The 124,375-nt window shown below is 41.9% G+C and overlaps 9 protein-coding genes across 19 annotated transcripts in view; 5 read left to right on the forward strand and 4 right to left on the reverse strand.

Annotated features, from left to right (window-relative positions):
* The first annotated feature begins 11,302 nt into the window (after positions 1-11,302).
* Positions 11,303-20,498, forward strand: wnt7ba (wingless-type MMTV integration site family, member 7Ba). The gene is made up of 4 exons (XM_023402028.2): positions 11,303-11,450; positions 12,781-13,007; positions 16,834-17,105; positions 18,125-20,498. Exons 1-4 carry the CDS (start codon positions 11,368-11,370, stop codon positions 18,602-18,604), a joined length of 1,062 nt encoding a protein of 353 aa, XP_023257796.1. The 5' UTR covers positions 11,303-11,367; the 3' UTR covers positions 18,605-20,498.
* Positions 20,499-20,569: 71 nt separating this feature from the next.
* Positions 20,570-30,176, reverse strand: atxn10 (ataxin 10). The gene is made up of 11 exons (XM_023402087.2): positions 30,031-30,176; positions 29,352-29,534; positions 28,933-29,018; positions 28,739-28,835; positions 28,423-28,587; positions 28,195-28,275; positions 27,740-27,896; positions 27,436-27,553; positions 26,834-27,018; positions 24,571-24,634; positions 20,570-22,752 (listed from the first exon to the last, which is right to left on the reverse strand). The coding sequence occupies exons 1-11, from the start codon at positions 30,174-30,176 to the stop codon at positions 22,568-22,570; spliced, it is 1,467 nt and encodes a 488-aa protein (XP_023257855.2). The 3' UTR covers positions 20,570-22,567.
* A 1,057-nt stretch (positions 30,177-31,233) lies between these two features.
* On the reverse strand, positions 31,234-41,176 carry LOC111651963 (fibulin-1). Of its 2 annotated transcripts, XM_023402030.2 has the most exons (17): positions 41,002-41,176; positions 40,582-40,690; positions 39,400-39,535; positions 39,103-39,256; positions 38,271-38,339; positions 38,010-38,099; positions 37,676-37,813; positions 37,324-37,461; positions 37,097-37,240; positions 36,853-36,975; positions 36,258-36,383; positions 36,013-36,132; positions 35,751-35,882; positions 35,493-35,616; positions 32,808-32,956; positions 32,283-32,423; positions 31,234-32,139 (listed from the first exon to the last, which is right to left on the reverse strand). In XM_023402030.2, the coding sequence occupies exons 1-17, from the start codon at positions 41,054-41,056 to the stop codon at positions 32,000-32,002; spliced, it is 2,088 nt and encodes a 695-aa protein (XP_023257798.1). In that variant the 5' UTR covers positions 41,057-41,176; the 3' UTR covers positions 31,234-31,999. The 2 variants fall into 2 exon arrangements, with proteins under 2 accessions (XP_023257798.1, XP_023257799.1); XM_023402031.2 differs by lacking the exons at positions 31,234-32,139; positions 32,283-32,423; positions 32,808-32,956 and adding an exon at positions 33,969-35,135.
* Positions 41,177-41,663: 487 nt separating this feature from the next.
* On the reverse strand, positions 41,664-52,873 carry trim24 (tripartite motif containing 24). Of its 2 annotated transcripts, none has more exons than XM_087172885.1 (20): positions 52,782-52,873; positions 51,956-52,254; positions 51,566-51,684; positions 51,285-51,432; positions 50,727-50,859; positions 50,251-50,367; positions 50,030-50,144; positions 49,806-49,952; positions 49,592-49,706; positions 48,403-48,545; positions 47,923-48,147; positions 47,503-47,625; positions 47,209-47,356; positions 47,029-47,086; positions 46,390-46,516; positions 45,709-46,010; positions 44,675-44,786; positions 44,404-44,478; positions 43,784-43,945; positions 41,664-43,534 (listed from the first exon to the last, which is right to left on the reverse strand). In XM_087172885.1, exons 1-20 carry the CDS (start codon positions 52,793-52,795, stop codon positions 42,965-42,967), a joined length of 3,252 nt encoding a protein of 1,083 aa, XP_087029011.1. In that variant the 5' UTR covers positions 52,796-52,873; the 3' UTR covers positions 41,664-42,964. The 2 variants fall into 2 exon arrangements, with proteins under 2 accessions (XP_087029011.1, XP_023257833.2); XM_023402065.2 differs by having other exon boundaries at positions 47,923-48,168.
* A 41-nt stretch (positions 52,874-52,914) lies between these two features.
* LOC111651988 (aldo-keto reductase family 1 member D1-like) lies at positions 52,915-55,607 on the forward strand. The gene is made up of 9 exons (XM_023402067.2): positions 52,915-53,130; positions 53,284-53,451; positions 53,595-53,711; positions 53,843-53,920; positions 54,271-54,393; positions 54,579-54,688; positions 54,840-55,005; positions 55,097-55,179; positions 55,263-55,607. The coding sequence occupies exons 1-9, from the start codon at positions 53,038-53,040 to the stop codon at positions 55,303-55,305; spliced, it is 981 nt and encodes a 326-aa protein (XP_023257835.2). The 5' UTR covers positions 52,915-53,037; the 3' UTR covers positions 55,306-55,607.
* A 647-nt stretch (positions 55,608-56,254) lies between these two features.
* kdm5a (lysine demethylase 5A) lies at positions 56,255-72,786 on the forward strand. 7 transcript variants are annotated; one of them, XM_087172883.1, is made up of 28 exons: positions 56,255-57,501; positions 58,276-58,353; positions 58,834-58,956; positions 59,286-59,456; positions 59,997-60,188; positions 60,496-60,574; positions 60,677-60,768; positions 60,871-61,038; positions 61,295-61,414; positions 61,592-61,750; positions 62,761-62,942; positions 63,180-63,342; positions 63,458-63,577; positions 63,660-63,854; positions 64,021-64,202; positions 64,370-64,494; positions 64,599-64,749; positions 64,936-65,053; positions 65,203-65,439; positions 65,539-65,717; positions 65,857-66,175; positions 66,424-66,984; positions 67,107-67,265; positions 67,647-67,775; positions 67,906-68,053; positions 68,330-68,550; positions 68,747-69,220; positions 71,770-72,786. In XM_087172883.1, exons 1-28 carry the CDS (start codon positions 57,355-57,357, stop codon positions 72,091-72,093), a joined length of 5,316 nt encoding a protein of 1,771 aa, XP_087029009.1. In that variant the 5' UTR covers positions 56,255-57,354; the 3' UTR covers positions 72,094-72,786. The 7 variants fall into 7 exon arrangements, with proteins under 7 accessions (XP_087029009.1, XP_087029008.1, XP_023257828.1 ...); XM_087172882.1 differs by having other exon boundaries at positions 56,256-57,501; positions 64,933-65,053; XM_023402060.2 differs by having other exon boundaries at positions 56,256-57,501; positions 64,933-65,053; positions 65,263-65,439.
* A 1,349-nt stretch (positions 72,787-74,135) lies between these two features.
* On the forward strand, positions 74,136-81,860 carry LOC111651998 (sodium- and chloride-dependent GABA transporter 2-like). The gene is made up of 15 exons (XM_023402080.2): positions 74,136-74,176; positions 74,557-74,748; positions 75,476-75,610; positions 75,945-76,085; positions 76,177-76,264; positions 76,366-76,498; positions 76,703-76,837; positions 77,736-77,839; positions 78,018-78,142; positions 78,262-78,374; positions 78,514-78,651; positions 79,903-80,005; positions 80,141-80,241; positions 80,403-80,573; positions 80,746-81,860. The coding sequence occupies exons 1-15, from the start codon at positions 74,170-74,172 to the stop codon at positions 80,893-80,895; spliced, it is 1,836 nt and encodes a 611-aa protein (XP_023257848.1). The 5' UTR covers positions 74,136-74,169; the 3' UTR covers positions 80,896-81,860.
* Positions 81,861-82,652: 792 nt separating this feature from the next.
* On the forward strand, positions 82,653-104,351 carry usp15 (ubiquitin specific peptidase 15). Of its 3 annotated transcripts, XM_023402054.2 has the most exons (22): positions 82,653-82,760; positions 83,538-83,665; positions 84,007-84,137; positions 86,023-86,149; positions 86,830-86,975; positions 88,007-88,068; positions 88,569-88,658; positions 92,893-93,040; positions 93,483-93,656; positions 93,970-94,128; positions 94,442-94,666; positions 94,754-94,837; positions 95,262-95,356; positions 95,746-95,934; positions 96,040-96,158; positions 96,323-96,604; positions 96,919-96,989; positions 97,711-97,826; positions 97,943-98,092; positions 98,877-98,980; positions 99,622-99,710; positions 101,481-104,351. In XM_023402054.2, the coding sequence occupies exons 1-22, from the start codon at positions 82,672-82,674 to the stop codon at positions 101,841-101,843; spliced, it is 3,141 nt and encodes a 1,046-aa protein (XP_023257822.1). In that variant the 5' UTR covers positions 82,653-82,671; the 3' UTR covers positions 101,844-104,351. The 3 variants fall into 3 exon arrangements, with proteins under 3 accessions (XP_023257822.1, XP_023257823.1, XP_023257824.1); XM_023402055.2 differs by lacking the exon at positions 88,569-88,658; XM_023402056.2 differs by lacking the exons at positions 82,653-82,760; positions 83,538-83,665; positions 84,007-84,137 and adding an exon at positions 84,945-84,998.
* An 8,983-nt stretch (positions 104,352-113,334) lies between these two features.
* The window catches only part of LOC111651976 (protein phosphatase 1H-like), a 24,663-nt gene continuing 13,622 nt past the window's right edge, over positions 113,335-124,375 (reverse strand). Inside the window, exons 4-10 of the mRNA XM_087172886.1 lie at positions 124,266-124,375; positions 123,966-124,050; positions 122,744-122,862; positions 118,436-118,499; positions 117,039-117,146; positions 115,433-115,584; positions 113,335-114,919 (exon numbers count right to left, since the gene is read on the reverse strand). The exon at positions 124,266-124,375 is cut by the window's right edge and continues 3 nt beyond it. Of these exons, the coding sequence (XP_087029012.1) occupies positions 114,772-114,919; positions 115,433-115,584; positions 117,039-117,146; positions 118,436-118,499; positions 122,744-122,862; positions 123,966-124,050; positions 124,266-124,375 (786 nt within the window). The 3' untranslated portion in view covers positions 113,335-114,771. The remainder of the gene's footprint in view (positions 114,920-115,432; positions 115,585-117,038; positions 117,147-118,435; positions 118,500-122,743; positions 122,863-123,965; positions 124,051-124,265) is intronic.

The raw sequence follows: 124,375 nt of genomic DNA on the forward strand, positions 1-124,375 counted from the left end.
CCCCCCTCGGATGGTACCCTGGCCTGTTCCTCTAAAACATGCTGCAGTGCAGTGCCACGCCCCACCTAGCGCCATGAAAAGACACCATGAAGAGACTTGATCGATGACACTGCTCGGAACAGGAGAGCCGATCACGACCTTTCCCCTCCAATTAGTCACTCCAAGCAAAACCTGATTCGAGATCAGTATCCAAAACGTGTTGAGTTTGACAAACTCCTCATCAGATCGGTTTAGCTAGTGCACATGCACCAAATAAGGAAAATACTATAAAGACACAGCAGCCACAAACACACCGATCTGATACACTGGTTCGGAATCGGGCCCGATCCAACTTCATTAAGCGGATCCGGCCATGACATGACAGAGCCTCATTAAATACAGTTTTTATGTCACTATCACTAATGTCACTGGTTTTAGTGCCACTGAAGTCTGACACTCATAATAACTTACATAACAATCATCCCAATGAATTCCACACAGAGAGGTACAGGTTTTAATTTGGGGGGAAAAAAGAATACTGATATCGGATCAGTGCTCCGAGTCAGATACCTAAACCTGAAGAGTCGGAGTCAGTCCCGGGTGACTAAAAGTTGGACTAGAGCATCCCTACTATCATCCACATCTAAGCTGCCTCAAAGCTTTTTTTTTGTCCACCTCCTCCTTTGTGATTGGTATGTGCTTGATACTTTTTATTAAAGTTGTGTTCAGGTTGGCTAAGCATGCATGTTTTTACAGCAACGCCCTGTTAAAGGAAATAATAAAAATGAATGAAGGATAATAGCTTTTCCTGGGGCTTCCTGAGATGAGCACATGTCCCCAGTGTAACTTATATCTGGTTTCATCTTTTAGAAATCAGTGTGAGCGCACATGCATGCGCTACCGTCTGAATGTGTCCGTGCCCCTGCGTTATCGCTTTATTATCAGCAGTCCAGTGGAAGTACAGTATGTTGTGGCTTGGTTGCCACAGGTAACAGGTCAATGATTACCCACAGGGCCAAGGGTGTCCTCAAGCTCAGGTCAGAACCACTTCCCCAAGAGAGAGAGGAACAACAGTGGGCTGCAGCTGCCATCTGTAACTCTAGGCCTGTGCAGTTATCAGTGTCTTATCTGCTTGAAAAGCCGCATTGTGTTCACATTGTGTATGCAGGCTGTGTCGGGGCAGGGCCACGCTTCAGGAGTTTATGCTATTTTATGCAATGCGGACATGTTTTTTTTTCCTAAGTAGTCATTTAAAACAAGGAGGTGCTACATTTTTCACATGATTATCTCATTTTGAGCTGACTGCCACGTGTTCAGCCATGACTGAATCAATGAATCAATGACTGGACCGTTGTCCTTCGTTACACATCAATAATGTTTAAAGGCCTAAAAAGTAAAGCTAACAAAAATACAGAGGAGGGAAAAACTGCCTCAGTCCTCTTTTGGTTTGGGCTGATTCCCACAGGTTGTCTCACTTATTAGCTGCTTTCCTGCACTGGACCGAAGAGCACAATCCCTCTCAGTCTCACTCGAACACATAACAATGCCAGGAATGGCTGCATTTGTGCAGTACGACCATTAGGCAACATCCGACTGCCTAATTCATTCAATTTCTCCCTCTGCCATGCCAGCACAATTGGCCTGAAAGGGTGCAGGTGGGGGGCAGAGGAGGCTGGGAAGCTTGTTGCTGAAATGCAAGCAAGCTAAAGTTAGTCACACAGTTCTAACCATTTGAGGTCGGGATGGGTTAAAGCACAGGACATGAGACAGACTGTTGGGAAAATCGTGTCCTTGAGGCGATCCCGGCAGGACTCAGTGGTCACCCTGACCCCCCACTCTGAGCTTGACCCTGACTATATCTTTAGCAGTGAACGGTACAAATTACTGGATCGCATGGCTGTACTCTCTCTCCCTCTTCCATCCCTTTCTCATTTCTCACTTTCTTTTTCTCTGGATGACCACAAACAGCCATTGTCACTGCAGACCACGAGAACAATTGGGTTCTTATGCTGTGGCTGGTCAGGGGATGGGAGGGTAAACTTCAGCAATGACTGCACTAAGTAAATTATAGCTCCAATGGCCTGTGTGGTTTAGAGAGGCTGCGCTTTGTGAGAGGTCCTGCAACTAAAACCACCAGTTCAGCACATTTGTTGCCTCTGCAGTGCAAAATAACGACGGCACAGCAAACACATACGTTTTTTTTTTTTTTTCTGAACTGGTGTGGTTCACATTCATGCGAACACTTTCAACAAACAGTAGAAGGCTGTTAAGAAGCACGAGTAGCTCGTTTTGGAAAGGGCTCACACTTACTGAACTATACTGAGTTACATCTTATGAAAACTGAATAATTGCGTGACTGCAGGGCAATGAAGGATTGCCACAGTCCTGCTCCCTCTCTCCCTCCCTTCCTCTCTCCCTGTTCCCTCTCTCAGATCGAGGCTCCGCCTGTCGACTGTCCTCCCGCGCTCCAATCGCTCCACCCTCCCACCCTATCCCCTTTCTACATGACATCATCTGCACATCTGTCGTCCCAACAGGGTGCTGGTGACACAGACAGGCCACAAAATTAGTAGAGCTTTCTCCCTCCGCCTTTGTCACCATCTCTTTCTTCCCCGCCGGCTCTCGGTTTCTTGCTGTTGATCTTTTTCTCCCTGTCCTTCTGAACTCCTTCTTTTCTCCCTCTCTCTATAGGTGCTTTTCTTTCTGCCTTTCTTTCTTTCCTTGCGCACCTTTTTTTTCTACCCCTTTTCCCCTCTGCATTATATCCTGTAAATAATATGGTTGCACACTACATTACATCTCCCCGTTTCCTACAATGCCGCACGTACATTTGAGCAGGCAGGAAGCAGCCATTAAACTAAATGATCCATGGGCCTCACCCCAGCCTTGACCCGTGTGATTGTGAGCAAACTCAATCAGCAAGGTCAGCAGTAACATGATGTGACTCTTAGGAAAGTTTTTTTTCTTGACTTTCTCTGATTTGAGCTATTAGAGCCTGCTAAAACCGGTTAAGAGGTCGTGGTTATATCAATTTGTGTGGTTGTGTGTGTGTGTGTGTGAGTGTGTGAGTGTGAGAGAGGAAGAGAAAGAGAGTGGGAGCGATTTTTAGTGTGTTTCGACAATGCCCAACCCATTAAAGGCTGAGTATTTCCAAGGGAATAGAAACTTACAGAAGTGTAACACATGTTCGATTCCCAAAGCCCCAGTGCAATAATTCTTCACATATGAATTACTAACAGAGCAAATCAAGTCATACTGGATCACACCAGCTGCAGTGGAATTACAATTTTTGGTGATGTAAATGGACAAATACTATTAATTCTATAATTAACCAAGTTTGCTTAAAAAAATGGGCACTTGTCATGTATACCTTCTTTATCTACAAGGGTTAAAGGAGAATAGGAGCTCTTAACCTAATACATTTTCTTTGTAAAAAAAAAAAACAAACATAACTACCAATGTGCAAAATAGGAAGCATTATAAAAGAAAAACAACCACAATAAGGAACATTAAAATAATTTGCCGTTAGTGACCGTCGGCACGAGGATGTCAAGTGGCATCACTTTTGGTTTTTGGGGCTCTGATCTGAGCCAGATAGTGTTGAGCATTTAAAAGATACCAGCACATAATACAGCAGATGGGATGTGAACCCAGGATTACACAGGGGGATCAGAGGCCTTATGACTCACACACACTCACACCCACACTCCCAACTCCTAAACACATTGCTTTTTTTTTTTTTTTTTTGTATTTTTAACTCGATTGTCCTTTAAGTAAATCCTACTAATAGATATTTCATGTTTTCGGGAACAACATGTTGCCAAAAGACAAATGCGGTACTGCAGTGTAACTGGATTCTGCATTTAGAAAGCACTATTTGATCTAGATCTGTTTTGGTAGTTACTACGGACACTTCAGCAGATCTAATGGGTTATGAATCATATTGTCAATTATTTATAAGTGGCTGCTGTTTCTACTTGTAAGTAAAGATGGTTACAAGACTTGTAAATTACAATTTGTCTGTAGGTGAGTGAACACAGGATCAACATCCTAACAGCTTTAGCTGATGGTGAAATAAAGCGTAGAAATAACCTTTGAGTTTCTGTTGTTCAAAAGCTTTGTGTCTTCAAAAACCTAGAGCTACAGCTTTGTGGAAAGCAACAATGAACACAGTTATACCGTGATTTTATGTTCACCAAAAGCTTCGAGATTCTTAGAGAAAAATGTCACGTGTCACTCGTTTACACAAACAAACATGACGGTTAAATTTTGAAATTTCGATGGTAGGAACCAAGATGGTGGAACTCCTAAGGGGTGTTGGGAGTGACGGGGCTGTTGGACAGCTCTGCCTCCCGTACTTTGAAACATAGGAGTAAAGAGCCCCCTTGAGGATCCCAAAATTACTAACTTTATACATTACTAGTGCCTCTAAACTGCTGAGACATGGTAATAGCAAACTCTCCTCAGGCTCAACACTAAATATTTTACCAAACATGCAAGGAGTATGAAATAATTGGAATCAGAAAGATGAATTTTCTCAACTGAATGTCATGAAATATGCATTAGCAATTTAATACTGGACTGAATTATAATGCAATATGATGATCAAACTGTTTAAAAAAAATGATGCTCGTGTCTGTTTTGAGAAAACAAATCACAGCTGCTGCTCTCATGCCAGGAACGGCAGAATGCTGGTGTGAAGAGGACGTGCTTGACCCAAACCAGAGAGGTCTGATCTTTAGTGAGCTCTTTTCTGGTGCTTTGTCTCCCTCTGCAGTTACAACCGAATAAAGACAGATGAAGGAAAGCCTTTAAAGAACAGAGTGAGGTACTGGTGTTGCAGAAAGTGGAAGAGAAGCCAGGTACCACGAAGAGTTTCAAGTGAATTGCAAACTGATAAAAAGCAGTTTCCACTGGTTTGTTTAAAGGTGTTATTTTTCTAGTTGAATCACAGACTTATGAGAACAGCAGGTCTTGTAATATTTTACTTTTCTGGCTTCATCAGCTTACTCGTGGGTTTGTTTTCAAAAAAGCTTTTCTCATTTTCTCAACATCTGTAACATGTTTACTACATGAAATCTGTGTTTCTACACCAAAAACATAAATCCTGTTTGGATAAAAGAAATCTTTTTCTAAAGACATTTATGTACCTCATGGCACTGTTGAAAATATGACCCTCCCATCATCTGCTCTCAAAAAGGTTCAAGATGCTTCAAAGACAATAATTGCTCAAAAGTGGAATTGTTGTTCTGCGACATGGGAACAATTTCCCTCTGTCATCTCTTCAGGTTTCATGGATGCTCTGAACAGTGTAAATTAGATTTGATTACAAAGTAGTTTCTTTTAGTTGTGTCATAAATACTCTCTGGCCTGTTAACCCCCAGGGTATATTTGTTTTTTATCTGCGACACTCTGTATTCCCTTCGCAGTGCAGGGGGGCGATGTTCATTTCACCAACCACACTCAGATTTCTTATGCATTCCGACATGCGTTTTACCCCATTACACATACAAGGACCATGTGTTTGTCTTGCCATATTAAAGTCTAAACAACGTCTCTGACATTGCAGCAAAGCTTGAAAGCCATGTGAGTGGCACGTAGATACAGTGCATTCAGAAAGTATTCAGACCTCTTCACTACTACTATTTTGTAATGTTGCAGCCTTATTCTAAAATAGCTTGAATCGCATTTGCCCGCTCATCCATCTTCACTAAATACCCCCATAATGCCAAAGCAAAAACAGAATTTGAGAACTTCTTTGCAAATTTATTAAAAAGAAAAAAATGAAATATCGTTGACATAAGTATTCAGACCCTTTACTCAGTATTTAGTTGAAGCATCTTTGGAAGTAATTACAGCCTTCAGTCTTCTTGCGTGTGACACGACAAGCTTTGAACGCTTGATTTTTTTTTTTTTAAATTTTCGTCCATTCTTCTCTGCAGATCCTCTCAAGCTCTGTCAGGTTGGATGGGGACCGTTGGTGGGTATTGGGCAGGTCGTCAGCGATGCCTGGTTTCCTCCAGACATGACGTTTAGAACTGTGGCCAAACAGTCTAATCATGGTTTCATCAGAGCAGAGGATCTTGTTTCTCACAGACTGAGAGTCCTGTTGGGGTTTTTTTTTTTGTTGCAAACTTTCACTGAGGAGATGCTTCAGTCTGGCCACGCTGACATGAAGCCCGGATCAGTGGGGTGCTGCAGTGATGGTTTTCCACCTGGAAGTTTCTCCCATGTCCACACAGGATCTCTGGAGCTCAGAGTGACCACTAAGGTTCTCAGTCACCTCTCGCATCAAGGCCCTTCTCTCCCGATCGCTCAGTTGCAGCAACATCTCAAAGATGATTGAGAGAAATAGGAGGCACCTGAGCTAAATTTCAAGTATCACAGCAAAGGGTCTGAATACTCATTTCAACGTGATATTTCAGTTTTTCCTTCTTTTTTTAATTTTTTTTTATAAATTTGCAAAAATGTCTAAAATTCTTTTTTATTATAGGGTACTGAGGGGCGACTGCTGAGGGAAAAGTAGTGAAGGGGTCTGAATACTTTCTGAACGCACAATCTTTGCTTATGCATACAGTAAACAAACAGATTTAATGTTGTCAGTATCTGTTGAAAGTCAATACTCTGATCAAATAGTCAGATTTAACATTAACCACTTTCTGTTTGTTTGCGATTGTCAGCTCTTGCCTTTTTAATTACAGAGTAAATTTGCATGTCATATCTAGTGACTGTCAACAGTGGGGTTTGCCTTGGGTGCGCTTGTTGCATGTTTTTCTCAGATGGTCTCAGCAATACTGATGACGGCAATAGTGCATTGGGTATTCTTGTATTTATTATTCATTGTTATACTTTAGGCTCTTGATTTTTTCACTACTGTTTGGCAACTAAATTGGCTTTCAGGGACATAAAAGCACCTCTCTATTCCACAATATGATATTATTTCAAGAGCTTCGTTTTAATATGAATAAATTATTTTGGGTTTTGTTTTTGAGTGCTGATTATGTCATTAAAAGAATACTTCATAAAAATTTCAAGAAAACATTATAAAAAAGATGCGTTTTTTGCTCAGTAATCCGGAATATTTGTGGAATTTATAGACTACAAACACAAAGACGAACATTAACATTAAATCTTCATGAAATCAACTAGGTTTTATGTCTCCTCCAATCAGTCAAGGTGCAGGACACATGGTCACAATCTCCCTCTCTGTTTCTGACTTAGAGCATTGAATAATGGCCAGAAGTGTTTTTTGTAGAACGCTGAATGATGTCACGGTGAAGTTGACTGTTGACCGGTTATAAAATGATTAGTGTATGAATTCTTGCGTTATTTGTGAGTTCATCCTCGAGTCCAAGTGAACGTTTGTACCACATTTGAAGGCGGTCCCTCAAGGTGCTACGGAGGTATCACATTCAGGACAAACCGAAAACATAATGCCTCTTCTCCACAGCTGTCACTCGCACGGAGGCATAAAAATAACAAAGGCTCAACACGTAAGGGGCAGGTTGGAGTGGCTGAGGCAGCCACAGCTGCTAACAATGTTGCCATGAAGTAATCGGGGACAGGTGGACAGAGGACAGGTAAGGTCACATTATATTTCTGTCCTACAACATTGACCCCCCCCCCCATCATGGAAAAGGATGTGATGCATGTCTGATGTCGGTAATAAATTAACATTGATCAGAGCAATCACAAAAAAAACCAAGCAAAAAAAAACATGTATAGGAAGTGAATGGGAGAAGGAGTGAACATTCGTGGGACAGAAATGCAATGTGACCGTACCTTAATAGTGCGAAGTGTCAGGTTATAATGGGCATGCTGCACAACCTCATGAATTTGATTGGAAGTTACTAGTCAGCTGATAGCCACAGCCGTAAGTGAGCCAATGATTGTGAAGCATGAATGAAGCAGCTGATGCCAGTCAGGTAATGCAAGCGTGACTGAGGTTCAGTGTGTTTTCTAAAGTACTAACAGTTTTATCATCTGTTTTTTGAACCAGCAATGTAACACAAAATATCCCAATACTACGCTCTATTAATTTTTCATCATTGGTAACAGTGCGTGAATTTCTGCATGAATTTTCCAGTGAATTCATGGACTGCCGATGAGCTGTGCAGCACCTTATCCTGCATTTCTAACTATGTGGGGATTGGACTGCCAACGCCTGACAAAAATACTCACCCATAAGCTCTGCTATTGTAAAGAAAAACGTCACTTCGGATGAATTATCAGATGTTTACTATTACGATCAACAGCCGTTTCCTCGACAACCACTCGGGAACCCTGCTGAGGATTCTGGGCTCAGAGACAAGATAAGCGCAAAATCCCATAGAGCCATAAAACACCATTATTAATCTGGACTTTTTAGGCTCCCATCCAGCTTGAGGCCCCTCTGCGTCACTGCTCCAGTCTCGCCCTGCTTGTCTCCATGCCTGTCATTCATCACTGTAACGTGGATGATGCTATCAAAACCGTTTCTGTCAAAACTCTTGACAGTTGTCCCGGGAGATAAAAAGACAAAAGTCATGTTAGTTTTACAGCCACTGTCATCACCGCTCTGATGTCCTGTGCGGCAGTAAAACAAATTCCTGCGCAGCCCCACACTTCCCATGTCTCCCTGTTCACCGCGTCTTCTGCACAAAAATATGAAAAGAAACAGATATCAGTGTACGAATGCCAGGACAGTGAGTGCACACTGCTTAAGTGCTATCTTGGCTTTGGAAATTGTGGTTTAGGAGGATTATTTGGACAGAAAGAGAGAGGGAGAGGGGGCGAGAAAGAGACAGAGGAGCTGAGTGAAAATCATAGAGAACACACATACACAAAGGGTTCTGCCTCTGCTGCCCCCCGAGCCAGAGGCATTATCTGCGAGTTGTCCACTGGAATGGCTGCAGACTGAGCTCCTGTGACGAGGTTTCAACAACCAAGACCAATTTAGTGGCAAAGCTGCTTCTCATTCTTTACAGCAGCGGGTATATCGGACTGCAGCTATAGTTACACACAGTCTGAGTGGGCATAAGGATCGGGCCAATCTTATAACAGCCAAAGAATGAAAGGTATTTTAGTCTTTTATACTCCAAATCACTGCTATCTCTCAAAATGCTTTGCTGGCAGCTGCTGAGAATTTAAATTAAAAGGTTCATGTCCACAATACTACCCTCAATAATTTTCTAAGAGAAGGTCCCACTTTTGTTCAGATGATTGATATCTCATTTTGGAACAAATTTTATTAATATTATCTCCTCGCGGTTATTTGCACAGCTCAAGTAAAGCTCAGAATGTCTCAATTTTCAGTCTCCAAAATGTCAACAAGAAGCGAAGAAAATATGTACTTTGTCCTTGGTCCACTCTGTGAAGTAGACCTATAAAACGCCCCATCCTTTGAAGGTCCTTGGAACTGAACAGGACTGTCCCCTCCCATTGTACTTTTTTTTTACTCACTTCAAAGTTCCACAGCAAACAGGCCACTGTTTGCAGGGAACATCTTTAAAAGGAAGAAACGGCAAAAAATTCCTTTTGTGTTGGCCTCGTTGGCCTCGTTGGCCTTTCCATCCAATTACACTTGGGCACCTCAAAGACTACATGGGTTTAACAAGTCTATTCACCACATAGAAGAATGTGACATGTAGGGCAACTTTTCCCGCTTCTATAAAAGGGAAAATACTCTTAAAGGCATTTTTTTTTTCAAACTCTCACAATGAAATATGCTTTGTTCATCAAAATTGAGAACTCAACTCTAACTTTACAGACACTGCACTTCATGCTATGCACCGATATTTAGTCTGATGTTTGGGGATGATCATGGCATTTTCCTTCATGCTGCCACAGGAGGGCGTATTGTTGGTGGTACACCAGAAGCAAGAATATACAGTATGAGCTGAAAGACCACAGAGTCAGATCAACTGACTGACTGAAGCATTTCAGCAAGCATCTGCCCTCCTCAAGAGCCAATAAGCGAGAAACTGAAACTCCAGCAGTATAGTAGTGTGGGCAGCAAAGAAGAAGGGAATTTATACAGGGATTTTCTTCACACTTTCATTTTAGTCTTCTGTAGTCATCCTTAGGGCTGCAACTAACAATTATTAAAATTATTGATTTGTCTGGTGAATATTTTCTCAAATAATCGATTAATCATTTTATCTTTAAAATGTCGGAAAGAGTTAAAAAGGCAATTATAATTTCCCACAGCCCAATGTGACAGAACCCAAATATATTCAGTTTACGTCAGTCAGTTTAAGACAAACAGCAAATTCTCACATTTGTGAAGTTGGAACCAATAGTTTGTTTTTTTGGTTGGTTTTTTTTTGCATTTTTGCTTTAATAGCGACTGAAATGGTGAATCAGCATTTCAAATAGTTGCTCATTAATTCTGTCGATCAATTAATGAATTATTCAACTAATCCTTCCAGCTCTAGTCAGTTTTATATTGCCAAATACATTTAATAACAAATTATTTGGTAACTTCCAATGAAAAACATGATTTCATGTTACTTTAATACTTATAACAATAAAATATACAGTCAAGTATCGCATGATGATGAAGTCATATGCAGTTGTTTGGTGCCAAAAATGAATTCATTAGGGTTGACAATGGCAGAGAGATATGTATATATGTAGGCTAATTCTACATGTAAAATCCATAGAAGTTGACTTTTGGGGCACTTGGTGGCATGGCTGTACCCAGATGGCCACAGGTTCGATCCCACAACATGCAGTGCTGGTGCTGACCTCCCCTCTTAGTCAGAAACAACAAAAACACCAAATGCAAATTCAGATATAACTTTACCTGTTGTGACCAGGCTGTGAGAGAGATAGAGAGAGAGAGAGACAGAGACAGAGAGAGAGAGACAGAGAGAGAGAGACAGAGACAGAGACAGAGACAGAGACAGAGAGAGAGAGAGAGAGAGAGAGAGAGAGAGAGAGAGAGAGAGAGAGAGTTTAGGCAGAGGGAGAGGGAGAGGGAGGGGGGCACTGTCTCCCACACTTCCACACTTCCAACGCCACAACAGTCTCACTTTTGGAGACGTGAGCAGCACGTATCGGACATCCGGAACCCCAGCTGACCCCCCCACCCCCCCTCCCCTCTTCTCTCTTTCCCACCCAGTCCTCTATGAGCCCAGGTGGCAGAGCGCACGGCCGAGGGATGCAGCCTCTCATCTCCAGCACATGGACAGCGGAGCTTGGAGCTGTCGCAGCGCGCCACGGCTGCACTAGCTGAAGACACCACCTCTCTACAGCGCAAAGAAGAGACGACACTCCTGCGTTGGAGCTCTTGGACTGCAGATAAAAGGATATATTTGTTCACACCTCACCATCCTTTTTTTTTTTCTTCTTCATCTGTTTTCCAAACCGCAAGAGTGCAGCACAAGTGGTGTTCAATGCGCAACCATGCTCATCATCTCGTCTCGCAGTGCGCTGCTGTCCGTCTACTACCCACAGATCTTCCTCATCCTCACCAGCGGTAGCTACCTGTAGGTTTCTTATCAATGCACTTGCTCAGTTTAATCATCACTCAGTTTGATTTGAAGCTCACCTGACATGTGCAGGTGGCTGTTGCTTACGCGCAAAATCAAATGGCCAATTACGCACCGGGAGACTGGATAGTCAGGTTAGATCGCACGTAGAAAGCATAATATGGTTGCTGCGGGGGTTTAACATGTTTGTACACTTTAAAAATCCAGCTTATAACTTTGCTAAATGAAGTATATGGATTTTTTTTCTTTTTTTCTTGTGGTTACATTTGGTTCTGGCGTGGCAGAGAGATGGATGGAAACGGAAAAAATGTAACTTGGAATATCCACTCAGCCAAAACTTAGGAAACATTGGTAGGAAGCGCGTGACTTGTGTCGTTCAATCAACTTCATTTTATTCCACAATGGAATCATAGACTACCACGGAACAAGGCTGCAGGTTTTTCCCTATAATATGCGCAGTTATGTCATTTTCATTCTAATATTGTGCCATAAATCGACGGCTTATAAAAAGTGCCTGAAGATTTGGGTGAATGAAGCCAATATTTAATCTACATGATTTTTACATGTTCTAATATGCCCGCAGCTGATGAGATAACCTGCTCTTATGGATTTACACATTACACCAGAGCAACTCTGTCATGGGAGCACCTGGTCAGACAAGTGGAATATGAAAGCAGCATATGGGAAAAAAGTAATATTGGACAACTTCATGGTCTCCCTATAGGAGCATGCCAATGTAATGAGCTCTTTCTTATGACATTAAAAGACCCAGGCCCTCACAAAGAGACTGATTGCTGCACCATACATGCTTCTCATTCATAACAAGGGCAGGTCCTGAAACCTAAAATAGCTGTGGTGGTTCATGTTTTCTGTAACAGAGAGGGAGAGAGGGGCAGACAGAAATGAACTGGATTTAGTCCCATTTCTATAATTAACTATTGTTCTTTTTCATGTCTTTATGAAGGTCCATAAAATTACCCATGATGTTATCTGGGGTAAGGATGAATGATGCAGAGTATGCTCTCACTGTATCTTCTGATTTGGTCTTGTTTATCTTCATGGCGTATACACTGGCAACTGAAATGAAAAGTTTAGAAAAACATTTGTTTTTTGGAAACAAATGTTATCACTTTTTTTTTTCTTTGCTCAAATCATAATCAACTAGGACACAGAGTTAAATCCAAACTATTTATTGAGTATGTTCAAAGGTAAATCTTTGTTTTTCCATTTCTTCTTCTGTTCTCCCTTCGGTGTTGTCTATATGTCCTTGTAAAAACTGTAGCTGTTCTTTCCTCCGTCATTAATCTCCCTCTCTCTGCGCCTATAGGGCGCTGTCCTCTGTGGTAGCTCTGGGTGCGAACATCATCTGCAACAAGATACCGGGACTGGCCCCCCGTCAGAGGGCCCTCTGTCAGACTCGCCCCGACGCCATCATTGTCATCGGCGAAGGCGCCCAGCTGGGAATCAATGAGTGTCAGTACCAGTTCCGCTACGGCCGGTGGAACTGCTCAGCCCTGGGCGAGAGGACTGTCTTTGGACAAGAGCTGAGAGTAGGTCAGTCTGTTTAAAACTCAGTTTTCTTTAAGGAGATTTAAATGGTTTTACCTCAATATAGGCAGTAGGACATCAGCAAAACGGACTGAGTGATGGTAAGAAAGTTGCTCTGAGAGCAGAGGTTTTAAATAAAGTTTTGGTGGGGTAAATCTTTTTGTTTTCACCATTGTTGGTGATTTTAAAAGTATATAGATGACAGGAAATGAGGACAGAAAGATGGGAAATGACTTGCAATAAAAGGTTCTCAGCTGGAATCAAGCTTGAGATGTTGCGGTTCATGTTTAGGCCCTTAAACCCCTCGGCCATAGAGATGCACCAGGGGCAAAACTGGTTTTTACCTTTGTAAACACTAGCTAAAGTGAATCCTAGTGCTCTACACAGACATCTCACAACTGTCAGACAGAACACACCAAATGAGATGCAACAAGTGGGACAACAGGTATGTTAACTGGAGTATCTAAGGAAAAACCGAGCTGTGTGGCCTGATTTCCCGATCATTGAAATTGGGCAGTGAAATTAAGCACTTCAGGTGCCATTCAGCTGTGTGCTTTGACATGAGCCTGTCCTCTCATTCGTATTGTATTGTCCTCAGAGCTCTGGTAAATCTTGTCAGTGACATGAAGAAAAGCTGCAGCATAGCTCAACTCAAGTGGCGTGAAACAGACTTTGAGACGGGTGGCAAAACTTTAACGAATGCATTTCTGTTTGCCGCACAACCACAATGAATTCTTGTTAAGACACTTACAGAAAAAATTCCGACTCAAAAAGCTTTGCTAGCGTCCCCAAAGGAGGTTCAATCTGGTTGATGTGTGGAACATCACTGTGCTTGCAACACACTGTCACAACAAAGCAGTCGTAAATGGATGGTGAAGACTTCCGTATGAAGCTTGGTCTAAGGCCTATCTGGGTGTGCCATCTTCTGAAAGTATTTATAACCACAGAAACTAACACATCTCCCTTGTTTTAGACAACATTCTTCCCCGTTTCATTTCTCACAGAAGCGTGTTTGCTCCTAATGTGAACCTCTTATATAAATTGTATTTCAGTCCGAAATGTTTTGTTGCGGTCTTGCTGTGGGTTTGGATCCATGTTTAATCTAGCAGCTCTGGGAGCAATCACTTTCTTCTACATGGGAGACAGGCAGACAGACGTCTGGATCCCTTTATTTCTTTTGTCAGAGGAAATGTCTCTTTTCTCTTGTGGCGTGTAAACGAGCTTAGAGAGACACTTTGGGCCCAGCTTTGTTCCTCATGTCCTCTCCATGTAGATGGTTTTACCAAATAAGAATTAAGACTAAATCTAATTGGATCTGTGTAAAACCTAATTAGAGGGTTGTAACTAATAGTGTACAATATGTCAGATTTCCGGGCATGTTGATGGATTTTTAGTAAAAATCTGTCATTTTCCTCGTCCCATTCTTGTCCATCTCTGCTGTTTTTAAAAAAAGGAAATGTAAGATAGGGCCGACCCCCCCTTGTGTCACTAATGTACCATCCGCCACTTCATTTGATTGACCTGCCAGGCCTGTGAACTCATTAAGCATTGAGAAAGACCAGAGAGATTCATCCTAACCACTAATTGAAGTCAGCTCCAGCAGCTGGATGGCAACAATGGAACCCTGCATGCACTGCTGTACAATCAAAACAAATCACAGTGCGAGGAGATGGCTGTTTGGCTATTGCATGCGCCTGATGCCTTGAGAAATGCTCACCATACAATATATCTGAATGGGCCGTGGATTTAGCCTGATGAGAGAAGACTTCAGAGTTTGTTATGAGTTATGGACCGGGGGAACCGCAGGCCCACTGGTTTCAGCGAGTGAGTTTGTCAGGTTGGAAGGGAGCCATTAGAATCGCCTCTACAGAGACGCCATGCATTAATACTCTGGGCTGTTGAGAAGAGCGAAGGCCCAGCATTATCCTGATTGGAGGGGGAGAATATCCTGTTACCAATTGTTGTGCCAATAAATTCACTTCCCCCTCCACGCCATAAATATAAATGTGTTTATTCTGAAGTTCAAATGGTGACATACAAAAGCTTGGAAATGGGCACATCTCAGTCAAGCCTGGCCACAGATTATTTCAACATGTAACACAGCAGTATCATTTGCTGTAATAATGTGGACCGCCTAAGACAGACACAGACTGACACTTAAGCCGCGTGAGAAATTCCATTGATGAAAAACATTAAGACAGCAACTCCATGAGTGTCGATGCAGAAAAAAGCTCCTCCAGTCAGCCAGTAGATGTCACTTGTGTTTTCTTCACTAAACTGATAATTGTTCTAACTGTGACTGACTACTGATGCAGATCAGAGATATCAAACACGGCAGAAAGGAAGAAATCAGTGAGTTTTTATGAGATTATATACACTCACACTCACTCACACACTCAAAAGACTACTACAATCTCTTACTGTACTTGACATCAATAAATATAGGGATTGTAAGATTATATATGTTGAGGTGAAAGTGCAAAACTAGAAGATACTACTGAGCAACAGGTACTTAATTACAATTACATACACATCATAAAACGGCTAAAGTGATTCTCTACCAACCAGTTCCTCTCCAATTCAGTGATGCACTCCAAACACTTTTTTTTTGAAGGAGTAGTCCAGCAAAGTACTGCACTTCAATAAGTCTGGGGGCTCACAAGACACAGTTTTAAATCTTTCCCCTTTCTGATTAAAGATTTTTTTTTTTTGGTGAAGGCAAGCCTCTATGGTTTGACTGGCAGATCCCTCTGAATGCCGTCACTCACGCAGTCATCCTGCCGTCATCCCTAATGATCCAGTTCCGCTAATTTTACTAGTTATATCAGAAAATGACCATCCTCTCACCTAATGCACCTTTAAAGCGTTCTTGAATCCTAGCCTCACCCGAGCGAAAGAAGAGATACATCTGCATCTGCATTGTACGGGTATTCGCTCAGATTAAGCCACAGTGGTTGGCCCAGCTGGCTTGTTAGGCAACTGCCTGGCCTGCTCAGTTGTCCTGGTGTTTGACCTGGTGTTTTGTTGAGTTGGACCAGCGACACAGCAAATACGCAACAGTGTGTCCCAGCATCCCAGAACCACCCCTCTCTACCTGCACCCACACTCAACTATCTCTGTTGAGGCATGACGTGTGACTTAAGTCCCTGTCCTGAATCGAACCGTTTACATTACAACTGTGCGCCTTAACCATTTGGCTATTGGTGCACCGCAGACCGTGTCAAGGCCCAGCACACCAATAGTCGACCCACATGTGTTTTCACTTATTTTGCCTGATTGCAAGACCTCTTCTTCTCCTTCTGTGTGACTGACACCTCTTGCACCTTGCTATTAGTTTTGTCGCATGTTTGGATGGGAGAAATTACACCATCATTCTTATTGGTTCATGAAGTTTAGAGATGTCCTGTAGCTTCAGCGTTGCTACTACCTGAGCAGAGGACTAATTATCTAGAATAAGTAACAAATACCTTCATGGGTGTGCAGGGTCTTTAAAATAAGAATGGTCTAAATCTCCTGAGGTTCAGTCTCTAGGATGGGTCGAGCTCCAGAAATGTTGGCTCCTACATTTCCTATTGTGCAACCAAGTGGTATCTTTTGTTTGACACACAATGTCACTTATTTCATACCCAACATTCACAGGTTGTAGCACAAGCTTTCTGCTAAAAATATTAAGTCTCAAGCCAATAGGACATTGTACAGCTGTTTTCATGGGCTGAGTAGCAGCCTCATGACAAGTAAACTGCATTTCATGTGTAAAACAATGGGAGTACTTTTATTATGCTACTTTCCTCTCCAAATCAGATTTATTCAGATTCCTCTCTATTCTCTCCAGGCAGCAGGGAGGCAGCATTCACATATGCCATCACTGCAGCCGGAGTTGCCCACGCAGTGACTGCCGCTTGTAGCCAAGGCAACCTGAGCCAGTGCGGCTGTGACCGAGAGAAGCAGGGCTACCACGACCAAGAGGAGGGCTGGAAGTGGGGAGGCTGCTCAGCCGACGTTAAGTACGGCGTTGAGTTCTCTCGGCGCTTTGTAGACGCCCGAGAGATCAAGAAAAACGCCCGGCGGCTGATGAACCTGCACAACAATGAGGCAGGTCGAAAGGTAATGCAGGCATAAAATCACTTTGATAAATGAAAAAAATAATATCCATCTAATCTAATTTCAGGGTTTACTGATAAAAAAAAAAACATCTTACAACACAGTGTAAAGGCAACAGTTACTATAAATGTTCCTAAACTGTACGAATGCTCAGATGATTAAACAAACTCCTGAGTGTTTTCATGCAAGTGTGGGTGTGTATGTGTAACAGCAATGCAAGACTTGGCAGATACAGCTGCCAAATGTGGAGTTGTGCCACAGTCCTACAGTCCATTCACTGAATTACTACACATCAAGTCAGGACAGAGGATATTATTGCAAGTCTCTCCCTCTTCCTTTCTCAGTTGCAGCACCAAAGACCACACTTCTGCACTAGCGCACACACTGAACCAACCAAAGTCGAGAGTAAACACCCACCCGAGTGTGATTGCCAGTTAGGGGACAGGGATGGTGTTGAGATGAGCTCTGTCACTCGCGACTCATGTTGTCAAATGTGTCAACAATGAGGCAGGTGTCAAAGTGTTACATTTTTTCACAGCGACATCAAACTCAAGAGAAAATAGTCACCTGTCAATTTCATCATCTGCGTCTGCGAAAATACAAATATTTTCAGATGACGCATTATAATATAAATTGGGTTCAAACCACAATGTAACTCTATATGCGCACGGTTGCACAACAGTTCTGGTCAGTTTTCTCGGGCTGTCACGCCATGTTGTGGTCTGAAGAAAGGTAAAGTTAATTAGAGACTACAGTTTTGGGGTATGAGTTATTTTCCCCAGGTTTTTGACATAAAGTTGGCATACTGGTTAGTGTGCTGAAAGTTGAAATAGCCGCAGAAAGCCCAGCTTACCAAAAGAGACAGATTTCAAGGCTATGCAATTACTATTAACTGTTTCAAATTCATGCTGTGGACATGTGAATTTAAAATGACACAAAGTTACAATTTCTGTGTTTCTCCCACAGAATATATTTATATATTCAGTTTATACTGACCTAACCTCTACTCTCTATGTGATCAGATCCTAGAGGAGCGAATGAAGCTGGAGTGCAAGTGTCACGGTGTATCTGGTTCCTGTACCACTAAGACCTGCTGGATCACCCTGCCAAAGTTCAGAGAGATTGGTTACCTGCTGAAGGAACGCTACAGCGAAGCAGTTCAAGTAGAACCTGTCCGGGCTTCGCGGCTCCGCCAACCCTCCTTCCTACGTCTCAAAGAGGCCCGGGGCTACCAGAAGCCCACGGACACAGACCTGGTCTACCTGGAGCGCTCGCCCAACTACTGCGAAGAGGACACAGCGACAGGAAGTACAGGGACAAGAGGCAGACTGTGCAACGGCACCTCGACCCACACAGACAGCTGTAATGTGATGTGCTGCGGACGGGGTTACAACACTCACCACTATACACGTGTGTGGCAGTGCAACTGCAAGTTCCACTGGTGCTGTTTTGTGAAGTGCAACACCTGCAGTGAGAAATCAGAGGTTTTCACCTGCAAGTAGGGAACAAGGAATTGGGGCAGCGGGAGAGGACAGGAAGACGGACAAAAGTCGAAGGTAGGGGGATACGACAAAGTGGAATTTGAAGTGAAGGACTTCGAAGTATTTATTCAACATTTTGCACATTTTGACATCCTATTTGGAATTCTTTGAAGGAAAGACATACTAGAAATGGAACATGAGGTTTGGAGTTTGGGGAAAAATAGACATGAACATTTCAGAAACATTTGCTTGCGTACTGGTACGAAACTGTGACATGATACAAAACATGTTGCAGGTGAAGGGATTTGATCTTCTCTTTTCGCCTCAAGCAAAGCAATATTTTGAAGACAAGATGTTGCAAAAATGTAGCTTACAGATGTCGTGTACAAGATAGCAACAAGGACTATTGAGAAGATTTGTTACACGCTAACTGGAAGCAAAGTGCTTTGGACTGCTATGAATGACGACCGGCTCCTGATGAAGACTGAAAGATGGCAGTGGAATACGTTTAACTGTACGCTCACACTGTATTCTGTTTGAACACTGAAAATAAAACAAAATTATTTATGTAAAAAATATCAAAACTTTCAAACTGTAAGTCTTATAAGATGGATAGCAAATTCAACTGCTTTAACATTTTTCCTCTCTTTTATGATCTTCAATTGCTACTGATACATTTCAAGCTGGGAGTAACAGATTTATAGTCACATGGAGTCACATTTTCAGCCACTAAACAGCTAAATCCCTTTTTACATTTTTTATACATTATCAGTGGTCAGTGGGGTATTTTGCTATATATATTAATTCTTTTTCTTTTGCACTGACAGTCGTATTTCTTCCTTTTTTCCATTGGACATTAGTAATTTCGGGGGTTGGTGCTGTCGAGTGCTGCTCTCATGGACATATTCCCCCTCAGGGCCCAGACCCTTTGTTACACCAAGAGCCACAGAGGCAGAAACCACTGGTGTACTATTTTAAGCATCCAACTTGTCAGTTTCAGCGGCACTTCCAATCCTGACTGCGCTCATTGTTTTGTTTTCGGAGGGCTCTTGACTTCTGAGAAAAGCATGTAAGCCTCAGTGGAACTCCATAGAGGTGCAATCAGGTTCAGATACATCTAACATTCCCATGAACGGCAGAGACGTGGAATTCCACATCGTGGCCTCTGCTTACACAAGGCCTTCCAGCGCGGTTTAGGCCTGCCTGGGTGGATGGCATGTGCCCTAACCACACTGAAGGGGGTATGAGAGGATCAAAGGCCTCAAAGCTATTTTTGGACAGCACCCTTAATGTATTCAGAAATGTTTATTTAGGCTTTATATAACTTACAAAACAATTTGAAGAGTATATTTTTATATGAGGAACGTGGCACTTTATGTCATTTATAGATGGAAAACAAAGTCGCTACTTACCAGTGTTTTCTAATGTCATTGTATTCAGATTTGAGAGCTATAAATTATTTGGAATTTATGTCTTTGATCAAAGTTCCTAAATTGTAAATACTCCATGTGTTTTATCGAAGTAGCCCAGATTGTCTATCTCGATGCGATCCCTCACAATTCAAAGTAGCTCCTAAAAGTTGAGTGATTCATCAAATTGTTGGAAAGTCCAGGAAATCTTGTGGAAACCACTGTCAAGTATTTGAGTAATATATGGAAGTTGCTAATACATAGTACAATGGAAGTTTCAGTAAACAACTAATTGTGCAGCTTAGATGGGAGATTTCTGTGTTTCCAGTTGTCTTAATAGCGCTTTCAGTGACAAGGAGCAACTCTTTGCTTCCTAAAAGTATAGCTATAACTTAAAATACAGATAATTTAAGTTTATTTGTTCTGTGGTTTAAACAAAGTCTGCATCACTTAAAAACACGGACAGTTGTACTTTTTCTTTTTTACCAATAAAATCTGAGCATCCTTTTAAAGCCTCTTGAATTTTCTGTCATATCTGGCCTTTCATTAGCCTTATTAAAATCATTACAAAAAGCTGTTTGTCACACACAGTACTTTATTAGGCATTATTTAAACATATAATTTGACCGAAACATGAAGCATGTACTTTACACCCTGACAAAGTGTTTTTGCTTTAGGTAAATACCAAACCAGAAGGCACATATACAATGAAGTAGAGGCCTACGGCATAAACCGCTGATATGGGAAACACAAGAACTTCTGGCCTCGACTGATGTGGTATTAATGTGTTAGGAGGTGAACAGACGACCGTGGCCATGCCACCTCATTCAGCCCGGCTGACTCGCACAGCCTCTTTCCTGTGGGGCTGAAAAGCATTGCAGCCAGCCAGTCGAGCGCAAGTAACAGCTGTTTTGTTAGCTGTCTGAAATCCTGGGGACCGGAACCACATAAGCTCCCTTCACTATGCCGACGGATTGAGGGGAGAGTCCAGACGATTGTTTCAATACATTTTGTCATTAAAAATCAGAGGCAGAGCAAACAGGGTGGAGCAGGGTGTGGGCAGGCCTGTAAAGCGCTGTATTGTTGAGGTGTCAGGACTGTTCAGCTTATCCAGCAACAGGAGAAGCAGGGAGGGATGTCATTCTGCAAACTAATGCTTCTGGTCCGATTCACTCACTCACTCATTCATGCACTCACTCTTCGAACATACACAGTTTCAGTATGCTCTCATACATCAACTACTGATCCAGTACCACTATCACTGATCAACAGAAGAAGCGTGGACAGACAGACAGACAGACAGACAGACAGACAGACAGACAGACAGACAGACAGACAGACAGACAGACACACACACACACACACACACACACACACACACACACACACACACACACACACACACACACACACAGAGTATTTACTAAATCCCTAAAAATAAGTCTATGCAGTCTGGTAAAACTCAAATATAGCTGAGAGGAAAGAGAAGCAGTCCAAGGAGTAAAACATAAACTCAATGTTGTGAGTTTATAGATGGTTAATGATCTATGATGCGTTCCATAAGCCCTCATGCGTTTATTTATGTATAGAAATAGATTAAGAGTGAGATGATGAACAAGAGTAAATTCACTAAACTATGTTGAGTATAAAACTCATTACTGTTACAGCCTTAATACAAGAAGCATTGAAAAAGCAAAAGCAAGCAGAGCTACAGTGACAAGCTCATGCTGTATATTGTTTTTAAATTACAAAACATGCATAGTTTGTTATTAGTTTTAGTATTGCATTTAGCACTTAGATTTCCTCAGATTCAAATAACATTAATAATATTATGTCACTTTAGAGTAGCAGGTATTTTAAGCATTTGAAAGAGGAAAAAAATAAAAGTCTTTGTCTCCCTGGCAAAGACACCACCATTTAATTAGGTAAGGTGGTGAGGGGGTTGATTATATCATGTTTTGGTCATTCTCTGTTTCACAGTTACTGCAGAAGTCACTATGGGCCTGGAATTAAACCCCAACCCCTGCTGGTAACATCAGTGTCAGTGAATGGTGAAAAGCCCGGACACTGTGGTGCTTTTTGTCTTTGGATTAAGCCACAAAGCATTAGCCTTGCCAAAAGGTACCAGCATGTGCTCGTCTATCCCAGACTCTTCATTTCCCAGACTCAGGTCAAGACAGAACAAGAGCTTCTGATATCCTGACCTCTGCTTTTGTGCCAGGGGGACCCCATGGGCCTTTTGTTTGTCAAGAATACTGTACGGCCCGTCTGAGCATGAGTACTAACATTACAGAGGTAGAAAAGTACGTTATGCATACTCTTCTGATAGAAATATCTGATTTAAAAGCACTTCTCTGCTTAATATACTGGCAGTGTGGCTGTCAGTTTTTCTGGACAGGCACAAAACATGTGTTTGACAGAGGATGAGTCATTTACCCTCAAATGAAGCTTACTACTAATACTAGGTAACATTAACAATGTACTCACAATAAGAGTACATGTTCACACAAGCGCATGCACATGTACTTTATTCCCTTCTAAACAATTACTTCACATGAAAACCTGCTTGTGGTTTTTATGAGTCTTTCCTCACGGGTTTGAGCAGCAGGCTTCCATCTCGCTCCTCCACCAGGAAACCCAGCTCCCTGAGAGCAGAGTAGTCAGCAGGGCCACGCCGTTCCAGATCGGCGACCAGCTCCTGGTTCTGCGTATTGTGTTCTAGGAGGTTCCTGATGGCGAAGATGGCCCACTGGCTGATGACTGGAGGCATCCAGTTAAGGACAGGAACATCAGAATTTCAGTTCAAGATAATAAAATACCTTGTGGTTCTTCCTGGTACTTTTAAACATGTTTTTTAGACATTAGTTGGTTGCCCGAATGAAGAAAACATCAATGGAAAAAATAAATGTAATTTTAAAAAAATACTAAAAGAGCTAGTAATTAGTAACAGCTAAAGTTCATAACTCCAACAGCAAGCAGGAACTTCAAGTTTAGTCAGGTGTCAAAATTATTTGTCATGTCCCAGTATCAGCTGAAATGTCTCTACCACTTTGAACCGATTTTACTGCACCTTAAATTACAAACAAATTAATGTTTAATGCTAGACATGAGCGTGTCTAAGCAGTTGTAAAACAAGATGCATTTACAAAATAAAATTCATGAAAAACTGCATATGTAAAAAAATAAAATAATGATTTAAAAAAAGAGCTTAAATGTAGGCTGGTGGAGAACTTAACAGTGAAACAAGCAACATATGCCAAATGTTTTCAGTGTCCAACTCAGGATGTCAAGCTCTTGAGAACCTGGTATTTTCCTCAAGTCGCTGAGTATGCAGACAGCCCAACAAACAAACGAGTTTCACAGACAGGTTATGTTTTGTGATAGAAAACATTCTCAACTCACCCCTCTCAAGTTTCATGCAGAAATCCAAACTTATATTTTGTTTGACTCTCTCTCTGAGCAGAAACAAATGCTGACACCTACATGAAAAAAGGAGGAAGCGGTGGGCAGTGTATGTGTGTGTAAGCATATATGGGAGAAGAGCATGGGGACAAAGGCTCAGCTCAGACTATTGACCTGGTTAAAAGACAGCCTGGCACAGTGCCCTCTTTTTAGCAAACTAATACCAACTGGTAACAGGATGCCCAGCGGGGGCTGGGGACGACTCAGCGGTTGAAGCTCAGTGAACAAGAGTATGTTCTATAAGGGCACTGAAAGCACATAGTTTGTATACTCCCTCCAAGGTCATGCTGGTTTACATCAGCTGATGTACTAAGTTGCAGTGGGAGCAGAATCTCCACTTACAACAGAGTTATCACTGTGTAAAAGTAGAGCAGTGCAATCTAATGCAAACCAATACAAGAGGGCTTCAATAAAATCATGTCTCTGTGAAGCTCACACTGTTCTGTTTTTGTTGACAATGTGTCAAAGAGATTCAGGTGTACATCAATTTTAGAGAACATAGTGGTGTTGTTGAACTGGATTGTGTCATATTGAGAAGTGTTATAATACCCCCACCCCCACCCCATATGTGAGTGGGGGCTGATAAAACATTACAAAGACATATCAAAATGCAATCTAATACAAAAGCACCACTGTGGTCTAAATAATTACCATAGTACTGAATTAATGTCTCTCACACAGTGTCAAGAAAAACAACATTATACACAAAGCAGTTCCAGTGTACTAAACAAACTCGACTTGAACGCTTCTCAAGACAAAAAGTAGCATTTACAGGCAGCCCAAATGACTAACACTGAATGCATCCCATCAGATGACACTGTTGACCAGCTGCAGACAAAGATGAATTGAAAGGTGGTGAACAAGGCTATGTTCAAATTTCAGCACGTTTGGTTGGCGAGCCTGCTCACACTGCAGTAATCAAAGCTTGATGTTATTTTTGGTTGCAAACTCACCAACCTTCCTGTGTAAACATGCCAAATCGAATCCTCAAAGTGCCAGAACACAAGACACAATGACTAAAATGACTTCTAAGCATAAATATGAACAATGAACAAACTTGCAATATATGTACATAGACAAAGATGTGTCTGTATTTCCAGATCAGAAAAAGGATACATGGGTTGTTGCTGTCAATGTTGCAGTTGTCCAAGATGAGGGGAATGCCTTCCAGTTCTCTAACCTGAGGAAAAAAAATTCAGTGAGATGTCAGACTTGTATACTGGTTCATGTGGATCAAATTTTCTTCTCTCAACAAAGCTTAAGTGTTTAATTATTATATTTGTATATGCCATTATTTCCTTTGTAATTTTATAACTCCATGTATCAGGCCATTCTATAATGATTGGTCTGATAAAAACGACCTTGGGACAATATAAAACTTCTAATTACATATATGGAAAACAAAGCAAGAAAAAGAAAACAAAACTTTTGATAGGCATTTTCTAAGCAATAGGCAAGAGTAGTATTAACAGGACCAATATGTTTTGCTTTTCACCACACAAGTCTGATGTCCACGCTTTCTGTGGTCTGAAAAAACAAACATACCACAAGCACAGATTGCCCATTTTCTATAAAAACTGATAAAAGCTCTCATCAGTACAATTCAAATTTTACATAGAAACGTTTCAGGGAATTGTAGGATTTGGTCAAGCAGAGCAGTCTAGCTAGAAATCACTGTTTAAAAGAGAAAACAAAGTAAGTACAAATTCATTAAGGAAAGAAATTCTTTCAACACAAGTGTCCCTGTCCTTAGCAGAGCCTCAGGTCCATGCAAAAGCAGCAGTGTGGTTGTGGGTTAGTCTGCGACCGTCACAACAGGGTGATCTGCTCTGTATCATTTGTCTGATTCTATAGGCTTAATTATTGTCTTTGCTTGCTGTTGCCCTCCTCTTGCCATTGTGGTTACCCTTCAAATATATTGGTAGGAGCACCAGAACACCACCAAGTGCTGAGTTTCAGAAAATGGAAATGTCATTTCAACTGTCAAAGAAACAAAGTCGCTGACTAGCACAAGCACCCAGGTCTGCGTTTTCCACTTTCAGGATGACTGTCTGAAGTTGTTCACATTATGTCCAAACCCATACAGAGATGAATAACAAGCGACTGTACCCTGACTTCAGCCCGGTGCATGCAGTTCAGTGCTTTGCATGCACATCTTAAATTACAATCTCTCCCAAAGGTGAACAGAATGACATTTGGTTTACTGGAAGAGATCTTAGTGAAAACAGATATGGGGTGATTTCTGACCACTGACAGACCACAGATCAGCATCCATAAATATTATAGTGAGGCCAGCTGAGGGTGGCCATCCCACAGGCATTCAACAAATCTGTTTCTATTAAGTAGGACTGAGTCTATAATGTGCCATAGATAGAGGCCAATTCTTCCCCATCCACTTTATTATCTGTTTTTCATGTTAATAGTGAGATGCTGACAGATGGCGACGGAGACAAACTGATAAAACACGAGGGAGGGAATGTTTCACATTTCAGAGCAAAACCAAGCTGTTGTGTTGAAAGAACTCATAAGCTTGCAGCCATAGGAACACACAGCCTCATGCTCCATTAGATATTAGACTAATTTGCGCTCCTCAGTTATTCTCAGTCCTCAGCAGATCATGTGGTTTGATACAACAGCCCATTAGGACCTGCACTCTAAAGATGCTAATTTAGTGTAGAGATGGGTCTGACAAAGCAAGACCATGGGGGCCTCCCAGACCTCTCACTCTCTTCTTGACCTTTGACCCCATTGTGTTAGACTGATCAAGGTGCTCACTAAATCTTAAGAGGCCCCAGACCCCATTGAGAGGAGGGACCCAGTGGATTAGAAAAGAAAAAAATGTGATGAATAAGTGCTGATGTGGAAAAAAAGTATCACAATTAAAAAAAAAAAAAATTGTCCTGAATCACAATTAAGGTTCTCTATACATTTCCTTTCTTTGAATTCCATATTTTTTCCAAACCCTAATTCTCAGACAGAATTATAATAAATAAAGAGGGGGAAAAAAGCAGCAAATCCTCCCATTTTAAGAGACAGAATGCAGCAAAGGTTTAACAATTTTCCCTAAAAAATGACAATTAATTATCAGAATTGTTTAGTTATTTTTCTGTTGATCAACTAACAGCTTCTGCCCTAAACTATATATTCCTTGGCTTTGTTACATTACAATGGCAGTGAGTTTTTAGCCTCAGAAAAGCAGATTTCATGCATGTTTAAGGACCAAAGAACAAGCAAATCAAATTAAAAAAAAAAAAAGTTTTTCTTTCTTGACCTGAACAGAAAATCTGTGTAAAACATATTTTCAATAATTTGGGCTATGTGGGTTATGTCCAACATGTTTAACTTTAAACATATTCATTCACATCCATCCATTCCAAACCTTCTTCTGGTTGTTAGTATTGCTGTGACAGAGGTTTCCTATCAGCCGGATGAGGTGAGCCTTGAAGCTGATGACAGGGGAATGGAAAGAAAAGTCTCCATCTCCACTGAAGGAGGAGAAGTTCTGAGCAGCGCTGAAAATATTCTTACTGGCCTTCCCTATGGCATGTACCTGCGCCAGGAGCTCTGCAGTGAACAGGTAAAGGGTGAAAAGCAGAAAATGTAGAAAAAGAGAAAAAAAGACATTTAATTTATCCCAAGTTTAAACCATTTCAGCTAATTACAGATTATGATGGAATTTAATTTCTATGTAAATTTACTTTAGACATGTTGTTTAAGTACCCAATGAAATAAGTTGCGCCAAACTTATCTGTATTTGAACTCTGTTGTGTCTTTTATTGCCTGTCAGCATGGAGGAGGATTGTGTGCAGGAATTGCATTTCTGTGGGCGATTTGATCAGAATCTGGATCTTTCGCAGCACCGCTTAAAAAGTGCCTATGGTGTGCAGATGAGATATTTACCCTAAGACAGCCAATTCTGACCCACAGACTCCAGTTGTGGACCCGGTCAGTGAGGTTATGTGAGTGTGTGTTTTCATTTACCAACAGTGGTCACTAGAAGGTCAGGGTGGTCCTGTAGGAACATGAACTGCCTGTGGTCTGAGGTCATCTCACACAGAACGTCCAGCAGACTAATCACTGTCAGTGCCTCCTGCAGGACCTACAGGGGATTACAACCAACAGGTGTCAGTCACACGAAGAAAGGATGCGAGATAATGCTATGGGGAAATCATGCTCTTTGGCAGTGTTAGTCTCAGTCTATTCCCCATTTTTAAAAAATTAGAATGTGGACTTTTAAAATACAACTGAAAAAATGTTTGCCAAAAGTTTCACATAGTCCAAGTACCTCATCACTGGAAGCAGAACCTGTGGCAAGTGTAAGCACAGCTCCACAACCTTTCTGGAAGGAATTAGCCAAGAAACGAGCCACGCTGGGTGGGATGCCACACTCCTCTGAGTCCTCCTCTCTTAGTTGGGCAAAAAGCAGCTCTAGCAGAGTAAGTCTGTAAAACACAAATACGGTAGACACATCTAGATTATATTTCACTATTAAACATCAGTCTTCTCTATCTGTACTAGGTAGTATTCTGTGACAAAACTTTTCTGGGTATATCACTGGTTATTCTACAATATCAGAATCAGAACCACTAAAATCCTTAGTCTGGATTCAGGACAGTCCTTAATAGTGATTTAATAAAATTGTCTTTATCAGCACATCACTTTCTGTAAGAGATATAGGTCCATCATGACATCTTATTCATCTTTGTGCATCTGTCTGTCACAATAGTAAAAGTAAAGTACCTTTCATGGTGAGACATCCCTGAGTACATGCTCTCCACCAGAGCTGAAGACTTGAGGAAATGTTGGGTTGCAATGAGAACCCTGTAAATTCATAATTACACAATGAAAACCTTATTAGTAAGTAGTAGAAAACAAGTAATACTTTGAAATGACACACTAACTATAAACTCTTTGAACATAGAAACTAATAATTGTATTGCATGCACCATTACAGACACAAACACTTACGTCCAGTCCAGGTCAGGCTGAGTCCTACAGAGCTCCATCACCCTGAGTGCAAGCTCGATGTTGTGCGGCTCAGACAGCTCTTCCACCTTGGCTTCATCCAGACATGTGTGGAGTACCATAGAGGCGTAGTTCACCGTCTTCTCATCATCAGCACTGAGCAGCTGCCTGTTCATACATGACTGGGTTGACTCATTGTGAGGACAAAAATTTAAAATAAAAGAAGCGTAGTTTAAACTATAATTCAAGAAGTTGTGTAAAATAGTGTTGTTTACTGATGTACAAACATAGCTACTATTGTGTCACACACACAACTTACAGGAGAAGATTTGGGAAGCTCAGCTGCCAGATGTCATCTTTACACATTTGGTTTCCCACAGCTAAGTTACCGAGGAATTGGATCCCACAACGGAGAGCTGGACGACATGGTATAATTTAGATGAATGGGTTAATATTAAAAAAGGTTCAATTCAAAGATGATCATATTTTATTAGGGATTTATTCAGGTCTTACGTTCAAATATGCCATCTCTGCACTCCAAATTTATGTTATGAAGGAAGCCCAGAACTTTAAGCGAAACATCCACAAAACCAAGCTCCCTAAATGAAAAAGAGTATTAGATTATCTTGAATTTACTGTATGTTCAGTTGCCTCTTTGTTTATTTTTTTGTCGAAGAATATAAAGGCAGGTGGACATAATAATACAACGTATATAACGCAACTTTATACAATAGTGATGTAATAAAGCCAACATATCACATTGAATTCATACTGTGTCATAGTCTATGGTATTTTTTGAGACCATACCATTATTGGTCAAACAAATTACATGCCAATTATTTAACTAAGAATTTCTGTAGCTGAAGACCACCCTGACATTTTATTATTCTTTCCCAACCATCTCAATAACACAGCACTGTATCTGGAATTACCTGAGCAGACTCTGGTTGCGTGTGCTCTGGACGCAAGAGTTCCTCTGGGCCCTGAAGCACTCAGCAATCAACTGCAGCTGCAGGGGGACAGACTCACTGTCCTCGTTGGCAGTCTGCAGATCATCACTGAGTCTGGTCAGGACCTCCAGGAGACGGGAGAACGCCTGCTCCTCCACGGCATCCCTGAGAACACAAAGTTGACCAACAAAGAGGCAATCAATGAAATGTGGAGTGAAATTAAGTTGAAGAGACCCTTTTCACAGTAGGCACAGGTGTGGCTAATAACACTGTTAATTGCTACTTCGAGTTTCAATAATTGCTTGGACAACAGTATAATTAACTATATTAGTTTCACCTGTGCTTTTGCGGCTATGACAATTCAAAATGTCTGCTGTGAAAATGTAATTGAAAATATCTGTCGTCATTGTTAGTGTGCAGCAGAAGAGCCTCATTGCTTTTGTGTTTAAAAACTGCGGCAGTCATATTGCTGGATATACTTCTAAACCAACATTTTAGTGATAAAGTAACAGAATTAAATTGGCCTGAATAATGGTAGATAATGGACCATTCCGCTTATGTTTGACAATAAGTAGTTAACGGCTGGACTTCAGGCTAGCTTAGCCGGTAAGCTAACACCCTCGGTTTCCGTTTAAAAAGGCAGTAATGACTTTGTCCGCACCTGTATTCCCTGTCCCGTAACGCAGTCGTGAATGTTTTCAAAGCTTGCAAGTGCTCAAGGCAGTGTTTTTCATTCAAAATGCCAGCGATAGACGCTGAGAGGTCCAGGTTGATGTTGGTGACTGCTGCCATGTTTCCCTTCTTCATGCGTGTGGGCGGGACGTCCGGAAGAATCTCTAACACACTATTGGTTCAATCCAGGGCGAAGGCGGAGTCAGAGCATGTGCTGCTGTTTTCACACAGCTTCTTGCCTAAACTGCTGTCAGAGAGCAAGAGTGGAACGACAAGGGAGTGTAATATTCAAAGTAGGAAGAGATTAGATGATATTGTTATTATTTTGGTAGTAAGGGGGTTAAAGCACTTTATTTGGTCAAAAATGAGTTGATTGACCCCTGCTAACCCCCCTTCCATTTCTGAGCAGTGTGCAATACTACCTGGCCCCATGTTATATTTCTAATAATAATCCGTAATAGCTTTGTAATTTGCATTATCATCATTGCTCGTGCTATATTTAGTCATGCCCCATAATATTCTGCCCAATAATTTCTGAGATATAAGTGTTCTTCAGGCTGTAAATTGCAGCTGCACCCGCATCCTAAATCGGTTCACCCAAAGCAATGTTTAATAAGTCTGAAGCTGAGACGAGTTGTAGGACAATTGTTGCAGCTGCAACAACAAAGCCACAGGACAGGCCTTTGGGATTTCCATGTAGTGTGGCGAATTTTCGATTACAGGATTTTCCTGCATAAGGTTGTCGCCTGTGTTTTCACTGGCTAGGCACAGCACAGCAGTGGTGAAAGACAGATCGATGTGGAAGAGAGTAGATTATGGATGGTAAGAGGTATCCACCTCAAGCAATTTGTCAGCTTTAAGATGAGGTACTCCAAGAACCAAACATTCCCAGTATAGGATTCCCATCACTCATTCTTTGAGCAGAATAACTGGAAATATCCTCACAAACTGGAAGTGGTAAGGTATGATGGGGAATCTGAAGGGTTTCAGTTACAGGAAAAACAGGACATCCTATCAGATTTTAGTTATTCTGGAAACCTCAGTTATTCTAACTAGACGACGGCTGGTTTAGTCTGCAGTGGAAGCTCTCCTCAGTGCAAAACATGAACACAAATAACTGTGCCGAGTCTGTATTATTCACAGATGGTCGAGCAGCCTGATGGTACAAAACAAAGTCGGTGTTGAAAGCAAGTCCATGGACGAATCATTTTATTTTCAAATGAAGCATGTTACATCTGGCGTGTCAAAACAGATGAAATGGAGCAAACATCAAACAGCTCTAGTCTATCATAGTGGCACTTACGACAACAAAGTCTGAATTCAAATTAAACACATAACACAGTGGTTAAGAAAAGATGAGAGCTGGCTATTGCCTTGTTAATCTATGACTCTATTTAATTCCACTCTTATAAAAGGCATGTAATGTTCAACATTTCTGGGTTAGAGGTATCATTTGAGAAATTTATCTGTTTTCCTGCTTGAAAAATAACTTTTTAACCATGCTGGCAATGTGGTTCTATGGACGGCAATGTTCGATTGAACCATTACTTTGGTCCACACTGAAATTTCTCAACAGCTGTTGCCTGTGCCTCAGAGGATGAATCGCCCTGACTTTTCCTCTAGCACCACCAGCAGGTTGACATTTTTTTTTTTTTTTGTGATACTATCTTTTGAGTATGTCTTCTTTTTTAATCTGTATGAATTAATCTGTTGAAATGACAAATACCTGTTGTAAACTAATGACCCGGATGGGATGGAAACTGTCGCTGTTAACTTGATTCGGTGCATCTGCGCTTGAAATCCTGCAAGCAACTTCATTAACCCTTGAGGCTTTTTTGTTAAATGTACAGCACAATAAACATGGCATCTCCAAATATTCAAACCTATACTTAAATAATAGTTGCCAAGTCATGTGTTGTATTGCTAATGCAGTATTTTCATCGCCTTCCTACCTCAGCTCAGAACCAGAACTCAGAGATAAAGACGTGGATCATGACAACGTTGCGATGGGAAATGACCCCTGACTTGACATAATTCATAGACACCTCCAACACAAGATCCCTGGGGCCAATGATAGGTTTCACCTGCTGAACAACACCTGGGGGGGGACACAGATCGAGATTAGTCACTCAAATTCAGTTTTTGCATAGATATACGAGAAGTAAATGATATGATAGTACATAATAAGGGATGTGGTACGCGACTGACTGGCTGGTTCATGGTGATACTCTCTCCTCTTACCCATAATCAAGCCCTGGTGGGAGCGCTTCACCACGTCAAAGGAGAACTGCTCATTTGCAGCCACGATTTCAAAGAGAACATCGGTTGCGCCAGGGAGAAGAGCGGGGTTAGCCGCCACAGTTGTCCGCAGGAAAACTATTTCTGTTGGAAGAATCGGTTTGAAGTTTTTATTAGTCTGATAGAAGAAAACCACAGAGCGCAATCAGCTCTTCAAATCAGACATTTCCGCCACGATTAGGCAATTGTTCTGTGGGTTGAAATGTGTAATTGAATCTCATGTGCTGCAGGTTGGCGGGCGGAAAGTTGTGTTTCAATTGAGGCTGCAAACGATTTTAGAATTTGCTATGACAAGCTACTGAGTTAAATAATATAATACAGAATCCTAGAACAAATTCACACTGTCATCTAAACAAAAAAAGGCACATGTCATACATTCATCACAAAAAAATCACATATGCAGCATGTTACAGCGTAGCCATCAGAAAGCTGCTTCTAAGAATTTTATTTCATTCCACTTCATCCTACCCTCTGGTCCAACGAAGTCTGAAGGTCTGAAGGTTGGCAGAGAGAGGACGGTGTGGGTGATGAGGTGGACGGGGTCCAGAGCACAGCCGATGTCGTTAGGTTGGCAGGCCTTAATACAACGCAAACCAGCTGAGACATCAGGTCTGGATCTGAGGGACAGACGGCCGTGATAAAAAAAAAAAAAGAAAGAAAGAAGAAGTATGGAAGAGTTGAAAAAACAGGATTTATGACATGTGGCAAAGGAAGAATACAGAAAATACAGATAAACACAATCTATACCCATATACGGCAGCAATGTAAGAAAAACATTTGACCAAAACTGCACAGTTGAGTTGAGCAAGAAGAAACCTGGCAACACCTGAATAGCCCCATAGACCTCTATGGTTAACCAGGCGATGAATGCCCTAAAAAGAGGCCAAACCCTGACTCCAAACCGTGGAATCATATTTGTGAGGGTTCCCCAGTGTGAAGACAGTAGCGCTTTGAAACGCAACCTCAAAAACTGCTGCAAGAGCAGAGCCATGTAATTAGCAGCGAGCAGGTGAGTCCAAGTCGTTCGCTAAAAGCCGGACGCCAAAGCCACAGAGATGATTGTGTGGTATTACACACCAGTGAAATGCCAACCCAGCACAGGATGTTTAAGAATGAATGTCATTTGATTTGGTTCAATGACATCACATTCACATTATAGGAGAAGGAAAAACAGTTTGACATAATCAGCAACAGAAGAGAGATGCATCTGCAAATGACTGTATAAACTTTCCAGAAAAGATACTATTAGTATCATTATAAAGCATTTCACTATTTCTACATGTATAAAATAATTCACTTTGCATTTTTTGGAAAATCAGGTGGTTATATAATCCAAAGATCTGGAAGAATTACAGTCACATATATTTCATATATTTGCGTTTTCAATCAGCTCTATATGCAGCAAACCCAAAAAAACCACCAGGAGGAAAGTGGAACAGTGGAAAACACAGCTACTAGACTTTTGGTATCATTTACAGCAAATTAACTGATAACCACCCAATACCAACACTAGAAGCACCATCCATCATATGTGCTGTAATGCCGCTGCACCACTAATTGAGCCCCCATGCTGGCTGGGCCCCAGGTGCCCATAAATAAGTGCCACGCTTATTTTTCTTTCTTGTTCGCTAAGGCGAGGCCTGTTTGATCCTATGGTGAGGCCGCTTGGAACAGATCGTAGGAAAAATTGGTTTCTACATTAAAAAATGACCACAGCGGAGGAAGCACGAGAGTAGTGGCAGAAACCATTGGCGGTGTGTGTATGTGTGCTCAGATATTAAAGAGTGAAAAGCCATTTTTATCCGTTACTTTTTAATTCCAAACACATAGAAAGTACAAATAAAGGGAAGCTGCCGCAGAGACATGAGGTAGGACTTAATGCATATGAACAATATTGACACAGTGTTGTAGAGATCTTCTGCAGTTAATGAGCCCCATCTAGTGGTACGTGAAATGTTCTAGTATCCCAAATAACAACTGCTCCATCATTTCCTAGAATAAATAAAACAGCTGAATTTCCTACTTTCCATCCAGAGCATAATGGCAGTTAATGAGAGACAATTTCACAGGCCCCACGTGGTCCAAAAAAATGATGAGCTGGAATAGGAAAAACAGGGTATGTAACAAATGGATACTGAGAAATAAGAGAGAGCGGTTAATTTAGTAATAAAATGAACTCATTTTTTAAATAAACTACGCAAATTCACTAAAACAGACTTCTGTAGCGTCATGTTTGAGCATATTAAGAAGTGTTTTTGGCAGAATTATAGATTTGTTGCTTATTAACTGCAATAAAGGGTGGGTGGAAAGCCGGAGCTATAAAGGAAAGGATGGATGAAAATGAAAACCATACATCAGTGGTGAATACAAAACGGGAAGTATCCCATTCGGTTTCACAAGGACTGTTAATATGGCGATGTTCTCGAGGGTCGGATTGGCTGCTCGTGTGTGACAAACACAGCAATCTTGGCCATGTAGAGATGCGCTGTTCCATAACGAATCAGCCTCATCTCCACGGTGAGAAAGAAGTCCCGGGGCTCAGACAAGACGCGGCGCAGTGAGATCACTCCCCCGTGGGCCTGCTGCTGCGTGATGAAGTATCCCTCCTCGTCTCCGGACACCACGTTCAACAGCATCTGGTCTCCTGGGACGGAACTGGAGGGCCCCATCCGGAAAACGTCTGCGGGGACGGGAGTGTTGGTGGGGAAGCTGACGTTGTAGAAGGAGATTCTCAGAGGAAGCGAGAAACACGACGCCGGATCCCGCGTGAACTCGCAAGTTACGCGCTCGCAACGGCTGGAAGGGACAAATGAAAGGAAGTGCTCATTGGATGGAGGGCAGAAATGGCTGCACACACGTGGGGTAGACGCTAAAAGAGGGAAAAGACTGAGAGAGGCAGCAACGAATGAAAGCTCGAGAGAGTGAGAGAGGAGCTTGTGACGGAAAGCTGCGGGCAAATGTCAACAGTGCGCCAAAAATCAAACACAGGGAGATATGAGTGAAACAAAGAATGAGTGTAAAATGAGAAAGATGACGGAGACGGAGTCTTGACACTAAACTACAGCCGAGTAAGATGCATCATGCAGAGCTCAGGGGCCAATCAACCGTTTCATTTCAACAGCTGGTCATAACCAAGCAGCCATCAGCGCTCACCCCTGTGCTGCTTGTCGGAAGTTTGGAGGACACTGGAAGGACAAGCAGCGAAACCCTCCCTGGACGTTGACGCAGCTCTCAGAGACAGAACAGGTGTGGCTCCCTGCTGCACATTCATCAATGTCTGAAAACACAGAAAAAAAAAGATGCAGGAACAGGTGCATTTTTACTCCTTGTCAAACTTTCTTCATCATTCCTAAGGTTTGATTCTGAGATGCTTTTTAAATAGGTAAAATATGGAGATTTTTGTCTGCTGACCTTGACATGTGCGTCCGTTGGGGGTGAGTGTGTAGCCAGTGGGAGGGCAGGTGCAGTAGAAACTTCCTGGGGCGTTGGAGCAGCGATAGGAACACACATGACCTCCAGCAGGCAGAGCACACTCATCAATATCTGAGAGGAGAGCAGGACAATGGCAGGTTAGTATCACAGATAAATATAGTGTAGTGAGCTGATGATCGTGACAAGAAACTAGTCGTCAACTACTATTCCACCCACTAAGCACCATAAAGACCAACAGTACCTTCGCACGTTATCCCGTCGATGTCACTCAGCTGGTAACCACGGCGACAGTAGCACTGATAGGAGCCAAAGACATTGGCACATTCCTGGCTGCAAGGGTTGGCCTCACACTCGTTCACATCTGTAGGGAAATGTTTCTTTACAACTAAGAAATTTGTACTTCATCAGCAACACAGGATAAATTCCTACTTCTGACCGGGTTTTTCTTTTCACTGAATGAATTAATTCAATGAAACCACAGCTTACCATCACAGTTTCTGCCATCATGGGACAGTTTGAAGCCAGTGGTGCAGCTGCACTGGTAGGACCCCTCTGTGTTCTCACACTTGTGGGCGCAGAGCCGTCCGGGATAATGCCTGCACTCATTGATATCTGAAGATCACAGGGGACAGGTTATGAATGATTAGAAAATGTATAATACAGTTGATCTCAAAATGCAAACTCAGATTAGAATTGAGACATTTGTGAAAATCTAAAATTCCACAGTTGCTGCATGAGAAAAATGTTGCTGTCTGTCTTTTCTTTATATGCTTTGGCAACACACTGCTATTGTCCATAACCGCGACATTAAAAAAAATAAAGAAAAAATAAAGTAAAAACGTAAAAGGATATCATGTTAATAATACATAATGATAATATTGTGATGCCAGATGTTAGGCCTTGTGGATCTTTTGTTTATTAGTTCATCTGGTTGCCTTTTCACTATCCAAGTGTAATTGGGTTTTTCGTACACTTTTGTACAGTTGTACAATTTTTTACCCTCTTCACCTCGATACACTCATATTTGTGTTTTAATTTAGTCACTTTAATTGTGTTTCATGGACAGTGATAAATATGTTACCTTCACACAGTTTGGTGATGCTGTTGAAGATGAAGCCGATTCTGCACTCACAGCGGTACGATCCCACAAAGTTCACACAGCCGTGCTCACCACACACATTACCTGTGCGACACTCATCTACATCTATGAGAGGAGATGGGAATAACATGTCTTTAGATTAAAAGGAATTAAGGTCAGATACAATCATCTATTACATCTGAAAATAAAATACTGGAGCAAATACATTTATTGTGACAGTATCTACCTTCACAGCGCATGCCGTCCTCGGTCAGGTGATAGCCTCGTCCACAGGTGACTGTGTTCCTGCGACAGGTGTACGAGCCTATTGTGTTGATACAAGTGTGGCCAGGCAGGCATGGGCTGCTGTTGGCCACACACTCATTTAAATCTAATGAGACAAAAAAACAGTCAGCAGGCCAGCTCACCTTTTACCTGTGGGATGTTTTTACTGGAGAGTGACACCAAACTCACCGATACAGCTGCCGGCGGCGTCCTGTATGTAACCGTCAGTGCACCTGTCCTTTGGGTGGCAGCGGAACGAGCCGGCTGTGTTTGTACATGAAAAGTCTGGTCCACAGTTATGGATCCCCAACGCACACTCATCAATGTCTGGAACATGCGAGATGATTCATGGCATAAATATACCGTGCATAAATGTTGAACAAATATTCTATATGAACATATTTTTACACCTCGATGTGAAGAAAGTATAATTTAAGGATTAGAAGGGATTTTTTTTTGCACTCTCATGCCAATTTAGACCACCTATATTGTGATTTAGGGTTTTGTTTTTATCATTTCTAGAGTGCTAATGCCTTGTTACCTTGGCAACTGTTGTTTTCTTTGAGATCATACCCTGTACCACAGCTGGTTTCCCTCTGACAGCGAAAGGAGCCCTCTGTGTTGATGCAAAACTGGCCGAAGATGCAGTTGTGGCCTCCCGTCACACACTCATTAACATCTGAGGAGAGAGAAATCCACTCAAACATAAGTCTATCTATCTATATCCGCCTATTTGTATATTACAGCATTTTCAGTAAATTGTGCTGTTACTTTTTTGTTTCTTTAGTTCATTTCAACTGTCAGATATTATTCAAGGAGTAAGCGATAAAATTGGAGATTTGTGGTGAGACCATGCCTCCACTTACACCACTTACCTTCACAATTCACTCCATCCTTTTGCAGTTGATAACCATCGTGGCAGGCACATGATCCGTTACCTACACACAGCTGGGAGCAATTGGAGTCTGAAAACAGCACAGAGACAATTGAAGACGTCACGGCGTGTGTCCCAGATCACAGGAATCGTGTCACTGTCTGATGGAAGACAAAGCCCCAACCGAGAGGCTGGCGCTTAAACCTATTACGGCTCTTACTATAAACAAAGGAGATCACATTAAGATGTGACGGTGTCAAACCTTTACAGGAGTCCAGTGTCTCTGGAGGCTTGGTAGTAATGCTGGCTTTAGGCTTGGCTGTCGCTGGAACTGTAGAAAACACAACAGTCACTTTACAACCATGTATGACTCCTTATTTTTCTTAGTACAGCGAACACAATCGAATTCCCAGCATACCTGAAGAGGACAGGGGTCAAACACCTCGTCACACAATACAACTCCAGAACTCTCGGCGTGCTCTTATCACTCTGGCCTTTGCTCTACATGAGCAAGACAGTGACTTGCTTTTCTTGACAAATAGAGTGTTTTTGCAGATCTGCAAAATCTGTGCTTCCCACTTGCTTGTGTTTTTTCACCTGAAGCCAGCTAGGTGACAAAAGCTACAAGCCATGACAAGTCCCCATTTGGCAGGGTGTCTCCAGCTTAGCCTACTACTGACTGCTGCTGTGACCTTGTCTGTCCGTCTGTCTGTCTGTCTGTCTGTCTGTCTGTCTGGATTTTGGGAAGCAATCTGGTCCACAGCTGCCACACCAAGGTCATTTATCCTGCCCTCGTTGTTAATAATGCTGCTTTCTGCTTCTAAAAACGCTGTTTTGATGTGATGCACCTACTTTTTTAAGCCTTTTCACCCTAAACACATGAAATGTATGAAGTCTCCGTTGTGAGTGTCAAGGTTTTTGCTCCCAGGGTTAATAAAATCATATTGTGCTAGAAGCCTTTTGGCACCTAATGTGTTGATTGTTTCACAAAGGCCTCCATTGACTTAAGCGTCACAAACATGATAAGACGAGGAGCTAATCAAGAAACAAAAGGCTGAAAAAAAGAAGGATAATCTGTTTTTTTTTTTTTTTACCCTCAACATTTCGTTTGACGTCCACTGTTGTGTTTTTGCCACAGCAGGTTTCAGCTGTGTGTGCACACTGTCTCCCCAGCAACAGGCCCTGCAGTTCGCAGCTCGAACCCCGGCCCACTGCCATCAGGCCGAGCATACAGCAGTCACAACACATCTAAAAAGGGAGACAGTAAAAAAGAAAAATGTGAAAAGACATCATACTCTCAGAGGAAACACACACTTTGGGGATTTATAAGCGCCTGAGTGTAAGAGTAGGGAGGTGTGAAAATGTTGATGACATCAGGAAGAGAGAACCACCTTCGAGATTTCAGTTTCCCAGGGGTCTCCTTGGAAAAAGGGCCTCTCACAGGCCCCTTGACTGTGAGCCAGTTTGATTCCATTGTCACAGAGCTTGTCTAGTACTGCTGCTGCACAGCACTGTTCCTGGGCGATCCTGGACAGAGACAGCAGAAATTTAGCATGAGACCTCATCCGGAACAGAAACTGCACTCTGTGCTCCATGAGCAGAGAGTCGGATAAGAAGCGTGTTAAGAAATGCTTTCTGTTTACGTCAGATACAGTTGATCAGCTGACTGCCAGTGGATTTGTGTTGTAATACCTTGCATTCTTACTTGCAAAAAAGTATATAAAACAAAGTAACCATAAAAAGCAACTTTGTAACTTTTATGACCTATTTATATGAGAAAATGCTTCATTTGGCTTTGGACTAAATTCTCTTTCCAGTCCCTCGCTTCCTGCCTTTCCTTGGCAAATGTTCCCTCCTCTGACCTCCATGTGTTGACCAGGTGTTGCTCTATTTCATCAATCACCACCTCTATGTTCTTAAAGTCAAACAGGGCCCTTGGGTGTTAAAAATGCTCCAGGGGGCCACTTAACGCCTGTACTTACTATGTAGTTATTATGTGGCAGTCCTCCCCTGTAGCAGGATGGCTGGCTGAGGGGCTGGAGAGATGATATGGGACTTACAGCCCTGGGGGGATTTCCTGCTTTTAAAGATACCATCACAAACGCTGGCCTACAGGATACTCACATTTTCCAGTGTAAAATTCCACACATCCACTTGAAGATGTTTCTGTATCAAGCGTGACACAATGTTTTTGCTGTTATGTATGGGTTACAAAACTATTTCATACCAATCAATAATGCCAGTGCAGTAACACTTTGCAATGATCCTCATGTGTTCCCTCCCTGGAGCTCCTGTACTGACCCTTCTTTGGCCCCTGGACTCATAGACTGATCACTTAATCCCTGTGCCAGATCCTCAGTTTGAAACCACTGTTAACATTTCTTGTTGGGAAGTCGATGAAATAACTACAAAGAGACACGAAACAACCAAAAAGGCATCTCTTTGGATCTGAGCCTTCTGCTCTTATGTCTGTGCCAAAGGGGCCCGTTGGTCTCATGATTCGTCAATGCCTGAGCCCCATGTTGAGGCCCTCCAGAGCACCAAGGTTGTTGGAGGAACCAGGTGTTGCTTACCTGCAGTTGTGGGAGGACGAGATGAGGGGGAGGATTGTACAGTCATGTCCTCCCAGGGCGCGATCCCTCCCGTCCTGACAGCACTTTTCTATAGTAGGAGGCTGAATCTCTGCAGTGTTGGGGTGATGGTATGGGGATTAGAAATAGACAGCAGAAACATGCATGCAGCACAGTGGATGGAAAAAACAGCAAGGCTGCCCCTGAGTGCCAGTGCCTGACTCAGATTTAATTTAAATGGGCGCACACTCTCAGAGAGACAGTTTATGGAAAATAGGCTCTAGCTGAACTTCCACCGCACCTTGTAGGTTGGGCTATAATATTCTCAAAATTAAATAAGCAATCATACGCAATTTAAACCACGTAGTCTGAAAATGTGTCCAGATTCTGCACCTCAATGACAAACTTAGGCAATGTTCTTACCTTCTCCATGCAGAACTCCGTACAAAGAGAACAAAAGTATAGTCCACTGCGCCATCGGACTCAAGTGTCCACCGACAAATTCTCAAAACTTTACGGTTAAATGATTTAGTGAAATGATTAGAAATGGCGGCTGAATCACGGCAGCGCACGGTGCGAGCCTCCTGTTGAAATCTGCTCCGTCAGGAAGGAGAACATCTCAGTAACAGCGACACTGATTCTTTGAGGGTTGAGATTTAGGGGCGGTGAGGGCGGGGTGGAGGGAGCCGGGTTTAACTGGATGACTACAACTGGCTTTATCAATGCCAACAGGTATTAATGAGGGAACAGGGAGTGTAGAGTAGTTGCCAGGTTACAAGATGAATAACCGGCGGTTAAGTTTGGGCTAAGAAAAAATAAAAATAAATAAAACGATAAAACAAAATAAAATAAAAATAGGACAAATAATCCAAGCCTATAAAGTGTAGAAAACAATAAAAGGTCATGAATGAAATAACAATAAAATAATGCAAAAAATTATAGTATTTATTTTTAGATCCCCTATGAAGTGAGTCATTTATAAAGTATTAAAATAGGTTTGGAGCCACTGCTAAAAAATATATAAATAAATGGAAAAAAAAATAGCATAAAGATGAGAATAGTGGGCATCAAGCAGCAGTCAGATCTACATGTAACACTGTTTATTACAAATATTGTAAATGCAGATGTTCTTAATGCTCAACATTGTTTGTAGAGTTCATTAACAGGTCCTGTGCATCCTCAATTCGTAATAAAGTAGTGATATTGGACAAAAAGAATCAAATCAGTTTTTGACTCTCTTTTGACTTTTCATCTCAAGTGAGATGACGGTCACAGAGGTTGTAATTAACTGAAGTCTGTGTCAAAAATCTGTTTTTTTTTTTTTTTTTAATTGGCCAGATGTGTACAATTTCACGCATTTTGTCATTAATTAGTCAGCGAGGAAAACTGACTAAAACAATAAGGTTCTTACCTCAGAGTAATCATGATGCAGAAGGCCAAGGACATGATTTGGAAAACACACTGTCGTCAGAGGCTGATAATGAGAAATTGATAATCATGTCTCTGAATTATCTCTGAAAACATTTAAATAAAGAAAGTCTGAGGAGAAATGTTCTCCTGATTAAAAAACAAGGCGGCTGTATGATAAATCATCTTTGGGATTTGGGGGATAAGAGGCCTCAAACTGGCAACACAGAAATGAAACCATGATAGTGGCAATTCATGTTGGTTCTCAAACAACCAGGCAGCACAATTTTTTAAAATGCTAGTATTTTCAAGGGACTGTTTAAACCAATGTTGAACTGATATATGTGTCACTTCCTTCTCCTCAGAAACTACAGTGCATACAGCGGCCCTATTTGTTGAATACATAGCATTATTACAACACTACTTAAAATTAAAATAATACTATTGCAATAAAACAATTTGTTTATGAGCCAAATGGCTAGTACATGTGGGCTAAAGTCTATAAACACAAAAATGGAGGCATTAGTATTCATATTAAGACATCTTGCATGCATTAATAATCCAAAGTCTTTTTTCTGGGTACGATTGCAGCATTTTGTGCCTTTAGTTCATGGCATAATTATGTACAAGTGAAAAGCAAGGTAACTGAAGATAAATTACACACGATCCTATCAACAAAGAACATCTTTTGTGTGCTTCTCGGTGTCGTCATCACAGAGAACGACCTCCTATGTTACAGTAAAATTGTAACCCCTGTCCAGCAAAAACACAAAAAACAGCTTATTTACTCCCTTCGATGTGCATCTACAGCATCACTGCTACTAAATAAAGTCTGTTTAGTACAGCAGTACCTTTTTTTCCTATTGCAAATATAACATAGTACAAAATTGTCTGATTGCAGCAAATGTAGGTCCCCACTGGGGAGAATTCTGTGGAAGACTGAAATCATCCATCTTTTCTACAGCTTCTCCCTGTCCATCTACCCCTCCTCCTCTTTGGCTGTGTCTGCAGGAGCCGCCTCCTTCTCCTGGATTTCAGGTGGATCTACAGTCTTGTCTGTAGGGAGCTCAAGGTTCTCCTCTTTTGGGGAGCTGGGAGCTACTCCATCTTTTGTTTCACTATCAGCAGCAGGAGAGCTTTCCACCTCCTTCACAGGACTTTTCTCATCCTGCTTTGCCTCCACGGCAGGAGGCGAGCCCTCCCCGGTAGCCGATACAGTTTTCTCTGTCTCCTTTTCACTAGTGTCAGTCGCCTTCTCCTCGATTTCGGACTTTTCTTCCTCTGCCGGGGCTGGAGCTTCTTCCAGAGGAGCCAAATCCTCTTCTACAGGGGGGATTCCTTTTCCTGCAGGACTTTGGGGTTTGTCGTGTTCAATGGGTGCCAAACCTTCCTCCATCATCTCCTCCTCTTCTTCAATCTCATCCTCTAAAGGAGGGATCATCTGTTCTTCCCTTCCACCGGGGAATACCTTATCTGGGTAGACTAGCTTCAGCTGTTCCTCAAAGTAGTCCTCCAGGTACAAGCCAGCACTCCCCACCTCTGAGGTCGCCTGTCCAGTCAGTGCACAGAAATGTGATAATGACAGAGAGTAAGTAATTAGAAAATAACTATAAATAAAAAAATATATATAATTAAAAAAAGTTTAAGGCACCTGCAAATGATTGTTTAGTGGTATTTGACAATAAGCAGAAAATGTGTTGTCTCGTTTTTCTTGACTGGGTTGCAGTTAACAGGTTTATTTCCCGAAAAGACATTTAAAAAGAAAAAAGAAAGAAAGAAAGAAAGAAAAGATGTTTACCTTGTAGTACTTTGCACAGTTGAAAAATATGAGCCTGATGTCTGCAACAAATTCCTCTGGCCTCCTATAACATTCACCCTCCTTCGACTTGGACTCCAGCTTCCTCTTCACTATTGACAAATCCATCGGTGTCTTGATCAGCTCTTTGTACCTTCTTGTCTCCTACGTGAAAAAAATAATTAAAACATCAGTAACTGATGAGAATTAGATTTTAAGAGTTTCTCTTAAAAAATTGTTTTCCTAAAAAAAATGCAAAAACAACTCAATGTGATCTTGTACAAAAAAAAAAAATTAAAATATGGTGCATCTTTCCAAAATTAGCTGAAAGATTTATTGGTTAACTCTTTAAATATGAGGTATTTATGATAATTATAATGTAATTATCAAAATAGTCTCCACTGGAAACAACAGTCTGTCTTAACTTCATTTTCAGGTCATTAAAAATGACATCCAATAATCCTCTCTAAGAATTAATAATAGAAAAACTTACTGCATTTTATTCGTATTGACTTACTTCCAGAGTAAAAGCAAAACAACAGTCCGACTGCAGGACATTTGTATTTCCTTACCAGTTGAGTTCCTTTGTTTACTGACTAAATACAGTGAATACAGTGCCTTACCGATGGAGAAGCAGGCTGCTGGAAGTCGGTGCTGAAGTCATTGCAGAACAGACGTAGTAGCAGCCTCTCACACCTCTGTATAAAGAAAAAAGAAAAAGAGGGAGAATTAGACCAAGTCCTTAAGGACATGACATTTGTTTGATGGGAGATGACTGCAGGAATCAAAAAATGTTTGTCTGAAACATAAGTATTGTCATATGAACAGGACATCCAGGCCCTCTGGAACTGAAGGATATCGCGGACAAAAATTCAACTGTGTGACTGCCTGTACCCTTCTATCAACAGGTGGGAATCCTTCTGAGATGGGGTCATCCTTGCTGTCACAGTTGTACTCCATCTCAGGCGCGGCGAGGTCTCGGCAGAATGAACAGAACCACTCGCCGCTGTGGAGAGACGAGAAACCAGGACACAAAAAACTGTTAGGACACAGGCAGGGACTGTTACTGTTACTGCTGAATAAGATCAAAACTACACTGCATCTGTTCCTACTTACAGACGCCAAGCTTAATCTTACACAACACCTGGAGAAGAGCTTGTCAGCATGCATCTTCATCATTAGTATAAATTTATACTCTTCTGCTTAGTTCTTGTACAATAAAAAACAAAGCTGTATTATAATGTGGCGTAAAAAGCATAAAAAAAAAAAAAAAGAACACACTACACATATTACACACATGATGTCCAACATGTCTGATATGCTGTATAAAGTGGCGGTTGTGTTTAAATTTGTACATAACAAATGCAACGCATCAATATTTTTGACCAAAATATATTTTAGAACAAATCTTGTAATCTTTACCCAATAAATACTTCTATAATTACATTTACGTTTATCTTCTATAATAAAGTTTTCTTTCTTAAAAGAAATAAAAACCAAAATTCAAATCAAAAAGCTGATAGGAAAGTAAGAAGAGACGAGAAGTTCTTGTACTGGCCTGCACCACAATAATTATCATTGATAACAGTGAAACATTTAATCTCAGAAAGAAAGCTCTACATTACAGAAAATGTGTTGACACACTCATGGTAATTACAATATTTATGACAATATTCTGTGAGGTTGGGGAGTAAAACTAAAATAATATTTTCCCAAGACAAAACACGCAGCAAATGCAGCTTCAAAAATTGTCCACACAGGCTGCATACAAGACTGACACACCCTCCCTAAGGTACCATGTCATTTATTCACCTCCTCCTATTTATTCATGGGTGGTACCCAACATTCTTTCATCATCACATAATTGCTCAATCATTGCTGAGAGCATTTCAGATCTCTGTGTCACTGAGAGACCGTCTGTCTCTCACCTGGGGGACTCAATCAGCGTGGGGATGTGGCAGGACAGATGGAAAACTTTGGGACATTTGTCGCAGCAGAGCAGCTCTCCTCCGTTCTGACAGACGGCGCACCAGTCCTCATTAGGATCTTCCTCCGGCTCCGCTCTCTTTTCAGACTCCGGCTGCGCCGCAGTCTGAGGACACTGCTCTTTCCCAGCTTTGGACTCTGATCCAGGGACTGGGACTTGGACAGAGACCTTCTGCTGCTGCCGCGGCTTCGACTGGGCCCCGGTGCTGCTGTCAGGCAGACTGGACCCTACAGTGGACTGCACCTGTAGGCAATGAAAATGAGGTATTTTGTTGTTAGATGACTCAGAAAAAAAAACACTATTAAAGACTACTAAAAGACCAAAGGAAACTGAACACTTGACATTTTTGAGGACAGAAAAGTCCCTTAATTTTGTATCAAAAAAACATATTGACATTGAACTAAAACAAAATATGACTTAATATTATTTTTCAATGGATTTTAAGAACAAAAGTATCAAAATATTGATCACATTCCTCTCTGCAAGTGGCAACACGTCACCTACAGGCTATTGCTTACATTCTACATTTTGACAGTAAATGTCACCAAAAAAAAAAAACAAACAAAATCACTAAGTTTTAACAACATTCTTGACTCATGTAACCCCAAGTAATTTCTCTTACAAAATGAACTTCATCCTCATCCTCTGGTTCATCCTTGATGACGATAATGGGCCCCGGGGACGACCTTCTTCGTCGCTTGGCTGAAGGGGCAGATGGCGGCTCAGAAGACTGCCTCCAGGAAGACGTCCTTCAACGCACAGATTGCCAGAGAGAGGAGAAAGGAAGATTGTGACCATTACATAGTTTTAAAAAGACCTGCTGGCCCTGCTTTCAGTAGTTGGTTTGGAAGATGGATTGTCCTCTGACCGTCACATTAGATGAAAGGAAAAATGCAACTTATTGGAGACATGAAAATAAGTGCCACAAGGAAATAATGTATATGTGTTGTTTGGGGAACCAATTTTAATGTAGGCTATGATAACAGAGTGCAGTGTAAGACTGAAGGCTCACGCAAACAGTGATGCGGACAACTGCTATCAAAACATGACACCCTCACAATAAAAAGACTGCAAAGAAATAGCTCAGTATAATAGTTTTCTAGTGAGAAAATGGTCAGGCTATGTAGACAAAGAACTGTAGTGAGAAAGAATGTGAAACTTGTAGGGTGTAAAAATGATTCATAGAATTCACAGTCATTTATCTTAGTGTACCGAAAACTTTGACAGTCTGATCTACTGGGGACTTTGGTTCCTTTCTTACCCCGTGCTTCTGTCTGTAGAAGATGGTTTGGCCATCGGGGAGTTCTGCCTTCCTTGGACTGGAGAAAAAAAAAAGGGCAAGAAAAAAAAAAGACTTGGAAAATTTGGAAGTGATGACGAAAAGCTTAATTTAAAATGTATTCTCATATTTGAGTAAGATCGTCGGAGCGAGGATACAGACCTGTTATGTGATTAAGTGTGTTTGTTTTGTCTGTGGTTGCTGAGGCTACACTTGGAGCGTAGCTGGGTTTGGGGATAGAGATGGTGATAGAGGGGACAGATCCGCTAGCTTCACTCCTCTTCAGGAAGGAGGACTCCGGTAGACCCCTCTGAAGAAAACAAAACAAAAATTAGGCTAGAATTAACGCATCATCACAGTTACACAAAACAAGCCAGAAAAAGCTCTTTTCTCTCTCTGTAGAATCCTGCTGATGTCACACTGAAAATCTCTTTGGCCCCTCCCTCTCCTACCAACCTGGTGTAGTGACGTCTGTGTAGCTGCTCCGGCAGGCAGAGGCTGTGGGTAGCGGGAAGTACCTTGCAACACATCCATGGGTTTAGGAGGGAAGCTGGAGCTATGGATCAGATCTCTCAGAGACTAGAAGTAGAAAAAAATTGAAGTTGAAAGAACAGTTTTTAGAATAAGGAGAAGAATCATTGAGGTACATTTGAAACATACTCATTTCTTGGTGAAAACACTTTTAAGACATTAAGTACTGATAAGTCTGGTATTTGACTCTTTGATAAGCATCATCTACAGAAACTTCCCATGTGACAAGGAGCCCATGTTTGACATACAGGACATGCAATGTAATCCCCACACACACACACACACACACACACACACACACACACACACATCCACTTTCTAATCTGTCTACCTGCGCCCACTTACCTGGGGAGGTGGGAATCCTGTGTTGTGAAGCATGGAGGAGGTGGGGCTTCTGGGGTTGGGGTGGGAGGTCCCGTACCTGCGTCCTGGTTGTGTCAAGTTCGGGGGGCCCTGGGAGGGGGAGGAGCCTCCATGGATGGGCCTGGTTGGGGGTGGTGGGCCGGGGGGTCCCGGGAGCCTTACGTTCTGGTACCAGGACCAGTGGTTGGGAGGGGGCTGTCTGTGGGGCTGTTGGGAAAGCTTGTCAACCTTGGACAGAGGGGTAGTTAACAGTTTAATCGGTGCTGGTAGAAGCTGTACTCATTGACATTTGACATTTATAAGCTATCATATAAAAGAAAGATTAAAAAGCACGGAGAATATCTCACAGTATTAGACCATTAAGCAAAAAGTACATATTGAAATTGAACCTTTACATATTCATTTTAACTCATTTCATCCTTTCATCCTCATTAAAACTACTGGCTGTGGTGACAGTCATACCTGCATCTGGAGCTGAGCCAGCGTGCTCTGTCGCTGCTGAGCTGAGACTGCTGATAGACCTCCGGCAGGTGCTTCTGCTCTGGGAGCTGCTTGGTGGTTGGTGATGGGCGGCCTTCCTGGGCCCCTTTCTACTACCAGAGAACCTGGACATAACAAGCAGTTAAAACACCTAATAAATAACTATGAATTGAATGAACCTGCCTTATCCATAATGCTACTTATCCGGTAGCAGTTTGGTCTGAGATTTGGATGTGTTATGCTAGTAGCAGCAAACGTTTCATCGAGCAGCAATGACCATACTGATGAACAGGCCCAGCTCTCTCTGGAGCCATAAAAAGGCTTCATACACATATGCAGCAGAACCCGCAGCACCTGTGAACAGACTCTGATGTCTAAACTCTCTGTAGTTCCCCTTTACTGAAAAAAACACTTTTGCACATGCACACTGAAAAGCCTGATGATTTGGTTTTAGAGAAACTAAATGGTGGCCTGTAGGCCGAGCACAAAATAAAAACTATTCTAGCCTATGACACTTAAAAAGCAGAGACAGTAATGACCACAGCTGATTTTAGCCTATTCCTTTTAAAGACTATTATTAGCACCATAAAGTTGTCCATCAGAAGAGAAAGAAGTATATACATGTGCTAAAATTAAAAGGAAGATAATGCAGAAGAGAATATATAATATTGTCAAGTGCAAACAAAAGATTAAGAAAAATGTTATTTAGGCCAGATGAGATTAATTACACTGAAAGACGTAGATGAAAAAACAATCTGTCTTGTTTACTAGTTTCAGGAGCAATCTGACAAAGATAAAATGAAACTAGAGGATGACGTGGCCGACACTTCTCTCCAAGAAACATCATCATCATTACTGTGCAGATTTCCTTTAAAAGAAAATGTTTTTCCTCTTCCCTTATCTTGAGCCTCAGCTTCTGATGTCGATTTTTAAACATCACAGTACACCAGGGAAATTGGATTTAACATCTATTCAGTGAGCATTGACAAACGTATACACTAAAAAAAAAGTAACAACCAAAACAAAGTTTGTAGTCCGCAGTTATTCCTGCAGGTGATGGGGTTTTTAAGACACACTGAGCCGTCTACAAATCATGAGGAAACATTTTATATTCTACAGTATTCGTCGCTGCTTCACTCGTACTGTAAATTTCAGGTGATGCAAGTCTTACCGAGGTCTACATTTGTGGCCCAGAAACCAGAGCGGCACTGGAAACGAACAGAACTCTGAGGGACGATGGAGGGATTACAACTCGCTCTCATCAGGTAATGGATCTGGAAAAGGATCTAGGAGATAAAAAGCGAGAGAATTTCTCTTTTACAAAGAAAATTGAAAGTATTATAAGTATTGTACGCTTCTGTCAGATAATTATTGTAGAAATTCACCAGTCTCTTGCAGTACAGGAGCGCTGTTCCACTATGGCTGGCTGTAGCCCATTTGGTGAAGCTAATAACGTGGTCTAGGTGCCTACTCAGAGAGTTGACGTCCTCCTGCTGCTTTTTCAAACCCAACTCATGGTCCTTAGTCAGAGCCTGAGAGCACACGTGTTCATGAAAGGTCAAAAAACAGACGGCCACAATTGACACAGCGCAGAATAAACACACCGTACCTCAAGCTGGTTAACCAGAATCTTCCCCTTCCTGTTGATCTCCATTATCAAATTACAGATGGACTTCTTTATTTCATTTGTGACAGCTTTCCGGTTTTCTTCAACTTGTTGGAGTCTGGGAAATCAAGATAATCAGATTATGTTGCTAACACAGTATTACACCTAAAATACATAGAAAACAGAAAGTCTGATCAAGTTCCAGCTGTGATGGATAAATTTACCCTGTACTGATGCAGCCGGAAACGTCCTCTATGGCCTTTCTTTTCTCTTGCAACTGCTGCGTCATGTTCTCCAGGTACTGCCTGTGGTTTCTGTACGCATCCTCCAAAAACTGGTAGCTAGACACAAAGAATATCAAAATGCGTGGTGAATGAATGGAAATTGAATTAATCATTGGGTATCCTTGTTCAGTGAGAGACAATGGAGCTTTAAAAAATTATGACAAATATTTTTTTTTTTTACCTTTTCTGATAGTAATCACCTTTTCACATAAACACACATGACCTCATCAAATTTCAAATCACAGAAATAATCATTTGCTTAAAATCAGAAGCAGCCTTTCTAATTTCTCCACAATGGTGCAACAGGCTGCATCACCACTGCAAGATGTAAAGGACCATACACCAATTACCATCTTTATCCAAAATAAATAGAAAAATACACTATTTTATGGTAGGAAAAAAAAAAATCTGCATACTTGTGATCCTTGTGCTTAAGCAGCTGACAGTCCCGACAAGTGAGTCGGTCACACGTCTCACAAAACAGCTTCAGTGGCTCCTGCTTGTGGATGTCACAAAACACAGGCCTCTGTGTGGAAACACCTACTGCTTCTGGGATACAGATAAGTGGGAAACTTAAGAACACACAGAAATGTACTATCGGCTTATGTCATCTTAAATGTTTTCCTCAGCTTTTTATAAATATCTACACCTTCATTTTCATGAATGGTATCTTGGCACAATAGTTTGTCTACACTACTTGGCAGGTGGAAAAACCATCACTGCCAAGTAACGGAATGGCTGTGTCTTTTCTGCGCGCCTGCCAGTGCTCCTGCCTTGATGAACTTTTTGAACAACCTAACTGCTTACATTTTCCATTTCTTCAGCGCATTTGCCCTCCTTTCTTTAACTGGGTTAACAGTGTAAATGCCTGCAGAGAACCTAATATTATTTGCTGAATTATCTCAATCCAATATTTACCAACTGTTACTTTTGGTTAATCTTATTACAAAAAATTAGCTGTGGACACAAAATACCTGGAGACATCTCCTCTTTCTGACGTATGGTGTGATCTCTGGTGAACTTAACCCTTTGATGAGCCTCGATGCATGTCACGCACAGAAACTCCACACACTCCACGCAGTAACCTGTTGCTTCTGTGTTGTCGTCGCAGCTCATACACACCTATTAAAGATACGAGTAAAGAACAAAGCAAAAGAAGGCTGAGCAAATTAAAATCACCACTGTAGTCTGAGAGGTGTCATACAACCAAACTGTTGTTAAAGTTAAGGCTCAGGATATGCAGGTGATGACCAACCTGGCTGGTTTTCTCCACAGTGCTGCTTGGCACCTCAGCGGAGTCCTTGACAAAGAAATTATCCAGCACATCCATCTCCCAGCATTCCTGTCTGCATACTGGACATCGAATAGCACCCACTGGAGCAACAAACCAGATCCATTATTCAAGGTGTCAGCTCACAAACACTTAAATTATTCCGTGTTTCAAAAGAAATACACACAGCATCTGTAGCAGTGATTTCATGCTTTCAGACTAGGATATTAGTCATCACCATTCATATTCTCTGGCTAAACCAACCTGCTTCACTTCCAGCTAAGTATAAAGAGCTCCATCACAATCTACCACAGTTACATCAATCACAACTATATCAGGGACCTAAATGACTTCATATCAACTGACTGTTCTCACATGGTTTGTTGTTGTCGACTTGACCTTGCGAGTCACGCCTCGGGTCAGCACTCCTGAAGGGGGCAGGCAGACACCTCTTACAGAAGGAGTGGAGACACGGCAGGAGTTTTGGCTCTCTGTTGTGGAAGCTCAACTTGCAGATGGGACAAGTGTCCATGAGCCCGAATGTGCCTTGCTGTTTCAGTCTCTCCTCCTCGGCTGGCAAACTTTCTGCTTCGTTTTCCACAATGATGACAATGTCGTCGTTGTCAACATTTTCGGCAGTTTCGTCCATTTTTTTTTTACTGCTGCTTCCCGATCTTTCCAGGCAACCAATCAATATAGCGTTGCGGTTGGAAACAAAGGACAGCCTGTAATTTTAACTTAACAAGCCGGATAAGGAATATTAACACTAATATAATTCATTACAACATTTAAGACATATCCCTTTCATCCTGGAAAGTGGTTTATTGAACTGTACAATACCGGCATTAGTTAAAGTCTATTTCTTTCCGCTTTGGGGGCTAAATTAGCAACTTAGCCTGATTTAATTGCACATATGGTACAGACAATAAATAATGAATCCCCCGGTCTGTGGCGGTTCTTATTAAAAAGAGGCAAAAGATAACAGCGCTCAGTCACATATGAATTAACATTATCCTACATACATAGTATTTTGAAGCTCTTATGTCCATAGGAAAGGCGAACATCTGTGCTTTCGTAGCTCAAAACACATACCATATATTACCCAAACGGCACTGCGGTGCTTTAACGCTACAGCGCCCGGTAACGGCCAAACTTCGTATTACAGAGCGCAATTTTAAATGAGACATTTTCACTCACTCACCTGTAGCCTGTCATTTTTAAAAATTTGTCTTTGTGCTTGAATGTGTAAGATAGTGTTGATTTTTTATCACCCTCTTAGTTATTTGTTTACTTGTGCAGGAGGCTGCTTTTTGTACCTGGGAGGAGTCTTGCTGTGTCAGAGCAGTCTGACCAATCTCGTTGCATTGAATGGCATATATAACACTGGGATTCAAATAGACACATGCAGAAAAGGCACTGGCAAAAGTTTGATCTTGAGGAGTCACACTTTGATTAGAATGAACTTGACGGCTGGGAACCATACCATTCCTCTGAGTGATGGGAACAGCATACCTTTGATAGGACTGGGGACTTATGCGGATCCCCGCACGGTAAGACACAATATTTCGAGTAAATTGCTCATAGGACATAACCTTATAAATGATGTGCATGTCACAAAAAAGTAAATATTTACATTGTTCATTCTGTGCCTTCAGAGATGTCATTAACACATGATGCGTATTTTTCTTTTTTCTTTTTGATAGACCCCTAAAGGAACTTCATATGAATCAGTCAAAGTGGCTATTGAAACTGGGTACAGACACATTGATGGGGCTTTGGTCTATTTCAACGAACATGAGGTGGGACAAGCAATAAGGGAAAAAATTGCAGATGGAACTGTGAAGAGAGAGGACATCTTCTACTGTGGGAAGGTTTGCAAAGTGTGCTTTTTTGTGTGCCTGTCCTGAAAGGTGTGGACCAGTGAACTTTTTACCCACACCAGTCTTCATAGCTACATAGTGAATGCTACAGTTTTGTAACAAGTAATACTTTTTGGTCTGCACTGACTATGCAGCTGTGGAACACATTCCATCCCCCAGAACTGGTGCGTCCTGCTTTGGAGAAAACCTTGAAGACATTACAGCTGGATTATGTCGACCTCTATATTGTAGAAATGCCCACTGCCTTCAAGGTATACACGTATTTAATGTCACAATATCTGTAGAATCTGTGAAAAGGGCATTTAAAAAAATATTTAAGATTTTTTAAGATTTGTTATTTCACCGCACTAAATATGACAAAAATGTCTATTGATTTCTTAAGCCAGGAGATACTTTCTACCCCAAAGATGAGAATGGGGAGTACATTTATCATGAGACGGACCTCTGTGCTACATGGGAGGTGAGACTTGTTTACGTGCACTTGTCATTCAAGAATAATAAAAAAAATTATACTAAATAATTTATGGACAATATTGACTTATAAATAATTATTTATTATGAAAATCCACTGTCCCTTTTCTCTCCTTTTGAACCCTAGGAACCCTTTGATTCACAACCATATTACTTACAGACTTACTACTGTCCAAAGGTCAATGCAGAAAGAGATAAAAAATTGGCCAATCATTATGTCCTCAGGGTCATGAACCAAACCTCTGACAGTACGCTGTTTGTGGGCCTGTAAAAAAAATTAAAAAAAACTGGTTTAATCCAGGTTTATTTTCTGGCTGTGCTTGTTCATGTCCCGGTTAGGCTTTGGAGGCTTGCAAAGACGAGGGGCTTGTAAAATCTCTTGGAGTATCCAACTTCAACAAGCGACAACTGGAGCTGATTCTTAACAAACCAGGACTGAAACACAAACCTGTCTCAAACCAGGTAAAAGCACATTAATGATACAACCTATTATGTGAAAAAGGGGCAAATGATAAGAAAGCATTCAACTTTTAGTGATAGAAGAAAGAGAAAGGGTTGACAAACACAACAAAATGTCAGTGACTTAGTATTATATTGAGTCTATTCTAAAGAACTAACAAACAATATTTGTGCTTTTTTAAACATAGGTTGAATGCCATCCCTATTTCACTCAGCCAAAGTTGCTTGAATACTGCCGGCAGAATGATATTGTCATTGTGGGATACAGCCCCTTGGGGACATCTAGAGATGCATCCTGGTATGGGAGACACATGCCCATTCATCACATTACTTCATAAAGACACTGTGTTCTTGGCCGTGAATAGTAATATGCTTGTGTAAGACTCTGCACTTGTAAATTCAGCTTTTATATTTGCTGGGTCATAGTAAAATATCCGTATTTTAAACAGGGTAAACCTGAAATGCCCTCCACTGTTGGAAGATGAACTATTGGTATCAGTTGCTAAGAAGTACAACAAGACCACAGCCCAAGTGGCTCTGAGGTTCAATGTGCAGAGAGGAGTGGTGGTCATCCCAAAGAGCTTCAACCCTGTTCGCATAAAGGAGAACTTTCAGGTTTGTTTTTATGGCTCCAAAAAATGCACCTTGAAAAATCAGGAAATAAAATGTGAAATGCAACCTGAGTGATCTGTTTTAAACACTCTAGATATTCGACTTCTCTCTCTCTGAGGCTGAGATGAAGGCAATTGATGGGTTGAACACAAATATTCGCTTTGTGGAGCTCCTTATGTGAGTATAATGCATATTGTGTAAGTAATGTCCTGCTCCTCTAATATACAAATAATATTTTTTTCCCTCTATTGACTCAACAGGTGGTCTGATCATCCAGAGTATCCATTTCATGATGACTACTAGACACCACAGATTTCAATAATTCACTAGAATTTGATCTAATAACTACACAAATGAATGACTTGGCTAGTTCACTTTATAGCTTTAACAAAAGCATTTTGAAAATAATTTTGATAGAACTTTTATTGTACATTTCATAAAATATTTCTGATAAACAATTTACTGTAGGTTTGATTGATGTAACTTTTATATAGCAGGGAATTTGATCTTTTTTTTTTCTTTAAATTGCATGCGCTTTATTTTTCTTTTTTTAACAACATTCATTACAAGCCTTTGTTACTGATTAAAAGGCAAATGGAAAACAATTGTCTCCGCCTCACTTATTTGGACCAACGCTGCAATCTCTCCGGGTTATCCCGGAAGCGGAGGATGGGTACTCATTATATGGCTGTAAACTTGTATAGAAATGTTAGCAACACTAAAATGTATCATCATTATTGTGACAAACGCATATTTATGAATGAGACATATTTATACTGAGCAATAAAATTCAATTTGGTCACGCATTCATCTGAACACATTTATTTTCGTCTTTGAAACAAAGCTTTGTAGAAACAAAACAATGCTGCCTTAAGGTACTGTAGGAAATATTGAAGTTCTGCTTGTTGAAAATATCCGGTAAAGTGGTACAAAAGACTGTCAAATTCTTTTTAAACGGTACATGGTCGCTCAAAAGTTGCTTCTTGATAGTAACCGTACAAGTAAAGGTAATACAACCACAGCAGTGTCTGGTCGCTAAATGTAACCTTAATTACTACACAAATGGCATTATCTCACCTTCATTGTATTGATACAACATGTTACATCACCACGCTTTCCTGTTTATAAAACAAAAGAATAGCTATAAGTCGTTGTCCATGGCAAACGTTGTTACAAGCTACTATTTACAGGCAAAACACTGCCTTTACACAACCAGCAAACTCGGAAGTAGTAAAAAGTTTACGAGTGTCCATGAAGGCATCACAGAAGCTCTCCCAACCTTGCTAGCACGTTGGCTAATGCGGCCACAGTATCTACAGACGACGTTAAATAATACGGAAAGTGATATTCGGCGAAACAAAGCAAAAGGATTGATGCCCTTTTTTTATGTGATTCCGATGAACCTATTCAAGCCATGGCGGACTGTCCTGCTCAGCCGACATTCTTAGCTAACGTTAATGTTAGCTGCGCAACGGGCAGCGGTAGCTAAACTGATTTTAGCCTACCAAATTAGCTGTATGCTAGTGTTCCATTGCCTCAAATGCTTCAATGAATGAGGGTGGATGCATTGAGTGAAGACATCAGTCAACAATGTACGCTTGCAACTACTAGCCTCCTCCTTGTTGTGGTCCGGCTTGGCTGGTACTTAGCTATCAGGTGCTCGCTCGAAGAATTGGACGCAAAGAGTTTATTCTGGGAGATACGACAAGCGAGCGTGATTACGTTAGCTAATAAACACTGCCAGCTAGCTACAGGACTTAGCCAACCGTGGATAACTTTGTTGGAAATGCATCATCACGAAGAAATCATGCACTACCTAGGTACAGAGACGTAGCAGTAGCAATGCTAGCCTGCGCAACATAAAACCACAGCCAACGTTGTAAAGCAGGAGTGTTTTTGTTTTGTGTTTGCAAACTTAGTTTAAATTCTGTTGTCGTCCCTGGCCCAAGTCTTCACAGCTGAGTTGTTTTTTGAGAAGCTGTCGTCGGTGAGAAGGAATGATGGCGTTTCGGACTGACCCTGCCCTCCGTCCCAGGTAGGGGAGTGGTGGTGGAGACTCCCCGGCCTGGCCCGGCCCGCTGTTTACGGATGATGGGAAAACACTGATCAGCAGCTGCTCGGTTGTTGTATTTATGTATTCACTTTCAGACCAGATTATGATTCGCCATCGCGGCAGGGATGCCTTGTCACTGAAGTGATTTGCTATTTAGGGAATTTGAAGGATCATGATGGACACGGAGGAAGTTCTACAAGAAGAAAATTATTGGAAATAATCATGGGCTGTTGAGCTCAACTCGGTGCATTTTGTCATATTTTTTTAAAAAAAGATTGTTTCACTGGAACCACTCAAACATGTCTGCATTTGCTGAGTTCGTCCCACCTCCTGAATGCCCGGTTTTTGAGCCGAGTTGGGAGGATTTCTCAGATCCTTTAGGATTCATCAACAAAATCCGACCCATTGCAGAGAAAACGGGTATCTGCAAGATCCGACCCCCTGAGGTAAACTCATGTCATCTTAAACAGTGGATTAAAACCTGTGAGGATTTGCCTCTTATGCGCCTACGTAGGTAGCGCTGCTTTACTTTGGGCCTGCGTGAATTCTGCAATAGGCAACGACAATACTAGTTGCCATTACTCTAATAGAGGTCAAATAAGGCTTAATTTATTTGCACCCAAGCGAGCATATTTTGAACTAGGTTGACACTGGCTTTCCTTTGTTGTTCAGAAAAGTTTTAAAAGGGCAAAGTAAATTCAACAGTTCCCACAATTGCTTTGTTTTTGTTTTCCTGGCGGCTAGCTAAGTTACAGTACAACGACTGGACCACGCTAGCAGCGAAGATGCGACACTGAGCCATATGTAGGCCTGTAGCTCCTGTCAGACCATAACCCCATATTTCTGCTGTTTATGATGTGTTTTGTAGACATACAAGCATCCAATCCGGATCATTTTAATTTTCTTGGACCTTTAAAAATTTGGGGCATCGCGTGTGTGACCAAAGCATTTTATTAATTTAGAAAATAATGGCTTCAAACAGTCAGAAGTATACACAGTTGTACTGTACACAAATAGACTCAATGGCACTCGTGTATGAGTAGTGGTTTGTTGTGAATGCAATAGTTGAATCAACCTTACTTAAAAAAAAAGCCCTGCTCATGCTCTTTTTTTCTTGAGAAACATTGATTTGTTCCAAGTTGACAGTGTTGTTGCTGTCATTTCCTCATTGTTGATGTTGTCTTGGGCAGAGCTGATGTTTCTGTTTTCCTGTCTATCAGGACTGGCAGCCTCCATTTGCCTGCGATGTGCGCAACTTTCGCTTCACTCCTAGAGTACAAAGACTGAATGAACTTGAGGTGAGTTTGCCAAGAAGATGCATCATGTCATCATAACAATATAATGAATGAAGATCCTCCAGTGTTGCTTTATGAAGAGTACAGAGAAATATTCAGAATGGCAGCAGGTATTTTGGAAACTATTCAAACTGCATTCTGTTTTGATAGACATTTCTGGAAGAAACAGAGTCTTCATCACAGGTGTGCTGTTAATTAACTCATCAATGCTGCTTGGATAGAAGCAGCTTATGTACTCTTTTTCCAACTACAGTGTGTTCTATCTCACACCCGTGAAGTTTAATGCTTGTAAACCAAAGGGCAGCAGCACGGTTTCAAGATCAGAGTTATAAGGTTTTCAACTAACCAGAGCAGTATTTTCGTGTATCAAAGTGCAGCCATTCAGACATAATTTTGCCTGAGGTGTCCAGTGTGTATAACAGCAGAACACTGGGCTCATGCACTTAGAGTCTGACCTCTCTCCCCTCTCCCCTGCCTGTCCAGGCCCTCACTCGGGTTAAGCTCAACTTTCTGGATCAAATCGCAAAATTCTGGGAGCTGCAGGGATCCAAGATTCGATTCCCTCATGTGGAGAGAAAAATTTTGGACCTCTATCAGCTAAGCAAGGTAAAACTAGATACATTTAGATTTGTTTTTATGTGTGTGTGCTGTTTGTTTTTAGAATAATTATGTACTGTTGATATTCATGGATAAATGGATATGAATGCTTTTGTCGTGCTGCGAGATGTTTTGCTACAACTTGAAAATAAGATTGATTAACCCGTTTTTTTATATTTTGTTTTCTGATTTTATAAAATATCATCAAAACTTTGGCAGATGCTTTAATTGACTGCTGCTGCACACTGCATGTAGTTGTTTACTCCTCGCAAAGACCTTTTTCTTATCGTTTGTTTTGCACTTGACTGTGTGCGCACCTGCACATGTGTGTTTTTCAGATTGTGTCATCCGAGGGTGGCTTTGAGACCGTGTGTAAAGAGAAAAGGTGGTCGAAGGTGGCCAGCCGAATGGGTTTCCCATCGGGGAAAGGTGCTGGCTCGCTGCTGCGCTCCCACTACGAGAGGATCCTTTACCCGTATGAGCTCTTTCAGTCTGGAGCCACGCTAACTGTGAGTGATGCTGATGCCAGTTTGTCTGTAATTCTGTAATTGGTACAAATATTGCAGTTAATTAGATTTAAGCTCATGATACGTTTTAAAAAGGCGAGAAAATAAGCAGGTTTGCTTGATTGTCTTCTGACAAAACAGTGTTGTCTTGCAGACACTGTGGAAGCTCGAACATCTGCAAACATGTTGACGTAATGTTGTTGATGTTGCACACTGATTCAGGAATGGAACCATTTTGCACCATTGTGTACGAGACAGCCAAAATGATTTTAACTGAAATTGTACAGTTGGAGCAAGTAAATTTACACAGCATGTGAGTGGGTGTTGATATTGAAATGACTCTTCTCCCATTGAGCTAAATTTGGTTTGGCTGCTGCCAGTGTCTCTGTCACATTTCAGCCTTTGACTGCTTCATACTGTGTGACACCAACCAAACTTGGCTTCACCAAATTAAACCTGCTGCAAATAGCTTTGTGCCTAATAATAATATCCCTGTTTTGTAAAACTTTCATTTCCTTTCACCCAACTCCTTTCTCCACTCAGGGCATCCAGAGGCTATATGATGAGGGTGATGATGGTGAGGAAGTAGATGAGGGAGTTGGTGATGAGGCGGTGGAGGAAGAGGAGCAAGACGAGGAAGAGGAAAAGGAAAAGGAGAAAGATGGGGAGGGTGATGCAACGCAAACCAAAGAGAGGCTTCTGCCTGAGAGACGCTCCAGGCGCCTTAAGTCTGAGGTAAACAAAGAACAAAAAACAGCTACAATATTGGTAATTGTCAGATAAACTAAGAGATTGTGTCTCACTGGAGAAAGTTTCATTCCTTTTAGTGAATACGTCACAAATTCATCGTTTGTGTCAGAGCAGTCGTTTCACCACAAACAAAAGCTTAGTCCTTTTAATATTGGCTAATCTGCTTTAAGCATCTCTTTCCCTGCCCCTGTGCGGATTCCCAGCTGTGGCAGGCAGGCTCCCCAGAGTCTAACATTTGGCCTTGTTGCAGCAGTACTCTGTTTCACAGTCTGCTGTTACTGTGTTTCTCCAGAGAGAAAACAAGGACCCAAAAGGCCTCAAACTCTTCAGCACAAGTCCCAAGATGGTGGGCCTGGAGATTGTGTCAGCTGGTAAGGATCATTTTTGGTTGACCTTTATTTTTACACACCGACCAACAAGCCAGTAGAGTGATCGTGAGTATTTCTTTTCTTGCATCGGCACCTTTCACTTAGATGATGGATTCACCAAGAAGCAGCGTCACCTCAAAGCTCAGGCCTTCGCCATCAAAATGAGACCACGCAAGGAGACCCTGGAGGTCAACTTTGTGAGTACCAGTTCAGTGACTTTGACATTTAACTGATAGCTGACATTCATTGTATCCGCTGTAACTCTGAAAATGACCATGTTTGTGTGTTTTGTAACACTGATCCCCCAGATCGACCTCTACCTCTGCCTGATGTGTGGCCGCGGCGACGAGGAGGACCGGCTCCTACTGTGCGACGGCTGTGATGACAGTTACCACACTTTCTGTTTGATCCCGCCTCTACAGGATGTGCCCAAGGGGGACTGGCGCTGCCCAAAATGTGTTGCTGAGGTAATGCTCGAACGCTTACCCACCAGTTCAAGTTCTCAAAGAAAGTTGAAATATATTAACTGATACTTTTCAGATCCTCACATGTGAAAATGCACATGCCAAACATTTTTGATGATAGCTTAAAGGAGAGAGTTTCAAATGATAAGAGTTGTTTATTTACATTATCATAACTATTGTGTAATTAACCGTCTTTGTAGTGATTGCACTTGATGTTAATCCCTGCTGTCATAAATATGTTTTCCATCCACCCTCACAGGAGTGCAGTAAGCCCAGGGAAGCTTTCGGCTTTGAGCAGGCTGTGAGAGAGTACTCGCTCCAGAGCTTCGGAGAGATGGCTGACCACTTCAAGTCCGACTATTTCAACATGCCTGTGCATGTATGTAAAATCAGATTTTTAATCTAGAATACGTCCGCTCTTTCATAAATGTCCTCCTGTCATCTGGCTGCTTCCCAAGTTCTGCTTTAACACTTAGAAGTTGCGTGTGTCGCTCAAAGGCTTTTGCAGTGAAAAGATAAAGCAGGGACTTTCATTAGTTCCACTCTCTGCCCCCAGATGGTCCCTACAGAGCTGGTGGAGAAGGAGTTCTGGAGGCTGGTCAGCAGCATCGAGGAGGATGTCATCGTAGAGTACGGAGCTGATATCAGCTCCAAAGAGGTGGGCAGTGGATTTCCTGTCAGGGACGGCAAGAGGAGGCTACTAGGAGATGAAGAGGTGAGGAAATGGTTTTATAGTTTATATTTCCATAAACATTTCAATTGTTGACTTGACAAACCTTAACATCTTATCTTGAAGTGACTTGTTGTATTATTCAACACATTTAGAACCTCTAATACGTGCATATTATGTAGGACTGGCTGGAATATCAAAAATATTGACGTATTTGATTATTTTATAAAAGATATAAGAAATAACCGCGCACATGCGTGCACATACGCCACTGTTGTAACACCTGCCTTGTCTATGCATGTCACTGTAGCACATTTCACCAGACATAGGTCTATGTCTTAGCTTCATGAAGCAATGTTACCAAAGCTCAACCATTTAGCAAAAAATACCTCTCTGTCCTGGCCACGAGTTCCCCTTGTGAAAGGGTGTTTAGCGCCAGTGGTAACATTATGACATCCCACAGGGCATTCCTGAAACCAGACACTGTTGACAGGCTCATGTTCCTGTCACAAAACCTGAGGCTAGAGAGGCACAGTGCAAAGCTTTTCTTATATTGCCACAGTTTTTGTTTAACTTTTATTTATGTGCAGAGTTGGAAGCAGCTGACTTTATAGCAAGATGTATGCTGTGTGCACAATTCTGTTATGTTTATTTATTTTTTTAAACACTACTATACACCTACGTTAGATATACAGTATGCTGTGTTTTTGGTGTTACAAATAAATACTGATATTTTAACATTATACTTTGTTAAAGTTTTCATAGTATTATATATGGCATTATAATGTATATCAAGATATGAGGTTTTTTACCATATCGCCCAGCTTATTATTATGTTGAGCTTACTTATAAGCCCAGTTCATTATTTTCTTAAATATTCTTCTAGAGGTTTATAACCTATAAAATAAAATACTTTTAAGACATTACCAGGGTCATTTTATTTCTCAGACTTCCATCTAAGAATTCCCCCAAAAACCTTTTTTCTTTTTATTCAGTAAAAAACGTGACCTTTGCCCTGAAGTGAATAAAAGCACTTTATATCCAACCCCTCTCAGGAGTATGCCAACTCCGGCTGGAACCTGAACAACATGCCGGTGCTGGAGCAGTCGGTGCTCACCCACATCAATGTGGACATCTCGGGCATGAAGGTACCCTGGCTTTATGTGGGCATGTGTTTCTCCTCTTTCTGCTGGCACATTGAGGACCACTGGAGTTACTCCATCAACTTCTTGCACTGGTGAGATAAAGGGTGCACAGGACAGCACTTTGTTACAGCCCTGATACATGTATAATGACGTAAACAAAAAATACACAATTGAAATAAAAGATACTGGAAAAAAAGTAAAAATAAAAAAAGTTAAAAAAGTACTATTGAATTATCGATGTGCATGGGAACTGTCTTTATTTTGTTCCACTGGTGTGTCACTCTGGATAAGTAAATAACTTTAAAGTTAATTTATTCTCTGTTTTCCAGGGGTGAACCGAAGACTTGGTATGGAGTGCCGGCCTCTGCAGCAGAGCAGCTGGAGGCTGTAATGAAGAAGTTGGCTCCAGAGCTGTTTGACTCCCAGCCTGACCTCCTCCATCAACTGGTCACCATCATGAATCCCAATGTCCTCATGGAGCACGGCGTCCCTGTATGTATCCTTGGCCTGGGGTTGATATTAGATCTAATTAGATATTGGTTGTTTGTTCCATGTTGTTTATTAATCACATGTGTGTATCCACCCCCCCCCCCCCCCCCCCCCCCAGGTGTACAGGACCAATCAGTGTGCCGGGGAGTTTGTGGTGACCTTCCCAAGGGCCTACCACAGCGGCTTCAACCAGGGCTATAACTTCGCAGAGGCTGTTAACTTCTGCACTGCTGACTGGGTGAGGGAAACATAAATTCTTCTTCGATTAAACTTTTTTTATTGAACATGGGTGTTCATCTTTCACTCATGCTGTTCTTCAGTTACCTATGGGTCGTCAGTGTGTGGCCCACTACCGACGGCTCCACCGCTACTGCGTTTTCTCCCACGAGGAGCTGCTCTGCAAGATGGCCGCTGATCCAGAGAGCCTTGATGTGGAACTGGCTGCTGCTGTATTCAAGGAAATGGGAGATATGATGGAGGAGGAGACAAAACTCAGACAGGCCGTCCAAGAAATGGTGAGAAGACTCTCATGAAAGTAGTCTGGTCCTGGTAATTCATGGTAAACTGGCTTTAAACCTGTGTGTCATCTGTGGTTTGATTAACTGTCGGCGGTTTTAACTAGTGCTTATCTTGTGCCTGTGTTTCCTATTTTCATCAGTTTTGTTTCCTCCTGACCTATAGGGCGTGCTGTCGTCAGAACAGGAAGTTTTTGAGCTGGTCCCTGACGACGAGCGCCAGTGCCACAAGTGTAAGACGACCTGTTTCCTGTCTGCACTGACCTGTTCCTGCAGCCCCGATCGCCTGGTCTGTCTTCACCATGCAGCAGATCTCTGCGACTGTCCGCTCGGCAACAAGTGTCTCCGGTGAGAGGAATTGCTTTTTGGCACAATACCAGTTCAGTTCAATCTGTTAAACGAATAACTGAAAGTAAAGTCCATTATTTGTAATTGAGTTGGCGAGCAGTGCCCCACTCAACATTTAGTTGGCCTCATAAAACATATCAACTAGTTATGTGCATGATATATTTCAGGTATCGTTATGATCTGGAGGAGTTTCCGTCCATGCTTTACGGGGTCAAGACACGGGCCCAGTCCTACGACACCTGGGCAAAGAGGGTCACAGAGGCTTTAGCTGCGGACCAGAAGAACAAGAAAGGTTTTATGTACTTTGTTACTACTAGAAAATACATACATATTTGTAATTGTTTTTGTGGTAGCGTGTCTTTGTGCCATTTCACCATTCGTTTGTGTGTCTGACAGATCTTATTGAGCTCAAGGTTTTGCTGGAGGATGCAGAGGACAGAAAGTATCCTGAGAACGCTCTGTTCCGACGCCTCAGGGAGATGGTCAAAGAGGCGGAGACGTGCTCATCTGTAGCCCAGCTGCTGCTCAGCCGAAAGCAGAGGCACAGGTCAGTGGACATGGATACACAAACCTTTAATGTAATTCAACAGAAAAGCAATTCACTGATGAACCAGCATGTACACACACTCAAACATTTTTTTTTTTTCCATTTGGAAATCAATACTCCATCTGCTCAGGTTCAAAAGGTGAACTCAATCATAGCTGTTTTTCCATGTGTGTGTGTCTGTAGCAGCCGCCTACGTTCTGAGAGCAGTCGGAACCGTACCAAACTGACAGTGGACGAGCTCAAGGCCTTCGTGGATCAGCTCTACAGGCTGCCCTGCATCATCAGCCAAGCCCGACAAGTCAAAGTTAGTCCCGTCTACACCTACGTACTAAGCAAAGCTCACAAGCTGTAAATGAAATGTAGTTCACACCTTTATTTCTCATTCATTTTAGTCTCATCTTTATTCCCTCCCCCGTCTTCCTAAATCAATACTATTGAACTACTATTACTCAGTCTGACTCCGCACCCTTTTCTTTAGCCCCAAATCTCTGTAATTTACCTTCCTTGCTTCAGGAGTTATTGGAGAATGTGGAGGACTTCCATGAGCGAGCCCAGGCAGCGCTGTCAGATGAGATGCCCGATTCCTCCAAGCTGCAGGCGCTGTTGGACCTGGGCAGCGGCCTGGACGTAGAGCTGCCTGAGCTTCCAAGACTCAAGCAAGAGCTCCAGCAGGCCCGCTGGCTCGATGAGGTGGGCCCTTATAAGAGCCACAACCTGTTTGTGTGATTAAAATGAGTTATAGTAGTTGTGGCCTCATGTGATGAACGTTCTATCCCTCTCACATCCCAGGTGCGTGTCACCCTGGCTGAGCCCCACCGTGTCACACTGGAGCTGATGAAGAGGCTGATAGACTCTGGAGTGGGTCTGGCTCCCCACCACGCTGTGGAGAAGGCCATGGCTGAACTGCAAGAGATCCTCACTGTTTCAGAGAGATGGGAGGATAAGGCTCGTGCCTGCCTGCAGGCCAGGTATGGCTGCAGACATACAAATTAATACAAACATGTTTTACAAAGACTTAATGAGGATGTTTGCACTTTCCTACAGTGCTGCTCATCATTTAATGCTTGATGATGCCATGTCTGTCTGTCTGTCCTCCTGTAACCCCAGGCCTCGACACAGCATGGTGACCTTGGAGAGCATCGTGCTGGAAGCTAGGAACATCCCAGCGTATCTGCCTAATATTTTGGCCCTGCGAGAGGCCCTGCAGAAGGCAAAGGAGTGGACCGCCAAGGTGGAGGCCATCCAGAGTGGTAGCAGCTACGCTTACCTGGAGCAGCTGGAGAGCCTGCTGGCCAGGGGTCGCTCCATCCCTGTCCGGCTAGATCCGCTGGCCCAGGTGGAGTCTCAGGTGGCCGCAGCCCGAGCCTGGAGGGAGAGGACTGCTCGCACCTTCCTCAAGAAGAACTCCACATACACACTGCTCCAGGTGAGCCATCACAAGTCAAGGATTGAGTAGTTTTTTCATTTGATGCTTGGCTGTGAGGTGTTTAGATTATATTGGGCTGTGATGCTAAAATTAAATTGAAATATATGCAATACAGATATAGTGCAGTCTCCACATCACAGCTGTTTACTGTACGTTTTGGGGATAATTTCACGGACACACAAAATGGAAAAACACGTACTTTAAACAGAATGAAAAGTTGTTGCTGTCCTTTGTGTCCCTTCCCTCAGGTTCTCAGTCCCCGTGTGGACATCGGCATCTACGGTAACAGCAAAAGCAAACGGAAGCGTGTCAAGGAGCTCATGGAGAAGGAGAGAGGAGGCTTTGACCCCGAAACCCTCAGCGACCTGGAGGAGAGCCTCGAGGAGGTGCGAGACCCTTCCACTGTTGTAGCAGCCTTCAAAGCCAAAGAGCAGAAAGAAGTGGAGGCCATCCACTCGCTCCGCGCCGCCAACTTAGCCAAGATGGCCATGGCTGACCGCATCGAGGAGGTCAAGTTCTGCCTGTGTCGAAAGACGGCCAGCGGCTTCATGCTACAGTGCGAGCTTTGTAAGGACTGGTTCCACGGAGCGTGCGTGCCTCTGCCTAAGACGGGGTCTCAGAAGAAAGTGGGTGTGGGTTGGCAGAGTAATAGCAAAGACTCCAAATTTCTATGTCCGCTGTGTCAGCGGTCTAGGAGGCCGAGGCTAGAGACCATTCTGTCGCTGTTGGTGTCGCTACAGAAACTGCCGGTGCGTCTGCCAGAGGGAGAGGCTCTCCAGTGTTTGACAGAGAGGGCGATGAGCTGGCAGGTATGCAGAGAAATGACATTACTCATTATAGCTTCTCAGGTTACAGCCATCAGCCAGCTTTATTTTTGAACGCTTCCACGGTTTGCTTTTTGATCCTTCCACTGGTCTCACTGTCCCACCAGGACCGAGCACGTCAAGCTCTGGCCACTGAAGAGTTGTCCTCAGCCCTGGCAAAACTGTCTGTGCTGAGCCAGCGCATGGTGGAGCAAGCTGCGAGGGAGAAGACTGAGAAGATCATCAATGCTGAGCTTCAGAAAGCTGCTGCCAACCCTGACCTGCAGGTACAACATTCTGCTCTAATACACTACAACATCAGTAAGACTCCTGGTAGTGTAGTGTAGTTCTTGTTGCCTCTACTGGGGCTTTGGATGCAAGTACAGACTGCACCAAAAGAGGGCACTAATGTTTAAACATGAAACAAGACCACAAGATAGGGTCAGGAATTACAGGTATCAGTATGTTGGCAACTGCTGATTTAATTTTGGCTTTTCTTCTTTAGCATCATGCTTTTTAGAAAAAGATAATGTAGCATAGATGCTATTTTTTTTTTCTGTTGAGAAATATATGAAAGATTAGAGACACTGTGTGTGTGTGTGTGTGTGTGTGTGTGTGTGTGTGTGTGTGTGTGTGTGTGTGTGTGTGTGTGTGTGTTCCCTCCCCAGGGCCACATCCAGACTTTCCAGCAGTCAGGTTTCAGCAGAGCCACGTCACCTCGCCAGTCTGTCGACTACGATGACGAGGAGACGGACTCAGACGAGGATATCAGGGAGACTTACGGTTATGATATGAAGGTCAGTGAGGCATTAAAGGCCTTTAGGATTTTAACCAGGGGATATTGGTCAAAATCCATATTAGCAAGTAGTTTTTTTTTTTTTATTTTTTTTTTAATTCTTTGCTCTTGGCGTATCCATTTTGTTTTAGGACCCAGGTGAGGTGAAGCCCTACCTGTTCTGCGATGAGGAGATTCCCGTTAAGTCTGAGGAGGTGGTCAGTCACATGTGGCCGGCTGCCACACCTTCCTTCTGTGCCGAGCACGCCTACTCTTCAGCCTCCAAGTCCTGTGTGCAAAGTGAGGCCACATTTACTTTATTTAAATTATTTCTTGATTTGCTTTGTTGACTCTGCACACCGATCCCTTCTCCTTTTTAGTGCTCCTTTTTTTTTCACCAGACAATTCAAGCTCAAATGATTCAAAGCTATATTTTATTTCACCACTTCTGTTTTCAACACACATGTTTAATTACACTCTTGAGAAATGAAAGATTCAATTTTCTGTCCGTGTGTTCCTGATTTCTTCTGAAATAAGTGCTTTCGTCATCTCATACTCACAATATTTACATCTCAGACCTAGGCACACCCAGAAAGCAGCCCAGGAAGACCCCCCTCGTCCCTCGCAGCCTTGAGCCGCCAGTGCTCGAGCTGTCCCCACAGGCTAAGGCCCAGCTGGAGGAGCTGATGATGCTGGGAGACCTGCTGGAGGTGTCCCTGGATGAGACCCAGCACATCTGGAGGATCCTGCAGGCCACACACCCCCCCTCTGAGGAGAGATTCCTGCAGGTCATGGAGGTAGGGAGGTTATTTGTTACGCAACCTGATTGCACAGCCGGACCTTATGGTAAATGCTGGTTAGTGACTGAATATCGGGATTGTGTTTGAAGCGGTTGTTCTGGTTGGTTCTGGTGAAGAGTTTTGCAAATACTTACAGAGCTACAGGTCAAATTAAGGAAAATCATGTCTGCAATCTGTCCTTTGTTTTCTACAGCCTGATGATTCTCTGATGGAGAAGCCGCTGAAGATCAAGCTTAAAGATTCAGAGAAGAAGAGGAAACGGAAGTTGGAAAGAGCCGAGCATCACCACATGCTGATGGCTGCTGCAGCCGCCGGTGGAGCCTCAGCAATGGGAGAAATGCGACCGGCCAAGTCCAAAGAACTGAAAAGAGTCGGGTTAGAGCTCGGCTTGGGTGGGAAACCCAAGAAGAAGAAACTGAAACTAAACCTGGACAAGAATCGGGAGATGAAGCAGCTAGCCAAACGGTTAGCCAAGGAGGAGAAGGAGAGGAAGAGGAAGGAGAAAGCAGCCGCCAAGGCAGAGGCCATCAGGGAGGGACTGGAGAAGAGGAAGGAGAAGAAGATTCTCGACATTCCCTCCAAGTACGACTGGTCTGGAGCTGAGGACTCCAATGATGAGAACGCTGTGTGTGCAGCCAAGAACTGCCAGAGACCCTGTAAAGATAAGGTGAGGACTCAGTCATCAGCCTCATCTGCTTTAATGAAAAATATATTTTCTGAACATCCTGATTTGGTGATGAAATATGTCTTTTTCCTTCTAATATAAGCCTGAGTTTCAGCACTGTGTTGTGAGGAGGTTGTGTTACAGCAAAAGAGGCACAAGGGGTGAATCATAGATGATTGATAGACACAGCTATGGTTTATCAATTAACAGATGTCAAAGGTGACCATGTGACTGTGCACCTTCTGAAAACTCAAAGTTCTGTATCTTTGGAATATTATTATTGAAATATTTCTTTGATGTCTTCCCTGGGAATATGGACATACTTCATGTGGTAATTGTCTCAGCATTATCTGATATTGACACATTGAATTTTTACTAGATTATTCAAGATCACGTTCTAAAATATTCACTTAATTGAGTCAAGAACTGCTGCAACTAATCATTATTTAGATTTATCAATTGTTTCTATAAAACAATACTATTGTGTCTATAAAATGTTTGAACATTTTCCTTCACAGTCTCCCAAAGCCCAAGGTGACGTATTCAAATGCCTGATTTTGTCCAAACCACAGTTGAAAACACAAAGACAGTCAGTTTCAAAAACAGTGATTTCTTTACACTGGAGAGGCTGGACCCACAGAGACTTTGTCTTTTTTTTTTTTATGTAAACAATTAATTGACTTAAAGTCACTCGACTAATCTAGTAATTGACTGAAAAGAAATGTTCTCAGTGTATGTGTATTGTGAAAATCCATATAAGAATATGTGAGTAATAGTAAATGTCCTCAGCTCTGTCAGAGATCACACAGCCTCGTGTATAAAAAAGTGGAGATTTAATGGGCTGTAGGAGGTTGAGTTGTCTCACATTTAGATCAAAATGCAAGGATTAGATGTGTATCCGCACAAAGTTCAGACACCTATAAATTGATTATAGTATAGTGTTTATAGGCTGTGAATAGATTTTCTTTTTTTTTTTTTTGTGCTTCTTCAATTTTCTGTATCTTCTCTGTTGTAAAAATGTGTTTTAAGGCGTAAGTTGTGAGCTCTGCTCCCACCAGCACCCATCATTTTCCTGTGGCTCAGCATATACTTTTATTCTGCATTGTGAAATCTGAAGTGCAGACTGGCCTCATGAAATCTGGCAGGATGCTGTGTTAAAATGTAGCTGCTCTTGGACTGTGCTGTGCTGTCGGAGGACCGTGATGTTGGCAGATTTGTCATTTGGACAAACCTCTTGAACCTGCTTAACATCCCTGCCTCACAGAGAGAGGTGGTAAATGCTGCTCGATTCTTTGAGCAGAGCAGGTTTACAGGTCCTCGAAACTGTAAACACCCAGGTGAATGACAAGTTTCTTTGTTTGCTGAGTACTGAGTTAATAACAAACACTTCTCAAAATGAATATCTTGGAACTTTATTGAATATCAACAGCTGATAACAGCACTGGAACACCTTAAAGAGAGTTACACATAACGTATTAACAGGACACACAGATGTGGTTCTTTTTTGAGACAGCACGCCAGACTCTCCACCAAGTTAACCAGTGGCCAGTCTCCTTCCCCTGCGTGTCCACAGGGCAGCCAGTCAGAGCTGAGGAACTGGTAGGCCTGCAGCTCTGTGGGTGGAGTAAAGGTGATGAAATTATGAAGGTGCTGCTCTCAACTGGGCTGATAACACCTGAAGCTGGGATGATTAACAGTTGTGTGAAATTTAAATTTAAATTCAAATTCAAATTGAGATTAAGGAGTTCCCTCAGTAATGTCCTCACAACCAGTCCTCATTTTAAAAGACTCCACTAATTTAATCCAGGAGACGAGTTCAAACCTGTCCTGGTCAGCTTTTTGGTTTTTTTTTTTTTTTAAAACAAATTGCTGGCTTTGCATGTGCTCTGTTTTTTTATCCTTCTCTGTGCGTTAGCCCGGCAGACAGACTGGTGACCTGTCCAGGGTGTACCCTGCCTCTAGCAGAGTGCATGCTGGGATAGGGCCCAACAGAGAAACAGATAGAAGGATGCATGTATAGATAATTTGAAATGACTTAAACTCTTATCTTCTGTATGAAATGTTGTGTGACATGTTGCTGTAGAAAGCACAACACGTCTAACCATACTGACTAATTCACTTGAGGATTTTGCTAAACTTTGCTGTTCTTCATACACTGTGACAAAATATGTGTGACACTTAAATTAAACTTTAAGTCTTTAATAAAATGGACTTATTTAGTAAGTCCAATGAAATAGGTTATCTCTGTGTGCTGAGCTGTGAGTGAAGTAGCTCACAGTTAGAGATGTGTAACAGTTGGTGAGTGTTCAGATTTATTTTGGCTCTGTATCCCAGAAAATCTGATCAATCAAACAATGACTGACATACAGCTTTGACACGTGTTGTTAAAAATTACACATGGATGTTTGTCCAGAATTTTGTGTTTTGCATGACAAACCACAGCCACGTGTTTTTTTTGTTTTTTTTTTCCCCAGTAATTATCATAAAGTTTCCTTGTCGTCCGTCTCAATTCTCAATCACATGTCTGCATTTGTCTGTGTGTGTGTTTCCAGGTGGACTGGGTGCAGTGCGACGGCGGCTGCGACGAGTGGTTCCACCAGGTGTGCGTGGGCGTGTCGTGCGAAATGGCCGAGAATGAAGATTACATCTGCATGGACTGCTCCCGGAAGGCCGCAGGGGCGAGCGCGGGGATGACGGTGGAGGAGGTGGCGGAGGAGAGCGTGGTAGTGCTGGCGACGTCGATGTGCAGCGGCAACGTGCAGAGTCTGCCCTCGTCCGTCGTGGCCTCGTGGACTCATCCCTCCCCTGCCTCTCATCTCAACCCAGCAACTTCACATCAGCAGCAGCAGCAGCACGAGCCTCAGCAGGGAAGTTAGCGCTAAAACAGCGGCTTAGGACTGAGTTTGAATACTGTACCTCACACAATGAGCATAACACAAAACCAGTACCCAGGCTAGCATTTCAACCTGTAAGACTGCACAGCATCTGACAGAGAGAATAACCCCGTATGAACAAGCGTGGCAGAAAAAGGGACAAGATTGGGGCTTTTCTGTATCTGCCTGGATTACAGAGCACAAGAAAAACTTGCATCAGGAAGAGGGTGAAGAACTTTCACCGTGTGGCTCCAGCAGTGACATGTTCTCTCTACACAGCACCGCTATGTGCTGAAAAGGTTGTTAGTGCACAGACACGACTCAGTCCTCCTACAACAGTTTTAGGTCTAGAAAACCTCCACCAGCTACTTCCCGGCCCTCCTTCTCAACAGTAACAAGTCAGTCAAACAAACACCCACTTACTCCAGCTGTTGTATTCAGTGCAAAGAGGCAAATAAACAAATATGTTCCCAGTCGTGTTTTACTGGACATCCTGTACCCCTCCTATCTGCCCTCTGCCTGGCTCGTCAGACAGTAACATCTCAATGTGTAGGACTCCAGACTAGGAAAAACAAATGGTTGTAATGTAGTGGAATTATTTATAATGTACATAGCTTTTAAGCAATTAAACAAATGGATTGTGGCTTTTTTTGTTTTGTTTTCTCACCTTTAATAAACTATTCCTAGTCAAATGATTGATAATTGTGATGATGTGTTGTTTTTTTTGTTTTTCTTAATTGTGCGATCATTTACCTGTTTGAGTGGTTTTGTCTCACACAGGACATGGAAAGAGAACAGGACAGGAAAAAACCCTTGCGAATAAAACTTGAAAAGTGAAACATTTAAGTGTGCAATGTTAGGGACCCATCAAATATGAAACTTAAAACAAGTAATAGGCTGTAGATTCAAGTATTTTTTGCTTTACTTGGCTAAAAAAAAAATCAGAATTTGACTCATGAATCATGCTTATGTGAGTTATTTAGAGGTTGATTGATTTTCAAGTTGAAAGTTAAGCTTCACATTTCCTGTGTTACTCATTAGCTCTATTAGAGGAAAGATGTGGTTGCATGTTTTGCAGCTCTGCATGTTAAATTACATGTTACGTGTGTTTTTTTCCCCCCTCACTCGTGAACAGGAATGTCTCTTCTTACACCAACTCACGTTACTGCTAACAGAGTGACCATCTCAAACATTTACATCCATTTATTTTCTGATTAAGCATTTTGAGATTTGAGTCTTTCGACATCAATCCTATTGGTGGAAAAAGCAACAGAATACATAAATGCAGAAATATTTGCCAAAGAGGGGAGGGGAGGATTGCGGGTGGGGGCTGGGTGGTGCGTGCTGATCTCCCTCCTAACTCAGCGAAGTCAAATCCGGTGTGAACTGACCTCAGCTGCTTTAGCCTCCATCCAAGTGACTCACCTCTGTCGCTGAGGATATTGCTGGAAATAGGCAGTCACACAGGGCTTCACCCCCCCCAACCCCACTCGTGTCACCTCTCCTGTCTGATGCCCTGAGAGGAATTTAGGGTTGTAGTCAGATGACCAACCAATGATGGAGATGTGTCTCTTAAAGCATGATTACCATTTATTCCTCCACAGGGATGGAAGATGTGTCTGTGTGTATTTTGGGTAGATAGATTTCAACAAGGAAATTAGCATAAATCATGAGGAATCATGATGAACATGAGGTACAAATACATGAATCCTAAATTCAAACCCTTGCTATAAGCATTTTTGATTTAAAAAGAAAAAAAAAGACATATCTTTGTGTGCTTTTTGGAACAATTTCCAAAAAGCACACTTGGTGTACATGATCCTGTTTTTTTGTTTTTGTTTTTTTTATTATACAGTGTCTTTAGCAGAGACCTTATTTTAACCATGGAATGATGTAGATGATGTACTTTGCTCTGAAGGGGGGGCAGACATAGGGAAAGAAAGCGGAGGCTGGCCTAGTTTAGCATTACAAACCCCCGCCCCTCTCCTGTCATGTTAAATACTAAAACTTGAGCATTTTCACACATAAATCTCCTGACACGGCTTCGCTCTTGAAACGAGAGTTACACGCAGCGCTGTAATGAAAGGTAAGTCAAGCATGGACAGATTTCAGAGTTTTAAAATCATTGAAATATTTTTTTTCTTTATTTCTTTTGATAATGTGATTGCTGTATTTTTTTATTTTTTTATTTTTTTTTAACTCACAAGGATTGCATTCTACTTAACTGAATCGGCTGCTATTCATAATGTACACAAAGCTCAGAATTGAGCTTATTTTCTGGCAAATCTTTAGTTTGAAAAAAATGAAAAGAGCTTTATATTCACAGAGTTTTAGTTTCACATTCAGTTTCTTTGGTGTCTTTGCTGCCTCTTGAAGGCTTTCTTGACTGATATTGAGAAACAGGGAACATCAACCTGCTTCTATAACCTGCTGCAACGTTCCCATTCCTCTGTGTCTGCGATGTAGGAGACGCTGCAAAAGCAGGCCTCCCCAATGGCGTCAGCCGAGCCAAGGACCCGCTGCCCCCCTTGGAGGAGAAGATGGAGGAGCGGGGCCAGTGGAGCAACAAGATCGAGTTTATCCTGTCAGTCGCCGGCTCCATCATCGGCCTGGGCAACATGTGGCGCTTCCCTTACCTGTGCTACAAGAACGGAGGAGGTGAGTGTGTGATGAACTTGGGTCGGTTTGTGTGTCCCTGCATACAGGCGGGTCAACAGTGGCAGAAGCTTCACCCGAAACTTTTACATATGGAGGTGTATACAGATATGTTAGACTCAACCATGCAACCATGAGTACAGCTGACATAAGACTGGGGAGAACATATTCAAAAGCCCTCACACAGGGCATGGCAGAACACCTGAGCACATCAAAAGTCACGCTTAGCTTAAGTCTCAGATGGAGATCTCAGGTGAAGGAAATAAAAACAGATTGTGTTTGTGTGTGTGTGTGTGTGTGTGTCTTATTTGCTTTTGGACATGCCTGTGTGGCGGCTAAATTGGACGCCCCTCTCTCTCCCTCCATGCGGGTGGCAGGGGTCAGGGTTCAGGGCTGAGCGGGGTCAAACAGCTGTTGTTGCTCCTTGCTCACAGCAGCTGTCCCTGCGGAGAGGCGGAAATCTGAGCACGGCAAACATCCTCGGCCACCCGACGGGACGTCGGGATGACCCTGGTTTGTTAAGATTTTAGCTCTGACTCAGTGTCCTCACTGATTTCCTGTTGATGCTCTGATTTCCCCCCCCGAAAGTCCAAAGACACGGCAGTCAGGTGGATTGGAAACTCTTAAAATCTCTTAGAATGAATGGATGTATGTGTCTGTTCACACAGGAATGGTGTTTACCTGCCTTGGACCGCTCTAACCCAGAATCCTTTGCTCTTTCTCAACTCAGGTGCATTCCTCATCCCCTACCTGATCTTCCTTTTCACCTGTGGCGTTCCAGTCTTCTTCCTGGAGACGGCGCTGGGCCAGTACACCAGCCAGGGAGGCATTACCTGCTGGAGAAAAATCAGTCCCCTGTTTGAAGGTAAGGAGGACAGGTTTATCACCTTAAGCCACAGGTGTGTTAATGAATGAGCCTATTGGACACAGGGCCCAGGGGCCCAAGAGGTCAGAGGGGGGCCCCTGTACTGGATCCTCTGTTTGAAGTCACTGTTATAATAATCACCACAAAAACAGAGACTCAAAACGACTATGAAGAGACAAAAAGATGCAAAAATGACCACAAAGAGAAAATGTCTTTCAGTCTGAGGCTCTTGCTCGTTGGGTTTTGCAAAATTCACTGGATGATTTTCACATTTCACAATTATTGTTATCATTTGTGGCATGCTCCGTGTACTACAAAAATATAATTTCTGCAGGTCTCGGCTATGGTACCCAGGTGATAGTGACTCTGTTGAACTTCTACTACATCATCGTTCTGGCCTGGGGGATTTTCTACCTGTCTTTCTCCTTCTCTTGGGACCTGGCCTGGTCATCCTGCAACAACACATGGAACACAGGTAACAAGTGTGCATTAAAATACAGCAGAGGCTCCCACTGATGTCTTTGATATGTTTAAGAATCTCTCCATTTTGTGTGTCCCCCCCCCAGAAAACTGTGTGGAGTTTGAGAGGAGAAACACCTCAGTCAACCAAACAATCAACCTGAATGTCACCTCTCCTGTCATCGAGTTCTGGGAGTGAGTTTTCAGACGACCCAACTTCCTCCTGATGATGATGCATTACTCATATAATCCCAACAATAATGTGTCAACCTTGTGTTTCTTTATTGCCTCTCCAGGAGAAGAGCGCTGAGAATTTCCCCAGGCATTGACCAAATGGGCTCTCTGAACTGGGACCTGGCCCTGTGTCTGTTCATCGCCTGGGTCATGTGCTACTTCTGCATCTGGAAAGGGGTGAAATCCACAGGAAAGGTGGGTGAGAGGTGATTCAGAGTCTTATCCTAATCTGCACCTCAGTGAGAACACAAGAGAAAATACCAGGTGACCCTTTCTTTATCTATTATAACAGATCTAGGTCAAATTAGGATGACATCTGGTGTTTATTTTTTCTTATTGGCATGATTCTTGTTTGCATATTTAACATCACTATGTGTGTGTGTGTGTTTGTCTGTATAGGTGGTCTACTTCACTGCGACCTTCCCCTATGTGATGCTGATTGTGCTGCTGATCAGAGGGCTCACGCTGCCTGGTGCTGCAATTGGCATCAAGTTCTACCTTTACCCTGACCTGGGACGACTGGCGGACCCACAGGTAGCAAGATCTCGCACGCACAAGAAATTTTTTGCTGAACACTGCTGCATGTATCTGGTATGTGTTTAGCTACCTAACCCTAACCCCTCCAACCACAAAAATCCCAATGAGGGCCTTTTTCTGTGTTCTGCTCCCCGTGGGCGAGGGCACACCAGGTGCAGGTATCCCATGGTTCTCTGCTAGGGGAGCCTAGTTACTGCTGGGTACATCTGCTCTCCATGAAAGAGGCAGGGAGTGCAGGGATCGAGTCCGGGGCAGGACACCGCTGAGACTATAAACACGAGCTCTACCAGGACTGTAGAGCAGACAGACTATTAACCAGGCCTCTTCTCGATGGGAGAGGAGTTTTAACTGGCTCTCCTCAGCTCAGAGTAGCAAAGGTCCAATCAGAAAGGCTCTGTCAGAGTCTCCATGTCCATAATTCTCTCGTTGTCAAGTTCTGTTATTATTTTGTCGTCTCCATCTGGCTCAGCCCTGTCTTCGTTTGTAATTCAGCCATTTATTCTGATATGATAAGGGATGTGTTTTAAGATGACCTGTCACTAAAGAAAAATATCTGATTCAGCTCTCCGTCACAGATCCTGCACTCTCTATATCCATATAATCTTGGTTTGTTAATCAGTGTTAAGACGAACAAGACCAATGACAGATTTTTTAACAGTTTTACTATTGTGCAACTGCATTGGTCAATGATTGTGCATGCAGAAACTTAGCATGTGAATTCCTTTGGATTGTCTAAACACTGGATGGCACGTTTGCATATATACATCAGCCTAAGTGTGTGCGCGCTCCTATGCTGGATATGCATTTTGCACCACTTTAAATTTCAGTAGCTTTTTTTTTTTTTTTAAATTAAAGAAATCTTTTTACATTTTTTTTTTTCTCCTGTGTGTCTTAGGTGTGGATGGACGCTGGCACCCAGATCTTCTTCTCCTACGCCATCTGTTTAGGGTCGCTGACGGCTCTGGGCAGCTACAACAAATACAACAATAACTGTTACAAGTATGTAAGCAGTGTCTAATAAGCAGGAGGTTCTTTTTAAGATTATGTAAAATCTTTGCACAACATTTCTCAATCTGCTGCAGAATTATACTGAAAATATCAAATTCCCAATTACATTTTCTACGAGTTACAGTATATTTGTTGCACTGCTATAATAAAAACCTGCTGTCTGTTGCAGAGATTGCCTGTCACTGTGCTTCTTGAACAGCGGCACTAGTTTTGTGGCAGGCTTTGCAATCTTCTCTATCCTGGGCTTCATGTCTTATGAACAGAATGTTCCCATCTCAGAAGTAGCAGAATCTGGTGAGGTTTGCATAAACTAAGGAATACAAACAATAATCTGTTTTTATCCTTAGTGCCAGGATTTCTTTCTTTCTTTTTTATTAGTTTAAGTTTTCAGTTTAAGTTGTTTTTCTCTGTAGGTCCCGGCCTTGCCTTCATAGCTTACCCCCGTGCTGTGTCCATGATGCCCTTCTCTCCTCTGTGGGCCGCCCTCTTCTTCATCATGATTGTTTTTCTGGGGCTGGACAGTCAGGTAGAAAGTCCTGCACTACTTTTAGTTAAAGAATGGTCCTTTCAGAACTTTTCATTTCCCACAGCAATAAGGATCACTGAACAAAAACCGTGTCTACCTGTCCTCTTTCCCTTCTTCCCTCTGTGCTCCTTCCCATCAGTTTGTGTGCGTCGAGAGCCTTGTGACGGCGATAGTCGACATGTACCCCGCCGTGTTCCGCCGTAAAAACCGCAGGGAGCTCTTCCTGTTAGGTGCCTCCCTCTTCTCCTTCCTCATGGGCCTCATCATGCTGATGGAGGTAGGGGTCACACTCTGGGACCACGCACACAGATGCAGGCTGTACACACACAGATGCATGCACAGAGACAAAGATCTGCAAGCATAAACTCACTGAGGTTTCCCGGGCGATAACGGTATTTTCATAGTAAAAGTTTTCCATATTCAGTTTTTGAAAATGTTTCATTTTTAATACCTAAGGTGTTTTAACTCATGATATGTTTCCTAACGTGATGAAATTGCTTCCAAAACAGCATTGAGATAATATGCTATTAAATATCTCCTCTGAGGCGAATGCAATATGTTACACACACATATACACACTCCAAATCAGGCTGTTGCTCGAGGAGGGGGATAAACCAGGTCAGGATGTTTTTTTTTTATGTTGAAATAAATTCTTACGGAGTCCAACATGGTTGACATGGTTTCACCTCTGCACAGCTGGAAACATGAATGCTCTGCAGAGGTGTCAACAAGTCATCATTTTGTAAGTACAAGCAAGTCAAAGGTTTTGTGCAACACGTCTCAGGTAAGTCTCAAGCGTTGTTATGCAGCGCCCTTAGTCATAAATCCTGTCTGAAGTCTCGACATTTTGAGCTTCAGTTCCGTTAAAAACTCTCCATAATAAGCTTGTAGAATTGGTATTTTTAAGTACTGCAAAAAAGATGCCACATTCAAAATACTTATGTTAACATGTCATCTAGATTTAGTTTGTGCTAAAACACACATACACACACACACACACTTTATCAGCCGCCCTCTGTCAGTGTCTCGAGTGAGTCTGTGGCAGCAATATATGAATATAAACAGCTGAGACATTTCAGTTTATGCTGGATATATCCATGAACCATAGATGATAGAATAGATTTTTTTTCTGCCAAGTCATACTCATACAAGTCAAGTTGAAGATTTTCAGATTTTTTTTTTTTTTTTTTTTTTTTTTTTTACTCTTGCAGTCAGAAAAAACAAAAAAAGTCCCATAACTTCATCACTTTTTGTACTATCTACACATAAACAATGGATTTCACTTTATTTCCTCTATATGTAATATATATATAAATATATAATTCTGTCTTTTCTATTTCCCTGTGGTTCGTGTATGTTCCAGGAATTAGATGTTCAACTCGCAGAGCGTAAACTGGGCTAAATTTCAATTTAGTTCATTAGACCATTCAATGAAATGTCAGTCAGTTTTGTGTGAAAACAAATAGATTAAGTGATGCAGGTTATTTATGACTAAATACTATCTCTCTATCTCTCTCCCCCTCTGTAGGGGGGCATGTATGTCTTCCAGCTCTTTGATTACTATGCAGCCAGTGGCATGTGTCTTCTCTTCATGTCCATCTTCGAGACTGTCTGCATTGCATGGGTCTATGGTAAGCTGGTATCCAGACTGTTTATTTATTTATTTTTATTATTATTATTATTAGCGTAGAGTATTTGTTGACATTCAGCTGTGGGTTTTAAGGTGCACGCATGTTAAAAAAAACATCTTTACTGTGTTTTTGCAGGTGCAGATCGCTTTTATGACAACATTGAGGACATGATTGGCTACCGCCCGGGACCTTACATCAAGTACTGTTGGTTGTTCTTCACCCCGGCCACATGCATTGTGAGTATCAACAAACTAATGAAGTTGTAAGCCAAGGTTTTCCAAAAGATGACAGAGGCCGACCACACCCAAGGCCTTCGCCCCTCTCCTCTTGCAGAAAAGAAAAGAAATCATTTGCCGGTTCCTCACCAATAGTAATAATTGTCCACTTGTTTCTGCAGGGTACCTTTGCCTTCTCCCTCATCAAATACACGCCTCTGAAGTACAACAATGAGTATGTGTACCCGTGGTGGGGCTATGTCATCGGCTGGCTGCTCGCTCTCTCCTCCATGGTCTGCATCCCACTGTGGATGGTGTACAAGATCAGCACTACCCAGGGGACACTCCGAGAGGTAATGTTAATCCGGAAAGAGAGAGAGACCCATGGCGCTTCTTAACTGTGACATATCTTGATCTTGTATCAAACTTAATTTCCTCTGGTCTTACTCTGAGTGACTTGGTCTGTAGCCCCTCTGAACCTGGTCTTGACTTAATAAATAACTACACCCCATTATTTTTCTACAGCGCATCCAGCTGCTCATCACACCATCTGATGATTTACCCAAAACCAAGAGGGAGCAGGAGAGGTTACTGGCCATCTTTGCCCCTGAGGGAGATGCCACCATGACTAAAAACGGCTACTTTCCTGTTTTAGAGAGAGACTCCAACGTATGAGGCCCCAGCGGTGAAGTGTATCGGAGAGACATGTGGGTTTTGGTTCCATTATTGACTTGCTGCAACCCTTCCTCCATCCCAGAGATCACTACAGGGAAAGATACAACAAACATCACATCATCTACTTTAATACATAACATTTATGGAGGACTCAGGAGTTGGGTTTGGCAGCACCTGTACATTTCAGGAAAGAAAGATAAAGAAAATTAAATTAAAAAGTAGTTTGGCATTTATTGGATTACTTAGACGTTTTAGAGGGGACAAGGGCATTTTTTCAGGGACAAAAGTAATTTGCTCTATTCAAACTGAAATCCATTAATATGTTGGCATATATTGTTCAGCTCTGCATTTCATAGACAATGTAAATACAGTAGTTGGCTGAAATGTATCAGCAGTTGTTCAGTCAGCATCGTTCAGAAAAAATGTCACAAGTTCATAATAGAAGTTAATGGCATTTTCATTTCATTTAAATATGGTAACGGTAGAGACAGACACACAGGTTCCTCCAAAAGTTTCAAAATAAATGTTTAAGTCTGCATGTAAGGATGAGTTTTGTGTAAATGTATATGATGGCAAAATCAGTGAGAGTACAGGATAACCATTTGTTACCACTAAAAAGTGGGCTACAAGTCTCCTTGTGTATCTGACATCACTTCATGGCTTCTTAGTCATACTTGTATCATATATTGTATTATCATAACTGATTGGGGGAATTTTCCTTTTTGTATTTACGGGAATTGAAATAAAATGTTATATTTTACCGAATAGACTGAAAATATAGAATGCTAGTGAGAATTATAATTATAGCACTGTAGCAGTGCAGTAGTTTTAGGACTAACATAGTACAAACAATGTAGTTTCATATTTTGTACTGTAACATAATATGACTGTACAAATAAATGTGAATCTTGTAAGTACGTTTTTAAATAAACATGCTAATTTTAAAGTTGTCTTGAACCATTTTACCACGATGTTACTGTCATTTCTTTTCTCTGGTGGGAGTGAGAAAAAAACACTGCTGAAGTTATTGTTCAAAATTTTAAAGGAAATCTTTCATTGTGAACTGGAGACATGGAGTCTGAAAGGCATGAGCATTTGGGCAATCAGGGAGGCTCTAATGAAAAGATAGGAAGTGTAGGACAACATTAGACTTAGAGCCTGTATATCACTATCACTTTTGTTTCTAGAATACCCCTTTGAATTATTATGTAACATTATACATATCATCTTTTATCATTATTTATTCAGAATTGTTCTTACTTTATGAATTCATTATTTATATGCAATGCAAAAATTGAGTTTGCATAATGTGTCTCTGCATGATATCAGTGCTGTACTTCCCATACTAAGGACCTGGCACTCTAATAAAAGACTTTCAGGATTAAGCATTTTACTGTTGCACAGTAGGAAAGAATGTCTCATTTATGATCAGGTTAAAAAATGGACAGTTATGAAATTAAAAATCTGACAAGGTCCATTAACTAATTCTGTACTAGATATGGCTATTACATATTGAGCTCATGATAAAAAAAAAATATCAAATGCTCCTGGATAAAGAAGTTGGTGAAGACAGTTTCTCAGACATCAAAAATGCTGTGCAGCCACAATGATGGGGCAGTTTTGGAGCATTTTTCTAGAATAAGTTTACCACTAGGTGTCATGCTACGCCTTAGCTGTCAGTGAGCTGCTGATTGGCTGGAACAGCGGCGTCACTTCTACGTGCCTCGGTGACGCCCCACGCTTTCCCACCATGCAGCGGGTGATGTCTGAGGAAAGATGGCGGAAGGAGGAGCGGCTGATCTGGATACCCAGAGAGGAGAGGTCGCGGCACTGTTGAAAACACAGCTAAGAAAAGGAGACACTTGGTAAGACTTGAGCTGAAACCTTTTCAGAGATGCTGCGTGGCCGTAGGCTTGCTCCACCTCGGCTGTCAAGGCCATGAGGGATAAGAAAGCCGAGGTGACGGGCCGTGTTGACAGTTAGCTTCGAGCTAGCTAACGGATTCCTGTCAGCTTCATGTGTGTCAGCTCGGCAGGCTAGCGCTGCTCGAGCTAACGCTAGCTATTAGACTGTCAGTGAAGAACGACTGACCCCACATATCTTTTAAGTGTTGTATTCTGGTAGTTGTTTTCACTACTTACAAACTACCGCCTCGCTTTTTATCTCATGACATGATCTCTGCGAGGCTACATATCGTTTTGTCGGACCTAGTTAGCAGGCTAATATCTAGCTACTTGGCTAGACCACCGAAGCTCTAAGTAGTTCGCCAGTCAGTGGGTTCATCTGTCGACTTCGGAAGGGCGGAGTCGGAAAAAAAAAAAGCACCTGTCAAAATCACAGAGCCAGCTGGCCAGGCATGCAGCAACCTGAACTCAACTCGGCGTCAACAGAGCTACTGTTACAACTATCAATCTGTATAATGTTTGCCTCTCAAAGGCAGGTTTGTTTAGGTCACTGGCGGAAAGGTAGCCTTTACCTGCCGAAGTATTGCTAATATCACCATTTAACGTGTTCAAAGAAATACAAAAGTTTCCGTTAACACCTTCAAGTTTGTTGCATGACCCTTGAACAATCTACACTGATTAACAATACCCCACCTTGCTTTATGAGAGCTGATGTATTACTGCCTACCTTCTCTGCAGGTACCTTGTGGACAGTCACTGGTTTAAACAGTGGAAGAAATATGTCGGATTTGACAGTTGGGACAAGTACCAGATGGGTGACCAGAATGTCTACCCAGGACCCGTTGATAACTCTGGTCTTCTCAGAGGTAAGACAGATGATGCTTTATCTTTTTAGATCCCAAATCATCTTTATGAATATATTGTAAATACTGTGTGGCCTTTACATCACTCTGGCTGGAACCCCAGGGAAGTATAGCTTAGTCATTCTGGAAGTAATAACAAAGAGTTCAGAGGAAAAGGGAATGAAAACAACATTGTTGACAAACTCCATAGAGCAGGCTTTTTGGGGGGTTCATAGAAAGCTCTCCAGCATACCTTTTTCTTTGTGTGTTTTGTATTACATGAGAGGGTCAGGGTCAGTAATGTAAGTGACCTGTTATTGTTACTCACTAAATATGCTTCTGTCTTCCTCCCTACCACCCTCTAGATGGGGATGTGCTGGCCATCAAGGAGCACCTCATTGATGAGCTGGACTACATCCTGGTCCCCACAGAGGGCTGGAATAAGCTTGTCAGTTGGTACGGACTGACAGAGGGTCAGGAGCCAATTGCACGCAAGGTAAGGATCCAGTAATTAGCATAAGACTATGTATGGATTAGAGGGACGGAGCCTGCACTCATCACTGCATTGGTAATAGAACTGATGGGGCAATAGAACACCAGTAAAGGTGGTTTTCTCTGATGCAATGTAATGGTTGTGGTTAGCAGGTATGGTGCTTAGTGTGGCTTGTGATGAGTTTAAAGGGAGATTGCTAATAAGGCCATTTGAGATCAGGGTGTCAGACATGCAGCACAATTGTGAAATTAAAAATATGTATGATTGTAAAACTTGACAGACAGTAAAGCACTGCATATAGTACAGATTGGAATACTGTTTACTTATGTTTAACCATAAGAAATGCTGTAGTATGTTCTGACTAGTTGGCTTGATTTGTCAGTTAGTCAGTTATGTACAAAGATACCCTGCACAGGAGCCAGAAACATTAATACAAAAGCAACAATGATGGTGCTTTTCATTCATTCCCTTCAGCTTTTCATTCACGAAACTGTCACGAACTGTAATTATCTATTGTTGGGTTAATGAGTTCTTTGGTGCAAATTTGGCTGTATGTGTGGTTACAGTTGATAAGTTAGTAGAATACTTCATGATGGCGGCTACAGCTTAACTGGACCCACAGTATCAAATCCCTGCCTCAAATCTCGCTAGTCATGGCATCATGGCTGCTAGAAGAGGGTCCTCTTCCCCCTCCATCTCTATAATTTTCTCTCTCGCCCCCACCCACCCCCTTCCATTGACCCTCCCCTTTTGCCATGTATGTCGTGGGATGTATCGGGTGGCCGCCGGGTTTCTATTTTCAGGCAACGTTCTGGATGACTGAAAAGCTACATGGAGCGATCTGCGAGACACAACATGCAGGAGGTTCATTATTAGTTTTCCTTTTTTTTTTTAACTCTTTGTTTCTTTTGTTGGGGTGTCATCCTGAGGTGCGAGGGGAACACAAGTGTTAAAAAAGGATTTAGGAGGATTTTAGTTACAGGTTTGGTGCTATGTTTCCTTCCGCTGTCCTCTTCTGGTCTGATTGCCAACAGCAGCGGAGTGTTCCTGCGTGTCCTTGTTTTTTGAAGTGGAGGAATGCCGGCTGAGGTCACACTGAGAGAAACAGCGTGAAAGCTTTTGAGAGGAGTGCAAGAGGCATAACCAGTATAGGAGGAGTGCGGGTGGGTGGGGTAAATGGTTTTGGCCCGGCTCTGATTTGAAAAATTCTGTCACAGTTTGGCCATGAGTTGGGCTTTTTGCTCCAAGCTTACAAACACATGGGTGTTGTGCTGAGGGGTAGGATGAGCCCACTGGGGGAATCGAGGCTTGGGTAGGGGAGGGGCTGGGGGCAGAATCTGAGCCGTGAGTGTGTGTGCATGACTATTGCAGTTCTCATGGACATTTCTGAAGTTGGTACTGTGTGTATATGTGAGTGTGTGTTGGAGGGGCTCAGCGGTGAAATAAATAGGCCGGGACCCCTCAGCTGTTTCTACGAGGTGCTGCTAATTTAGGCACTTCAGTCTGACTCTGCTCCTATCGGGACACCAGATGAGTGGCAACCGGGCCAGCAAACCCTGCTTTGTTATCCACTAGAAACAGTGGCTAGTACAACCCACAATTTACCTGTTTAATGTCATTGTTTAAGACAGCAAGTAGATAATTAGAATTACATATTATAAGAGCTGCATCTTATATGCAGCTTTTATATTACAATTGCAGATTACAAGCTGGTACAATTGTAAGCTTACTTGCTCCAGGTCAGATCTCTGTTTGGTTGACGAATGTTGCTAGCTGTCAAGCAGGAGGCTGCATATCTCCAATATACTGCATTGGCATATAATTAATCATGGATTCAACATTGAAAGACATGAATAGTTAATAATACCCCTGTGTTTGGTCTCTCCAGGTGGTGGAACAGGGTATGTTTGTGAAGCACTGCAAGGTAGAGGTGTACCTGACGGAGCTGAAGCTCTGTGAAGACAGCAACATGGACAATGTGATCACCAGACGCTTCAGTAAAGCTGACACAATAGGTAGGCCTGAGTCAACCTGGAGTAACTGTCTATAAACACTGCTGGTGTTACTAAAGTGACAGCCAAGCAGTTCCAAGTTGACCTGAGCTCCTTAAATGACGTGGGTCTTCACCAAAATCGTCACTGTAAATGTCTTCCTTTTTAAAACTTTACTTTAAACATTAAGTAACAGCAATTGTAATGATTTTGTTTATGAAGTGCAGAAGATTTGTAGACCCAAACACACTCAGACACATTCCGTACACATTCACAAAAGGCAATAATTATACACAATGGTCATGTTATTCTTGAGTAATCATGTAATGTCTGAACAAACATGCTCACTAGTCTGTTGACGATGAAAGATCTTACTTGCTGTAACTTGTTATGTCTTAGTCTTCACCGCAAATAACCTTCACTCTAGTAATGCACACTAATAATAACACTTCACTAGTAAAGAATCAAACACAAGATTGCTTCTATAATCAAGGCTTTTGTCTAGTTACAAAACCCAATTTCTGTCTTGTCCATTCATGCCCCAAAAAAGCAAATGTGATAATAGATGAATTCACCAATTAGTTCCTCTTTTGTGGTTGAAGAGTTTTTATGGAGTCTTTTCATTTTCCATCCTGCCAGTAAGTGCTGTTTGAAACCAAATCCTTTTTTTTTTTTTTGTTGATAATATTCACACGTTGCTGCAGATATGATAGAGAAGGAGATGAGGAAGCTGTTTAGCATCCCCGATGAGAAGGAGACCAGGCTGTGGAACAGGTACATGAGCAACACGTTTGAGCCTCTCAACAAACCTGACAGCACCATCCAGGATGCAGGCCTCTACCAAGGACAGGTAGGAACTTCCATCTGCAATGGTTACAATGTGAGAACAATTTGGATTGGAGCTTTAAAAACTCCTCTTTTCCTGCTTTGTTTGACTCTGTATCCAATGAGTTATCACGGCCAGCAGAGGGCACAATAACTAATCACACTACCACATTCAGACAAAAACTGATTTGAAAATCAAGTGAATTACCTACTTTTTTGCGTTCAATTCTTTATAATGTACCATTTAAACACAGTGTCTGTTGTAGTTTAAGTCGCTGTAGATGCTGCTCTTTCTTTTCATCACTGCTCCTACTAGCTACCAGGGTTCTCTCCTGGTTCTTTCCTAGGTAAACATTTAACATCACTGCAGAAAAACCTTGACGTGGGGTTGTTAGAGCAAGAAACGCAATAAAAGTAAAACATCCGGCAATGGGAAGTAGCAAAATATAAACTTATTAATAAGAAAATCCGATTATTTAAATTACCCTCGACAGTGAAGCTGGAGTTGTGCTAAGATAATATGCTAAGATCATCTTGTAATGAGATGGTTTCAGTGTCGAAACCCACAACATCTGTTTGTCAGCTGCCATGAGGCACTCTACCTCTCTGTGTAAGCTGCTTAAACACGTATGTCCTGGCATCCACCTGGCAGTTGACTCTAAAACCGATTCATGTAGACACCTGGCCATAGTGAGCCAGGAAGCCTCTGATCAGAGGGCTGTCCTTTTCACCAGCAGCTGCTCTAGAGGATTGCTAAGCCTCAGACAAATCCTCTACCGAGTGAAACAGAAGATAAGATCCGTCCGGCTTCCTGTCTTTCCCCATTCGAAAAGGCCACTGTGTGTAAAGGAAACAAAAAATGAAACAGGGTTGTTAACCATTGATTGCATTTCTCAAAATATGTCTCAACTTTCATCCGGCTCTGCGTTATTAAAAAGTTAAGAGAAATGCAGCTTATTTGCTCGGAGTGCAGATGAGCAGATACTTAAGTGAGTTGGCATCTTTAAACTAGTGAAAGCAGATGGAGCCCTCTTTTCTTTCTGCCGTCTCCCACAGGTTCTTGTAATAGAGCAGAAGAATGAGGATGGCTCATGGCCCCGAGGCTCCACGGCACCCAAGTGAGTGAACGGCACATCACATGGCTTATATTTCTTTGTTGACAGAAGGAAGATGTTACCACAGAAATGGAAGCCAATCTCCATGCTCTATTCAAACACTGCTGGTGATAACACATACAGTAGGCAGTGTATTATTGAATTTATTTTTTTCATAATTTGCTCAGTTTGAAGGGGAAAAAAAGTGATGTGACACAGCACCAGAATTCCTTGTCTGGGAAGTTTCCTGAAAAACTTTTCAATGCCTTCTCTTTGGAAATTGCCAAATTTAAACTCTTTTTAAAAGTTTCCCTGCTATGTCACGACAGCACCTCATCATCTTCAAAATATTCCTCCTCTCTACGACTTTGCCTACCTCTTTTGCTTGACGTTTTGTTGCTGACATATCCCTCCCTTTATTTTATTTCATCTCAGTTTTATTTAATGGACACTTCACACACCTTTCTTGAATGGCTCCTTATTTTCTCTACTCTAACTCATGATCTATTCTTTATCTTTTGAAGGTCATCTGGTGCTTCCAATCTCTCTGCTTTGCCAAAGATCTCGCCTTCATCTCTCACAAACAATCATAACAGCAGCTTCAACAGCAGGAAGTAAGGCTTAGTAGTGGGTTGAACAGCTGAGGGGTGGGTTTGGATGTTGACAGCCAGAGATGGAGCCTGGAAGCATAGCTCAGCGCAGACCTTGACGTTAACTTGGCTGGAATTTCAGATCGAATTGACTTATGAAGTGGTTCTAAAGTCTGTTTTTACACTCATTCCGCAATTCAGTCATAATTATTGAAGCAGTTTACAGTACCTGAGCATCAAGTGTGTGTGTCAAAGTTTGTTTTCTACAGGTCTATCTCTGGCTGTCGTTTGGGGCTTAAAGCTGTCTCCTGATGCTGCAGTTTCAGCTGTACGAGCTGATAGCAGGGAGGGGGAAGGGGCTTTTGAGGGATTGATCTCTTTGGTATTTTCTTCAGCGACAGCAGTGCTCTCTGTAAATGGCCCACTGGTGCCCCTGGGTGCCTTAGTCAGCAGTTAATTATGTTAGTTAATAGTTTGCATCTGATTTTCTACCTGACTGATTGATAGCTTTGGCTAGGGCTGCATGATTATGGTTAATGTGTTAATTATTTCTCACATTAGTCGGTGCCACAGGGCCTTGATTCCACAATTACTGCCTTATCCAACAGTCAATCACAACACTCAAATAATGACATATCAGCAATGTATTTTGGGTACAACTACAAGCCTGAGACAGACGGAACTTCTGATTTAACACCTAGGAATATCCAAATAACATGATCTACTTAAATGAACTAAATTGTTTTCAAATTAAGAAGGCTTTTCTGCAGGCTGATCAGTTTTACTACATTGCCTCGGTTATATTTTTCAAAGATGGCCTATGTGAGATTTCTTTGCCTGCATCTCCTTTTTAAGTTGAATGAGGCCAGTTTAGAAACGCAGCAGGAAAAGAAACGCAGGATTCTCTAGCAAAAAAGCTGAACCCACTTTCATGGTGTATTTCTACTATTGCTACAAAACATAAAATAATCGTTGCCATGATAACTTTCCAGACTTAAGCGGCTTTGTGCTCCCACACCAACACAGTCCTTATGTTGTTTTAAGGCAGTGCTGTACTGCTGTACTGCACATAATTACAACTTTCAAATATTAAAACTGTACTTGAGGCTAAGTTACAAGCTTGACAGCATTCCACTGAATAAAAGAAAGTCTTCTACATTGATTAACAACAATGTTTTCATGTTCAGATACTCAGATCCTTTCATGTCTACTTTGCTCATTTCCAAAGATGAGCACTGTAAGATTTGACCCAAACCTCCATCTTTACTAGTTTTGGTTGTTGAGTGTTGTTGCTCCAGCCGTGTGTGACTCATTCTGGTATCTGACAGCTTATATCAGAGGTTATATACATATCAATGATTTAACACACAAATAATGTACATTATTGTTACTCATTTAAAAATCACTATATGCTTAAACATGCAGCCCTAATGCTAGCCCATACATCAAATGCTTAAGTGTTCTTTATCACCCTTACTCAAGAGAGAGGTGATGTAAGTGTTGCGTTGCATGAGGTCAAATCACAGAAAACAAATATCATTCAGTCTCGATTTCTTCCTATGCCAGTGAATGAATGGAATACAGCTCAGTTTCTTTTCAGCTTTCAGTTTCTGTTTTGTGGAAACGTTACTGTAACCTGATTAAGGCTTTCCTCTAAAGCAATGGGACCCAGGGGATGTGTCGGCCCTCTGTTAGAGAGCACTGCTCGTCTGTGGGTGGAGCTTTCTGCCTCTGCTGTCCGCTAGACTTTTACTGTCCCCTTCCTCCACCTAATGTCTGTGATTTACTGCATGCTGGAGTGTATCCGTGTGTGTGTGTGCATCTCGGATGTTGTCACGTTGCATTGCATTTCTTAATACTGTTGGAATGCAGATATAACAGCCACAAGCTCGGCCACCCGAAAAATCAATATTGATAAAGAAGGAAGGTGGACGGGAGTGAAGTGAACTGAGCCCGTCCTTCCTACACTTACTGGCTTTACAGTAAAAGATAATCTCACCCATTATATCTCAGTGCATTATACTACTGGCTTGTAGTTGGGATCATGGTTTCACATTGTCATTTCTCTACATTATATAATTTGATACCAGTGGCATCTTTTTCCGCACAGTGTTTGTGGAATGCATAGTGTGGGTGACTTGGGGAAATTGGATCTTCAGTCCCAGCAGCTCTCCTGTCCCTGATTCACTGTAGTGCCAGTCGTTTCGGCTGAATTATGCATGGGGCCTGTTTTTTTTTTTTCTTTTTCATTTTAAGTGCTATCGCATTACATAACACTTGTCTTTTTGATTTTGTGGTTTTGGTCCGGTCAGTTTAGCCTCAGTAGCGATGCTCTGTAACAGCAGTAAGTGTCAGTGTCATACAAGGCGGTGTCCCCTGATTCTGGCAGGCTCGCTCTCTCTCTCTCCCTCTCTCTCTTTCGCTCTCTCTTTCTCTCTCTCTCTCGCTCTCTCTCTCTCTCTCTCTCCCTCCCTCTCTCTCTCTCTCCCCTCTCTCTCCCCTCTCTGTGTCTCTTGGTCTCCTTACCTCTCCTCTCCCCTGAGCTCATTGCGATGCACACATTCTGCAGTCTAAGTGACCTTCAGAATACATTTCATCTGCTCCTGCTCCCCTCATCGCTTGCCTCCACACCCTGTGATGAAACCACCCTTTTCTCTGGGTTTATTTTATTTATTTAGACCCTCCCCTTTAAAAGCTCCCATACAGACACCCATGGCATATTAACGAGGATGAAAGAGGGAGTGTCAAAGTTTGTGTGTGTGTGTGTTTCACTGAGGAGCGGTGCTAACAGTGTCATAGGGTGCATTTTAACAGCAAGAGGGGGAAAATGAGAGGGAGAATTTGTGTTAGTGTGTTGAGATGAGATGAGGGAGAACACAGTCTAAAATGTGGCTGATTGTGAAGAAAGAAAGTCTGAAGAAAAGGGGATAATTGTTTTGTTGGCATGAGTGCATATGTTAACGTATGTGTGTATATGTATGTTAGAGAGAGAGTGGTAGAGAGATACTCAGAGAGTTAGGCCTGTGAATACTGCAGCCTCAGCTGGATGCAGTGGATCAGCTGCTCCCTCCATCCCCATCTCATTTCTCTTCTGTCAGCCTCCCCCCCTTGTACTGTCCGCCCCTCCCCCTCCATTCTCTCTGCCTCTCCCTCCCTCTCTCTCTCTCTCTCTCTCTATCCCTCTCTCTCTCTTTCTGTGCACCTCTAGCTTCGGTAGCAGTAGTCTTGAGCATCCTTGCTGCTGCTGATGCTGCTATAAATATCTGCTGGTAGCCGTAGAGCGGCAGAGAGCAGCAGGCAGGCCAGAGGGAGGAGCAGGAGACCAGAGGACAGTACAGGACAGTACAGGACATCTGAGGCTGAGAGGATAACAAGATGACAGGCGGTCGAGCTCGAAAAAGGAGAAGGGGGGAGAAGAGAAGAGGGGAGCTGCTTAGTTAGCTCTAAGAAAGAAGAAGAGTGTGTTTTTGTGTGTTGATGCACTTTGTGGTCTGGTTGTTGGCGTGTGCTGGACTTGGAAGTCAAACATAGACCTAAACTTGGTCTGCACTATATTGAAGCTGCTGCTGGAGCTGCACTAGGTTGAGCTCAGTTATCATTAGGACTCAACGGTGGAATACTGGAGCTGGACTTTCCTTCCTGACCCCTAAAAACCAGGATTTGCATGCACTGGACCCGAACAGAACCTCAATCAGGCTGCTGGCCGTGTAGTTTCCTGCGGACATGTGGGCCGGCATGGGCCGGGGCGGGGCTGAGATGTCATGCTCCTGTGTTGCTGGTGGTGCCTGAGGCCTGAGGCGGTGGAGCTGGACAGCAGAAGGGTGGACCACCGTGTGTTGAACTGCGAGGCCACTGCTTCCACCGCCATCACAGCTGTTTCCCTTGACCAGTGGGAGGCAGAGACGACCAGCACTGGCTTGCAGCCACCCCAGAGGTCTGCTGATTGCTGCAGCTGGGGAGGATCTAATTGTCTATGAAGCCTGAGAAGGGCCTTTGTGGGGGGGGTCATAGGTTTGGATCGTAGTTTGGTCTGCAGTCTAAAAGGAAATAGTGGAAACTCAAGCTGTGTGTTTGCCTTGTGTGTGTGTTTTTTTAATGTATTAACAACTTTATCTTGATAAAATATAACTTGTTACCTTAACATAGATGTAGAAATATGACATGTCCGTAAACTTTTCTTTGCTTGTAGCAATTTGAGCAACAACTACCCAACCCTGTATAACCTGCCTGTTTGTTCGTTTGTATGTTTCTTGCACAGTGTGAAGAATTCAAGCTATAGTCTGCCGTCCTACCACCCCTACAGCAACAGCTATGACTACTCAGACCAGAGCAGGCAGAGTGAGCGCTCAGGCCTCTGTGGACTCTCCAACCTGGGCAACACCTGCTTCATGAACTCTGCTGTGCAGGTAACAAGCACACCTTCAGGGAGCTCTACACAGATACAGGAAAGTGTGGAAAGTTATTCTAATTCTTTCCAAGTTCAAAGTCTGGAAGAAATTGGAAAGGTGCTGCAGAACTGTGTTTGACTGCACTTTGGACTCATCGACCCAAATGTAGATGTGCCCATGCTCCATGGTTTGTGCCTGGAGAGACAAATCTCCCAAGATCAAGGTGCTATACAAGAAAAAAGAAATGTTGAATGAGTGTCGAAACTGTTCTGAAGGCTTGTGGTGATAAGAAAATTTATGTAGTTTTTTTTGGTCACAAACCTGAATATGTACATATTATAAAAGGTATTTAACAAAAAAAAGACAGTGACAGTACGGAAAGTTGAAATGCAGATCTCGTGAAGTGCCGTGATCCATCCTCTGCTGATTATTGTCCTCTCCTGCTTTTGTGCCCCCTCAGTGTTTAAGCAATATCCCTCCACTGACGGAGTACTTCCTCAAAGACAAGTACACAGACGAACTGAATGAGGACAACCCGTTGGGCATGAAAGGGGAGATTGCCCGAGCCTACGCCGAGCTTATCAAGCAGCTGTGGTCGGGCAAATACAGCTACGTCACCCCGAGGCCTTTCAAGGTGAATACCTGTAAAAACATTAAGCGGGAAAACGGCAAAATTCTTTGAGCATTTTTTATGTTAAGTTTAAAAACAGAACACTATATTGATTATACAGAAAAAGAAAAGAGAGTCTGTAAAAGTGTCACACACAGTAGCCATTATCTTTCATTTGTTTGTACAGGTAGGTGCAGCAGAGAATGTAAAGCATACCATCACTTCCAATCTGAAAGATAGAAAAGAGCCTCAGAGCTTTTCTTTTTCCTTGTCTCTTTACTCCTCCTCATGCGTCATTTCCCCCCCCCCCATGTGTGCATGTGTTTTCATCCTCCAGACCCAGGTGGGCCGCTTCGCCCCCCAGTTCTCGGGCTACCAGCAGCAGGACTCTCATGAGCTGTTGGCCTTTCTCCTGGATGGCCTTCACGAGGACTTGAACCGCATCAGGAAGAAGCCCTACATCCAGCTAAAGGACGCTAACGGCAGGCCTGACAAGGTTCAGCTTATATTATAATAATCAGGGTTTTAATACAAGTTTTGGGAAATACTGAATCTGATCTGACAGTGTCGTGTAGTTGGCCAAACATATTAATAATTATCCTCGAGATTGATCGTCAACTAATGAGCAGTAGTTCAAACATTCAGTTATTCTGTGCTATAAATTGCCCTTCTCAATAAGAACTGTCCCCTTTCCAAATGTTCGATTTCATGCATGTATATTTCTATTTTTTTTATTTTTATTTTTTTTATATTTTTCTAATTTGTTGGTCTCTTGTAATGGCTGGTTTCTGCTTTGCTGTGTATTCCAGGTGGTGGCGGAGGAAGCCTGGGAGAACCACATCAAGAGAAACGACTCCATAATCGTGGACATCTTCCACGGCCTTTTCAAGTCCACCCTGGTGTGTCCTGTGTGCTCCAAGGTGTCTGTGACCTTTGATCCTTTCTGCTACCTGACGCTGCCACTTCCCATGAAGAAGGAACGCACGCTGGAGGTCTATCTAGTCAGACTGGACCCTCTGGCCAAACCCACTCAGGTAACATGCAAACGTGCTAGGTGTAGTATCATAACATTATGATATCCAGTGAAGACAGTAGGTAACAGCCAGGTGTTTCTGTTTCAGTACAAGCTGACCGTGCCAAAGGTGGGCTACATCTCTGACCTGTGTACCTCCCTCTCCAGCCTTTCTGGGGTTCCTGCTGAGAAGGTATAAACATCACATTTAGCTCCGCTCTGGGCAGTAACCCTGCTCTCTTATAAGCCATCACACTATAATGTTGACATCTCCTCAGACAGAACCAAAATAGTCTGTTCCCTTTTAAACTGTCCCTGCCACCCACTTCAGCAGCCAGTGGAAAAAATGTTGTATCTGTTTCCTATAGATGAAGGGAAGGATATGGAGCTGGATAAACATTGTATCAGTGCATCCTGAGCACAAAAATGATCTTGATCTCATACTATTTTATTAAGTTCAGAAAACGCTTTCTCCTTTATATTGGATCATAATGTCTAAATATTAAGTCTTTTAAGTCTCCTAACAAGTTACTAAATAGCGCTAGTTTCAGGTCCACCAATCAGTTCAATCAGCCTCCATTTTCAAGACCTGTTTCTCTCCATCTCTTATCCTCCAGATGATTGTAACTGACATCTACAACCACCGTTTCCACCGAATCTTCGCCACCAACGAGAACCTCAGCAGCATCATGGAGAGAGATGATATCTATGTGTGAGTGTAAAGCTTGGCTGACAAGCATACTCTGATATCAAAGTTTGATCACAACAGGATTATCCAAGTTCTGATTAGAATCAGACTTGGCCCTTGTTCACCCTATAAAGAACTTTTAATTAACTTTTAATGTGAAAAATGAAACATTAAGTCTGGCTTATTAATCACCTTCAATTATGACTGGTTTGAAGTCTTGCTTGACAAATGTTTCTGTTTTGACTTCACTATGGACAACATTAATGACACCAGAGATATAAAGCATAGAATAGTTGGCAGTGCAACAATTTAAATTGCTTAATTTGGTAGACGTAGATTTCACTTTCATGCCTGCAGCTGACTTGTAGCTTGTCCCGTGCATCTTCAAAACTGACCCCACTACTCTGTTGCAGTTTTGAGGTGGCAGTGAACAGGGTGGAGGACACAGACCACGTAGTGATCCCAGTGCACCTGAGGGAGAAGTACAAACAATCAGGCTACAACCACACCAGCACACCGCTGTTCGGACAGCCCTTCCTCATCGCTGTACCCAGAACCCTCAGTGAGGACAAACTCTACAACATGCTGCTCCTGCGCCTCTGGTAGGTGCACGTGTTTCACACTGTCTGATCATATGTTCACTTAACCTTAATTTTTAAAGATTCCGTGTGCAGTCGCTGCAAATAAAAATGTCTTCCTGTTTGCAGCCGGTTTGTGCGATCCTCAGTAGAGGAGGATGAGGAGGATTGTGAAGAGACACAGCCACCCAAACAACACACTGTCAACGGTAACGCCACTAATGGTCTGCTGGAGGAGGGGTCACCGAGTGAGTGCACAAAATCCCCCCCCCCACACACACACACACACACACACACACACACACACACACACTAAAGTTAAATACTCTTCCTGTAAAGTTTTCATGTTTTGTTACTTAAATTTCTTCTTTAGCAGCAGGAGTGATATAAAATCTGCTCTGTTGTCCTTCAGGTGAGATGGAGACCGACGAGCAGGACGATGAGTCGAGCCAGGATCAGGAGCTGCCCTCCGAGAATGACAACAGCCAATCAGAGGACTCTGTGGGCGGGGACAACGAACTGGAGAACGGCGTAGTCGGTCCACAGAACACCACCAAAGGCCAGCAGACGGCCGAGCACAACAGAAAGAGACTTTTTACATTCCAGTTCAATAACATGGGCAAAACAGACTTCTCGCTCATCAAGGAGGACACCAGGCAGATCCGCTTTGATGAGGGACACCTCCGACTCAGTGGTAGGAAGTGGGGGAGAAATGAGGATGTACAGAACCCATTTTAGAAGGAAAATAAATCTTCCCATAATATCCTCAAATGAAAATTCAAGCAAAGTATAATCAGGTTCATTACTTAGTATCCAAGGACTTTTCCCACATTTACAATTTAATCACAGCATAGAAAAGTAAAGGAATCATTTTATAAGCCTCAGAATAAATGATCCTGTCGATACATGCATGAAATGAGAAACTAAACGATGGTGATAAGAGTGTAGAGTAAAATTAAAGATGACTCATCTGATTTGTGTATCTACATTCTGTCCACATTTTCACAGACCGCTCTTATCTCTCCTTGGACTGGGAACCAGAGATCAAGAAGAAGTACTTTGATGAGACTGTTGTTGAGGTAAAGTCAATATCAGAAACTTTGGATACATATATCTACTTTTACAGCGTCAGTGTAGCAGAGGAGCTGCATCACTGTTTTAGCACGCACACCCTTAGTGTATAACAACAACAGTCTGCCATCAGGTTACAAAATATGGCAGTGTGACCCAGACGAGAGCAACAGGTAGTCCTGGTGACGAGCTGTAATCAAAAGGTCAGAGGTTTGATGTCTGCAGCAGCCACTGCACCATTCAGAACGGCATTAAACAGCCACCCAGCTCATTACAGGATGCAATAAATTAGCACATCCATTTGACAACTAGAATATAAATGGGTTCGCCTCATAGATTTTAATAAAATAATTTTAATAGATTTAAATAATCAGTGTATATATAATTTTATGAGATGTTAATACCAGGGTTGGATTCAAATTAAAGGCGTGTTAGTGAGCAGTAAATGTGCGCTTTCCTTCTCCTCCTACACATGGAATTTACGCAGGTTTGGTCTCCATTTATGCACAAAACCTTGGCTGCAAAATGGTTTTAATTATGGTGTCATTTAAGGCCTCTTCAAAGTAAAGTGTTATCACTTTCTGTTCTATTTTTAGACAGGGAGGTAAGCTGTGTCCAATGAGATACAGCAGTGCTACAAGAAATGTTTTCCAACAGTTCTGTGTGTGTGTGTGTGTGTGTGTGTGTGTGTGTGTGTGTGTGTGTGTGTGTGTGTGTGACTGAGAGCAGGACTTTGACAAGCACGAGAGCATGGAGTACAAGCCTCAGAAGAAGGCTTTCTTCAAGCTGAAGGACTGCATCGAGCTGTTCACCACAAAGGAAAAACTGGGAGCAGAGGACCCATGGTGAGAGACACTCGCTGCACAGTCAAAACAAACAAGTCACAAGCAATTGGCTGCACCAGCTCTCAGCCAAAATGCTGCATCATGATGCATTTCTTACCCTGTGTCCGGTCTGGCAGGTACTGTCCGAACTGTAAGCAGCACCAACAGGCCACTAAGAAGCTGGACCTGTGGTCTCTGCCACCGGTGCTGGTGGTCCATCTGAAGCGTTTCTCTTACAGCCGCTACATGAGAGATAAACTGGACTCCCTTGTTGACTTCCCGCTCAGGTACACACAAACACACACACACTCTCACACACACACACACACACACACACACACACACACACACACACACACACCCTCACAGAGGAAAAGCAATTTGTCACTGGAGCAGAACACTATGTTTTCAGGAGAGTATCCCATATTTTCCCATACCTGCAATGTATCATCCACATGCAGCTCAGTATATTCACAGTACACACAGTGGGGTCCAAAAGTCTGACACTACTGTGCTATTCTGTACATACACACAAAAACTCTTTTCACACGATAAGGTTTCAGTAAAATAACCTTGGCTTGTTGGTTTTTATGTGTGATGATTTCTAAGTGTTGGGGATTGCTGGACATTCAGTGTTTTGCACTTGACACACAGTAGTTTGGAGTAGTAATTTGACAGTCTATAATGTATTGTCGTTTTTCTTCTGTATGAAATGACTTAAATATGTTAATTGTGATGCAGACACCAGTGATTTAATACCACTGGCACTTATTGTCAAAATCCTGTTACAGAATTGACTTTTTTTTATTCATTATTTCTAAAATTACATGAGAAGTTAAACATTAGCATTTGTCAACTGAAACCAGCCTTGTGATATTAATTCTTAAAAATGCCCTTAAGATGGTAGCAAAGTTCAATTTTGTTTAATAGAAATTCTAAAGGTTTTCAATACAGTTTGACACCATTACCTTTTTAAATTGCACACATACCAAAACATAACCACAGAACTGACTTTCTTTTTTGTTGTCATGCTATGTTGTTACATGCTGTTATTTGTGTTTTTCCTTTTAGAGATCTGGACATGTCTGAGTTCCTGATCAACCCCAACGCTGGGCCGTGTCGCTACGACCTCATCGCTGTGTCCAACCACTACGGAGGAATGGGAGGAGGCCACTGTAAGACTCGCATATAAATCGCTTGTGTCAGATTTTCTGTGTCTCATTGCCAGGTACCACTAAGACTAGCAAACAGCAAATATCTGTCTTATATTCTCTCATGTTCTCTTTTCTTTATCAAGAGAAATGTAGTATTTACCACACGTCTGAAAAGCAGTGATTGCAGCAGGCTAACAAGCTTGATGTTAACATCAATCGTGACTAACAGTGTTTGTAACTTCTTCAAACACATCAAACACAGCTTTGTTTGACTCAGCACAGACTTTACAGCAGGGGTTCTCTACATATTTAATATAAATCTGTTTCTTTTAAGGACTTGAGTTGAGTTTGCATTGTCATTCTGTAGGCAACCCTGTCCTTGTAATATAAAACAGTGCTATGAATACACTTTTCAGTGCAGGATGTTGGGTATGTGGTATGTAGAACTGTCCCTGGCTCTCTATACACATCTTTAATCTAGTTACATTTATACGAACAGATTTTAAATTTTTTTAAGAAATATATTCTCCCCTGAAATAACTTTTTCAGACAAAGTTACTAACCACTTTATAACATAAAAACCTGTGTGAGTGTATGAAGTGAGCCTGTAAAGAGGAAAGCCTGATTAATACAATCTTTGTATAACTTTGTACTTCTTGTAGACACTGCTTACGCTAAGAACAAAGACGATGGAAAGTGGTACAACTTTGATGACAGCAGCGTGTCACCTGCCAATGAAGATCAAATAGTGGTGAGTTTCCTTGTTTGCAGAAGCCAGGCAGCACACCTACTGTACATTCAACAAAGGCGGATTCGCTGTACACAAACTGGAACGGTTAATTTCATCAAAGTAATGTACTTTTAATTATGACTTTGCGGAACAAAGACATTCGACTGCGCTCATACTCCCAAAAGGCTTTCATAAGCTACTGAGCACACCTTTTCAGGGGTTACGGGTATTTTGCTGCCATTACTGATTTTTGGACAGTTTAAATTTACAGTAATTGGCACATATAAAGAACTCAGTGATTCAAGGCAGTAAACCCAGACTCACACCATGTGAAGTCTCATTAAGACATGTGGACAGCGGGGGGTAACTGAGAAAGTTTGTAAAGGCTTTTACGCCTCAGAGCCCAGAAGAAACTTTCCGTGTTTTCAAGGAGTGTTGGCAGCAATAAAACCAAGAAGTGACCTTCATCTTCGCCACATGTCATACATTTCTTGCATATGGTTATGTTTAAAAAGAGTGGAAGTTCTTTACATTAATGTGTATTGTAGATAAGCTGCAAACCATTTCCTCATTTCCATGAATGAAGCAATTCACAGAATATTCCCGTTCAGATATCTCACTCCTGTTTGACTAATATTACTTTTAATTCAGGAGTGATCACTACAGATACAGCTCTTTAGTAAATTCATTTGTCTGGTTCAGTATCAGCCTCAGAAATCCAGGCCGTGATATTTGGTTCTTTGGTGCACTATTTGGCTTTGACTCTTAGAAAAATATCTGATGATAACCATAATGATTTTGGCATAAAATGTGCTTATCCTTGTGTTTAATATTCATTTAATTAGCATTTAGAGGTATCTGATTTTCTGACATGACTGATGATGTAAAGTAGTCAGTGCAGCAGAATTTAAATAAGGTTGGAGATGCTCTGTATTTTTGTTGTTGTTAACAAACCCAGTGAAACTAACAACGTTCGTCCGTCTCTCAGTATCTGACTGCTTCCTCTGCCTGTGTGGCTCTTTCAGACACAAGCCCATTTAATCCTAACAAAGTTCTAAATCTTTAAGAACAGTTCATAATTTGCTAAAACAGCTGGGCACTGTTGTTTTTCATGAACGTTACTTGAACAGAAGTATACTGCATTTCAGTGGGACTGTTTTTAGTTGCAGATTAATGCACATTTGGCCCTCTGATAGGTTTGTCTCTTTCTGGCTGCAGGACGGTACATGTGTGACTGACTAAAAATAAACTGTGTGTGTGTGTGGCCCAGTGTAACCGTGTGGCTCACTGATGTGTGTTTTCGGATTAAACTATTGTATATCAGGCTTAAGCTACACAGAAAATACTTGTTACTTGGATCAATTTATTACCGATTTTGTCCTTTTTAATGGGAATTGTTATACAATACAAAAAATACATAACATCTTCAAACTTATCTTTGAACTTTTCCTGTACAGATAGATTAGTTATTGTTTATTTAACCAATTAGAATGTAGGAGGTGTTCCCCCAGTAGGTTTGCCTGGGGAAGAATGTCTAATAATGTTGTAATTACTGCATTAATCAGCTTCCTGTTGTTGTATAACTCATTATGAAAGGATTACAAAACATGCAAGGTCATTGACCCAAGTTAAAAAAAGAGATGTCAACACGGAAACTGAGCCACAGTAATGTTTCAGCTTTGTGTATTGTCAATTATCTAAGTCAGTGTAGCTGAATAACGTATTTCGTGTGTGTGTGTGTGTGTGTGTGTGTGTGTCTGTGTCTGTGTCTGTGTCTGTGTCTGTCTGTAGTCCAAAGCAGGCTATGTGCTGTTCTACCAGCGCCAGGACACGGTGAAAGGTACCGGCTACTTCGCTCTTGACCGTGAGGAAGAGGAGGAGGAAGAAGAGGAAGAGGAGGGAGAGGACGAGGAGGAGGAGGAGGAGAACGAGGACGAGGAGAGACAGGAGAGAAAGGCTGCCTCCTCCACTCAGGCTGCCTCATCCGCCGCCGCCGCCACTGCTGCTCAGAACGACGAGGAGGACCTAAACGAGAACCGGCGCAGGAAGAACGACAATGAGCAGGAAGAGGAAGAGGAGGAAGAGGAGGAGGAGGAGGAAGAGGAGGAGGAGGAACAGGCGCGCAATCGAGACGTCACCATGAAAACCAACTGAAGCTGACTCGGAGGACACGGATAAATGGAGAGAGAGACTGAGATCTTTCCATCCAAAGCCATATGGACACACAGCATGGCAGCGGGCGCCACCAGTCCCACCCAGCGGCTCGGACTCCTCGCTCGACAGGCGGAGCCACTGTAGGGATGACGACGGCTTTTAGGTCAGGGTGCTGCCGCGGTACGCAACTCTAAGAAATCAGAGCCCTCCTCTGTGGTTGGATCACTGCGTGTGTGTGTGTGTGTGTGTGTGTGTGTGTGTGTGTGTGTGTGTGTGTGTGTGTGTGTGTGTGCAAAGCGTGTGAGTGTCGCCACGTTCATTCGTTTAGGATTTTCTCACTGAACGACACCGGGTATTAATTCTTGAGGCTTCACAGTACGTTAGTGTAGCGCTTTGAATCTCTCTATGCTTTCTGTTTTCCTTTGTTTTATTTTTATATATTTTTGAGAGAAATGCATTGTCGGCATATCATTTTAGTACCATTTAGATATTTTGTAAATATTTTAAACACTGAATCATTGGGTTTTCATGATGCGCTGAAACATTTTGAACTTGCACAATCACCAACCATCCACCTTTTTTTTTCTTTTCTTTTCTTTTTTTTTTTATGTATTATTGCCAGACATACTGCAGGTGTTTCACAATGACGTTGTCTCTCAGAGGGCTTCCTCACATAAAAAAAAGCTTAGGAAGCTGCCTTCAGTAAGCCAATGGTGACACACGTCTACAGTCTAGACTTAACGTAGAGAAGTCATGCCCATAGCTGTGTGGTTTTATACAGTGTCAAACAGCCAAACTGTCCTAGCTTTGTACTGCTGCTACTGCTGCTACTGCTGTGATCTTGCATTTTTAGACAGATTATTAGTAAACTGGCATGAACCTTGGTGAGTTAAGGTCCTGCTTTTGCTGTCTCTCTCTGGTCTTGATCATTTGTATTTCTTGCAACCAAACAGAAAGCAGGATTGCGATATTACCCAGCAAACTTTGCAGAATAACCAAACAGATTCTATTTGGCAATATTTTAGCTGCAAAAATGAATCAGGAGATGACGTTTCAGGTGAAGCTCCTACTGTTAAAATTCCTGTCTTAATAAACTCAAGTATCCGTTTGAAAGTTAGCTCGCAGACACAGATCTTCCCTTCAGCTCTCCCTCTTAAGTTCTGCTCGGTAGGTGGTGTTTAAAGCTTTACCACGGCTCTGCAGTCGTTCTCTTCATATCGGAGGCGCGGTGAGATTAGGAACATCGGTGATTTCGCTGACATCGGATGCATCGTCTCTTGTTTGGATCACCTGGGCCTTAACTCTTAATCTCAGACCAGTCGCCTTTTCTTTGCACATCACTATCACGCCGTCTCTTTTGCATGTCCCCTTCCATATACACTAACACTCTAGTACGAATGTCCATATTTACTTGTTATATCACGGCCACGTCATCTACAAACATTCTTTTTTAACCCACAAGAGGGCCAGAATGTATGCTGAATAGAATGAACACTGACCAGATGTATGTGGTTGATGCCTTTTGATTCTTTGTAGGGCCTGATTTTTTTTTTTCTTTTCTTTTCTTTTTTTTTTTCTTGGCTCCCTTTCTTGGTTTGGTTGAATGTGATGGCAATGGATTTCCTCACCTTTGATACTAGCTGTATGAATTCATGGGTATTGCTGGATGCGTCCCTTTCCAGAGGGGAGGGGGGGGGGATGCTTCTTTGTGTTCATGAGCTTTGAGAATGGGTAGGGAAGGGAAGGGAGCAGGGAAGGGGAGACAAAGTGAAAACTGTGGGGTGAGTCTGCCTAAAAGGCCTTTCAGCTTCTGGGATCATGATACAGTGAAAATATTTTGTGGCAGATTGTTGCAGGATATTCCTCCATCGGTGTAACTCATGATAAAACTCTATTCTCCATGGTGGAGTGTTATGTTTTCTTTTTCTACCTGTTCTTTCCATTGTAAACAGCATTAGCGTACCTGTTGTTGCCTCAGAATATTACATGTGTACCATGCCTTTATGAGCATCTGTGCTTCGACTTCAGTGGGCTTCATCGCCACGGCGCTGCCTTGCTTTTTGGGCGACTCACCCCACCCCGACTGAGTGAGATGTGATTGCTACTATAGGCTTATACAATACTGTACATAAGAGTTCACTCTGTGAGTGCACATTTGATAAAGTTTATTTATTTATATGTAAGCATTTAATAATAAACAGACAATATATTTAAAACCTTGGCAGACCTGACGTGCTGGGGGGGTGGGGAGGGGGGGTGGCTCCAGTCCACACATACACACCAGTTTGCAAAGTCTTGCCTGCGCTCTTGTCAGGGAGGGAATATTTTTAAAGAAAAAAAGGATGCTTCTGTTGTTTTGGGACTTTTTTTGTAAAAATAATCCAGACATCCTTGCATGATGAGATGATGGGGGTTTCCAGGTTTGGCTGCACTTGAGTTCACTTGGGTTTACATTTGAAATGTGCATGTGTATTTATACACAATCTTCAATAAAGTTGTGTAAAGCTTCTTGTGGGTTCTGCTCTGGTTTTCTTTCCTTCTGTCTCTGGTGTGTGAGCATGTGCTATGTTCTTGCTGGACTCCCACCACTGTCTACATGAATAATGGAAGATACACTTGTTAGTTCTCTCCTGAGCTCATAGAAAGAATTAAAGCAGCTTCTAATCAGTACCAAAGTTAAAGGGAAATCCCAAATAATTGACAATTTGAATTCGGTTCGGCTGCGTGATCAGTATGTTAGTATGAAAGCGAAGCTGTAAAAGATAAATGTGATGTCCAGTTGTGTTTCTGTTTGCATCATCATCATGATGAAAAGCATGAACAGAGCTTGGTCACAGCGGTCCCACATTTCACTAGCAGCTCTATAAAGAATACATTTAAGCAGCTCTCAGCCCTCTGAACTATGCATAAGTTAAGAATTTAAATGAGGTTCACAGTTTGCCCTCCATTTTCTCTCCCACTATCCCGGTGTAAGCAGCTGCAGCTGATCTGAGAGGAGGAACACGGTGTTCTCTTCGGGTTCTGACGGGTTCTCTGCCCGCTCACAGCTGGGAGGTTCCCCCCGTGCAGCGGCTCATCCTTCTGACCAATAGGAAGCAGGAGCAGGAGGACGGGCCGTGTGCAGAACAGTGGATCACTCCATAGAGAAAACAGGCCAGCTTTCACTGCCAGTCAGTGAGAATGATCGTTAACCAAGACATAAAACTTCCCTCACACGCAGAAATGGAAGAAGACATAATACATGAACATAAATCCAGATAATTAACGTCATTGCATCATTGAGTCTAATTATCTTTGTGATTTACAGCTGAAAAAAATAGTCATTAATAAATATTTAAAGCTCCTAAATAATAAAATGTATTATTATTCATATTAATATTGGATTAATTGGAAAATACAACTGATAGATTAACCAATAATGGAAATGATGGTTAGTTGCAGCCTGACAAGGGAAAGTTTTAAGGATTCATTTGTGGCTTTGTCAGAATTAGATCAAATATATGTAAATGATAAAGTTAAAAGACAAATCACATGTTATATGCTCACCAGTTAACATATACTTGTTATAATATTATTTCATTCCACAGACACGTTTCCAATGAGTAACATGTGAAAAGACAAATAGAAAATAGACTTCTGTTTTAGTGAAATGTAAAGATTAAAACTGGGTTTAAACTTCTACTTTTAATTTGTTAATTTTTTTAATTTATTTTTGTCTCTATTGTAATTACCAGTTGTAATTATTTTCCCATAAAAATGTGAAACCGCAGTGCCATTGTGTTGCTTTAGTAACAGGTAAAATAACTTTTGACATGATTATTATCAATGGGATCACAGATATAAAAAGAATTAAATCATTCCTTTAAAACATGCAGTTTGCTTTAAATTGATGAGCTTTTGTGCCACTTGCATTCATCATTTTTGCTTTTTTTTTCTCTAATAGCAGGAATTCGACTTTCCTCCTCACATCCTGACTGCAGCCAGATGATGGTGCTCTCCGACAGTTTCTCCGCTCTGCTGGCGCTTGGAAAACCCGTCGGAGTGGGACCTCTGTGTTTTCTCTGATCTCTGCTCGTGCCTACACCCGTCCTGACGTTCCCCGCGAATTTTATCCACGCCACTCCGCCAGATCCACTCATTTTCCACACCTACCTGACATGCGGCATTTGCGGGGCGAACGGGGGATGAAGAAAATCGCTTCTCGCCTCGTTGTGGATTTGTTTCACGTTTCTATGTTTGAAACCGAGTGGATTTGATACCGGGGCAACTTTACCCCCCCACCCCCGACGCAGAGAGAAACAGACAACAATAGATTATAAAACAGACTGCTGCAGTTCAGCTGCAAGGTGAAGGACTGTGAGGAGTCGATGAGGGATTTTTCGCGTTTTCTCATTCCCAACAAAACTGCGGTAATGTAGAAATAGAGCTGTGTGTTACTCTGACTTTTTGGTAGTCTTATTTTTAATCTCTCATTGTGATTCTAATGACAAACAAAAATGCTTCAATAATCAGTTTTTCTAAAGATATTTTTTAAATGTACATTTGATCATGTATGAGTTGAAATGGTAGATCATGTGCTGTGTTTTTGGTGATACTTTACACGCGTAATTGAATGTTTTGAAGTGAATAGTAGGCTAGAGGATTTCTCTCAGCCCTGCACCCATAGATGATCAATTGTTTTCCTCTTTTGAATCATTATCATTCATATTATTCAGATTCAGTGTTAATCTCAGTTTTGTTTAGATCACGAACACCACAATTCACTTTCTGTGGTCTCACAAAGCGATTCATGTCGCCGATGCTCCTCCAAAAGAAAAAAAAAAAAAAAAAAAAAAAAAAAATCCACGGAGGGCTCCGCTGTTCTCACCTGCCATATGTCATTTTCACTGAGGTCATCTGAGGAGAACAGCGGGTGCAGGAAATACGAGCAAAGGTACAGGAGGTGTCTTTTTTCCATTCGATGCTTTGGGTGGGGTTTTTGTCTCGCTTTATTGCGGCCACGTTTTGCGCGCACGCCATTTTTTTCGTGCGCTTTTACGCACAGCGACACTAACTGAATGGAGATTCAGACCAAAACTGGAGCGAGGAGATCCTAAAGAGGACAAAAGAAGGGATGCGGGCACCGCGGGCCAAGCGCTGGTTGAGGTAGTAGTTTGTGCTGTTGGTCGGGTTGTCATATTACCCCTTGTGGAGATGACTGCGCAATCTACTGCCTTGCCGGCGCTGGTGACTTGCGACAGAGGAATCAAACCGGAGCAGAAGAAACTGAATGGGGACGCGCATGCCTTCGCAACGATCAAGTATGCATTAAAACGTGAGTGTAAATGAAGAGAATGTGAGAGCTGGGACAGATTTGATCAACTGAAACAATGCGAAGCTGAAATATATTTGCTTTTTTTAATCTCCATTTATTTAAATAAAGCTGATTTATAATGGTATCACGTGGATTTACGTTTCTTCTTTCAGTTACAAGTAGCCTCTGCATACAAAATCCTACCTGAGTAAAGTATTATGATTAAAGTATCTAAAGAGAAAAATGTCCCCTGTGAGTCTCATGTTATTATATACTATATTTTCAGATTAGTAATACTAACACAACAATAAGTAGCATGGTCAAAATTAAGCTCAACTAACCTTAAAAGTAAAAATCTGAACAGAACACTTGAATTCACCTTGGACCCGTGCAGAATAATTAGTGGAACTTTTGGGGGACTGTACAAAAATTATTTTATATTTTTTTCTGTTGGCTGAAGAGAAGGTGGTCGATTTTTTTATCTTTTGGGAGCATGATTTTTGATAATTAATAATAATACATTTATTTATAAGTGCTTTTCAAGACACCCAATGACACTTTTAAACTAAGATATTCTACAAATAAAATGGGATATAAAAAAAAACAAAAAAAAACCAGCAGCAATAAATTCATAGTGTAGCACCAGGAAGGGCCGATCCAAACAGGTGACTTTTCAGTTGACTTAAAAGAAGCAACAGATGTTTCACTGGTGCAGACCATGAGAGGGAGCTTTGCCGAGGTTAGGGCCAGCTGCACTGAAGCCCCTCGCACCCAAGGTGCAGAGCCTGGAGATGGGAGTGAAGAGTAGATGGGCGTCAGAGGAACATAGAGATCGAGTAGGTGTTTATAGAGAGTTTTGTAAACAAGGAGAAGTACTTTAAAATGAAAGTGGTGTTTAACTGGGAGCCAGTGCAATCGGTGAATGGTCGGGGTGATGTGCTCCCAGGACTGTTTGCAGCTGAATTCTGGATGTGCTGTATTCTGTTTAACCCCCAAGTGGGTAAACCAAGGAGAAGGGCATTACAGTAATCAAGTCAGGATGTAATAAAGGCGTGGACGAGTCTCTGCAACAGATATTCAGCATCATAACAGAAAGCAGAACTGCAGTTCAAAGACCTGTCAAATTTGGGATGCATTATTTTTGTTATGTTTTTCATTATTTGGGAAATTGATCATTCCATTTCTATTGTGTGGTTTGGTGACTACAAGAAAATGATTATTTGATTCCACTCCAAAAAGTAAACCCCTTCTCTCCAGAGCAATAATTTTCACAAAGTCCCTTACACAGCTCATGGTTTTGGATAAAGACACTATCTAATGTTATAAACTGGACTTAGAAATAAACAAACCTAATCATTTGTACCGGTTAGTATTAGTACTATTCAAAGTAATCGGGACATTTGTCTGTTTCTCTCTGCATTTCCTCTGTGATTAATGTAGCTGTAATACAGGAAATCAGTTTGGGATAATGGTTTTTACCCGGGTTAACCTCATCATCATTAAGAATTGTCTCTATTATTGTGCACATTGAGTGCGTCCACAGAATATGAATCGACCCTGTTCTGTCAGCGCTCCCTGTGAAATGTTTGAGATTCAGTGAGCACTCTGTAGCACCACTAATGAATCCCTCTGCTCTCCTCTCAGTCTAAAGTCTAACTAGTCTTTTGGAGGCCAGTTGACCCTGTTGGTTAGTTTTTGTACTCTCCCGCAAGGAGACCAGAGGGATCACAAACAGCAACAATATTGATTAGCTCCCCTGTACTTCTCCTTTTTGTTTCTTGTTCCTTCACATTGATTTGGTCCGGTAACTCACTTGGACTGCGAGAGGAAAGATTTTGGGGATATATTGATTTTGGGAGCTTTCATATTGAGCTTAAGTTCATTTCTTTGTTATTTAATCACACAAACTACATTTTTTACATTGATCTTTAACATTTAATTTTCTTTTTTTAATTTCTTGAAAAGAAACACTAAAGGTAAACATTGCTTCCCCCCCCCCCCCCAAGGTCAAAGTTACACAAAGAAACATTAAAAATATTTCTTTTTGACTTCATAAGTTATTTTTTTGTTATACAAAATGTACATTTCACATTCACAAACAGAGAGGTTGAGGATAGCACAATGGTCACTTAAAAACGGTTCCCCACTGGACTCGAACGTCCTCTTTGCTACAGAAAAAACCTTCAAGTTCTTCTATTTCTCCCATAATGAATAGTCTAAGGTAGAAAAACACAACAGCATTGACTACTTTAACATTATAGCAACTTCAAAACAGGAAACCTACAGTCGGACTGAAGGGACAAAGCAATCTTTCAAGTCTAAGCGCCTCTCGTACACAGCAATCCACTCCCATTTATTCACAAATGTAGTGGAGCTAATAAACCATCATGAAGGACCCCCCGTCCTTAGACAACCACTCTTTAACAGCGTGTCCAGTTTAACTACACGACAGTTGAACCTGAGTTGATGTGCAGCAGTTGGGTGGCACAGAAGGATGAACAAAATAAATTATATATTCATTATTTGACATTCATCTAATAGAAAAGGCTTAATGACAGGTAGCAGGATGAACATTCAACATATATTCTGGTGCCCCGTTCATACTTTGCCTTGACGTGTTCACAGTTCAACACATCCAGGCGATGGTAGAGGAAGTCTGGTCATTTGAATTTTCTGTGTTGAACTGGGTCGAGTGTTAAGACAAAGTTTAGGTGGCGACAGGACAGTTTTCAAAAAGTAAATAAATAATAATAATAAAAAAACTAAAAAAAACAATAAATAATTAAATAGAGAACAAGTAAAAAAAAAAACTGCCAACTGTAAAATAGCTTATACGATGGAAGAACAGATGCAAGTCGGTGGCTACAACAGACCATAACAATGACATGTATCACGATACATCATTTTCAAATTAAATTATTTCTTTCATGGAATGTACAGGAGGAAAAATGCACCATATGAACTTCAGGTAAATGTAAATTACTGCTGCTTGTGAGAGGAATGTAGATAATAATTGTCAACTGCAAAAAAGTCCACGCTAAGATGATAAATAGCCCCAGGCAGCACAATGGCACATATCAAGAGACTTCAAAGAATAGTTCGACATTTTAGGAAAAACACTTATCCACTTTGTGGCTGAGATTTAGATGAGAAGACCAGTACCACTCTTGTGTCTGCATTCTTAATATTAAGATAACCCCAGCATGTGGCTAGCTTAGCTTAGCATTACGAAGGAAACGGGGGAAAGCTAGTCTGCCTCTGTCCAAAAGTAACAAAACCCACCTAAAAGTAATTTGTAAAATTGTCATTTTTACACGTTTTTGTACAGATTAAACAAACGAAATGTAATATGTTAATTGGGTGAGCTGTAGAGGTGCTGGTAGGATTTTGCTAACTTTGGTCAGAGCCATGCTAGCCGTATTCCCATCTCCAGTACTAAGCTAGGCTAAGCTAATTAATAGCTGCTAGCTATAGCTTCATATACTGTACAAACTTGAGTGGTATTAGTCTTATCATAAGTGAGAGTATTTCCCAAAATATCAAACTACTCCTTTAACAATGGCTTCCTCATCCTGGCACTGCACAATTTCCAAATGAACTTCTTTGGATTCAGTCAATCACATGAACACCCTGTTTTATAAAACAAGGACACATATTCCCACCTTACACTCAAGCCTAAAGCAAAGCAGTGCTACTCCAAAACTCTATATATCCATTATACAGGGGGAAAAAAAATCATAAAACCTAAGCAAATAAGGGATTAAATCATTAATTTAAAGCATGCAGATTGTTTTAATTTTATGCTATCAATCTTTTTTCTTTTTTCTCAGCTTGGAATCAAACTTCTCAAAAATGTCTTATTGATCGTCTGAAGTGTAAGTTTCTCCTTCCCCCAGACTTCTTCTCATCTCCTGCATCTTAACCCACTGTGGCTGGCTGAGCAGTGCAGCCTGTATGAATACAGAATAATAATGGAAGAAAGGGGTGAACACTTACATAGCACATTAGTTTCTGAGGCCACAACACGAGACAAACTGAACTCTTGACGGTCCATTTTCTTTCTTAAGTCCAGTCAAGATGAAAAAAGTGCAAAAGAAAAAATGATTGGTTTTGTGTCTGGCCTTTAGGATTTTTGTTTCATTTCATTCCCTTCCTTTACAATGAACCCAATCTTTTAGCTCTTATGCTAAATATCTGGGATGCTAACAATTGGAAAGGAAACACAACCTAATAAATAAATATGCATAGTTACTGCACATTTACAAACAATAACATCATCACTATCTCTTTGATACATTACAGTAAAGTAAAGTCACTCCATATAAAACAAACAGCAGTGTAAACCATTGCACCATCGCTCATATTCCCAGGCCTACAATATGTCACTGCATGCACTGACACACAGTAAATCACTACATCCAAACACAGTACATATCATTGCACGCAAACCTGTCCCTCTCAAGACAAACGTGATCTGCATCAAGCATCTAAAGCTTATGAAACATGCAAAACATGTCAAAGCAAAAGGAAGCTTTCAGTTTTTTTGTCTGTGGAACTTTTTTCTGATTCACTTTGATTGTATTTCATGATTTTTTATTAATTTTATTCAATCCTCCCTGCTGCAGGGAATATTAGCCTCTTCATCATTACATGTATCATGGCCCCTTGGTGAGTAATGTGGGTCAACCTAAAGTGCGACTACACTGATGCACAAGTCATTGAATCTAATGTTTAGTCATAAGAAATTATTCTTCACATTTTTAGAGAATCTCGCTAAGTTTGAAAAGTTATTCGTGATAATGTTGCATCTAATATTAAAAGATGGCGCCATGAGAGCGACAGCCTGTAGCTCCTGGGTTTTTAATTGTACTGAGCTATTTTTTTGTTATTTCTATAGTTATCTTTCCTTGATTAATTTGGAATACCACTCAATATGGCATCTAAGCATTTTGGGTAGCTTTTGATTTTCATCCTTCTATAATTTGACAATGAAATTCCACAAATTTCAAGTTTCCCACTGTTCAATTTAGAGTTAGATGCACAGTTTGATAATACTCTCCTATCTTTGCACTAAATACGGAGCTAAAGCACACAGACAGTTAGCTTAGGTTAGCATAAAGACTGGAAGCAGGGGAAGTAGCTAACCTAGCTCTGTTAAAAGGTAGGAAGTAGGCTTAGTACTAACAGCTCTAAATCTAACTAACTATAATAAATCTGGAGAAACTCAAGTGCAGATACATTGTGTTAATTTAGAGGTTTTAAAGAGCCTTTTTTCAATGCTTTATACAGCTAACCATTTCCCGCCAGTCTGCATTTTCAGTCTGCTAAGCTACAGTTAGCTAACAGTTGGCTAGCCTCTAGGCTCCTATAACCAACAGATATGAGAGTGGCATCAATCTTCTCATCTAACTTTTGACAAAGAAAAAGTGAATAAGTGCTTTTCCCAAAAATCTTCTAATAACTCAAGTGAGCTCGGGAGACCTTGAGAAAACTTTTCCACATTTTTGGACTCAATATCAGATTAGATGACTTGTAACAGTGAACATTTTCTTTTTGTGCACATGTTAAATGACTAAGCAATTTTCATATGAAACTTTGTTCATAAACCATATCAAACTCTGCCCCTTCTGCTGATCCATACAGGCTCAGATCCCCTTATGAGGTGTTCTATCCTAACAGTAAAACAGATTCCTTATCAGTCTTGCTACTATGAGGTGAATAACTTCAAGTCTTCATCTTTTTCCTTGTGCATCTGTAATCTGTCCAGCAAACTGGAAGCAGATTTTCAGCAAAATAATCCTTCAAAGCCACACTGTGGCGAAACGGAAAACGTAGCTGACCTATCAGCTCCGTCAATGGTCAGGAAATGAAGGAGGTATCTTTTTTAATAAACAAGTTTGACTGTACAATACGAGGGAAGAAGAGGGGACTAAAAGAGAGGATAGAAAAAGGAGGAGCCAGGTATTGTACAGCAATACAAGAGAGGTAAGGAGAAGAAAGGAAAGAAAGAAAGAAAGAAAGAAAGAGGTCTATTTTTCACTTTGGAAGAGCATTCCTCTAATTTAACTTTCACATCTCTTCAGAAGTTCAGGAACAGTCACTTCACCCATCCAATGGAGCTGATGTCACTCATACAGCGGGGAAAATAAGTATTGAACGCGTCAACATTTTTCTCTGTAAATATATTTCTGATGGGGCTATTGACATGAAATTGTCACCAGATGTCGGTAACAACCCAAGTAATCCACACATACAAAGAAATAAAAAAACATATACAGCATATCCATAAATTCAGTTATGTGTAATAAAGTGAAATGACACAGGGAAAAAGTATTGAACACATGAAGAAAAATGGGTGCAAAAAGGCATGGAAAGCCAAGAAACCAGCTGAAATCTCTCAGTATTTAGAAAGCAATCCTGCCCCCTATCAGTGCAAATTAATATCAGCTGATTTAGTCCTAATTGATGGCCTATAATAAGGGTTTCTCATTACCAAGGTGTCACACAACGGGCATCTCATGATGGGTAAAAGCAAAGAGCTCGCGCAAGACCTTTGCAACCTTATTGTTGCAAAACATACTGATGGCATTGGTTACAGACATATTTTTCTAAACTTCTGAATGTTCCAGTGAGCACCGTTGGGCCATTATCCAGAAGTGGAAAGAACATAATTTCACCATAAACCGGCCACGACCAGTTGCTCCTCGCAAGATTTCCGACTGACGAGTCAAAAGAATAATCAGACTTCATATAATTGAAGGAAGAATGAATGGAGAAACGTACCGAGACATTCTTGATAAGAATCTGCTGCCATCTACCAGGATGCTAAAGATGAAACGAGGGTGGACATTTCAGCAAGACAATGATCCCAAACACACAGCCAAGGAAACTCTCAATTGGTTTCAGAGAAAGAAAATAAAGCTTCTAGAATCACCCGACTTGAATCCAATTGAAAATCTATGGAAAGAACTGAATATCAAAGTTCATAGAAGAGGCCCCCAGAAGATTTGAAGACAGTTTGTGTGGAAGAATGGGCCAAAATCACACCTGAGCAATGTATGCGACTAGTTTCTCCATACAGGAGGCGTCTTGAAGCTGTCATTACCAACAAAGGCTTTTCTACTAAGTATTAAATAAATTTCAGTAAGCGTGTTCAATACCTTTCCCTGTCATTCCACTTTATTACACATAACTTAATTTATGGATATATACATGTATGTTTTGATTTCTTTGTATGTGTGGATTACTTGGGTTGTTACCAACATCTGGTGACAATTTCATGTCAATAGCCCCATTAGAAATGTATTTACTGAGAAAAATGTTTACGCGTTCAATACTTATTTTCCTTGATTTAACAGGCCAAATCATTTATTTTGATTTAAGACGCAAATTACTGTCCTGTAGTTCCCCTGTCCAGCCAAACTGGTGGCTGACCAATCCTGAACTCCTATAGAGAAAAGAACCATCAACAAATTTATATGTTCCACTTGACCTTGGTCTAAAGAAGAAAATAAAAGTGCAAACGGCAATGTGGAAACCGAAAAGGGATTCTGAGTTCAGGACTAACCAGTCCTGTTGGTTTGAGACCTTCAGGCCCTTCAGGGTCCTTGAACGGCAGCATCTCTGTCAGGCTCTTCAAGGCTGACGGTTGCCGTACATCAGCGGTATGATGAAGACTGAGATGTCGTCTCCAGAGCCCAGGCGCTCGTTGGTGATCCTCCAGCCTCGGTCCCTCAGCACGCCACGGGCTCGCATGACCAGGTCCTGTGCTGCCATAGTGTACCTGGACAACAGAGGAAATAATAATGAAGCTTTCAATTCACAGCATGTAGGGCCCTTTACACTGCAATTTTTTAGTTAATTTGATAGTATTATATATTATATCATTTTATGCTGTCTGAAACATGATGCCACTCGAAAATGTAATTACACCCTCCTTGAATGTAGAAGTTGATGGCCGCCTGTGATGTGATTTTAATATTTTGTTGATACAGTTCATGTCTGTAGACTTTAAGTTATGAGAGTATACTTGACCCTCACTGATGTGCCAAAATTTCTGCCAAAAAGTGCCATTACGCTAAGAGCAAGTGGCATGTGGCCAAGGTTGCAATTTATCCTTGGAACAGGAACTGTGCCTGTTGAATAAAATATGCAACACAGTGGCACGGTTGCAGCATTCACATTTGGCATAATAATGCAGCAAAAACAGACACATGACACAGACAGAATCTAAGTAACAAATCTGTAATTGAAGAAAAAAAAGAGAGAAGAAAGAAAAAGAAAGTAAGTATCCCACCTGTGCAGGTCATCAGGGTCGCAGTTGGCTAGAAAAGTAGTGACTACCTCAGCCACTTCTTGGTTGGAGAGGACGTCCCAGAGTCCGTCCGTTCCCATCACCAGAACATCATCAGCGCCGTGATCGTACTGCGTCAGGTTATACACCTTCACCTGCATGCCAAACCAAAAAGCATTAAGGCTTCCATTCTAAAACATCAAGTCACATAAGGTAGCAACAGAATCAATTTGGTACATTTGTATCATTTACGATGGAGTCTGGTGCCTTTGAACAGAGCGATATGACAAGCGTTTCGGGTTAAACAAGGATCTTACTCTTTAACAAATCTCTCTCTAGAAATCCTATTCATAATGTTGTCAGACACTTATAATCACAACCTGAACCTGTCAGTTGCAAAAGAAAGCACTTCAAGTGGACATACGCTAATGTGGATAAATGCACCATTATAATAAACGCCAACAGCTGGACTGGTTGTACCAGATATTGGTGATTGTCAGCTCAGAAACCGGAAGAATGACACCAAATTATAAAGTTATCCCAAAGTGAAAGACTTCTTAAAGATTTCTCAGCTACAGCAGCTCAAGTTTCTCATCCACACTGAAATCTACACTGATCTATCATTTTCACAACTTAATGAGCTCAATGCAATTTTCATTCACTGACAGACTTTGGTGAGAGTTGTGTTTGCAGGAGAAAGAGACGCACACAGACGGAGACACAAAGAGCTGAGAGGAGTTAAGTCTTCCATGTGAACCTGGCATGAACCCGGGTATTAATGAATTAAAGATCAAGCAGAGAGCTCTGGGAGGAAAAAATGCAAAACTCTGTAAGATGAACTACGTCAGGAGATGAAAGCGCTTTGAAACCAGTGCCAGACAGTCAGACAGGTGAGCTCAAATTCTTCCTCTGCAGAGGACCTGGTTCAGACAGAGAGGCAGCAAAATGCCACTTCTAGTGACTGCGGTGCAAATACGACAGGGGTAAAAGCGGGGCTGAGTCATGTGACTGAAGTCATGACACATAACAAGGTAAGGAGTTGAGGCTGGCAAGAAAAAACTAAATGAGACGGAGGAAAGAAGAAAGGAAACATCTGCAACATGGGATTTTGTAAGAATTGTACCAGCTACGGGAAACAACTTGAGTCCGAGGGTCAGTGGGTTCAAGGAGATAGATGCTGACATGTTAGCCCACAATCCCATGTGTTTGGAAAACCTAGCATGACAAAATGAAGCACAGGCTGACCGCAGGCGTAACCTGATATCTACATGTGTTCTTGACTGGTCCGAGCACCAGAGACAGGACAGGATCATTAGGTTCACAAGTTACAGGGGCTGGACTCAGCTATGTGACCCACATGCAAACAAAGGAAGGCAAATTTTACAAAAGAAATAAAGCTGTCCCTTCCACAGCAAATATACATTTTCCAAATGGTAGAATTATTTCTTACACTGGGACTTACTAAAACAGATACAGCTCAAATTAAAATGTGTATAAATGTTACGTAAACTAGACAGTCAAGACTTTAAACTTTCAAACTATTTTCTTCATCTCTTCAGTGACTGAATGTGAGACAGCGAGCTGTTTGCAGCAGCACCGTGGCTCTTACCTCAGGGCAACAGGAAAGGAACGGCTTGATGTAGATGTTGGAGTCGTGAACTTTGAGATCATGGTCACCGAGGCCGCGCGTCACACCGATGGTGGCCAACACCCGAGCCTGTGAAAGAGAGACTGGTTTACTCACAGCCCGTCTTTGAACATATGGATGTAAACATGGTCTCTGTCACCGTGTACAACATGCGTAGGCGGTGGAGCTAGTGACAACTGCTCACTGTACAGCGTGTGCCAATATAGATTTGCATTTTAAGGGGGGGGGGGGGTAAAACATACAGCTGGTGTACTAGTTTATTAATTCAATGGATACATGGGTAAACACAGATGCCTATATGTGAAACTGGGATATTTATGGTGCAGTTTGACGGAGGGGAAAATCTCACATCTGTTGAAAACATCAGGAGTAAACGTCAGGTTTTTGGTATCAGTCCATTAGAATAAGAGTGACTGAGAGTTTCCATGTAAAACTACAGTTCATCATACCTGCTGTATTTACCAGCAGCATCTCAAACAGGCTGATCTCTCATAACAGTGCATGTTTCTATTCCTCCTTCGAATACACAGATTTGTTCACTACACTTTACACTAAAGGAGGTGGTTTGCTAAGCAACAGTACACAAAGGATCTGCACAACAAATATCACTGTATGTGAGGCAGTTAAAAGTGTTGTGAAGTGTCCTAAGGGCACTGAAACTCAGCAGTGTTATTTTTGTATTCCTTTAATTTTCAAAACCTGGCGCTATGTGGTCGACAGAAGCTTTTTCCCTCTCTGATGAGGACTTGTTACGTCTCTCTTTGCTTCAAACCAAACTGATTGAAAATATGAAACAAACTGACATAACTTGCAGCGTTTTGTGCAATTTATTTTGTGGCGTGTTTTCAGTTTCGGTCTCTTCTTCTTCTTCTTCTCCTCATCTCTCCCCTGCTGTCCGAGTGGGGATTAACTTCACTGCTCAGAGAGACGACTGTCATCTCCCGAGTGGTGTGTGTCCATCCGAACGCATGTGTGGTGTGTGTGTGTGTGTGTGTGTGTGGGTATTAGAAGTGGCTACTGGAGTGAAACGGATGGACCGTCTCCTCTGTCTTCTATTGAGGGTGTACATTGACATACACACAATCACAGCGTGTTACTTGCACATCAGAGACCAAGTGTTTGCCCACTCTCTGGGTAGCTAGCAGGCATGGAGTGTGTGTGTGTGTGTGTGTGTGTGTGTGTGTGTGTGTGTGTGTGTGTGTGTGTGTTTGAATATCAGACTGACAAAGACAGACTGAGTGATTTACTTTTCTCTCTGCACTTTTGAATTCCAGATACATGTTCAGGGGTTGGAGTGGACACGCACGCACGCACGCACGCACGCACGCATGCAGGCACACACACACACACACACTTACCTTTTTCCCTTCACCGTATATTAGTGGGAACTTGAGATCTTCATCTTCAATGGTCTTGTACGCCCTTGTGTTTGAGAACAGAAAAGAAGATCAAGACAGTCACACACACAGACACTTTGAAAAAGAGGTGCACAGTGGAGTGAGAAGAGCATATGTAAACTTCGGAGGTCTCTTTAATTATACCCTCTTTTCTCTGTCACGTCAGCTCTGGGAGACATTTGCTCATCCAGATGTAACACAAACAAAGGCAACTGCCACCCGGGCCTTTTTTGTCTTACTTCCCCCTCTCATTATGTCATAGGGAACCGCGTTTGCTAATGTAGACACACATATCATGATCATTCTTTTCATTGATGAGAAATATGAATATTGAATATTAACCATAAATCAAATGACTATGTGTAATGTGAAAGGGGTCGCTTGTAGTAACAAACTAACATAACTATCAATTGTCTGACTTTACAGTTTGCAGTGTTTTAACTTCTTTAAGTTCCTTATTTTGGTTTCAGGGATCGCAGTTTTCCTTTTTTTTTTTGGTTCACTCTTACACCCCATCACCAGCTGCACCTGGCAGCTGTTTTCAGCACAAATGCTCTGATAAACTTTTCTGTACACCACATGCCCTGCACTGAACTGCAGACAGTGTCAACAAACTAACAAAAAGTGTCTGCCATGGCAAACGGCAGACACTTTTTGTTAGTTTGTTTGGATTTTGTCACTTCATGTTTTATTTTGTAGTTGGTTTCTTTGTGTGTCTTAATGTTTTTACTTCCTGTCTTGGTCCTGTTTCTCTGTGTGGTGATTGTCTGCCCCGCCCTGATGTGTTTCACCTGTGTTCAATCACCCTGGCCTCCCTTGTCTCTATATAGTCTCTATGCTCCGCTTTGTCTGTTCATGTCTGGTTTGTCCTCGGCCTGTTCATGTTGCCTGTTCATGTCGGCTGTGGTATCCCCTGTGTCTCCGGTTGTTGTTCCTTGTGTGCCCTCGTGCTTCGGTTTCCTGTTCTGTCGGTTCACCCATTTTGTAAGTTCTTCAGTTAATAAACTTTTTGCACCTCATTCCTGTGTGTTGGCTGCATTTGGGTCCAGCCTTACCCGCACCGGGACAGACAGACAAAGTTAGCATCCAGCTGGGGAACATAGTGGAACAGAATCAGCAAATATTTCTCTATATGGAGTTGGTGGGGAGCAAAAATAGAACTACAAGAAAAGAGACTATTCTACTATCATTTGTTGGGTGGCCAGAAATTCGACCACATGAATGCAAATGTTGCATCATGTGTGCTGGAGGTCAAAATTTGTAATATTAGCTAACTTGTTAGCCACAACAACTTTATAAGGTGACAATGTGTCAGTGTTGTGATTACAGCTTGCTCTGCTGCACCAAAGAACCCAAAATAATCAACTATGCTGCTTTTAAAATCATGTCCATGTATGAATGCATCAATTTCCTTGTGCTGTCTTCCATTTTTGAAATTCAACTTAGTATTGAACATTCATAAAAACTAGGGGGCTTCCCAGAGTACATTTTAAAAGGAATTGGTGCAGCAGGAGCGGATATACCGTCACATTTAGTATTTTACTCCCTAGTATGGGACGAGGCTTAAAAAATACACTTCCCAAGATGCAACTTGATAGCATCTCTTCGTTAGGACCCTCCTTGTGCGATAAAAAGCCAACATCATTTCAAACTCCACAGCACTTCCACTTGAATAAAAAATAATGGAGGATGTTTACTCAAATACGTAAAAGTAGAAAACAAAGCGACCAACGTTCTTCCTGAAGGTTACCAACACTTTGATTTAGCCTGCGTTTCAATGCAAGAGTGTTTCTCTGGAGTGCAATAACAAGTGCTTTGCTGCTGAAAAATTTAGTGAGAGAAAGCAAGGGGGGGGGATCTTCCAATTCACAAGCCAACAACAAAAAATAAGTTCAGAAGTGCACAAGTGGAAGCAGAAGATTTGAAAACACACTTAGAAATGGAGCTTTGATGTCAGGCTATAAGACTCCATGGCTGACGCTGATGTACTTAAACTAGCTAGATTAGACTTGGCGTCACCAGTCAGTGAAGAACATCAACTACTTCAAACAGCTTCGTATCTGACCGGGGTTTGCCCCGTCTGTCAGTCTGCGTCTCGCTGCCCATTTACCTGCCTCAAACTGAGATGTGTACTCTTCGCAACCCAAACACAACGTCACTCTTTCCGTCTGGCTTTTTTGGCTTTGTGCCTTTTTGCTGGTGAGGTGGAGACACAGCTTCTCCATCTATCAGCCACCCTTCCATCTCTGCTCGTCAAACTTTATATCTCTCAGAGAGATTTATGTGTTTACGCCGCTGAATGAGAACGCTCATTTTCAGTATCACCTACTCTGCATTTCAGAGTTAAAAAAGTTAAAAAATCAACAGAGTTGATCTTCCAAAAAAAAAAAAAAAAAACTCATAAATGCCAAACATTCACTGTTTGAAGCTTTATTGATTTTCTCTGGTTTATGTTTGAATATCTTTTCAACTGTTGGCTGGACAAAACAGGCAATTTGCAAATATCGCCTTCAGCTCTGAGAAATTCTGATGAGCAGTCAGGCCCCTTAAGGAGCTCCTTACGAATACTGCCTTGCTCAAGGGCACCTCGGCAGGAGCTGCTTCTAATAAACAAGCCACAGTAGCCAAAAGCAGAGTCATTAGTCTCTTGGCTTTCTCAAATCTCTCAAAATGATTCTCCCGCTGCCTCAGTTTGGGCCCAGGCTAAATTTCAAGATGAGGAGATTAGAGAATAATATAGCCGAGTTATAAGGCTATGTCTAGCCTCACTAATTTATTGAATAATGTCAAGTCCAGAGGGCTGCAATTGAATGCCTGTTAAGAATCTTGTTTACTTATGATTTTATTATATTATTTCTGAATTTCAAAACAAAATGTCCTAGTGTTTATTTATGCATATATCTTGTTCGGCAGCTGGACAATACCTAACATTTGAGAGGTCTGGCTTGTTAATAAAAAAAATTATCATCATATTTCTATATCAACAATGGTCTGTAATAGTGATAAACTCACAGAAAACTATTACCCAACTCTGCAGTTTCCCTCAGCTCTGTGGCCCATTTTAGCATCTTTAGGCTAACTGTTTTGATTTTATGTCCCACAACTTTACTGTTTTGATTTACTCTCACTCTCAACCTCACCAGCATTGTTTCTAGATGTAGCAGGCATCTGTTTGCAGCCAAAACAGCAGTTTAGCTCTGATAAACCCACTGTACACCTGCCCAGCACCAAACAGCACAGGAGAAAGAGTTAACGGCTAGCTGTTGCATTTAGCTACTGAAGAACCACATATTTCTCTCAGGAGTTAGTTCAAAGTGAAAACCAAGCTAAAAGGAGTGTGAATAATTAACTTAAATGTATCACATGGACAGAAATACAGCTCAAAATAAATGCTAATATTGCTTCGTCTGTATAAATAAGCAGATGTTTGCTAACAAGTTTGCTAGCTTAACAGTTGATGACAGTGTTGTTTACTGCTCCTTTCCGCTGCATCCAAATAGCCAAACAAATATAATTTTAGTATACGTAGCAAAAGCTGAATATGGTATCTACACAGGCAATAAAAATGTTCACACAATACCATGTCCTGTTGTTACAACATATAAAATTACTCCAAACTACTTCCTTGCATCGATGCGGAGAGATATAAGAGCAGTGGCACATCCTGGCTGGCTCCAGAGGGAGCGGCATTATCGTGAAATATATATCACACACCACAATACACACAGTACAGTGTGTGTGCGCCTCTGTGTGTCGGTGAGCGAGAGTGAGTGTGTCAGTAAAAGCACATCTCATTACTAGCTTCCACTGCAGCCACAGTTAAACAGCATGGTGCCTGGCTAACCCACATAACACTGCACATACAGAACCATCTCTGCTGTATCATCATATCATATCAGGTTAGGCTGCTCCCTCATTAGCTCTCAGCCGGTCTCTTCAGCTCTCACTGTGTAGAAGAGTTTAAGCAGCAGTAAAGGAGGGAAAACGAGAGAGAGAGAAGCAGGGATTCACACCACTAATGAAATAGTTTTCAGATTATTGTTTCATTTAAAGTGGAGGCAGCTGGAGTGGGGGGTTGTGGGGTTTGCAATCCCAGAAAATTAGCAGGTTTCATTTCACATCTTAACTTGACAGGTATGATTCATAGTAAGGCAGGCTTTTTTCTTGTGGATATGGAGTCTGCCATCTTCAAGTGTTTCGTCTGCTCAGTGAAAATAGTGTGTAAAAGAGAGAAAATTAAAGAGACCGAGGGAGACTGAAGGGACTTACCACCCGTTCATGGTGAAGTCTCGGTAGAGCATCCTCTTGCCCACCTCCTTCCTCTGAACTCTCCGGGGAAATTCCAGGTGCGTGAACTCATTTCCTAACAGGTGAGGCTGCATGAAACCCTGGAGGACAGACAGTGATGGTCCTCGAGTCAATCAAGCGGCTAAATGTGTGGCAGATTTGCAGATAAAATGAAAATCATTTTCCGTCACTTTGGTTTTTTGCCCTTTGTCACTTCACTCAGTCTGGAGATATGATATTGCAGAATTAAAATTCTGCTGACAATAGATTGGTCACTTTTCTTTTTCTTTTTAAACCTAGACACAACATAAACAAAAGTTTTTTTTTCAAGGTTTTATGCATAAGTGGCTGTGTCAAAGTATTTGTCAGGCTCTACTTCACTCTAACTCTGTGGTGGAAGAAGATCAGAACTTTTACTGAAGTAAAAGCACCACACTGTAAAAACACTCAAGTAAAAGTCCTGAATGTTACTTGAGTAAAAGTTTGTAAGTATAATCAGGAAAATGTATTCAAAGTAAAATGTCTCCTGTGACTCTTATACTGTTATATATTAATGTGTAAGCAGCTATTTGATGTTGTAGTTGGTTAATTGTTTCCATTTTTAACTATTTTATTGGCTTTGTTCAACCTTTACTCCAAAACCGATTAAAATCATTAGGAGCAAACGTTTCAGAAACTGGAACCAGGAAATGCTTGGAATTTCTACATGACCTGATCAATCATCAAATCGCTGGATAGCACAATATTTCCTTCTAAATTGTGGCAGAACAGAGATGAAACGTATCGTAAAAGTACTTCAAATTTGTACCAAAGTACAGTAATCGAATAAACGTACATTGATGAAGTTCTGAGCATTTGTCTGAACATCACTTTTGACATGTTTATTCATTAATTCAATGAAAAACATGGAGTTGCAGAGGTCTGAGTCACTGTCTATAAAAAGGTCAGTCACAGCCATCTATTCTCAGCTGATGAGCTTGTTGCGCATCCTCACATTGGCTGCATTTCCCCTGTTGCACAGCTCTACAGGAAACTGACGGACTTCAAATGCCACGCTGAGTGTGTTGCTTGTCGTGCGAACACAGTGAGAAACCACGGCCAACAACAACACTGTGTGACTAACCTCATAGCATATCTGTCAAGACTTATATTATAACACTTTCAACAGAAGACGCATGAAGACGTAGAGGTATGTTTTTCTTACCAGGAACTGGAGTCGCTGTCGCTCTGATTCTGGCGTGAACTCTGTTGACATGGGAACGATCTCATTGTTTCTGATAATGATAGCCCTGCAGAAAAAGTCGGAAAAGTAACGTAACCTTTTGCACACGCAACCGTGCAATCAAAAAGAACAAGCAGCTGTATTAGTTGCACCTCCTATCTCTGCCCCAGCATGTAGGTGCACTTCCATTTTATGTCTTTGGGAGCCCCCGGGTGCACTGCAGTGTAATTAACCCTGCGTCCTTCACAAACCATTTCATTTAGAAGGGATGAGCACACACACCTACTGTCACCTGCATTCCCAACGTATAGTTTTCCTAGCAGGTAAACCACGGTGAGAGCCGTGCATCCTCCTGTGATGTTATACACTTGCTTCTCCCTCTCGATCTGGGC

The sequence above is a fragment of the Seriola lalandi genome, unplaced genomic scaffold (genome assembly GCF_002814215.2).
Source record: "Seriola lalandi dorsalis isolate HSWRI2012SDOR001 ecotype SW California unplaced genomic scaffold, Sedor1 jcf7180002053896, whole genome shotgun sequence".
Taxonomy (NCBI): Eukaryota; Metazoa; Chordata; class Actinopteri; order Carangiformes; family Carangidae; genus Seriola; species Seriola lalandi.

Coding starts and splice junctions, on each gene's coding strand:
- wnt7ba (XM_023402028.2), top strand. CDS start 11,368: ATGCTCATCATCTCGTCTCGCAGTGCGCTGCTGTCCGTCTACTACCCA. Junction 11,451..12,780: donor CTCACCAGCGGTAGCTACCT/GTAGGTTTCTTA, acceptor CTGCGCCTATAG/GGCGCTGTCCTCTGTGGTAG. Junction 17,106..18,124: donor ACAATGAGGCAGGTCGAAAG/GTAATGCAGGCA, acceptor CTATGTGATCAG/ATCCTAGAGGAGCGAATGAA.
- atxn10 (XM_023402087.2), bottom strand. CDS start 30,176: ATGAAGAAGGGAAACATGGCAGCAGTCACCAACATCAACCTGGACCTC. Junction 28,276..28,422: donor CAGCCTGACCTGGACTGGAC/GTAAGTGTTTGT, acceptor ATGAATTTACAG/GGTTCTCATTGCAACCCAAC. Junction 24,635..26,833: donor ATACTAACAACCAGAAGAAG/GTTTGGAATGGA, acceptor TTTTTTCCTCAG/GTTAGAGAACTGGAAGGCAT.
- LOC111651963 (XM_023402030.2), bottom strand. CDS start 41,056: ATGGCGCAGTGGACTATACTTTTGTTCTCTTTGTACGGAGTTCTGCAT. Junction 39,536..40,581: donor TCGTCCTCCCACAACTGCAG/GTAAGCAACACC, acceptor GTCTCTGTCCAG/GATCGCCCAGGAACAGTGCT. Junction 37,462..37,675: donor AGAAAACAACAGTTGCCAAG/GTAACAAGGCAT, acceptor CGCATGTTCCAG/ACATTGATGAGTGTGCGTTG.
- trim24 (XM_023402065.2), bottom strand. Junction 51,685..51,955: donor AGTCGACAACAACAAACCAT/GTGAGAACAGTC, acceptor TTGTTGCTCCAG/TGGGTGCTATTCGATGTCCA. Junction 44,787..45,708: donor ACGCTGATTGAGTCCCCCAG/GTGAGAGACAGA, acceptor GTCTCTCCACAG/CGGCGAGTGGTTCTGTTCAT.
- LOC111651988 (XM_023402067.2), top strand. CDS start 53,038: ATGAACTTGACGGCTGGGAACCATACCATTCCTCTGAGTGATGGGAAC. Junction 53,921..54,270: donor ACCTCTGTGCTACATGGGAG/GTGAGACTTGTT, acceptor TGTCCCGGTTAG/GCTTTGGAGGCTTGCAAAGA. Junction 55,180..55,262: donor CGCTTTGTGGAGCTCCTTAT/GTGAGTATAATG, acceptor TTGACTCAACAG/GTGGTCTGATCATCCAGAGT.
- kdm5a (XM_087172882.1), top strand. CDS start 57,355: ATGTCTGCATTTGCTGAGTTCGTCCCACCTCCTGAATGCCCGGTTTTT. Junction 58,354..58,833: donor AAAGACTGAATGAACTTGAG/GTGAGTTTGCCA, acceptor CTGCCTGTCCAG/GCCCTCACTCGGGTTAAGCT. Junction 59,457..59,996: donor AGTCTGGAGCCACGCTAACT/GTGAGTGATGCT, acceptor TTCTCCACTCAG/GGCATCCAGAGGCTATATGA.
- LOC111651998 (XM_023402080.2), top strand. Junction 76,499..76,702: donor GGGTGAAATCCACAGGAAAG/GTGGGTGAGAGG, acceptor TTGTCTGTATAG/GTGGTCTACTTCACTGCGAC. Junction 80,574..80,745: donor CCCAGGGGACACTCCGAGAG/GTAATGTTAATC, acceptor ATTTTTCTACAG/CGCATCCAGCTGCTCATCAC.
- usp15 (XM_023402054.2), top strand. CDS start 82,672: ATGGCGGAAGGAGGAGCGGCTGATCTGGATACCCAGAGAGGAGAGGTC. Junction 88,069..88,568: donor CGAGGCTCCACGGCACCCAA/GTGAGTGAACGG, acceptor TATCTTTTGAAG/GTCATCTGGTGCTTCCAATC. Junction 96,990..97,710: donor TTGATGAGACTGTTGTTGAG/GTAAAGTCAATA, acceptor GACTGAGAGCAG/GACTTTGACAAGCACGAGAG.